The 138,968-nt window shown below is 55.1% G+C and overlaps 4 protein-coding genes across 11 annotated transcripts; 1 reads left to right on the top strand and 3 right to left on the bottom strand.

Moving 5' to 3' along the window:
• Window positions 1–13,284: 13,284 nt before the first annotated feature.
• ENDOU (endonuclease, poly(U) specific) lies at window positions 13,285–27,901 on the bottom strand (the record flags this gene model as incomplete). Of its 2 annotated transcripts, XM_079937756.1 has the most annotated exons (9): window positions 13,285–13,957; window positions 14,587–14,729; window positions 15,459–15,565; window positions 16,195–16,308; window positions 18,953–19,152; window positions 19,535–19,706; window positions 20,185–20,319; window positions 20,851–20,922; window positions 27,847–27,901. In XM_079937756.1, the coding sequence occupies 9 exons, from the start codon at window positions 27,899–27,901 to the stop codon at window positions 13,837–13,839; spliced, it is 1,119 nt and encodes a 372-aa protein (XP_079793882.1). In that variant the 3' UTR covers window positions 13,285–13,836. The 2 variants fall into 2 exon arrangements, with proteins under 2 accessions (XP_079793882.1, XP_079793883.1); XM_079937757.1 differs by lacking the exon at window positions 20,851–20,922.
• A 10,455-nt stretch (window positions 27,902–38,356) lies between these two features.
• RAPGEF3 (Rap guanine nucleotide exchange factor 3) lies at window positions 38,357–60,232 on the bottom strand. Of its 3 annotated transcripts, XM_079937073.1 has the most exons (28): window positions 59,950–60,232; window positions 59,272–59,484; window positions 53,250–53,303; window positions 53,057–53,163; window positions 52,728–52,849; window positions 52,420–52,588; window positions 51,724–51,808; window positions 51,338–51,398; window positions 51,151–51,227; window positions 50,827–50,973; window positions 50,165–50,277; window positions 49,785–49,873; window positions 49,402–49,480; window positions 49,044–49,194; window positions 48,883–48,965; window positions 48,040–48,079; window positions 45,461–45,542; window positions 45,031–45,177; window positions 43,039–43,136; window positions 42,469–42,594; window positions 42,201–42,382; window positions 41,866–41,956; window positions 41,676–41,726; window positions 40,657–40,744; window positions 40,244–40,308; window positions 39,727–39,781; window positions 39,555–39,626; window positions 38,357–38,709 (listed from the first exon to the last, which is right to left on the bottom strand). In XM_079937073.1, the coding sequence occupies exons 1-28, from the start codon at window positions 59,953–59,955 to the stop codon at window positions 38,591–38,593; spliced, it is 2,772 nt and encodes a 923-aa protein (XP_079793199.1). In that variant the 5' UTR covers window positions 59,956–60,232; the 3' UTR covers window positions 38,357–38,590. The 3 variants fall into 3 exon arrangements, with proteins under 3 accessions (XP_079793199.1, XP_079793197.1, XP_079793198.1); XM_079937071.1 differs by having other exon boundaries at window positions 50,827–51,227; XM_079937072.1 differs by lacking the exons at window positions 38,357–38,709; window positions 39,555–39,626 and having other exon boundaries at window positions 39,738–39,873; window positions 50,827–51,227.
• A 12,346-nt stretch (window positions 60,233–72,578) lies between these two features.
• SLC48A1 (solute carrier family 48 member 1) lies at window positions 72,579–81,733 on the top strand. The gene is made up of 3 exons (XM_079936788.1): window positions 72,579–72,890; window positions 78,796–78,963; window positions 79,583–81,733. The coding sequence occupies exons 1-3, from the start codon at window positions 72,755–72,757 to the stop codon at window positions 79,717–79,719; spliced, it is 441 nt and encodes a 146-aa protein (XP_079792914.1). The 5' UTR covers window positions 72,579–72,754; the 3' UTR covers window positions 79,720–81,733.
• Window positions 81,734–81,740: 7 nt separating this feature from the next.
• Window positions 81,741–117,004, bottom strand: HDAC7 (histone deacetylase 7). Of its 5 annotated transcripts, none has more exons than XM_079936783.1 (26): window positions 116,999–117,004; window positions 101,219–101,269; window positions 97,858–98,045; window positions 97,632–97,722; window positions 97,264–97,375; window positions 96,579–96,694; window positions 96,224–96,349; window positions 95,751–95,842; window positions 95,473–95,568; window positions 95,156–95,336; window positions 94,792–94,988; window positions 94,454–94,627; window positions 93,068–93,287; window positions 91,670–91,803; window positions 91,384–91,504; window positions 91,082–91,131; window positions 89,725–89,832; window positions 88,733–88,788; window positions 88,467–88,554; window positions 87,276–87,395; window positions 86,955–87,052; window positions 85,657–85,775; window positions 84,908–85,041; window positions 84,505–84,589; window positions 83,163–83,298; window positions 81,741–82,995 (listed from the first exon to the last, which is right to left on the bottom strand). In XM_079936783.1, the coding sequence occupies exons 3-26, from the start codon at window positions 97,996–97,998 to the stop codon at window positions 82,950–82,952; spliced, it is 2,841 nt and encodes a 946-aa protein (XP_079792909.1). In that variant the 5' UTR covers window positions 97,999–98,045; window positions 101,219–101,269; window positions 116,999–117,004; the 3' UTR covers window positions 81,741–82,949. The 5 variants fall into 5 exon arrangements, with proteins under 5 accessions (XP_079792909.1, XP_079792911.1, XP_079792907.1 ...); XM_079936785.1 differs by having other exon boundaries at window positions 97,632–97,689; XM_079936781.1 differs by having other exon boundaries at window positions 97,632–98,045.
• Between the last annotated feature and the right edge of the window lie 21,964 nt (window positions 117,005–138,968).

Here is a 138,968-nt window from a genome sequence, read left to right as displayed (position 1 = left end):
AAACAAAAGTAATTTTAAAAGCCCACAAAAACAAACAGAAACAAACAAACCTTTCCATTTGAAATAGCTCTGTGATCTTAAACATTAGACCAAAAATTCAGATTAGTGGCTCTCAAGCTTGACTGAACTTTGGAATCACCTTGGGAGTGTGGGGAAAAGAAATACTGATTTCTAGGACCTCTCCCCAGAGACTGTGATTTAATTAGCACAGCCTGGGCATCCTGATTTTTTTAAAAGCACAAGATATAGCCATGCAGTTGAGGCTGGGACCCACTAATCCAGGTAAGGATCAGTGAAAAACCACCCTGGGGACCTTCCTTACAAAGTCATCAGCACATCTTTCCCACTGTATAATTATTTGGTATCTTTGTATTTTAAACTCATAGTAGTCAAATCATTAACTGTCACCAAAATATTTACTAAGGGAATGATTCTTTTGTCTTTTGTGTTGGCGGACAGAAAACTGACTTTTAAGGGATTTTTTGGTGTGTGTTTTAAAATTAATCTAATAATAAATAATTTTAAAACAGATTTATAGATGTTCTTAACAAAAGCAACTCTGTTGGGGTTTTTATGGGTTTTGTTTTGTTTTGTTTTGTTTTGTTTTTACCACACCGCAGGGCCTGCTGGATCTTAGTTCCCCGACTGGGGGTGGAACCTGTGCTCCCTGCAGTGGAAGTGCAGAGTCTTAACCACTGGACCACCAGGGAAGTCCCAAAGCAAGTCTATCTTTAAAAATTAATTCTGTCAGAGTCAACTGAGATGAGAGAGAAGGGGGCCAGCTGGCTGTTCTAGTAATACCTCATAGACCCTCTCACATCTTTCTGTCTCTCTCTCTCTCTCTCTCTCTCTCTCTCTCTCTCTCCACATAATAATCAGTTGTTGCTTGGTGAGTACAAAATCAAAGTGAGAGGAGTTAGTCAGATGGTCTTGATGGCCACCATCACCTAATCCTGAGGCTCCCACTGTCCTACAAAAAACTATGCCTGTAATGGCAGCCTTCCCTCTGCAAGGGAGGTTGAGGGTTTTTTATTATTGGCAGTCATGTGCTCATCTAAAAATAAGAATTCAGTAAATAAGGAAGGAGAGGAAGGGAGCAGATACTGAGGGGCAACCAGTAACCTCTATCAAAGGCCTTAATTATTTGTCAAAAGAATAGTGAATGAATGAGTTGATACTGCTAGAAATCCAGCCTCACTATAACCTGAGGAAGAAGGTTGGATTCTGCAATGCTGATTCTTCCACTTACTGAAAATGTAATCTGAATGTAATCTGTACACTGAGGCTTAATGTAAATTAAAATTAAAATGGAGAAGATAAAAATACCTACTGGAGTAAGAAAATGTATGTAGATGGCCTACTTAGCACAGCTTGGGACATGGTAGGAGCTCAACAAATGTTATTTCCTGTCTCTCCCTCCTGTAAAGCTAAGGTCCAGACCCGGGGATTTAATAACTCTCTCCTACATCTCTCCCTGTCTCCCACTTGACTGTCTGGAAGACCTCTGAAGATGTCTCTAAGAAGCACAAGTACTGGGCACCGGGAGATAAAGGTTAAGGTTGATAGCAGGGAAGGTAAACTGCCTCTCCTAATGCAAAATGAAATCTGTATAATAAGGAAGACAAGTAAGAATTGTAATAAGACATAAGCATGTTATTTTACATTCCTCATCTCACAGCAATGGTAATATTATCCCCATTTTACTGGTAAGGACGCTGACCTGAATAATTATGAAATTTGCCCATACAGCCAGCAAATGACAGAGCCTGGTGAGGTACCTGGGCAGTCTGTCTTCAGAGCTGGCACCTGTGACTGCCCGTTCTACTACGCCCTGTCTGGCTCATTTGACTGTGACCTCCCTTGAGGAAGGGTAAGAGTGGCCCTATTTCTTAAATCTGCACTCTGTGACTTACCTGAGGCACTACTCCATACCTGTCATTTTCCTAGCATCTGTGGCCTAAATAATCTGTTTACAGGTGAGAAGTCTCCTTGTATCTCTCTGGCACTCCTCCTCCCTCAGTTTGGTCAACCTCTGCAACCACAGAAGCTGCATCCAGAGGTGTCCTTATGTTCCCTGTGTACGTGGTCAAGGGGGCTGGTTACCAAGGCTAGGGACCACCAGTCTCCATGTATCCCCTCAGAGTCTATGTGCAATGCTCCTTCCGTTCTTTTTTTTTTTTTAAAGACTTTATTTTCTGAGAGCAGTTTGGGTTTACAATAAAATTAAGATAAGGGTACAGAGATCTCCCATACACCCCCTACCCCAAGATATACATAGCCTTCCCCCTTTATCAACATCACTTGCCAGAATGGTACATTTTTTACCAGGTATGAACCTACATTGACACATCATAGTCACCCAGAATCCATAATTTAACTAAGGGTTCACTCTTGGTGTTGTACAGTGGGTTTGGACAAATGACTAATGGCTATATAGCTATCATTATAATACCGTACAGAGTATTTTCACTGCCCTAAAAATCCTCTGTGCTCTGCATATTCATCTCTCCCCCTCCACGCTCACCCCCAGCAGCCACTGATTAGTTTTACTGTCTCCATAGATTTGCCCTTTCCACAATGTCAAATAGTTAAAATTATACGGTATGGAACCTTCTCAGTTTGGCTTTTTTCACTTCGTAATATGAGCTTCAGATTCCTCCATGTCTTTACATGGCTTGATAGCCCATTTCTTTTTAGCTGTGAATTATATTCCATTGTTCGACGTACCACAGTTTATCCATGCACCTGCCGAAGGACACCTTGGTTGCTTCCAAGTTTGAGCCATGATGAATGAAACTGCTAAAAATATCCATTTGTCGAGTTTTGTGTGGACAGAAGTTTTCAGTTCCTTTGGGGGTGTAATTATGAAGGAGTGTAATTATGAAGGAGTGCAATTGCTGGATTATATGGTAAGAATATGCTTAGTTTTGTTACAAAATCAAACTGTCTTCCAGAGTGGCTATACCGGTTTGCTTTTCCACCCTTGATGTCTGAGAGATTCTATTGCTCCATATCCTTACCAGCATTTGGTGTTGTCAGTGTTCCAGATTTTGGCCATTCTAACAAGTGTGTAATGGTGTCTTGTTTTAATTTGCACTTCCCTGATGACATATGAGGTGGAGCATCTTTTCATATGCTTATTTGCCATGTGTAGATCTTCTTTGGTCTATTGATGGTTGATGTCTGTTAAGGTCCCATTCTTTAATTGGTTGTTTACATTTTGTAGTTTCAAGCATCCTTTTTATATTTTGGATAACGGTCTTTATCAAATATTTTCTCCCCATTTGTGGCTTGTCTGCTAATTCCCTTGATATTGTCTTTCCCAGAGCAGAATTTTTTTTTTTACTTGAAGTATGGTTAATTTACAATGTTTCAGGTGTACGGCAAACTGATTCAGTTATATATATAATTGGGAGCAGTACTTGTTGGCATTAATGGTTTGGTTTTTCTGGAAGGAGCTCATAATAGAGGACTCCCTTCCAATTCCACCATATACACAGCATCACCTTCTTTGGATGAAGATTGGCCTTTGGTGTGGTTGGTGATGGTTCATTTCACTTGCCCCACGATCTCTTCCATTACACATTATTGTACAGTATCCACTTTTCATCACCCATCACAATTTGTTTTAAAACTGGAACGTTTTCGTTATGTTTAAGTAGAGAATCGCATGCGGAAATATGGTCAAGAAGATTTTTTTCGCTTAACTTACGTGGAACCCAAACATCAAAGCTATGAATATAACCAAGCTGGTGCAAATGATTTTCAACACTTGATTTGGGTATTTTGAGTATGTCGACTATCTCCCATGTGGTATAGCCACGTTGATTGTTCTCAATTAATGTCTCAATTTGATCGCTATCAACGTCAACTGGTCTACCCGACAGTGGAGCACCATACAGCGAGAAATCTCCAGCATGAAACTTTGCAAACCACTTTCAACACGTTCAATCAGTCACAGCACCTTCTCCATACACTGCACAAATCTTTTGTGCATTTCAGTTGCGTTTTTACCTTTCTTGAAATAATAAAGCATAATATGCTGAAAATGTTGCTGTTTTTCTTCCAACTTCAGTATTAAAATGGCGACACAAAAATTCACCAATTTTGATAAGTTTTTTTTTAATGCATGCTGATATGCTGTCACAATACAATCTAACAAAATTGTTTCGAATGAAGTTAAAGACAAGCACTACTAGAGCCATCGTACAGAAAAAAATCAAACAGACTCTGGCCAACCCAGTAGTTCCCTGTGCTATACAATAGGTTCTTGTTTATCTGTTTTATATATAGTGGTGCGTATCTGTTAAACCCAAACTCCTAATTTATCCCTCCCCACTCTTCGCCCTTTGGTAACCATAAGTTGTTTTCTATGTCTGTGAGTCTATTTCTGTTTTGTAAGTACGTTCATTTGTATCATTTTTTTAGATTTCACATTTAAGTGATATCATATGATATTTGTCTTTCTCTGTCTGACTTACTTCACTTAGTATGATAATCTCTAGGTCCATCCATGTTGCAAATGACATTATTTCGTTCCTTTTTATGGCTAAATGATATTCCATTGTGTGTGTGTGTGTGTGTGTGTGTGTGTGTGTGTGTGTGTGTATCACATCTTCTTTACCCATTCATCTGTTGATGGACATTTAGGTTGCTTCCATGGCTTAGCTATTGTAAATAGTGCTGCTGTGAACATTGGGGTACATCTTTTCAAATTAGAGTCTCTGTCTTTTCCGGATATATGCCCAGGAGTAGGATTGCTGGATCATATGGTAACTCTGTTTTTAGTTATTTAAGTAACCTCTGTACTGTTTTCCATAGTGGCTATACCAATTTGCATTCCCACCAACAGTGTAGGAGGCTTCCCTACTGTCTGTTTAGGTCTTCTACACATTTTCTGATTCTGTTGTTTGTTTGTTTTATATTGAGCTGTATAAGCTGTTTGTATATTTTGGAAATTAATCCCTCATTGCTTGCATCATTTGCAAATATTTTCTCCCATTCTGTGTGTTGTCTTTTTGTTTTGATTATGGTTTCCTTTGCTGTGCAAAAGCTTTTAAGTTTAATTAGGTCCCATTTGTTTATTTTTGCTTTTGTTTCCATTACTCTAGGAGATGGATTCAAAAAACTATTCCTGCAATTTATGTCAAAGAGTGTTCAGCCTATGTTTTCCTGTAGGAGTTTTTTGGGTTTTTGTTTGTTTGTTTGTTTTGTTTTGCGGTACACAGGCCTCTCACTGCTGTGGCCTCTCCCGTTGCGGAGCACAGGCTCCAGACACGCAGGCTCAGCAGCCATGGCTCACGGGCCTAGCCACTCCACGGCATGTGGGATCCTCCCGGACCGGGGCACGAACCCGTGTCCCCTGCATCGGCAGGCAGACTCCCAACCACTGCGCCACCAGGGAAGCCCCCTCTAGGAGTTTTATAGTATCCGGTCTTACATTTAGATCTTTAATCCATTTTGAGTTTATTTTTGTATATGCTGTTAGAGAATGTTCTAATTTCATTCTTTTACACGTAGCTGTCCAGTTTTCCCAGCACCACTTATTGAAGAGACTGTCCTTTCTCCACTGTATATTCTTGCCTCCTTTGTCATAGATTAATTGACCATAAGTGCATGCGTTTATTTCTGGGCTTTCTATCCTTTGCCATTGATCTGTGTGTCTGTTTTTGTACCAGTACCATACTGGGTTATTTTGTGTGTGTGTGGTTTTTTTTTTTTTTTTTGGCTGCACCACACATCATGCAGGATCTTAGTTTCCTGACCAGGGATCAAACCCATGCCCCCTGCAATAGAAGCACGGAGTCTTAACCTCTGGACTGCCAGGGAAGTCCTGAGTACCATACTGTTTTGATTACTATACCTTGTAGTATAGTATGAAGTCAGGAAGCATGTTTCCTCTCGCTCAATTCTTCTTTCTCCAGATTGTTTTGGCTATTTGGGATCATCTGTGTTTCCATACAGATTTTAAAATTGTTTGTTCCAGTTGTGTGAAAATTGCCGTTGGTAATTTGATAGGGATTTCATTGTATCTGTAGATTTCCTTGGGTAGTATGGTCATTTTCACAGCAGTGATTCTTCCAATCCAAGAACACGGCATATCTTTCCATCTGTTTGTGTCATCTTCAGTTTCTTTCATCAGCGTCCTATAGTTTTCAGCGTACAAGTCTTTTGCCTCCTTAGGTTGGTTTATTCCTAGGTATTTTATTCTTTTTGATGTGATTGTAAATGGGGTTGTTTCCTTAATTTCTCTTTCTGATAGTTGTGTTAGTGTATAGAAATGCAAGAGATTTCTGTGTTATAATTTTATAACCTGCAACTTTACCAAATTCATTGATGAGCTCTAGTAGTTTTCTGGTGACATCTTTAGGATTTTCTAAATATAGTATCATGTCATCTGCAAACAGTGACAATTTTACTTCTTCCTTTCCAATTTGGATTCCTTTTATTTCTTTTTCTTCTCTGATTGCTGTGGCTAGGACTTCCAAAACTTTGTTAAATAAAAGTGGCGAGAGTGGGTGGGCATCCTTGACTTGTTCCTGATCTTAGAGGGAATGCTTTTAGTTTTTCACCACTGAGTATGATGTTAGCTGTGGGTTTGTCATAGATGGCCTTTATTATGTTCAGATACGTTCCCTCTATGCCCACTTTCTGGAGAGTTTTGATCATAAATGGATATTGAATTTTATCAAAAGCTTTCTCTGCACCTACTGAGATGATCATATGGTTTTTATTCTAGCAGAAGTTTTTAGTGTTAATGAAGTATAGGTTATCAATTTTTTCTTTCACGGATTTTGCCTTTGATGTTGTACCTAAAAAAGCATTACCAGGGACTTCCCTGGTGGCACAGTGGTTAAGAATCCACCTGCCAATGCAGGGGACACAGGTTTGATCCCTGGTCCGGGAAGATCCCACAGGTCGCGGAGCATCTAAGCCTGTGTGCCACAACTGCTGAGCCTGCACTCTAGAGCCTGTGAGCAACAAATACTGAGCCCACGCACTGCAACTGCAGAAGCCCTTGTGCTCTAGGGCCCACGTGCCGCAGCTACTGAGCCCGTGTGCTGCAAGTGCTGAAGCCTGCGTGCCTAAAGCCCGTGCTCCGTAACAAGAGAAGCCACGGTGAGAAGCCCGTGCACCACAACAAAGAGTAGCCCCCGCTCGCCGCAGCTAGAAAAAGCCCATGCGCAGCAACAAAGACCCAACGCAGCCAAAAAATAAATATTTTTAAAAATAAAAAATAGGGCTTCCCTGGTGGCGCAGTGGTTGAGAGTCCGCCTGCTGATGCAGGGGACGCGGGTTCATGCCCCGGTCCGAGAAGATCCCACATGCCGCGGAGCGGCTGGGCCCATGAGCCATGGCCGCTGAGCCTGCGTGTCCGGAGACTGTGCTCTGCGGCGGGAGAGGCCACAACAGTGAGAGGCCCGTGTGCCCCAAAAAAAATAAAAATAAAAAATATATAAAAAAGCATTACCAGACCCCAAGTCATGTAGGTTTTTTTCTTATGTTATCTTCTAGGAGTTTTATAGTTTTGTGTTTTCCATTTAGGTCTATGATCCATTTTAAGTTAATTTTAGTGAAGGATATAAGGTCTATATTTAGATTTTTTTGCATGTGAATGTCCAGTCGGTCTAACATCATTGACAGGTTGAAAAGGTTGAAAAATTGAAAAGATTACCTTAACTCCGTTGCACTGCCTTGGCTCCTTTGTCAAAGATTGTTGACTATATTTAGGGGTGTCTATTTCTGGGCTCACTATTCTATTCCATTGATCTACTTGTCTGTTCTTTCACCAACACCACACTGTCCTGATAACATAGCTTTATAGTAAGTCTTAAAGTTGGGTAATATAGTCCTCCTTTATTCTTCTTCAATATTTTATTGGCTCTTCTAGGTCTTTTGCCATGCCATATACACTTTAGAATTAGCGTGTTGATATCCACAAAATAACTTGCTGGAATTTTGATTGGGATTTCACTGAATATGTAGATCAAGTTGCGAAGAACTGACACCTTTAGTATTGAGTCTTCCAATCCCTGAACATGAAATATCTTTCTATTTATTTCATTGTTCTTTGACTTTGTTCATCAGGGTTTTGTAGTTTTCCTCATATAGGTCTTGTGTATATTGTTTTAGATTTATACATAAGTATTTCATTTTTGAGGGGCTAATGTAAATGGTATTATGTTTTTAATGTCAAATTCCACTTGTTCATTGTGGTATATAGAAAAGCAATGACTTCAGTATATTAACCTTGTATCTTGCAATCTTACTATAATTGCTTGTTAGTTCCAGGAGTTTTTTCATTGATTCTTTCAGATTTTCTACATAGATGATCATGTTATTTGTGAATAAAGACAGTTTTATGTCTTCCATCCCAATCTGTATATCTTTTATTTCCTTCTCTTGCGTTATGGTATTAGCAAGCACTTGGGGTACAATGTTGAAAAAGAATTGTGAAAGGGATCATCTTTGCATTGTACCTGATCTTAGCAGGAACCTTTGAGTTTCTCACGATTAAGTGTGATGTTAGCTCTAGGTTATTTTGTAGATAGTCTTTATCAAGTTGAGAAATCTCCCATCTATTCCTAATTTACTGAGAGTTTTTATCATGAATGGGTGTTGAATTTTGTCATAGGCTTTTTCTACATCTACTGATGTGATCACGTGATTTTTCTTTTTTAGACTGTGGATGTACTGGGTTACATTAATTGATTTTTGAATGTTTAACCAGCCTTGCAGACCTGGAATCAGTCCCACTTGGTCGGTGGTGTATAATTCTTTTTATATTGTTTTGGATTCAGTTTGCTAATTGTGGTCTGAAAGCAGACATTGTATGGTTTCTATTCTTTTAAATTTGTTAAGGTGTGTTTTATGGCCCAGAATGTGGCCTGTCTTGGTGGATGATCTATATGAACTTGAGAAAAATGTGTATGCTGTGTTGTTGGATGAAGTAATCTATAGATGTCAATTATATTCAGTTGATCAGTGGTGTTGTCGAGTTCAACTATGTCCTTACTGCTTTTTTATTGCCAGATCTGTCCATTTTTGAGAGAAGGATATTGAAATATCCAACTATGATAATAGATTCATGTATTTCTCCTTTCAGTTCTATCAGTTTTTGCCTCATGTAGTTGATGCTCTGTTGTTAGGTGTATACAGTTTAGAATTGTTATGGCTTCTTGGAGAATTGACTCCTTTATCGTTACGCAATGCCCTTCTTTATCTGTGGTAACTTTGCTTGCTCTGAAGTCGGCTCTGTCAGAAATTCACATAGCTACTCCTGCTTTCTTTTGATTAGTATTAGCATGGTATATTTCTCTATCCATTTCCTTTTAATCTGTACATGTCTTTATATTTAAAGTGGGTTTCTTGTAGACAGTGTATAGTTGGGTCTTGTTTTTTGATTAACCCTGACAATCTCTGTCTTTTTTTTGTTTTTTTTTGGCTGCATTGGGTCTTCGTTGCTGCACGTGGGCTTTCTCTAGTTGCAGTGAACAGGGGCTACTCTTTGCTGCCGTGCGTGGGCTTCTCATTGCGGTGGGAAGATCCAGGAAGATCCCACATGACACGGAGCAACTAAGCTAGTGCGTCACAACTACTGAGCCTGCACTCTAGGGCCCGCATGCCACAACTACTGAGACCATGTGCCACAACTACTGAAGCCCACACACCTAGAGCCTGTGCTCTGCAACAAGAGAAGCCACCGCAATGAGAAGCCTGTGTACCGCACGAAGAGTGGCCCCCGCTCGCCACAACTAGAGAAAGCCCCCGCCCAGCAATGAAAACCCAACGCAGCCAAAATTAATTAATTAATTATTTAAAAAAAGAATTCGCCTGCCAATGTAGGGGAAACGGGTTCAAGCCCTGGTCTGGGAAGATCCCATATGCCACGGAGCAACTAAGTCTGTGCGCCACAGCTACTGAAGCCCGCGTGCTTAGAGCCCGTGCTCCGCAACACGAGAGGCCACCGCAACAAGAAGCCCCCGCACCGTGACAAAGAGTAGCCCCCGCTCAACGCAACTAGAGAAAGCCCACGCGCACAGCAACGAAGACCCAATGCAGCCATAAATAAATAAATAAATAAATGTCCTTCTAAAAAAATAAAAATAAAAAATATATATCTCTTCTGTTCCTTTTGCTCCTTCTTCTCCCGGTATTCCCATTATGTATATGTTACACCTTTTGTTGTTGTCCCACAGTACTTGGAATGTTCTGTTTTTCTCAGTCTTTGTTCTCTTTGCCTTTTGGTTTTTCTGTACCTATCGAACTATCCTCAGGTACAGAGATTCTTTCCTCAGCAGTCCAGTCTACTAATAAGCCCATCAAAGGTATTCTTCATTTCTATTACAGTGTTTTTTATCTCTAGCATTTCTTTTTGATTGTTGTATGATCAGGCCACCCAAGATGGCTGTTCTCTTGCTCTCTGTACATCCCTGTTCAACCAGTCCCTGCCTTACCTACACCCTACTCACATGACTGACCTTCCCTCTTAATCATATAGCCTAATCAGTAAATGTCTGCTACTTGCCCCAGGTTCCAGCAAGGGATTGTTCTAACCTTTAGATCACAATGTCTCCACTATGATAGTTTCACCATCATACTAGTGTTGCCACCATAGAGGGGCAGTGAGGGGCGTGCTGAGGTCAATTCCCTCTATCACCGGTAACCTCGCGCTCCTCTACCCACCCACCCCCATGGTAGTGAATACTGCTGCCTGCCACCTGCTGCACAGAGCAGGGTGTTGCTCCAGGACCTTGCTTCAGGCATGTAAGATCCCCCTATCCACTAAGCCATTGATGTCTCTGTCCTCGATCCTGGGCTCTTTCCTCAGCCTGCAGGCTGGGCAAGTACAGGGCTTGCAGACCTGTGGGGTGCAGCCCAGTAATTGTTTCTTAGAACATCCATCTCTTTGCTTACATTGCCCATCTGTTCTTGCATGCTATCTACTTTATCCCTTAAAGCCCTTAGCATATGAATCATAGTTGTTTTAAATCCCTAGTATGATAATTACAACATTCTTGCCATGTCTGGTTCTGATTATTTGCTTTATCTCTTCAAATTGTGTTTTTTGCCTTTCGTTATGCAAGCAGAGAGGGTAGGGAGTCCCCAGAGAAAGAGAACCAGGCATGGCTTTCTTGACAGAAGAGAAGCCATTTGGGGCCTAAGCCATTCTGTAATCTAAACCTGGCCACAGTGCTTGCCCTTGAACAGGTCTGAGTATTTAATGATCTTAAGGGAACAAAAGAATGCAGAAACAAAGGACTGTTATCAGGCAAGAGAAGTAACAATAGCAAAGATCAGGAAAAAAAAAAAAAAGATAGCAAAGATCAGTGGTAAAAACTCCCCGTTCTGTTTCAGTAGTAAAGATTAACCTGGGGTCTTCCCTGGTGGCACAGTGGTTGAGAGTCTGCCTGCCGATGCAGGGGACACAGGTTCGTGCCCCCGGTCCGGGAAGATCCCACATGCCGCGGAGCGGCTGGGCCCGTGAGCCATGGCCACTGAGCCTGCGCGTCCGGAGCCTGTGCTCCGCAACGGGAGAGGCCACAACAGTGAGAGGCCCGCGTAACGCACACACAAAAAAGAAAGATTAGCCTGAAGAGCTCAACCACCACATCAGCTGGAAACTGAGGGGTGATGTTGTTGACCTTTTCTGACCCTCAACTAAAGCTTGGACTCTGTCAGACAGCCCAAGCCCCTCCATGAACATGCAGGGGCCCTTAGCTTAACACTTCCCCAGTTTTGCTGTTTGGGGTGACGCTGCTTTGGGAAAGATCCCCAGTGTTCTCCTTACTGTGGCTGCAAGTGAGAAATCCTTCTTCCTCCCTATCTTTGGCCTGGTTGTCTTTTGGCTCGACACCCGCCAAAAGGGGAACCCCGTTTTGGGGTAACAGTTTTTTCTTGATAGCCAGACACAATGTACCAGTAAAAGAAAGTGCTGTAAATAGGCCTTTAGTAATGTGGTGGTGAGGTGTGAGGGGAGGGAAGGCATTCTGTAGTCCTCTGTAGGTCTGTCCTTCAGTCAGCCTATGCCTCTGTACTGTGAATTTCACAAGTGTTTCTCCCCGCTTGTGCGGAGAGGATGGATGGAAGGGGGCTGGAGTTGGGTAATTTCTCTTCTCCCACTTGGAAGGCTAGAGTTGGGTCTGTCCCTACCTGTCAGTTAGGCTCTGACAATACCCCAGCAGCTTAGGCTCTGGCGAACTAGCTTCCCCTCAGGGCAGACTTTGTTAAGAAGGACAGAATGCTCTGGAGTATTTCAAAATGGTTTCTTTTCTCACACCGGTGCGGGAAGGCTGAGGGGATTTTTCTCACACGTTTATGATGGGAGCTCCTGGAGGTACATTTCACAGCATTGTGCAGGAGCGTTAAAAACTCCCCTGGAGTTTTTAACGCTCAGAGCCAACTGCACTGAACCTCCAGCAGTTATCGATTACAGTTCAGGTTTTTGAACCACAGCCCTGGTTTCTGTGTCTTCCTACATTCACCTGTCTTTCCAGTCCGAGGGCAGCAGTTTGCCTGTGTTCTCCCCTGTCTTACAGATCCAAGAAGAATCGTTGGTTTTTCACTCTGTTCAGTTTTTACTTGTTGTTAGGATGGAATGGTGACTTCCAGGCTCAATTATATGTGGAACCAGAAGCGGGAAGGGCTCTCCTTCCGCCCTTCACATTACAAGTCCACCAGGTGAATTCTCCACCGGTCTTAGCTAGAGAGACTTAGGTGAGTCAGGAACTTTACCAAGATACCACATCCTCCAGGTCATCCCAAAGAGTCACTAAAGCCAGAAGCATCACTCCCAGCCCTGCTCCACAGAAAAGGCTGGGAGACAGACAGTTGAGGGGGACCATATGCAAAGAAGAGACACATTTCAAGTTTTCTGAGATGACTTGAGACTCAAGACTCTATAGCATAGTTCAAGCCTTGCCCTGGTTCCCAATGTGATTAGGGGAGAAATGCATAACTGAGTGAAATAGGGAGCCCCAGTCTCCCTGTCTTCCATTCTAAGAGCTTATGCAAATTATGGCTGCCGAGTTAGACTTAAAATAATTACGTTAGTGACACCAAGCTCTAGGTTCCTTTCTTCTTCTGATGCAAAATCTTCCGCCTAGGAGGGGAACTCTTTTACAAACTATTTGGAATCAAAATACAGCTCTGTAACTGCACCAAATACCCACAGTTAGGAAGCTTCTTGTTGCAGTTACCTAGCTGACTACAAAAAAATCGGGCCTGGAGGAGTCCACTGCCGCTCCAGCCTACTCGCTGCATCAGCCGTTACCCTCTCGCGGACCCTGTTCTGAGAGGATCTCACCCTAGAAAAGACCAAATACCCACCCTTGATCTCCATAGCCTGTTTTATTTGAGGCCCCAGTATGGGGGTGATTACAGTTTGCAGAGCTGTGTACCGTAAGAGCCATTAGGGTAACCTTGAATTTCTCTCAGCCATTCTTCCTAAGAACAATTGAAAACATCTTCACGGTAAGAATGTCATCAGGTTTGCCTTCTCACCAACCCCCAAAAGAGGAAATGGGGCAAACCCCTTCCCTTTGCATTAAAAGGAAACATGAGGCCTGGAGACCTCAAGGACTTATTCAGGGTTCCACCTCCCAGCAGGGCAAAGAGCTATTGAGGGTCCCCACCTTCTGTTTCCAAAATGCTGGAGGACAAAGATGTGACTGTTTCTCTAATTTGTATCATTTTCTCTCTTTCTCATATGGGCATTTCTGGATTGGGGAGTCCCTCCCAGTCTCCTCCATTCCCTCCCCCTCCAGCGCAGAGCAAATAGCATCTCAGTCCGACAAGAGCTCTCACTGCCCTCACGCCCCTTTCTAGCTCGAAGCTCTATTGGGTAGGAGACACCACGTAGGCTGTGGCGATGTACTTCTTGCCATTTCCGTAGGTTGACTTGTCCCAGGTATAGGTCTGGATGGCCAAGGGATGTCCACCCAGGCTTAACTGGCACCTGTGGGGAAAGATCAGCAAATCATAGGGACCTGCTTCACTCCACCTCCGTCCCCAAGCTGGAAGGATGAAGTTCAGCCCGCGCGGAAGGGCTCCACCCTGTCTCAGCCTCTAAGGGAGCTGCCACAGCTCGCTTCAGCGTCTGCCTCTGGCTCCCCACGTGCAGAGGGCCCTCTTAAACTCTGTCTTCTTTTCTGTCTTCTTAGAGAATACTGCTTCTTATCTGTCCTACAGGAATATTCTCAAATCCAACTCTAGAGCTGCGACCTCCAGAAATGAAATGTCCGCTTAGGGTTTCAGAAGTGGTTGGGCCCAGAGTCCTCAAATGTTAGAGAAGATGAGGGCCAGTGGTTTCTAACTGTACTCTCTGGGGCTCCAGCGTTCCCCCAAACAGCCTCAGGGGCCAAACAGAGAGGCTTGCAGCCCCAGGGCAACTCCATTTCTAACTGTTTTGTATATTAAGCTCCTGCATACGATTGCACTTGGAGGAGGGAGGGGATGTGGTTCTGCTGCTGGGGTGAAGGTTGGCAGCTACATGACTGATCTGATCAACTGCTTCACGTTCCAAGACAGAAAACCGAGGCCCAGAACAGTGATTTGTCCAAGCCCTCCTGAGCCACCAGGACTTACACTTTGCCTGGCCTGGCGATGAAGCACAGGGAGTAAAGGGCAAACTCAAACTCGGGGCTGCTGCCGATGAAAGCTGAACCCATTTCCTTGTAGTAGCCGTCCCAGCTGAACTGCAAGGCCAGCACCCTGGGGTAAGAATCCCCCTGCGGAGAGAAGGGCGGTAAAGGGGGTCTGCAGAGTGCCACAGTGCGGAGTCGCACGGAGGGTTGGCTAGGATTTGTCGAGGGCCCGTGGGGGTCTGTGTGAGCTCCCTGGGGAGACTGGATTCTTTAAATCGACAGACGATGCAGTCTTCCCTGCTAGGGTATCTTGAGTCCTGCGCACACCCTCTCTCTGGAGCCGCCAGCTCGCATCTCCCAGAAAGGCCACAGTCAGCATCCATGTGCCCGATGCCAGGGGAGCAGGGACATAACCGTTTCCTGTGGCCCTCACATGCGGAAGAGAAGGACAGCTTATTGCCCCCAAATTATTTCCAGGCTCAGGGCAGCAAAGGGTTCTTTTTTTTTATAAAAATATAAGAAGTTTAACTCAGACTAGCCAGACTGAAACTTCAGCTGACACCACATTCTAAGGAAAGTCAGGTCTTTGGTTTTCCCCTCTAAGGATTCTCCCCTGCCCACACTCTCCCATCCAGAGAGGACGCCCTCTGCCCCCTGCCCCCTGCAGCTCGGGAGCCTTCACTGTTTGGAAGCGTCCTGGCTGGCTAAACCCTCTTTCCAGCAAATGGGGAAGTCCTATTCACGATCCCCGTTAGACTGCCAAGAGGGTCAGGGTGGGAGACAAGTCTGCCTGTTTGGAATTCAGAACGAGGACAGGATGTCTGGGTACTGACGGCGCTTTTCCAGCCCACGGGGTCAGCACTCAGTACTCACGGGCCCGTCACAGATGTGACTGTAATAGTCAACCAGGCCCTCCTTCTCCTGCATGTAGAAGTGGATCCAGTTATGGAAGCCAGAGACCTTGCCTTTTTTGACTTCACCTGTAATAAACAGATCAAGGTGGGTGATCTGGGCCTCCCCTCCGACCTCTTTCCCCGCTCCCGTGCCAAGGCTGTACCCCTTCTCCAGTCTCTTATCCCTAGAATGTCCACCCCAACTTCCCAGAGTCCCTCACGCCCCTAACTCTCACCTCAGAAAGCTACACACACACACACACACACAACTCCCATTTCAGCTGAAGCCCTTGGGAGAGTTCCTTCTCCCCACTGACCCTGGGCCATTCTGAGATACTCCTCTAGCCATTTCCCTAGGAGCAAGCCAGACTTGGTGGGAGCCTTACGCTGGGGCAATGGGGCCTCCTTAGGAAACTGCTGACCAAGCCCTGGAAGCAGAGGACCATTGAGAGGTAGACAGCCAGGGCCGTCTCTCTTCTTACGTGTGCACCTTGGGAGCCCCGGTGTCTGGGCTTCTTTCTCCCTCTGATACTCCAGAAGAAACTGGCCCTCAAACATGGCCCCTCAGTCCCCTCCCTCTTGGCCAGGGAGCAGACGTGCCCTGCCCTGCGAGCTGGCTTGACTACTGATTCATCGGTGCTGATGCTGCCCTGTGCCTGAGGGAAGCATCTCTCTTCATCCCTCCAACTCTTTCTTCCCAAGCAGAGTAATCCCACCTAAGAAGACATGTTCAAAGCCGCCTGAGTCCCTGTCTTCTTTGCCTCTTGAATACAGCCCAAACCACATGTTTTTCAAGTCGTTGACGAACTCCTGTTCTGTGCTGTAGCGGTCTGGGGAGAGGAACACAGAGGACTGAGGAGAGGGGAAGGCAGGGCCAGATCCTGGAAAGCAAGGAAGGGCCACCTGCTCCAGCGTGACAAGAGACAGGTGGGTTCTGCCAACATAGTCAGTTGTTCGCTCAGCAGTTATCTATGCCATAGATTCTATGGGGCGCCTGTTCTGTGCCAGGCCCAGATCTAAAGGCTGAGGATTCATCAGGGAATCACAAGGACAAGATTCCTGTCTTTATAGTTTATATTCCGGTAGAGGAGACAGATAATAAACAAACAATAAACGGTATGATTTCACATAAGTGCTATGAAGAAAATAAAGCAGATTGTCCCATGATGCCTGGAGGTGGGGTTCGGGTGGGAGCTTTTCTAGAAAGGCCTCTCTGAGAAGGTAGCACTGATCAGAGACCTGAAGGGTAAGGAGTCAGCCGTGCAAAGACCTGGGGGAAAGAGCCTTCCACGTAGAAGGAGCAGCAAGTGCAAAGGCTCCAGGACACCCCGGTGTTTAGAGAGCTGAGGGCCCATGTAGCTGGAGCACAGCCAGCAGGAAGGGAGAGTGGTAGGAGAGGAGGTCTGGGAGGCAGGCAGCTGCCAGCCCATGCAAAGAAGGTTGGAGCTCAGTCAAACCTTAACAATAAGAAAAATAGTTTCGATTTACTGAGTTTGTTCTGTGTACCTGGCACTGTTTGAGTGCTTTCAATCCTCACATAGATTCTTCATGTCAGGTTGTTACCAGGCGTTCCTGGTGGAGGAAATGGAGGTGGGGAGTGGGGAGGTAAAGAGAAGAATCAAATATAACCCCTGGGCTTTGGGCCTGAGCAACTGGATGAAGTATGGGGTCATTTATGAGATGGGGAAGATGAGGAAGGAGCAGGTCTGGAGGAAGAGGCAGGAACCGTGAGTTCTCTTTACCCTAAGTTCTGAGTAGATGCCAGTTAGACAGGCAGGGAAATGTCAGGGCTGGAGATCTGAATTAGAGAGCTAGCAACTATCGACGGTTCACTGCCCAGAATTGTGTGTAGAGGACGCTAAAGAGATACCAGGCATATTCCCTCCTTTCAAGGACTTAAAACACGGTTGGGTGGTCCAGTGGTTAAGAATCCGCCTTCCAGTGCAGGGGATGGGGTTTCGATCCCCGGTCAGGGAACTAAGATCCCACATGCCGAGGGGCAGCTACTGAGCCTGCGTGCCACAACTAGAGAGCCCACGCACCGCAACTACTGAGCCCACACGCCACAACTAGAGAGAAGCCCGCGCACCTCAACGAAGAGAAAGCGTGCCGCAACTAAGACCCCACGCAGCCAAAAATAAAAATAAAATACAATAAACAGTTTTTTAAAACCACGCAGTTGGAAAACAAGACTAAGAACACACGATATAATAGAGAACGCCTTCACAATCTGAATGGCTACAGCTTACCGGGTGCCAGGCTTTCCACTGAGTGTTTTACATGCATGAATCCCCCAAGACCGCATTGCACAGACAAGGCTCAGTTGGGGTCTGAGGGTCAAACGGCCCAGGATCCCTTGCATCATTAGCAAGTGAAACCAAGTCTCTCTGGCCCAAGGCTATTTTAGGACACACTCCAAACCCTTGACCTCTGAAGAGACTCCGAAAGCCAGCTGTGAGCTGCAGCAAGTGCAGCTTCATAAATGAGGTGGAATGTGAGCTAGAACTTTAAGGATAAGTGGGATTTGGACAGGGAGAGAGGCGCAGACCGGGTGGGTAGTGGAACAGCCTGGACTAGGGCTCAGTCTCGACCTCCAAGATCCTCTCCTGTGTTTACTACAAGGAGAACACCAGGGGGCAGTGCAGGATCGCGCCCTCTTCACGGGGCTTGCTTGTGCGTCACCGGCTTTACCTAAAAACAGTGTTACTAACTCTTAACGGGGCTACCGGAGGATGGAATGCAACGGCTCCGAGCAGAGGCGATCCCACGGCCAGCAAGGGATGACCAGGACGGAGCCACCCCCAGGCAAGGCCCAGCTGCCCGGAGTTCAGGAAAGGAATCTGGAGGACACCAACAAACACACCGCATGCCAAGAAGTCCTGCGGCCCAAACCTTTTTTGGTCTGATTCACATGTATCTGTATCTGGAGTCTCTCCAACCAGAACCCTTCCCAGTATCACGTCCCCCTCTGAACCTTTGTTGATTTTCTGTTGCTGTGTCCCCAGCAAAAATGTGGAATGGGCCGGCCTCCTTCCTGGACTTAGTGCCCGATGAGGGAGCGGGGGCAGGGACCCTACGTGCCTGCAAAGCGGTGCTGAGTCCGGGATCAACTCAGGTGGCAGAGGAGTGCCCTGGGGGCTGAGCGGGAGCTGGGTGACTCACGGCCTGCGGAGAACCCTGAGACCGAAGCAGCAAGTGGGGGGCAAACCAGGCTGCTAAGATTAGGTCAAAAGATGGGCTGACTTCGAAGCCGGACAGAGGATTTTTCAGCTCCTGCTTGGGTCTGTGGTCTCTTCTAGGCCCCTCTCTGTCCCCTCCCAGAGGTCCACTGGCCTCCACCTAGTCCCCACCTGCTCTCTTAACCTGCCCGCCGTGGAGCCCCCAGGGGTGCCTGGCCCGCGGTGGGCACACCGCATCCTCAGCAGGGCCTCCCTCTCTCTCGGGGCCTGGGGGAGGCCTCACGGCGTCACTCACTCTGCTGGTGGAGGAAGCCGTAGAGTTCCTTCATGACGGCCGTCTTCATAACCTCGCTGAGGAAGGTGTCCTGCTCAGCCAGCTGCTGGGCTGTGAAGTGCTCCCCGCGGCCCACGGCCCGCTGGTAGTTGTCGAGGAGGCTGATGAAGGCGGCGTAGGTCGGCTTGGAGAAGAGCTTCTCATGGACATACGTGAAGAGCCTGGGGCAGGTAGAGGGAGGCCCAGTGAGAGGCCTGCACGCGGAGCAGAAACCCCTCCAGAACTTCCAGGTGCAGGGGCGGGCATGAGAGGGTTGGGTTCAGAGGCAGAGTGGGGACTTCACATACTCTTGGGGACAACGCATGAGGTCCCTCTTTTCTTCCACTTCATCTCTTGGAAGGTCAGTTCTATTCTCAGCCCAGCCAGTCCCAGAAACCCTCCCAAATGGATCCCCACAGGTCCTCAGATGGCTTTATCTGTCTCTGGAGACATATTTTTTCCCTCTCCCTTTGGTCCTGCCTGCCTTGAGGAGAAAAGAGCTGAGGCACCAAAGCGAGCAAAGCTGGGGGAGAGACTGCAGGAAGAGGCCTGAAGGGAACTCACGGCTCTGGGCAGCGGTCTACTTGGTCTCTGGCCTCCGAGGGTGAGATGCACTTTTGGCGATTGAGAACAATGTCTTCCTCCTGGGCTTTGTTGGTATCTGCCCTATAGATCTTCTCAGAGATGCTCTGCGTTTCCCCCTTCGTTATGACATCGCTGGTGTGGGAGAAACCCTCTGGGAGGAATTGGGGGAGGGGTGTTTCAGAGCCCGAGGGAGGCCAGGGGGCAAGCAGCTGTCTGTGTGCATCCCCTCCTGGGCACCTTCCAGAAGCCCGCAGCGGGGGAGAGGGGCTGCAGTCAGGCGCCCTAGTGATTGTAGGGCAGGGGCCTAGCGGCCTAAAGGATCCTTAAGTTCAGCACATGGCCTTGCCCACAGAATGTCCATGAAATAGCCACACTGCTCCCTGCCCCTAGGAAATTTCTCGTACTTTGGCACACATCAGAATTGCCTGGAGGGCTTGTGAAAACAGAGTGGTGGGCCCCTCCTCCAGAGTTTCTGATTCAATGGGTCTGGGGTGAGCCCTAGAGTTTCCATTTCTAATAAATTCCCAGATGATGCTCATGGTACTGGTCCAGGGACCACACCCGGAGAGCTATTGCTCTAGAGAGTTCCTCTGCCTCTGGGGCTATGCTAAAGGGAGCAGGAGACTGACCACGGCCACACAGGCTCTCGAAATCCTCGCAGCAGTTTCCAAACTTTGGGCAGCGGGCGTTGCAGTGGCATAGGTGGTGCTTGTCGAAGGCTTCCAGGCAGCGGCCCCGGCAGGAGTTGGGTGCCGAGTACAAGTCTGAGAGGACAGAGGGGAGGTGTGTCCTGGGCTGACCTCTAGGGGTCGCTCCCCGCAGCGGCCAGGCCGTGCCCACTGCATGAACCCCACCCCACCCCGTGCCCCGCCCCCCAGCCTTGCTTTCCTGATGCTTCCTATTAAAGAACTCCAGGGAAGGAAAACAAACAAGCCTAATTGGTGCACACCCTTCACAGTCAGGAAGTCCTTTCTGGTGCCGAACTCTACTTTCTGGCCTGTTGTTTTTATAATCTTCCCTCTCTAAAAATAAAATCTCTTCCCCTTCCCTGTCCCTCTCAGCAGGCCTCGGACTCTTTCCTGCCTACCCCCCAGGTCACTGAGGCCCTGGGGCTTCCTCCCTCCCAGACCCCAGGAGTCCAGCGAGCTGCTCTCACCACCTCTAGGTGCTGGATTAGGGGTCCCATCTGGCTTTGGCTTGGGCCTGTGGCCACTCACGTGGCTGCCCCCTCCTCCTCATCCTCTCACGTCCCTCATCTTTATCCCGAAGGCCCCCCTCTGGGGAGGCAGACTCACCGCTAGCCGGGGCCCCCTCCATCTCTTCTTCCAGCTCCAGGAATGGCTCAGGCTCGTTGAGGTCCTCATCAGCTGTAGGTCAGAGAAGTAAAGTCACCAAACCTCCCCAAGGGGCCCCTCCTCTTTATCACTGATTCTCAGTCCTCCTGGCTTCGGGGACAAGCATGTGCAGTGGAAGAAAATACAAAACAGGGGCGAGGGTACGTTGAGCAAGTACCAGGTGAAGGAGGAGAAAATCTGAAAGTGTAAGACAGGGGGATTGAAAACTGTTCACAGAAGTGAAACAACATCCCCAGGCGACAACCCTCCTCGCCATTCACCCTTCTGGTACCCAGTGTGCTCATCTGTAGAAAGGGGAGGTGGTGGGCAGGAGGTGGTCTCTTCTGGGCTGAAAACTCTGAGGTTGGGATGACTTTTATTTAATGTAAATTGATAGGTGGATAGGCTTGAACTCTCCAAATGACAAGACCCTCACTTAGGAACATCGCTTACCTGTAATAACTCCCAGAGTCAAGGGTGAACTCCTCCCAGGCCTCATGGAATAAGAACTGTTTCCTGAGATACCAGATTCCCTTCTTTCTTCGCAATTACACTTGGCAATGGCCACAAAGGCTGCATTTGGGAATCTTTAGGCGCATTCAGAAAAGCACATTCCTATTGCTGGCCCATTCCCTTGCCTGCAAGCTGAGTAACTGCAACCTTGGCTCTGGGCAGAGAAGGGTGGAGCGGGGCTGGGGAGGAAGACGAGGGAATGAATGTTGCTGGGGACTCTGAGCTCCTCTCTCATCACGGAGGGGAATAAATTCTACCCCTACACCACTCCCCCCAAAACCCAACACTATTACAAAGTGCTTCAGAATCTGTCAGCGCAGTCACCAGATAGTATCTTGTTCTTACCATCAGAACCGTGGGGCAGGTTATTCATTCAGTCAACAAACATCTCCTGATCACTTGCTTTCTGCCAGGCTGTGTTTTAAGTGCTGACAGTCCACAGGGTTCTTAACTCAGCCACCATTTATGCTAAATAGACCTTTGTGAGCTGATCTAGAGCCTCAATCGCCATTGATGATATTTTTTCTGTGGGAAAAGGATTCTGAATTGCACATCAGAGACGGTGATGAAACGGCTGCTAGGCTGAGTATCGTCTCTATCTTGAAATGCCAGCCTGATTGTCCGAGGTGCACAGGCCTCCCTGTGTCTGCTACATGGGGCACAGGGCAGCAGAAAGGGGTCGGCTCGTAGAAAACAAACTTATGGTTACCGAGGGGGAAGGGGAGAAGGGATAAATTGGGAGATTGGGATTGACATATACAACTACTATATATAAAATAGATAACTAATAAGAGCCTACTGTATAGCACAGGGAACTCTACTCAGTACTCTGTAATGACCTATAGGGGAATAGAATCTAAAAAAGAGCGGATGTATGTATATGTATAACTGATTCACTTTACTGCACAGCAGAAACCAACACAACATTGTAAATCAACTATACTCCAATAAAAATTAATTTTTTAAAAAAAGAAGGGGGGTTGGCTCTGATTCTGGCACTGAGCTCTGGGCCTGGGTTTCCCTGCCTGGGCCTGATGAGCAGAGCTGCTAGTATGTGTGGTGTTTTTTGTGTAAATTGATTTAGCATTGTTTTGGGTGGAAGTAACTCTGAGGGCACATTGCTGGGCCAGCAGAAACCACTCTTGGGCAAATTAGGAAAAGGTACGCCTTTCTCAGCAGACACAGCTCTTCACCAAGACACATGGCTTAGCGAGAAGGATACAAATTCAACTTCGGTCCAACTCACCTTCTCAACCAGGGGCCCTTGTGCAGTGCACAACCTGCACAACCATATGCAGTGGTCTTGCTGGCCATTACCTACCATGGGACACACGGTTTGACACACGGTTAGCAAGGCTTCATGTCACAAAGCAGAAGACCATTTATCTGGGAGTCTAAAATATCGGAAGCATCCAAACAAGGGAATTATTCGAAGCGAGTTTTTCAAATTTTAAACTGTGTAGTTGGAGTAGCAGAAGAACAACTGGCTTTTGAGGGCGATGCATGTCCCATTTAACCTCTGGCCTGGGAATGACAGGTCAGAGATGTGCAACCACTCAGTCCACTCGCGATAGGAAGAGTGGTATGAATTGTCAGTTACTGATGCCATGCGGTCTTCCTGGTGGCATGCAAGTTGGGAAAGTTCACTACCACTTTTTGACTTTTGAAAATGATAATTGGTAATGTAATGCATGCTGAAATGATATTTTCATTCTTTTGCTTTTTTGGGGAATTACTTAAATTTTCCAGATATTATTAATCCTGGTAGTTCAGACAGATATTCCAGGTGAATGACATCTACTTTATTTTAAGTTGGGGCTTTATGTTGGAGACATCCTAGAATACCCAGGACAAGTGGTGGCCATTACAGCGAGATGCGCATGACTCCATTTGGCCTACGGGCAGTAAAGGTCACAAACTTAGCTCTATGGGGATCCTATTCTCCTCATCAAGGCACCCTCTGCAGAAGGGTTCACAGACAGGGGCAGGAGCCCCACCTGGCAGGGAAGGTCATTGCTAGCTGCCGGGGAGAGGTACGTGCACAGCCTCCCATACACAACATAAGCCTCGTCCCCACCACCCACCACCTGCCACCCACTGACTAATAATAGAGACCAGGATCACAGAGTCAGGTGCCAATCGGGGCTAGACCTGTAACACAAATGAATCAAGAAGCAGGAAGGCAGTAGAAAGAGGTAGGGACGGTGACAAACCTGGGAACGATGCCCTGCCTGAAACTGGCAGCCACGAGCAGCTCCAGCCAATTGTTGCCATGTTGAGATGCAGGCTCAGTGTCGCCAGAGCCTCCAGTTTTTCAAAAGAAGCCTTCATTTCTATGTGAACTTTTCCAACTTTAAAAAATTCAGACAGACCGAAGAAAGAGGTCTGTGGGCTGGGCATGGCCCAGAGGCCACCATTCACCTGTCACATAGAGGCTGGTGAGTCACCTTCGCTCCAGTGATCCCACCTGCCTTCTCCCCTCTGACCTCTGTCTCTCATCCTGTGTCCCTTTGATGTCTTCTGCTTCTCTGTTCTTCCCTCCCCTTCGTTTGGTCTCCTCTGCACCCTCTTCCCCCCCCCCGTGTCACGTCTTTCTGTCTCTTCTAGTTTGGGTTAGTTTAGCTCAGGGTGGGGAATGAGGTGGGTTTGGGTGAGAATTGGACTTTGGAATAAGTTCTGTTATGTAACCACAGACCACATCCCTTACTCCAGCCAAATGGCTTGCAGAAGCCAGCTTTTGGTCACAAGGGGCATAAGACAAGAAATTTTGAAAGACATGGTACAAACCCACCAGCACTCCTAAAATGACAAGCCCGCCACAGCAAAGACAGTGGAGGGGGTAGCTGGCTGGGCGCTCTTTCCTTTCACTCTGGGCTTTAAGGGTGATAACAGAGCCTTTGTTTCCATTTGAGGTTCCTGAGGTTTGGATTTAGTGGGTACTGGGTTTAGGGTCAGGCTGTGGGTTATGGAGAATGTCAAGATCAGAGTCAGAGTCACAGTTAACACTGGAATTTGTATGAATGAAGAAACTGAAACCTAACTGGGGCCCGGATTGGGGTGGGTTAGGTTTAGATTAAGAGCTAAAGTTAGGATTTGGGCTTGAGTTAATTATTGGTAAAATAACAATTTTGTGTTGCTGTTCGGGTAAGGAAAGGGAATAGGTTGAAAACTGCAGGGTTGAGGAATGTATCAAGACTAGGAGAGGAGAAATAATCCCAATTTTGCCTTAGCTTAGATTTGGGGTTTGGTCCTGGTTGTGATTCCACACAGGTGTAGCATCGAAATTTAGCCTGGATTGGGGTGGAGGTGGAGAAGAGAGATATGGGTTTAGCCACTGGTTTGCATTCCGGGATTAGGGTTTATACTGTGCTAATGAGGGTGGCACAGCAGAGAGACAAAGAACCCGGACTCTGGCACCAAACTGCTCGAGGCCACGATTCTGGTTCTTCTGCTTTCTAGCTATGTGATCTTGGGCAAGTCATTTGACCTTCTTTGCCTCAGTTTCCTTCTCTGTAAAAGTGTGATAATAATGGAGCCCATCTCATAGTCTATTCATAAGAATTAAATGAGTTCATTTTTGTAAAGCACTTAGGACACCGCATGACACACAGTAGCGCCACTTAGATGTTAGATAAATAAACAGTCAGTATTTCATGCCCATCTTCCAGGTGGCAAGTGTCCAGACTGGCTGGAGCAATCTTCCCTGTCTACCTACTCAATCTAGCTGACTCCCTCCCTGGGTTTCAACTGGGCCATCGCTCGGGCTGGGGTGTCAGCATGTTGATGTTGCTGACAGTTTCTAGCTGACATCTCCGCTATGGGTCTGTGTTCTTTACATCAAAGAGGCGTCAAGATGAACCCAGGTCCTGAGGCAACTTCACACTGTGTAAAGGGCTTCCAGTGTGGCCAGAAAGGCAGAGCCAGTGGATTGTCCCTAAAAGAGACCAGGCCCAAGGCCACTTGTCCCTCCAAGCCTAGGGGAACTCCCCCTGAATCTTAAATGATGCTCCCTTGGTGGAACCCAAATGCAAAGACCTTAAGGTGAAGTTTTCAGCCCAGTAGGAAGGCTGTGTCAGCTGCCTGCTCAGTCAGCCTGGCAGTACACCCAGAATCCAAAGGGAGAGAATTCAGACAAATCAGGGCAACGCTCTTAATGGGCCAGATCAGCAGAGTCCAAGGAAGGAATTCACCCCATTCCAGCAGCTGGCACCAGTCGAGAAGGGCTGCAAGTCAATAGTCAGCTCTGTAGAGCTCAAGAGGGCGCCGCCCCACTGGCCCTGGCTGAGTGGACTTTTTCATCTCTGTTCAAGAACTTTGTCCCCAGTAGGAATCCCAGGCCAGGGATCCTTCACACTTCCCTGTACACCTCACCTTCAAGAGGACCTTGGGACTTGAGGGGGGAGGTTAGGACTGGGAGGGACTTCTCCTCATACGTACCTCCCCGGGCTGCTCTGGGGACACTCAGGTGAGTGTCAGAGTGTCACCCTGACTACTCACTCCAGCGATCCCACCCAGTACCTCCCGTTCATACAAACCCTCTGTGTGCGCCTCCCTCACTAGCCAGGCGCCTGAATCGCCGCTCCAGTAATCCTCTGCCCCATCTCTCTGACTCTCTTTCTGCCTTACTCCATCTTGGCCTTTCTTCTCCTGGACAGAGGTACCCTCTTCAGTCCCCGGGAAGAGCTTGTCACCAGCCCCCATCCCTACACGAAATGCTAAATTTCTCCGTACACTCCAACACTTCAGTATGCCTCAACACCCAGTCCCTAACCACACTGCCCACCAAGAAACTTGGTCCCAAACCTGGGTGTCCCTATATGCCAGCCCTCAGCCCCTCTGATGGTTGGGGACTCCTACATCTGTGCTTCTCTGGGGGTCTCAGAGGCTGTTTCCGTGGACACCTAGCCAACCAAGTAGATTCACTTCCAGGACCAGATTCCTGCTTCAATTCACTTGAAACAACCAGGGACCTAAGACTGGCTCCCGTGCTATTCATACTCTTGCATCTAAGTTCTGAGATGTTGGCATAGGACAGACAAGAACCGAGCCTCTTCCTCCCACTTCAGGAAAGAAGGAGGCATCACCCACTGGACCCTCTCTTCCCCATCAGTCCCATAGCAGGATCAGACCACCAGCCCCAGGGGCAAGGGCGCCATCTGCCCTTCCGAAGCCACCTTGGCCTCTGCCCTCAGGGATGTCCCCCAAGGATCAAATGTCTCCAGTTGCTCTCCTCTCCTGAGACTGGAATGCCTCAACCCCACACCACTCCTTCACAGTAAGCTAGAGGCTCTCGCACCCTCCCTCACTCCCTACCGAGAGCTCTGCGCCACCCCGGGCCCAGCTCTCTGCCATGTGTGCTGGAGAGGGGGTACACGATCCCATCCAGCGTGGGAGGCCTGGGAATGGCTTTCCCCTCCAAACGTTTTCCACTTAGGAATCCTGTTAGGGGTCTCCTTATCCACAACCTGACTGGAAATGATTCCAAGAGTAAATTTCATGTTTATATAAATTATTTTATATAAATAAATACTTGTTATATTACTAGAATTAATATGTTCTAAATATACTTATAAATATTATAAATGATTTTATATGTATTTATCTTTATAATCATAACCAAAGACCCAGTTTATTGAGATCTCACTCCATGTAGGGGGCTTCTTGTATATTATCTTATTTCACCCTTACGACAGTCCTAGGTAGGAAAAACCTGAGTGGGATTCTTTCTCCTTGGGCTGAGGATTCCCCCCACATCCCTCAGCCCAGCCCCCTCCCTTGGCACTCTCCCTACTCACCCAGTAACCACTAATTAACACATCAGCGTCCGCATCTGCAGCTGCTGAACAGGAACATGTTCCCATCCTTAGCCACGGGTCCTGTCCCTGCATCGCTAGTACCTGGGGGCCAGGACCCTTCTCTGCTTTAGGTCCTCTAACACGGGACAAGACTGATTCCTCTGACCACATGACCTGCCTCCTGGTCAGGGGCTCTTCCAGTTTCCCCGGAGCCTGCCCTCCTCCTAAGCCTTTACCCAGGGAAAGGTCCCACGCAGACAGCTCACCTACCCCCAGGTAGCAGAGGAAGTGACCAAGGGCGACCAGGCCACTCAAAGCCAGTCGGCCACAGCCCAGCTTTACGCTATACAGTGGCCCCAGAAAACAAAACCTTGGTGAGATCAAAAGTCAGGCTGGACTAAGGGATGCTTGGGGCTCATCTTCCAAGTCGTCGAGAAGGGGCTTCCATGACATCGGTCCATCAGCTCTGCAGCTCCCTTCATACAACCCAATCCACTCCAGAGGCAACTCCTGCCTCAGACCAGGCTTGGTCTAAGGTGTCCATGGCTTTAGGACAGAGCTGGCTCCCTCTCTTCTCACTACCCTCACACTCTCCCAAGTCCCCCAACTCTCGGCAGGACTCCTGCTATCCCCACCAGTAGTGACTTACCAGCCCAGGCCAGGCCGCAGAGCACGGCCACTATCAGGGGAACACAGGCCTTCATGGTGTCCGGTTGGAGGCCAAAAGGCGATTGGCCGTTGGACTCTCACTAGAGTCAACGTGAATATCACAGCTCCCAAATGAGCCTTGCTGCCCAGGCTGATCCTTTTAAAGACATCAGAACCTGTGGATCTGGTGCATCCAGGTCCTTCCAGGGGGAAGGAAGTGGAGAGTGGATTAGCCCAACAGCCGTTTGAAGCCCAAGGCAAGGGAACTAAGCAGGCAGGCAACGCCAGATGTTTAGAACAAGGGATGCTAGCTGTTTGTAGCTAGAAAATAGGTCATGCAAGCAGGCACAGCAACTTGGGTCTAGTGTGGGGGGGAGCACTCATGAGCTCATCTTTGGGTGATGCCTTTCAAACATCCACCCACCTGCAAGCCAGGGTCTTGACCCTCCAAGGGCCTCAACTGGCTCCATATTTGAATTCCAGGTGCTCAGCATGAGGAACATAGTAAGAGGGTCATTATGTGTTAGACAAACAGGAAGTGCTTCAACAAGCTTTGGGGTTCCAGAAGGAGTGATCTAGGAGGCACAGGTCAGAAACAAATGCTGTTCTTGCTACATCAAGCCACACGTAGCCACATCACCCTTGAAATGTCACGCAAATGGGCCTTTACCTCTTACTGAGTCAGCATCTCGGGTTTTACCTCTTTCAGGTTCTCCCAGGCTCCAGGTTGATGACGCCTCTTAAAGGCAGCCAAAGGACCATCATTTCTCTCCTCTCTTCATCCCTCTTACACTCCTCTCCCCCAGGGACCCCTCCCCAGAGAGAGACAAGGTTCTCAGGGCTCCCATCTTCCCAGGTCTGGGAGCAGAGATGCAGCAACGTAGGGCTGCCAAGTTTTCCCTCCTAATAAAGGTAAAATCTTCTAAGTAAAATGCCCTTTCCAGAAAGAGCACTGCACGGAGATTCTCAGGCCTCTCAAAAAGGAAGTCTCATAGAAAAAGGCAAAACTGATGAACAATTGAGACCACGCTGCAGTAATATTTCCTGGGGTGGGGTCGGGGTGAGCACATCCTCCATCCTTCTTTAACAGTGGAACTTTCTTCCTCTCTCCCGTCTTCAGTTTTCCCATCTTTGAAACGATGGGGTTGGAGCTAATGATCCCTTCCAAGTTCTCAGATTTTAATTTTCAGGCCCCCCAGGGTGCACAGCTGCAAGGTGGGGCAGTCCCCACCTTGCAAGGGACTCACACCACCAGCACAATTGCCTCGCCATTTTCTCCAGGAAGGAAGCCCGCTTAAAGGGAGAAGGAGCCCTTTGTTTGCATAAGTGTCATTTGCACAACCGGAAAGCAGAGGTTGAGCCACTGCGAGCCAGAATCCTCACCCTCCCTGGACTGGGAGCACGGGGACATATCCTGGACCCCAGGTAGTTTAGGGAATAAAGGAGAGTGTCCCTGGCCGGGCAGGAAGCAATGGTGCCTCAGAGTTTGGGATTGGAAGGTCTGTCCCTTCCAGGGTGGGACCCTGGGTGAGGCCAAACCTATCAGAGTGGGAGTGGGGTCTGGCCAGGGTTGCCCTGATGTCCAGCTGAACCGACTGTGGGATGGAGTTTCAAGGGTGGGAGCGCTTCCCTCCATCAGGGGAGTTTTAGGTCAGGAGCAAGGCTGGGAGCTGGGGAGACAGTTGAAACTGACCCCATAGAGCCAGATGGGCCATCTGAGGACCGAAGTGTCCTGGATAGGGTCCTCCAACAAGAACCAGAAGGTTGACCTTCACCACGACCGCCAGCACTGACTGAACACGTACCACGTGTCACCCACGAAGAGCTTCCTACGTGCTATCCCGTCCACGCTCGCTGCAACCCTTTATAGGTACTATCGTTACCCTCATTTTACAGGTGAGGAAACTGAGACACAGAAAGGTTGCCTCAAACAGCCACCTTCAAAACACATCAACAACCACTTCATTATGTCTGGGTTGCTATGCAAAGTGGTCTGGAGTCAGATGCATCGGAATTAAAGGGACCTCCGTGGTCACCTGGTTCCACTTCTCATATGACGTTGCAATGCCCTAACAACACTACATCGTCACTCTGCCTCCACGGGGGGGCCTCTGGTGTTGAGGGATCACGGGGCTGCTCATCCCCCCTTCCCAGATCAGATTCCCAAACCCCAAACCCCGAGACCTGCTGACATGGACAAAAGTCGACAGGACAGTAGGAAAAATCCATTTGGCCAATATTAGGAGCACACATCCACACGTTCATGCAAAGACGCCTCATAAGCTTCGATGCGCACACGTATGTACACAGAGACAGACACGGTGAACTGTATTTCAGACAGCTTTCTTTTCCTGGGCAGACAATGCTGTTGCTCTTTTTCCAAGTTCTCCCCCAGTGAGGTCCCCCTGTCAGCTTTCCACCCTTGATGAAAAGCTCTACTTCCCAAGGAGCCACCGTGGGGGCCAGCCAGCAAGGTGGGAATCCCAGGAGGCTGGGGCCCTGAGACCCGGGCGGGGAGAAATCGGCAACAGGTGCTTGTGGATCGTATCCCCACAATGAGGACACCAACGGAGGCGGCCGCTCCACGGGAGGAAGGGAGGGGAGGCTGCAGCTATGGCCTCCGCCAAGGTTTGGAGGGTGGAGAGGGTGCAGCTGCCTGGGCAAGAGTCTAGGAGGCTGTCAGCCGTCAGTGGTGTGAGGAGTGGGGATTCCAGCAGCAAATAGTTACTGGTGCTGTCTTTGTGGCTGGGGCTATGCTGACGCTGGACTGGCAGGGTTCAGGCTGGGCTAGAAAACTGTTCTTGGAACCCACCGGTTTCTGGTGGGATAGAGGACAGAGAAGCCCCAGCGTTAGGCTGCTGTTTGAAGTAGATCACACTCATCTCTGGGCTTCCAAGAGGGTCAGGGGTCTGTGAGGACCAACAGGCTATGGGAGAGCCCCAGGGGGCTACTAAAGGAGACGTATGCCCAGACCAGCCTAGACCACCACCCTTGACCTCTCTGAAACCAAGGCCAAGTCACTTCTGCACACGACCAGAGACTGGAAGGGCCCTGCAGCTGGTCCAGCACAGGTGAGGCCTGGAGTCACTTACCAAGGGGACCCTGGCACCTGAAGATGCTGGATCTCCAGGCTCCATCCCACCGTGACCTGGGAGTGCCCCAGGATGGCAGCCCACATCTGATCACATGTGGGCCACGTCAGTCTGTAGTCTCCTCTTGTTGAGTGTGTCTTAGCACGGCTCCGTGTGTGGCTTTCTCCCACACTGGTTTGTGTGCTGTGTACCACGATTCGGTTCCCAAGCTTTTTTTGTCTTTAAGTTTGTGGGCATCCTTGACATTCAGCATCACACTCACCGCCAACCCTAGGCATGTTAGTCAGACGTGCCACCTGCCCCGTTCATCACAGTGTACTACGATGCACCCAGGCGGTACTTCTGGTTGTGCCGGCCGTGCCCCATGCTGGTCCTCTGCCTGAAGGGCCCTCCCCAAACACATCAGCTGTCCATCTCCTACGCATCCTCCAGGCCCAGAGCAAACCCACCCTTCCACAAAGCCTAACTTCCTCCTCCACTCCTGCCTATGGACTCAGTTCTTGATATTTGTCATGTGTGCCTTTGAAACACATCACAGCCGCCTCGGATAGACAGTGCTGCCAACGAAGTGTCGGTTAACCCCTGCACTGCCGGTGAACTTTTCATCCACACAGGTTGTTTCTTCAGCTGGCCTCTGAAATTCCTTGAGATAGGAACCCTGCCTCCTGGGTCCCCTCTACTGCTTTGTATTGCCCATGCGATGTGTGTTAGATAACTGTCAACTTGTGCCTGGGACCAGCAATGAATCAGTGAATGAGTGAGTGACTGAATGAGCAAACTGAGCCTTTGAGCCTCACTTGTGATAAAGGCCCAAAGGAAGATGACTCGCAAAACGGAGAGAACAGATACCTCCCTCCAGGAGCTCTGGACGCTCCCGGGTTGGTACTGGGGGCGGGGGCAGAGGGCTTATGGGCAGTGGCTGGAAGCGGGTGCAGGGATTCATTCTGTAGTTGTATTTTCATAGCAAACACATTCAGGAGTAATGGAAACTTTGGGGGGGGGACCCAAAGCCCCAAACCACCTGTTGGCAACACCACCGCCAAGGGGCAGCCAGTGCAGGGATCGGCTAGAACTCAGAATTCCAGCAGCTTCTGAATCCACAATGTAAAGATCACTCAACTTTACCCTGCTTTTTAGGATCCCAGATAACCAGCTGCCTGCGCTTTTTGCCAGCTGTGTTAATGTTTGTTTTATACCGCCTGCTAGTGATTGTAAAATAAAACTTCTGTTTCATGTCCTCAAACCCCAGTGGCTTTGGAGAGGGTCTGGAGGCACAGATGGGAAAAAGAGAGGTGGCCGAGACAGGCAGACAGTGATAAGGAGGCTCGGAGAGACAGCAGGGGAGTGAGCAAGGGCAAGGGGCGGAGGCCGATCAGGAACGAGGCAGGCGTGAGGCACCTCGCACACCTCTCACCCCAGGTGTTTGGGCACAGCCGGCTGCTCACAAAGGCGATGACAGGACTGGCAGGGGCAGTTCCCGACCCACGGTCTGGAGATCTACAATCTGTCAAAATTACCATAATTACTGTGCCGAGGTAGTTGGATGATGGACAATTTCCCCCTTCCTCGTGCATCTGAGCATGCGCTCCGTTATGCAAAGCGAAGTGGATGCAAGGGTGAGTTGCTCAGCGTTTTACAGGACGACGGAACGGAGTGCACCGAAAGCTTGGATTGGGGCCAGCAGAACACCATGCTGAGACCACTGGTTCTAAGCCAGACTGCCTGGGATTGAATCCCAGCTCTGCCGCTCACCTGCTGTTCAACCCTAGGCAAGTTCCCTGACCTCTCTGTGCCTTGGTGTCCCCTGTAACTATAGAGCGAATAAGAATACCTTACAGGGCAGTTGTGGTGACTTGAATGAGTCAAGACTTGCAAAGCCTTAAAACAGTATCAGGCACGTAACAAGACCGGATAAGTGTGTGTTTAAAAAAAAAAATAAGGTCACATAAGATCTAATTTACATGGGATGGTTAGGGAAGGCCTCCCTGAAAAAATTACCTTTAAAACAGAGACATGAGAAAGTGGCAATCTTTCTTTTTCTTTCTTTTCGTTTTTGCCACGCCGCGAGGCTTCTGGGATCTTAGTTCCCTGACCAGGGATCGAACCTGTGCTCCCTGCATTGGAAGCGCAGAGTCCTAACCACTGGACCGCCAGGGAATTCCCCATAAGGTGATTTTAAAAAAAAAAAATTCCAAATATAATTCCAAAAATAAATTTACATTTCAAAATGTACACTTTGAGTACTTTCAGGTCTTGGGGATGATTCTTTAACGAGTCACACATCATCCAGCTTACCTGGTTCGGTTGCCGAAGGTAACACCTATTTTCTGGGGTTGCAGCTGTAGCCTGGGGAACTGAGCTTTGCTCTGCGGGAGGCCAAGAGCTTCAGTGGGAACAGCTCTGGCCTCCTAGGCCTTGGTTCTGTTTGATGAGATTGCCAACAGTTGCACGGCCCAGGAGACAAGAAACGAGAGGAGAGACAGAGAAGGCTGGCCTCCTCCGTGGGCCACCAGAGTGCAGCCTCCCCCTCCAGCACCCAGGCTACCCTGCAGGGCCCTGCCCCAGAGGAGCTGGCCATCCACTTCTCCCTCCAACTCTCACCCTGGAAGACTCTGCCGTGTTCCCTAAGTCATACTCTGGACCCTGCCCCTCACTTGATGTCATGAAAATGCCCCTTATGCCCCTGCCTGGGGACTCTTCCGTTCCTGCTCTCCCCCTTAAAGTGACCATTAGAATCCTCCCAAGTTACGTACCTACATAAGAGGGGCCTCCCACAGACAACTGGAATTCGGGTAGGCTGCAGTAGGAGATATTTAGGGGCAGAGAACTCTCTGAGAATGCTTCTAACACAATTGTGCTCACAGCTGACTCTCCCTCCCGCGGGCAGTCTGGCTGGGGGCCGCCACTGGGAAGGTGCTCAGGAAGGTGGGGAGGCCCCACAGCCTCATGACCAAGAGGGGTCTGCACAGTCTCACCCCGTGTGACGCCTTGAGCTGTCTAAATCAAAGACACTAATTGCAGGAAGACATCCCAAACCCTTCTAGTCCAAATCCCTGTTTATAAATAAGGAAACTGAGGTCTAGGGAGAGGCAGGGACTTGCTCAAGGCCAGGTGCTGCTGAGGCCGAGGCTCCCGCACGCACGGCCCACCTGCGGGAGGACTGCCCTGACACTGGCCTGCGCTGCGCCAAGCTCTCCCGGAGCACTTTTCTGGGAGGCAGAGTAAGTGTAACGCGTCCTGCTGCCATGGCTGCAGCACAAAGTCACCCTGTCTCCGCCCCTCTGCTGGCTAGAGCCCCCCGAGCGCCAGGAAAGCCTGAGCTCTCCTCCACTCAGCAACCGGGAAGCAGCTCTGGCTGCCCGCAACTCACACCCCAGCGAGAAAACTGGGGCCCCGAGCCCTCCTCAAGGGCCAACAGGATGGCAGGCAGCGTGAACGTTCGGCTCCCTGGCTCCGGGTTCGTAACGGTCAGTCTAAACACACGCAAGCAACCAGAGTCTCACACTTTCCCACACAAAGTGGGTCTGGGCTCTGAGCCCAGCCTTTCCTCCTTCTTCTGGGGGTCCCTAGGCCCATGCTCCTGCAGAGGCGGCCCCTCTGGCCCCATCCAGACCACCTGGCCCGCGCACGAAGGCCCCAGGCGTGGGAGAGAAGTGATCTCAAAGCGCAGGGGAGTCGGACTTGGCTTCTCAGAGAGATCAGTTTCATCATCGCTGGGCGGGATGGTAGCCACCCATCACTTGTACCACAAGCCCCTTCCAGGGCCCTGTCAGGCTGGGCTAGGCTCCGGTCTCAAAGAGCCCAGAATCTCAGAGAGGGTCACCCAGATTGGCTGGAGACGGCAGCTGGACAGGCCTGAGAGGACACTATGTACTTCCAGCCCATGGCCTTGGCACACGTGAGAAGCCCAGAACTTTGTGCACGGGGCAGGGTCTGAGTACACATTCTGGAAATGCATTTATGCTCTGACCTCCATGGGAGGGAGGAGGGATCAAGAACAAGGGCCAGGTCAGAGCCCTTCCCAGCCACCAGCCACCATACTGATACTCAGGTGGTTTGTACCAGTGGTGAGCTGAGAGCACCCCAACTCTGGAAGGCAGAGCTGTGAGGCAGGCATGCAGGGTTCTGGGGGCCGGATGGCTGGGACCGTGAACCTGCAGCCCAACGGAGCAGCTGGGGGCCTGGGGGCTTAGGGGTGAGCAGTGAGACCCCGTGGCCCTAGGCACGCACCTCTCTCTGGCCTTGCCCTCTTGGCATCTCGTCCCCTCCGATGGCCTTGTCCTGTGCCCGTCTGCCTAGCTGGGTGGTCTGCTCCAGGACGGCCGGGGCTGCCCGTCTTATAGGTAGGACTCCCCTACAAAGCCCATGGTAAGTATTCCAAAATGAAGGAAGGGAGGGAGATATTTATATGCTGTGTCTATCCCTACGAAAGCAGAAAAGGTTGGGGCTCAGAAAGGTTGCATCTGGAGTGCCAGGGGCACGAGGAAAGGCATGGATGGGGAGGCCCATTGCATGGGCATGGCTGATACACATCCAGTTCCTTCGCCAGTCCACCCTGTTATTAACCAGTTATGTGACCTTAGGCAAATCTTTACCTGCTCCAGTTTGACTACAAAACAGGGGTAAAAATATCTACCCTATCATCAGGGTAAAAATTAAGATAACAGATGTGAAAGTGTGCTGGAAAGGATGAAAACGCTACTCAAATCTCAATCTATTAGCGCGATAAATACTGTGAGTAACAGCAACATTAAGAAGATTAATCTTTGCTGCTTGGAAGGCAGAGCAGGCAGAGGCCCGGGGCTGCGGCTGCCGGGAACACAGAAGCCACGGAGAATGTGAAAGCAGGTCTGCACCCCCCCCACCCCCGGGCCCCGCCCCCAACCGTGAGCTCTAACTCTGCTCGATGCCTTGGTGGGGGAAGGGCACTAGATCACCACCTCCAGGTCTGTCCTGCTTGGAGGGGGCTTGGGGAGAAAGGGGATGGCTGGCTCCCAGGAGAGAAGTGGGAGCAGCCAGAGGGTCGGGGCTCCCCAGGCTGCCCTACCCTTTCACCAGGGCCTGCTCAGCCTGCTGGAGGGGAACCCTCCCTGGTGTGCACCCCACAATTACAGTCCTGGCCTGGTCCCCAGGCTGCCCCAGGGCTCTGCAGGGAAACTAAGGATAAGAGGGTAAAAGAGGGATGTTAGGAATTACCACCTCTGTCCTTTCTCCCCATAGGACACACACACACACACACACACACACACACACACTCCCTCTCTGCTTTATCCCCTTTTAGGTAAGAGATTGTTTTAAAGGTCTGACCTCAGACTTCCTTCTTTCAGCAGTCCCATGAATTCCTCCTCCCATCGCAGCTCTCTCGAAGCTGGGACACACACTGGGGGCCCCCTACACACAGCCCGGGCTGCTAGGGCGCACAAGGGATGCCACAACTCCACCCCATGCCTGGGCAGTCAGGGATACAGAAGGTGACACAGCCCTCAGGGCAAGAGGCCACCGTGACCTGGAGCCTTTCCCTCCGCAGTGGTCCAGCCCATCACTGGGGCCTTCGGCTCCCGGTCTATGTCCCCTGCCTGCCCTGGGCACTGCTTTCCTGGCAAGGCCTCTCCCTACAGGCTCAAAAGGTGTCTGGCCCCAGAGACTAAGGCAGCTAGAGGTGGCCAGGCGGTCAAGGTGGAAGGGAGATTCCTGCACAGCCAAAGCTCCTTGGGGACACGGGTGTGACCACAGGGAAGAAAAAGAGAAATGCTGATGGAGGACACCAGCCCCACCACGCTCAGCTCCCACCGTTCATCACAGGCCTGGTCTCACCCTGGGTCCGAAAGGATGGAGAAGGGCGCCTGGCTGGCCGGTCTGGCCTTTGCTGAAACGTTGACAGACAATGGGTTTAGGAGAGAAGAAAGGCCCTGGGAGTCCTGACTCACCGGGCCTGCACCTCATGTCATGACTGCTCAGCTCTGGAAGCTTCCGTGCCTCAGGGTCCTCCATCTCTACCCATGGGCAAGGGCACACTGGCTTGGTTACCTTGCCGTCTGCTCCACCCCAGGCTGTTCCTGAGGGAGTGGGCTCCCCACTTCCTCTGAGGTGATGTTGCCCCAGCAGGCAGAGGACACAGGACAGCCGTCAGCTGTCACCTCAGCTGCAGAGGCAGAGCTGCAGTTCACTTGTTTGCCACTAAGCGCTGATCTGAGATCATCGTATCACACCCATCTTACAGATGGAGAAATGGAGGCAGAGAACTGTTCATTGACTTGCTCAGATGCACTTAGAAACCCGAGGCATAATCCCAGTTGGGCTGCCTCCTGCCAAGGGCTCTGGCCCTTTCTGGAAGCAGTGCGTGTCCATGACCACAGGGATGAGAGGTTTGGCAGTGTGGGGGCGGGGGGAGGTGAGGGTGTGTCCAGCCTGAGCCCCAGCAGCTGTACCAGCTGCCTCCTCCTCCCAGGTATGGGCCCACTCCCTCCACATGCCCCAGGACCCTGCTGCTCAGAACCTACTCCGGGTCATCCCCAAGGCCGAGAGGCCCCTCTCGGGGTCAGACAGCGCACCTCCCCTGGCCAGGCTCAGAGCCACAGGGAGCAGAGAGGAGGGCAGCCCCACCTGGGGCTTCCTCACGTGAGTTCCCGTGGCAGGAGGGTCCTCACTGCCCATCACGGCAGCTGGCAGGGGAGAGGGGACTCCAAGCTGACAAGGCTTGCTGGCAGGAAATCTGACTCCTGGATGCCCTTAGGCCTCAGCAAGGGATGGGCTCCCCTCAGAAGCCTCGGCCTTAGCCTCTCCATCACCTCCGCCTCGCCTCGCCTCCCGGAGCACCGCCCAGCAGGGCTGCAAGCATACGGGCAGGAAGTGGAGTGGGGAGGGGAGAGGAGGGAGGAGCGACCTCTCAGACCACTGTGGACAGCTGAGGGCCACTCCGGCCAGCCCCGTGCAGGGCTCCAGGCTCCTGCCGCTCTGGTGACCAAGGGGCTGAGGTCCAGCCGCAGTCAGCCTTGGAGCCCTGCAGGGTCCCAGAGACCATCCCGGGCAGGGGGCAGGGCTCGGCCTTCCCTGCCACACCCCCCGGGGCTGGCCCGAGAACACAGCCTCTCTGTCCGCTTAGGGTAACAATAAGTCTCCTCAGGGACCACCACTCCCAGACAAACAGCCCCGACCACACCCAGCTGTTTATCGCACAGGCCGTGGAAAGAAAAGCAGCACAGCCCCCACCCTTCCCTGCCTCCCCACCTCCCCGGGCAGCGGGCCTGCCCCTGCCACCCACATGCCACACACATGCAGACGCTCGGTCCACTGCGGAAACACACCCCAGGGGCCCGGCGATGGCCGGTCAACAAAGCCGAGAGGCATGGAATCTGGAAAAGACCTGGTGCGGAGAGCTCTCTATTGAACACACAGAGGGAGCGCTCTGCTCTCCCACCCACTCCAGGGCTTCTCTGTCCCCCATTCCTTGGCCTTGGGCCCCGGCTCATTCCATTCCGAGGTCCTCCTTGGCCACCAGTCATCAAGGGGACGGCTGCCTCCATGCCGCCCACTCCAGGGCCTCAAGTTCAGTCCGCGGAGAGCCCCTGCCCGGCGCGGCCAGCCCGTGGGCCTCCTGGCCCGGCTCGCCCTGGCTCGCCCGGCGGCCAGTGCCTGCTCCAGCCCGGCCCCTCCTCACGGCTCCAGCTCCCGGGAGAGGCGGGACAGTTCCCGCTGGTTGTCGATGACCTTCAGCTGCTGGACGTAAGCCCAGGTGCTGGCTGGACTCCGGGTGCTCAGGGACTGCTCCGAGCCTAAGTGGGGGGAGGGGGGGAGGGGTGGTCGGCGGGGGGGCGCCGCGCACTTTGTAGAGCCCACCCCTCCTCCTCCAAGGAGCAAATCGGCCTCCCTGCCCTCCGCCACCGAGCCTGCCACTTCCCAGGGCCGATCTAGAAGACACCCCGCCCCCCTGCTGGGGCAGAATAGCATGGCGGTCAAGAGCACAGACTGGAGAAAACAGGCCCCCCAAATTGCATACAGTTTAATACCCCTTTTACTAAGCTCAAAAACAACTAAAACTAAAGAATATTTTGTTGTCATATATATATGAGGTATTTAAAAGATGTATATATATGTGCGTGTGCATATATATTTTATCATACGTATATATAATAAACCTATTTTCCAAAGCAAGAAAACGAGTAACTCAAAATTCAGGAGAGTGGCTCCCCTGGGCGGGAGGGGCACGAGGACAGGGGAGAGGGACACCACTAGGGAGATGGAAGCTATTGTCAATGTCCTCATGTTTGGCTTGGGTCCAGAGGTGCCCATTGTATTATCAGAATCTACATACATACATTAAAATAATGAGGACGGTGTGGTATGAACTGTGGATTACAGTGAATCCCATTTCATGCAACTGAAGGCCAATTAAAAGAACGCAGATCTGGAGTAAGAGTACCTGGGTCCCAGCTCTATCTAACCCTGTGGCTTCCACAGGCTTCTTCAAGGCTCCAGCCCGTTCGCACATCTTCAAGTTAGGATAACATTCTACCTACCTCACAGAGGTGTTGTGAAGCGTCATCAGCATCACGTATGCACGTGCCTGTAAATGCCAGCCATGGCCAACTCGTCAACGCCCACCCCTGCCCGCACTTACACGTGGAAATCCTGGCCGCCTGGCTGTCCTCGTGCAGGTGGGAGACTCGGCTTCTAAGCGGTGACAGAGGCACTGGCGGGTGAGAGGGGGGAGTCAGCGAGATAAGGACCAAGCCAGTGCCTTGAAGGGGACACCGGTCAGGGGCACCCACGCGGGGAACCCGCCCTCTCACCGTTGCTGTGGCTTCTGCAGTGGTGCAGCATCCTCGCAGCTCTGGCCATCATTCTCTGCGGGCCAAGCAAGGACGTGAGACCCAGTGTGAGGAATGGGACCCTGGTGTGGCCTGCGGGACAGCTGAAGTGCTCGTAGGAACTAGTGGCTGTAGGAGATGGGGTCCTGTCTGCTGTGCCCCAGCTCACCCAGAAACCCAGTGGGGACCAGGCATTGGGAAGAACAGAGGTCAGGGAGGGCTTAGACGGGAGGGGGCTCCGGTTGAAGAGCAAGATAGTTGAGGCTGTCACCCCAGCACTCCCCAGTGGAGACCAGACCCTCATGAGGGCATGCAATGGAGTAATGGCTATTTTAAAGGAAGAATTCATATTTATATTGTTGAGAACAACTTTAGACCATCTCCCTCCCCATCCCCAAGCCCTTGCAAGGCCATCGTCTTGCAAGACCCAGAGACCCTCAGCCACGTGCATAGCCTGCAGCCCATTCCAGTGTCAGGCACCCACTCTCCTCGGACTCACCATCTTCTCAAAGTTGATGAGATTCTCTACCAGCGTGTGATTTCCCTCATGGATGAAGGTCATGTCTGCAAAGAGATGGGCTTTGCTCATAGGTCCCCAAACTCCTTCCCCTTCCAGCAGCCAAGGAAAGGTGAGGGGTCAATAACAGGGGGGCTCGGGCCTGTCGGTCCCCCACATGGCCCTCTTCCTCCCCAACTAACCTCCTGGAGCGATTTCCTTGTATCTCTTAGGCCTCGTATCATCGGCCATCTAATGTCTGCATGTCTTAACTCTGCTCCTACCCTGTGAACTCCTAGTTCATCTTTGTGTCCCCCAGGGCATCAGCGCACTGGAATCACTCAGAGGGTCGGATGGACACACAGGGGCAGGAATGGATGGGATGGAGACAGGGAGGTGGATACTGGCCCTCTTACCTTTGAGAAGAAGGGGCATGAACGGGATGAGGGGAGGGGAGAGCTTGGTGAGGGCCAGACGGTACACACGGTGGTTCCATGAGGGGTCCTGAGAGGGAAGAAGCCACAGTGAGAGAGGGAAGGTCCCATACACCATAACCCACCACGTGCCACGGCGCAACCAATGCCCACCGTCCCAAGGAGAGGCTGTGCACCCATCCCCTTGGAGCTCAGCTTCCTCTCGGCCCCAGATCTCACCAAGGCAGGCTCTGCGGAGGCGGGAGGGGCCTGGACCTGTGACTGCCAGTCTGCGTGATGTGGCTTCCTGGCCTCTGATTAAACCCCAAGGACACGTCGTGGCCATTATCACAGGGGCCCTGAGGTTTCATGGAAAACTCTTTCTTTTCCGTCCCTGTTTCTACCTCTCTCTCTCTAGTGGGTAAATTCCTTTGAACCTCTTGAGCCCCAGGAGAAGTTTTTCCTCAAGCGTCTTAGAACCTTGCTGATGAAAGCACCCTGCACTAGCTCTCCCCTGAATACTGTCAAACCTTTCAAACCAGCCCCCCTAACAGCTCCTGGCAGTGGAGGGCTCGGCTCCTGAATTCTTTCCTCATCTTTTGGCCTGGGCTGGCACATGGGCTCCTTGAGTCTCCTGAGGGGCCACGGACAGGCCCCAGAACACCATGGGAGCTGAGGTCAGGACCTGCCTCCTGCATCCTGAGGCAGGTCAGCTGGAATCCAGCGTCCCCCAGCGGTCCCCTGGCACCTCAGACCCCAGGGCCAGACACTGCCCTCATGCAGGACCTCATAGCCACAGCAAAGGCCATCCCCCCAGCACACATACTGAGGGCTATAGACACTACCCAATCACGCTAAACACCTGTTCCTCAGCCAGCACCCCAAACTCACAGGCCAAAGGGAACCAGGCCCTGACCCAGGGTAGACAAGGGGACCCAGAAGGAGACAAGGACTGGCAGAGAGGCTGCAAGGGAGCCAAGAATCGGGGATTCTGGAGGGAGGAACCGGGGCCCAGCACTCACCAGCAGCCTCTCGAGGGCCGAGTAGAGCTTCCGGACTTTGTGGGGCAGCCTCTGTGAAGGAGAGGCAGGCGGGGCTGTCACTGCTCTGGGGTGGGAGCTCCATCCCCAAAAAGGACCCCCAGAACGGGCAGGGGCCTGACTCAGGACCGAGGTGGGAAGGCCCTGGCCTGCCCCGGCAGATGGTACTCACCTCCCAGGTCTGGGCCAGGCGGCTGATGGCCGAGTTGCTGAGGCCAAACATGATGGCAAAGAAGGAATTGAGATTCTTTTGCTCCTTGAGGCTGTGAACAGAAGACCCAGAGACCCTCAGCCACGTGCAAAGCCCCGCACCCATACAGCAGCCGGCCTGGGGTCCAGCGGCCTGCAGGCACTGGGGCCGGACGGGGTGGGGAGGCGGAGGCTCCAGGGGACCCAGGGAAGCATGGGGCTGGCAGATTTGGCAACACCCTGCCCATGGATCGGGCATTTAAGTAAAGGCAGCCTCAGGACTCCGCCCACCCAGCGCACCCAGCCCACAGCGCTCACTGGGCAGCCAGCTTGATGAACTTCCGGAGCAGCTGGGCCCGCAGGCCGGGCACAGGGCAGAGACACAGCTCCGTGGCCACCCAGTACTGCAGCTCATTGAAGCGGCGCATGAAGCGCTCCAGGTTGGCGGTGGTGACGTCCCGCAGGGGCTGGGGGCCCAGCACGTAGTGGATCAGCTCCACCTGGGCGGGGACAGCATGAGCGGTCAGCGCGGGGCAGGCGGGGAGCCCACATCGCCGGCCCCCTCCCCTCCGCTCTGCCCCTGCACCTGGTGGATGCTGTTGAAGAGGCTCCAGTCGTGGTCCGTCAGCTGGCCCGCCAGGTCCTTGGTGCTCACCAGGTCCAGCCCCTCTGCAGAGCCCACGGTGGGCCCCAGCTGCTCGGGGTGTGGGGTCTGCAGGTGGAAGAGTGCTCAGGGGGGCTGCCTGGGGAATCCGGGGGAAAGGTGCAGGGTGGGAGGAGCCTCTGTGCCCAGGGTCGGAGGAATGTCAGGGAGGGCAGGGGCTGGAGGAGCATCTGATGGAGGGGCTTCCCAAGGAGGCATGTCCCAGACAGCTCCCCGACGCTGGGACCCCTCCTTGTAGGGTGCCTGTTCTCTGGGGAACCCCTGATGAGGCAGGTCTCCCTCTTCCCCCTTGAGAGCTCCCAACCCGTTCTCCCCTCCCACATCCTGGGGACTTTCCCCATTGGCTGAGGCCAACTCCTTCCTCTTCCTCCTTAAGGCCCAGCAGCAGTCAGAGCCAGCCCTCCCCGTCTTCTCCATGTGACCCTAGCACCCACTCCTACCACCCGCAAAACGCAGCTCCTCTCCAGGCCCTGGCGCCCTGCCTGTCCCTACCAGCTTGTGCACTTCCTGAGGGTTGACAACAAAGAGCCGCTCGTTGAGTCCCAGGGATGTGGCCACACCGTGGGCATCTGGCTGCAGGCCAACAGTGTCTGCAAAGAGAGCAGAGGCTGTGCCGGGTGGGGACAGAGAGGGCGGCCAGCAAGCAACCGGAGGCAGGGTGGAGACCCCATTCAGGAGGCTGGAAGGTCTCTTCTCCCCGTAGCAGGGTTGGAGCCCTGGGCAGGTGCTCTAAATACACAGGTGCGCATGCCCACGCATCCGCACACACAGGGTAGCACGGCCCAAGGACGATGAAAGGGGAGTCTTAGTGAGACAGGCTGACGCTAGGCAACGCTGGAGTCTCAGTGAGCCTCGGCTTCCTCCTTTGTCGAACGGAGACACTAAGATTTTCCCTGACTACTCACAAGTCAAATGAAATCATTGATATAAATATAACTAGTGGCTATAAATACACGATACATATACAGGCCTTTTGAGAACTGGGAAAGGCCCTGCAGAAATCTTTGTGCGGATTTTCATCAGCTCTTGTGGACTGAGACTGGGTTTTTAGTCATATCTGAGTCCCCAGTCCCTAGACCATCAGCCTCCAAAGTAAGGTACACAAGACCATCCACATGTCTAGGAAAAAACCTTAGCTCTTTCACTTTATTGGTTTTTCTCACCTGTTTTGCACTTCTATTTTGTGTGTTGTGTTATGATCATGTAACATTAGGGTAGGAATATACGTATGTGACTTACAAGGAAATATACACATATTATGGAGTTTGTAATAAAATATTGAGGCACGTAGGGTCTCAATAAACACTGGCTTAGGACAACTGCAACTTGCCAGGTAGCCACCAGAGGGCAGTGCTTCCCAGAGCAGCACATAGGCACAGGTGACCTCATCCTCTCTCCCCACTTCCTGAAGGAAGGAGGCTTTGCCAGTGTCCCTGCCATTCCTTGCCATTATTCTCAGCTGCCTACCCTGGGCTCCAGCTGTCAGACCTGGGCTGTGTCCTTCATGGACAACAGTGGTTTTTAATGTCCCAAGTTCTCCAAAGGCAGGTCTTAATAATCCTCATGTTGCCGTATTCCGAGCACCAGCTTTATGCTGGGTCCCGTGCTAACGGCTTTAAACACAGTAGCTTATTTAATAGCCACAGCAGTCCTATGTGATAGGTACAGTTACAGTGCTCATTCGACAGACGAGGAAACCGAAGTTCACAGAGGTTAAACGACTCGCCCAGGATCACACAGCCAGTAAGCAGTGGGTCTGGGATTCCAGCTCAGATCTGGGAGTCCACTGTCTAGGCTCTTAACCGTCAAGCTGCTCTATCTTACCTGCCATGGTACCTCTACCTCCTAACACACTGCTGGCCCACAGCTGACCCTCAAAGATGACTACAGACTAAATGAGCAACTACCCGAATTCAAAGGCTCTCGACGATGCTCTCGCTGTGTGAACTTGGGAAAATCACTGAACCCCTTTGAGCTTAAGTTTCCTTGTCTGAAAATAGGATCAGAATACCTATCTCATAAGATTGCTATTAGAGTTCAAGAAATATGTAAGCATGATAATGACGTAGCAGTAGCTACGTAATAACAGATAATAACGTAGTGCTGACTATGGGTCAGACCGCATTCTAAACACTTTTATAGATGAGCTCATTTATCCTCACAATTCCTCTATGAAGCAGGCACTCTTTTCATCCCCATTTTACAGATGATGAAACAGAGCCCAGAGAGATTAAGCATCCTGCCCAGGGACAGAGAGAAGGGAGCCAAAGGGCAGAAGTCAAATGTGGGCAACAGGCCCCAGAGTTCATGCTCTTCACCACATGCAAAGCACTTTGAAGAGATGTAAGAAACCTCCCAATAAATGCCAACCATCACTAACATGATAAAGATAATAGAGATGATGATAATCTTAATTCGGGGGATGGGCACGGCTCTGAGGGGGTCCCCTCCCTTGGGGCCACCCTACCCAGAGACACAACTCACCGCCCGCAGAGTTCACCTTCACCAGCACCTGCCCCTTAGTCCAGCCGTCCTCCTGGGCCAACGCCGCCATCACCTCTCTCACTGAGGCCGTCACAGGCAGCTGCAGGGTCAGCACCGAGTGGTCCGGCCGGCAGATGTCATAGGGGACTGGAGAGGAAGGCTGGCTGAGCTGTGGGGGGGGGGCTGCTTCGTCTCCCCACCCCAGGAGGGAGAGGGCAGCGACTGCAGCGGAGGGAGGGTCCCGAGCAGGCGGGCAAGGGCACTACGGAGTAGCTTGGGTGGGTGGGAGGCCCTGAGCCAAGGAGAGGGGGAGCCTGGAACACAGACCCCGAGGAGCGTGGCATGCCATCCTCGGCCAGGCGCCCCAAGGTCAAGGGTGATGACAGTAGGGTTCGAGCTATGAACTGGCTGGCTTGGACAGACCACCAACCTTTGTCCCCGACTCGGATGGCACAGTTGCTGCTGGGGAGAGGTTCATCCTGGCTGGGGAGCCAAACAGGCATGTTCCGGGCCTGAGAGGGAGAGAAAGTAAGGCCGGGAGGACACAGGAGAGCATGCAGGGACGGGGAGGGGCCTCTGTCACCAGGAGCATGGCACTCGCGGGGCACGCACACCACCCTGGGGCTCTGCTTGGCCCATGAATCTGGGCCAGGTAAGGCGCTGGGGACTGAGGCTCCTGGAGGAGACAGAGCAAAGTCTGTGCCCCCCTACGTGTGTGTTACCCCCTCTACCAGATGGGTCTAGAATTGCTCTAATACGAACACACCTCAGCTGTTGATCTCGGTTTTTTCCTCCTTCAGCTACCATTTGCTATTTGCTACATGCCAGGCTAAGTACAGGCATCTTTTAACTATCTAAATAGTCACAAAAGCCCTTTGACAAAATATTATTATCCTCATTTTATAGATGAGATCAGTGAGGCTCAGAGAGGTTAAGTAACATACCCAAAGAAACACAGCTGCTAAGTGGCCCAGCTGGAATCCTAACCCGCCACCTGCGCCCCCCACACACACACCCCGCTCTTGTCCACCAGCACTCAACTGTGTCAGCTGCCCCGTCACCCCACAGCCCTTCCTCCATGGCCCCACCACAGTGGGCTGCTGGGGAGCCCCCACTGGCCAGAGGCCTCCCTCACACAGCTCCTCTGCACACCGACCACTCTTTCTAACTCTTGTACTGACTCTCTACCTGCTCTGAAGGTGGCAGATCAGGTTCGGACCTTGGTTCATGGCTCTTCTCTGGATTTCCAGATCTCTGCGCTCCCCTCCGAGCTCCCCCCAGCCTCACGCACCCTCCCACTCCACCCCACCCCCGCAGATGGAAGACTCTTAAAACCATACCACTGAGCACTGAATGTTCTTCCAGGCCCTGGTCTCAAATGCCTCCTGGATCCTCCCGCGTCTGTGCTCCATCACCCCAAACTCAACACACCCCTCGGATCCCTCATCCCACCTGCCAGGCTACTCTTCCGCCATTCCCCTGGGCTCATGGTTCCTGCTGCCCAGCCCCCGCTTCCCCACGGCATGTCTCTAGTCCTGGGGTCTCCGTGTGCCCCCCTCCCCAGCCCAGGCCAACCTCAGGGTCCACCAGCCTGTGTGTTGCCTCACTCTTTATCTACTAAAACGGCCCAGCTATTCTCCGCCAGCCTCACCTCTCGAGCGCCTCCCTCTCTACCACTGCCATCTGCCTGACAAGAGCCCGATTAAGCTTCCTATCACGGCTCCCACCGTCACTGTCTGCTGGATAGCGCAGTCTCCTCAGCTGACCTATGCAATACGCAAATCTCATCTTGTCAGTCCTCGGCTCAGACACCTTCAACGGCTCACGCTGCTCTGGGGTCAAAGGCCAGGCCCCTTACCGTGGCCCACAGTGCGGGGCGGGGGGGCACCTGCTCTGGCCCCTGGCCACCTCCCCCCTCTCCTCCAGGCCCAGCGGTCACTTCTCCCTGACCCTGACCCGGAGTCAGCCCTCCCCTTCCCGTCTCCAGAGACCCCTGTCTTCGCCCTTATACAGCATGAGATTGCCCTGCAGCCCCGTCCCTCGCTTCGCTGCAAGCCCCTCGAGGCCAGCGTGGCTCCCGCCGCCCCCTACGGCATCCTCGGCACCTAACGCAGTGCCCGCCGGCCGTTCCCTGAGTGGCAACCACAGGCTGGGGAGACAGAGGTCAAGGCCCTTCACGCGGGCATTCCAGTGGGACATGACAGACACCAACAGACAATAAGCAAGTACACAAACAAAGAAAACAATTCCACTGGGATAATGCTTTGAGGAAAACCATAGAGGACACCTTGGAGGGGAGCCGGTGGGAGAGGGGCCAGCAGGTAAGGGCAGGAGACTGAGGAGGGGCTGAACTTCACCTTTAGCCGAAAAGGAGCCTGCGAGGAGGAGGGGGGAGCAGGATGAGGTGGGAGAAGCAGCTGGGCGCTGCAGGCCCAGGTGAGGCATCTAGGTGTTATTCCCAATGCATGAGCCCCCAGCCAGCCCCAACTTAGCTGCCCAGCCCCTTCCGCCCCATCCCTCAAATCTCGCGCCCATCACGGCTCTTCCTCCTGCTTCCCCCCGCCCCGCCTGCTGCTGGGAATGGCACTGGGATCTCGGCCTGCCTTCCTCTGGGCTCCCTGCACTGGCCCCCAGGAACCCCTGGGCTTCCGAGGCTACCCCCAGGCACCACCCCTCACCTCCCAGGTGGGAACTGCTAGCTGGCTCTAACTGTGAGCATGAATCACCTCCCGGATGGAATAACAGCCCCCTGGCTTGGGGGAGGCGGGGGGAGCAGTGACCTTAGACCTCTGTGTCTCCCTGCAGGGCCTGGCCCCAGCGCCACATGCAGCCTGAGCTCCATGAACACCTATCCCAGACCCAAGGATGTGCCTGGGGCCGACAGGGGATGGGGGGCTGCCCACGCAGAGCCCCTTGGGTAGGGGCTGAAGGAGGGGCCCGGCGGTCCCTGGAGGAGTGGGGACAGCTGGGGCCCCGCAGAAGCGAGAGGACCTCATTCGGGGCAGACACCTTCATCTGCGGAGATGCGTTCCCACAGCCATTTTCCAACCTGTGGAGCAAGAGAGGAGCGAGGTGAGAGTGGCGGGCAGGGCCCCCTGCAGGCGGGATGACATGGGGTCAGGAGCAGAGAGGACGACACGGGCTCTGGATTCTACCTGCCCTCACCAGAGGCTCAGAGGTTTGCAGATTTGGTGAGGATCAAAGATTTGGTGAGACAGGCAAGACTCGAAATCCAGCCCCTGGATCCTGGGATTTTCCCAGGCCAGCAAGGGAGGGAAAGAGAGCTCAAGGGAGAAAGGGACGCGGTGTCCGGGCAGGCAGCCTGCACAGGAGCTCTCCCTGGACCTCAGCCGCCCCCATGGGATGCCTGGGAGGGCGGGAAGGTCTCGGAAGGCGAGGTAAACGCTAGGAAATTGACCGGGCTGGCCGGCAGAAGCTGGCACCACGGGTGCTTGGCAATAATTAGGAGGCAGTGAGCACAGCAGGTGTGCTGGGGCTAGAAGGATGGCCCACGAATGACTGTGGCTGCGTGAGCACACGGAGGAGCACGTGATGGGAGGGCAAGTAGCAAGGGGACCGGTAAGAACACCAACAAGTCTAGACAAGTGAGCACAGCACACCCTGAGCTGCACTCTTCAGGTGCAGTGAGGGGTAGGTATTCTCCCAGTTTTACAGACAAGAGCTGAAGCCCTAGGGGGTGGGGGGGCAGTGAGGGTAATGGGCTCAGGGCGGCATAGCTACAGTGGTGCAGCCTGGACTGAAGCCACGTGCTTGGCCCCAGAGGCAGTGCTCTCCATCCCCGCTGCGCCGCCCGTCCCCCAGGTGACGAGTTAACCTGAGCCAAAGCATCACCTGTGGTGTCGCCGCCTCTCTGGCCACTGCTCCCGCAGCAGGTTGCAAAGCCGGGCATCCCTGCTCACCAGGTCTGACAGTTTCTGGGAGGAGCCAAAGTTCACTGAGACTCCACATCCACCCCGGGCAGCCCGGTCCAGCCCTGCCTCACGCCCAGGTACCTGGAGGAAGCTGGTGGCCACAGGGTCGGTGTGGAGCATGGGGCCGTACAGGGCCACCCACTGGCTGACCAGCCGCAGGATCTGTTGTCTCTTGTTGCAGATGTAGGTGCTGCACTCCTGCTCGCTGCCTCCCACGGGCTCCGCGTGGAAAGTGGGCACTCGTCAAGGGAACCACAACATCTAACCAGACCACCCACCACACCTTGGGCAAGGGAGGGGCAGGACGCCCAGAGCCCATATGCACAAGCTGGGCCTGGCACGATGCTGGTACTTCGGGGGGTTCGGCACAGCCACGATACGAGGGATTCCTTCTCCCCACTCCACACGCCATCCTAATCCCCCGGGGCCGGAAGGATATTGGTGCAGGAGGGCAGCGCAAAGCTGGGCAGTGGGCATGAAGACACTGTGGGTCAGGAGGAAGTCGCTGAGGAATGTCTCTGTAGGGCAGGGACAGGGGACAGGTGGGGGCTTCAGCGGTCACGTCTACTGAGCACAAGTATATGCACAGCTGGAGCATCCCTTTCCCCAATCCCACCACGGGCAAGGGACCAGCGATGCCCAGTCCCTGTCACCGCGCTTCCCACCCAAACCAAGAACACAGGAATGCAAACTTCCCGTCAACTGACCAAATGGACCAAACTAGCACCCGATGAGGTCAGACGGCAGGGTGCCTGGCCCTCTCCCATGCTGTGCTGACCACCCAATGAGTCAGAGAGCAGTCAGGGTGTCTCCTGCCCCTACCTGTTGGGTCATGAGCACTGGAATCAGGCCGCATGGCCTCCAACAGAAGTTCTAGGATCTTCTCCGGGGTGCCAGACATCACTATATACCTAGCAGAAGCAGCCAGTCCATAGCACTTATGCCACGACTCCCCTTCCCACAGCCGGGGCAGACATCAATAATCAATCGTATCACTCATCCCTATTTGCCAGCCCTCTCTCACCTTGGGGTGGAGGGGGGACCAACTCAGGGGATGCCTCTTAGTCCCTGGAAGCCTCTCCACCCCCAGGTGGCCAGAGGGCAGGGGTATGACACGGGGAAGGGAGTAAAGCCTGGGAAATGGAAGGAGAGGAGGTGGGCAAGAGAGGTGGTATGGAAAGGGAGCATGGTGGGTATGTTACCGGTTCCTGCCTGGGGTTGGGGGACGAGAAGGGCCAGTGCCCTGAGAGGTTCTCTCCAGCACCAACACCACTTTGCCATGTTCTTCCAGCCTCATGGTCTTTGCTTCCACATCCTGGAGAACAAGCCAATACCCAGTGCTCAACATACACCATGACTCCTTTCCCCACCCTACAGCTTCTCCCTCTCCCTCCCCCGTTCCAAACGCTGAACCCCACAAGGCTCCCACAGGGACCCTCAGCCCTTCTCCCACTCCATTCAGTGCCCATGACCTTGGTTTTAACCCCCACTCCTACCCCTGCCCATCACCCAGCCTGAGCCCTTCCTCCACCCCATCCCTCCCAGGGCTCCCTCCGTGGATCCCACGCTCCATTATGCTGCACCCCCTTGCACCCTAGACCCCCACCCCTCTGTAAGCCCAGCCCCTGGTCTCCCACCCGAGCCAGGGTCCCCAGGGCTCGCTGGCCCTCCTCAGCACGCTCTGCACCTCCTCACACACGCAGGGCTGGGCTGCCACCTGCAGCCAGCGCCCCGAGCTTCTCCACCCTCGACCTCTCCTTGACCCTTAAAGGCTCTCTCTGGTCTTTACTCTTTGCCCCACACCATTTCTCCAGAGACATGTCCCTGCCACGTCCCCTGCCCTCCCCACCCCCAGCAATGGCACCTTGATGATACGGTTGAAGTCCTGCTTGTCCACGCGAAGAAAATGGCAGTTGTCCTCTCGCAGGATGATGGTGGCTGCCCGGGGTGCGTCGTTCACCAGAGCCAGCTGTCCGAAGTCGTCTCCCTCGTGCACTGTGGTCACCAGGCCCTGCAGCCAGGCCTGAGTCACAGCCCAGCCCCACCGCCCAGCCCTCGCCGGGACAGACCCATGGCGGACAGAGCCACCAAGGCAGGAGGAGACCCGGGAGATCGGCAGCCTTGGGTCTATTAAAGGCACTGCCCATGAGGTCAACCCCAGGGGGCTGGGCAGGGAGGGAAGACTCACCTTGCCGTGGGTCACCACGTTGACAGATCCCTTCCAGATGATGTACCAGGAGGTGCCCTTGTCCCCCTGGCTGAACACTGAGAGAAGCACAGATCAGACATGCCCCCGGGGACCCATCACTTCTTCCCTGTGGCCTCCGCCCATGTCCAGGTCCCTGGTGCCCAGCTTCCCATCCCGTCTGACTTACACACGGTCCCTGCCTTGCTGTGTGGTTCAAAGAGCAGAACTGCCGCTAATTCCCGCTTCACCTGGGGGTGGGGAGAGGAGGGTCAATGAGGTGAGTTCAGGGGAAGAGGGAGCATGTGAGGCGGTTAGGTCCAAAGCCACAAGTGCTCAGGGGACAGAGATGTAGTTAGGTCAGGTGACCTGGGATTCAGCGGGAGACAAAGCAAGGGGAAGAAATGGGCAAAGAGAGGCAGAAGGGCTTACAGATAAGGATGCCGGGGGCAAGAAATTAGACTGAGGTTTCCCAGACACAGGCAGAAGGGGAGGGGAATGTCTTCTGGCCCAGCAGCGGTCACAGGGAAGGGAGGTTTGGGGGTGGGGAGGGCAGGGCTGGGTCGGGGGACTGACCGAGTTGGAGAGGTGGGCCACGGCCTTGATGTGCAGCAGCTCCTCAAAGATGAGGTCCAGCTCCTCGTCTGTGCGCTGACCGGGGCTGCGGGCACAGGAAGGCGGGGAAGAAGTGATGAGCTGTGGGCCCAAGGCCAAGAGCGGGAAGCCACCACGTCCACCCAGCTTGGGCCTGGGCCAGCCGGTGCCCCAGCAGTAGCTGTTTATCAATAGTGGGCCAGTCTTTACCGGGAGCACACTGTGTGCCAGACACGGGGCCATGCGCTTTACACGCATTACCTCATTCCACCCTCACGACAACCCCATGACGTTGGTATTGTTATCCTTTGACAGAAGAGGAAGCCGGCATGGAGAGGCCCAAGGTCACCGAGCTAGTAGCCAGTGGAACTGGAATTTGAACGCAGACCTGCCGGCGGATTCCAAAGCCTTCCGTCTCTCTGCATTGCAGAGTGGGTAGCGTCTCCGGAGGCCACGTGTCCCACGGCCTCAGTTACAGAGGAAGGACCATGTTCAGAGGGGGAAGGAGGGCTCGAGATCACACAGCAAGTCCATGGCGGAATGCAGACCAGAGCTCAGGCCTCTGGTCCAGCCAGGGTCCCTTCCCTCCACAAAAAGTAAGGGACCACCCCCTCAGAGGGGAAACCGAAACTACCGAGTCCGAGAGCAGGGCTGCGAGATGCAAGGCGCCCGACTTACGGCTTTCGAAGCGCCACCGTGAGCAGGGCGTCAGGCCCCCGCTGGGAGAGCAGGGCCAGAGCCTCAACGAGCTCCTCCTCCAGCTCGTGGAGGCCTGCAGGCTCCGGCTCCGGCCCGGGGAAACGGTAGAATTGGGTATCTCGATCCTGGAAGGCCCAGTCGTGTTTCACTGGGGGGCAGAGGCCCAGGCGTGGGGGAGGAGAGGAAATTGAGGCCACGTGGGTATGAGGCCCCCTGCTGCAATGCCCACCAGTGCCTGCTCCCCAGGACTGCCCAGCCCCGGGCACCCACCCAGGGCTAGGGCTCACCATGACAGAGGGCACCTTCATCCAGCAGCACCTGGCAGATTCCCACGGCTTGGCTCCGGGAATGGACCCCCAGCCCCAGGGCCAAGATCCCATCCACCAGTTCCCGGCCAGAGCAGCATTGCCTGGGAGGTGAAGGGGCCAGGGAAGAAGAAGGAGTCTCAAATGGCAGGACGGGAGAGGCGAGAGGGAAGAACACTCCATCTGAAAGGCACCTGGGTCTAGAAGCAGGGCTGGGCCCAGGTGCCTGGACAGAGTGAAAGGGAAAGAAAACAGGGGGTGGGGAGGATTTGGAGGGGGTGCGCGAGGAGGTAGCCAAGGCCACCACTCACCGGTGGAGTCGGAGGTGGTACTTTCGGTCTCGGATGAGGTTGGGGCAGGTGGCCAGGAGATGCCGATGCAGCTGCTTCCCCGCCCTCAGCACCCGCTCCGTGGAGGCCTAGGGGCCGGGAGAGGCACAGCTGGCTCAGGCCCTGAAGCCCTCGCTGTGCTCCGCCTCCCAGCTCCACCCCTCGTGGCTTGTACCTGCTCGAGGCTCACGCTGAAATCCAGGGACTCCTCGCTGTTGGCGAGTGGCGTCTGAGGGCGGTGGGAGGGTTTGAGTATTAGTGCCAGGCCTTTAAACCCAGCTGTCAGATGCCCACCCCCGTCAGTCCCAGCCCCTGCCCAGTCCCCGACTCCAGGCGTCCACTTAGCTACTCTTTCGACAAATACTCACTGAGCACCCCCCATATGCCAGGCGTCCGCCTCATGCCCGCCCTGCTGCCCTATCCCCAGACCCTTGTCTTGCTTCCTGACTCCAGCGGTACATCCCCACAGATGAGATTCCAGTTCTGCTTACTCAGGGCCCAGGTGTGCCCAGGCTCCCAGGTAAACTGCACCGTGTAGGGAAGGGGCACAGTGGAGCTGGGGGGAGCATGACGACGTGAGATAAGAAGGCCAGGGAGAGGCCAGAAAGTGAGCAGCTCGGGAGGCCTGGCGTCCCAGGGCCTCCTGCCAGGCCAGGGTCAGTCCCCCGTCACAGGGCCGTGGGCGAAACTCCTGCCCTCCGTGGGCCTCGGTGCAGACTGGTAGTTAAAAATACAAACCCTGGAGCCGACTCCTGGATTCAAATCCCTGCTCCTCTGTTTACTAGCAGTGTGACCCTGAATATATGATTTAACCTCTCCCTGCCTATAAATCTATAAAACATTCCTAACAACAATTCAGGCTTTAGGAAGGATTATGTGAGTTAATAGAGATCACATGTTTAAAGCGCTGCCTGACATATACGTGTAATTGTATATACATGTTAGTTATTATTACTGATCTGTGAAGCTGGAAGGCCCCTTTCCTCTCCAAGATGCTGTCGCTGCTAGCTCATAAATAACCCTGTAACAGTGAGTCAGTCTTGCTAGCACACAGGACAGCTCTGGAAGACGGGGTTTATGTACAAATCATTGGAGAACGAGGTCTCCCTGCCCTTGGCATCAACTGGGCATCCAGGACTCCTGGGCCTGTGTGCCCTGGGATGTCGGCCATGAAAGCCTCCCACGGCCCTCTTTTCCTGCCACCTGAGGACTGGAATTTGTGGGCATCTCTGGACAGGATGCCCTACCCTCTATGAGCCATCCCAAAGGCAGGCACTTGAAGTTTACAAAGTATGTCTACCTCCATGATTTCATCTGATCTCATATAGAATAGGATCAGGTGGGAAGTAGGCAGAGCAGGTATTGTCTATCCCCCCTGACTTAGGAAGAAACAAAAGTCTAGAGATGAAGTGCACTTGTAACTCAGACACAGCCGCACAGTCACGGATAAACTCAAGTTCCTACCAGAAGTGCTCACATTCTTGGTCCCACTCCACCCACCACACCTGCCTGTTTCCTCTCCCGTCCCACTTCTCTCTGCTGCTTTCCCATCCGCACACAGGGCCTGAAGAGGACCTGGCTGGGGAGCTAGGGTACGACCAGGCCTGGGGCCACAGTCCCCTCCCCTGGTCCCAGCATCCTCCCACCGTGTGCCAGGCAGAGGCCTGAGGTCTGGCGCGCGTAGGTGCCTGGCCCAACGCCGGGCGGAAGTCGCTAGGTGTCCCATAGGTATCCCTGACCCGGTTATGGGGCCCATCCTGGTGCCAGACATAGCCCTGGAGACTTACTGACAGGAAACGAGGAGGGGGAAGGGCAGGAGTTCTACCCAGCCAGCCCCCTGTGTTGGAACAAACAGTACCGAGTGCTAATGACTTGTTGTTGTAGCTGTCAGAGTGCCCAGGTGGCCCCAGTCCCTGCCCCAAGTCCCTTCGGTGCCCACGACCCAGGCTCCCGCGCACACACACTCCCTTCCTGGTATTATTGTGACCCCGCAGGGCACATCAGGAGGGGAGGTGCCTGGTCACGTGGCCAGGCTGGTCAAGACTCAGATCTCAGATCCTCAGGCCTTGCTTAAAGCACTTCCTGTCCTGCCCCAGGGGATGTGCACGGAGGCTGAAGGCTGGGAAGCTGGGGGCTCTGGCCCATCAGAGCTGAGGAAGGCATCCTTCTCATTTTGCGAGGAAAGCAGGAGCCCAGAGGGATGAAGCAACTTGTCCAGAGTCACACAACCGCTTAGAAATTTAAGATCCCACTGCATAACCCTACCAACGCTGACCCTGAAGTAGGTGTTTGTCTCCTATTTCACAGCTAGAGAAAAGGAGGCTCAGAGGTTACATAACCTGCCCCGTGAGCCGGTAAACAGGAGCACCAGGATTCACGCTGTGCCTCTCCGACTCCAAAGCCAACGTCCTTAGCCACCAAGCCCTACCATATCCCATGGTGCCTCCGCGGCCCCGTGCTTCCCCCACCGTGTGCCATGAAAGCAGAGATGATAGAGGTGAATGCCGCCCTCAGGAATGTTCCACGGGCAAGGAAGTTTGGAAAATACTGGGTTAGACCAAGTTCCATAGCCCCTCTGGACCCCTGCCATGTTCCCAGCATCGGGGTGGAGGCGCTATTCCAGAGCAGCAGGTGTGTGGGCTCCGGAGCCAGGCACCTGGGTTCAAATCTCGGTTCCCCATTACCAGCTGGCTGTGTGACCTTGGGCTGCTTATAAATGTCTCTGTGCTTCAGCGTTCTGTAACATGGGGTTGATGATAACAGCACCTGTCCCACAGGGTAATTCTGAGGATCCGATGAGTTCATAACATGCAGCATTCGAAGCCGCGCCTGCTCTGTAGTAACTGCTTAGTCAGTGTTAAGTACCTTGATGTAACATGATTATTTCATGCTGGGCACCTGTCATCTGGACACAGTGCAAGAAATGTTGTACTTCCGCTGACCCTGTCCCTGATCTGATAACCCTGAGTGTCAGCTTAGAGGGTTCTCAGCTGGAGAGCAGTGGCTGGTACGGCAGGGGTGAAGGCCCTCACCCACCGCCTCCTCTCATGTCTGGACAGGAAGGACTCAGGGTGGAAGAGGAGGTCCCAGCTAGCTTCCCTGGCATCAGCACCATGGCCTGCCCCACCCCCGTCACTGAGGGTCGGAGTCGCGCTGGACGGGGCAGGCACAGAGCCAGAAAGCCATGTTGGGACCCGTCAGACCAGTTCCCTTAGGCCACAGCTAGGGTCTCAGGCCAGGGCTGTGTGTACGATGGGACTGGGAAAGGATGCATGAGTGGGGGTGATGTTTTGGGGTGTCGGTGTTACCATCCACAGCAATAGAAAGTCCACTACGAGCTTGAACTCTGCAGCCAGATCGCCTAGGACCAAAACCCAGCTTTGTCCCTTAGCAGCTGTGTGACCCTAGACCTCTCACTTAGCCTCTCTGTGCTTCTGCTTTCGCATCTATAAAATGAGATGATGGCATTAGTAGCTATCTCACAGGGCTGCTGTGAGATTATCTGGTATGACAAAGTAAGCTCATAATAGCGCCTGGGATATAAATACTACACAACGATTAGCTACTACCATGATTTGGACAGGTTGGATGAAAGCATGTTTTCTGAGTTCGAGAATAGAGCCACGTCCCCCAAATAAGTCACTCAAAGAGAAGCATCCCAGGCTTCTCTGAGCTGGTAGGACCCAGCAGAGGTCATCCTGATCTCGCCCCTGCCTCTAGACAGATCGGTCCCTCTGTAGGCTCCCGGACGTCGGACAAGATCTCATCTCCCCTTCATGTTTTCCAAAGGAGACGTCCTTCCATCCCATTCCAGCATCAGCTTTGCCGTGGTTGGTAAGTCCTTTCTGTATCTAACCTCAGGCCCTCCTGCTGTAACCTGCTTTCATTTTCTCTTGTCCTGGTCTAGTAGGAACAGAAAGTGCTCTCTTCAGACCTCAGGAGGTTGATGGGTTTCCCCCTTGATTTTCTAAGAGGGGGGCATGGCCTGAATAACTCCCAGCACTGCCCTCCTGGGGCTCTGGGCCCCACCTCCTTTCAACATCCACCCTTCACCCTGTGTGTGCACGCTCCCTGCCGGGTACTTGTTCCCTCATGTGAGCCCCTCCTCGGCCAAAGGCATCATCCAGAGAAGAGAGGTACAGCTCACAGGTACCCAGAGTCTCTTAAACACAGACGCCGTATGCTAACACATATATATGGAATCTAAGGAAAAAAAAAAAAAAAGGTCATGAAGAACCTAGGGGTAAGATGGGAATAAAGACATAGGCCTACTAGAGCATGGACTTGAGGATATGGGGAGGGGGAAGGGTAAGCTGTGACAAAGTGAGAGAGTGGCATGGACATATATACACTACCAAACGTAAAATCGATAGCTAGTGGGAAGCAGCCGCATAGCACAGGGAGATCAGCTCGGTGCTTTGTGACCACCTAAAGGGGTGGGATAGGGAGGGTGGGAGGGAGGGAGACACAAGGGGGAAGAGATATGGGAACATATGTATATGTATAACTGATTCACTTTGTTATAAAGCAGAAACTAACACACCATTGTAAAGCAATGATACTCCAATAAAGATGTTAAAAAAAAAAAACAACACCACAGACGCAACGGGCTGAAACCACCTCTGCCCCCCCACTCCCCAGAGATGGTCCTCAGGAGAGGATGTGCCCCGTCTCTAGCCCTGAAAATCTAAGTTCCCTCTAATCACCAACACCCACACATACCTGGCAGGGGAGGGGCTTTGTTTCTGTGCCTCTGACCCCATTTTTTACTCCACTAACCCTCACCCTCACTCTTCCAGCCTCCCCATGCATACCAGCCCTTCAATTCTGGGGGACTGGGGGAGCCAGGAGACAGCCTGGCGGCCTCTTCCACCCCCTCCCAGACTTTGGGTCCCAGGGGATCCTCCAGTGACCTCATTGTCCCGGCACCTGACCTTCCCCCCACTCCCCACCTTGCCTCTACAAGCTGGGAAGGGGACAGGAAATGCACAAGTAATTATAGCCTGAGAGGGAAAGAGGGAGGGAGGGTTCCAGCCCACTGGCTCCAAGCAGTAGCTACTGCCAGTGACCTGGAGGGTGAGGGGGGCAGACAGCGAAGCCCAGAGGGAACCCAGCTCCCCTGCCCCCTCCAGAGCGTCATCTGGAACAGGACCCAGGCCCATGAGGCCCCTTGTCAGGAAGACCCAGGGAGGGAGGGGTTGGGGGAGAGCTGGGGACTGACACCTAGATTCTCCTCCCGATTCCCATTGCAAGGAGAACCCCATCACCTTGGTGGGCTTCAGTTTTCTCGACCCAGCTTCATATTTTGGTAAATATAAATGGTGGTTGGGTGAGGTAGGAGGAAGGAGGCAGAAAGTGGTGGTCATTCTACTCAGAGGAATTTGCTGATAAGAGAGGAGTTCTCCCAAGCCCTGCTTTCTCTCCGCCCCTTTGCCCAAGCACTCTCCCCGCACTCACCTCCACCCAGGCTGGGCACAGGTAATAGACACAGCGAATCTCAGGTGAAGAACCTATTAAGTCTGGGTGGTTGGGGAGAGCTTCTCTGTGATTTGGATCCTGCAACCTTTATCCTGCCCCCCCAGCCCCCCCACATCCTTCCCCCACACCCTTTCTCTCTCCTTCATTCTTGCAGCTCCAGAGAGATTCTTCACCGGCAAAGGGAGCTCCGTTCATCTCAGAGACTCCAAACTTCTCAGAATTCTCCCCTGAGCCCCTCAAAGCCAGATGCCAAGCAATGTTCACATGACCACCTCACCCCGAAATCCAAAAGCAGACTCGATGCAGTTCAGCCCTCACTAAAGGAGAATGTTGTCGCGGCGATGTTTAAAGAACAGTAACCAAGCTTACCTCACACCCGCCCCACTTGACCTGGTCCCCAGCATTTCATACATGCCTCCCACCACCACCTGGAGAACACGCAAGCACCTAACTCTAGGCACACAGAGGTGACAACTAAATGACAGATCCCTGTACCCCTCCCCTCATGCCTGAATGGGGGGACTTGGGCACCACATGCACACGCAGTGCAGCTGTGTGAGCCACCCACACACTGCAGCCGAGCTGCCTGACCCACTGTCCACCCCAGCTGTCCCCCTCATGCCCCCAGAGCGAGCTGGGCCGCCGGAAGCATGCCCGTTCTTCCGGTCAGGGCCCCCTCCAGCCCTGGTGCCTGGCCCGGGCAGGGGGTGGGCACTCACCCAGCGAAGCCCCTGGATGCAGCTGGGGCGCTGGTGCTCAAGCAGCAGCTGGTAGGAGCAGCTCCGGGACCGGTGCATCCTCCTCAGCACCATGTTGAATAGCGTCCCCTCCGGCACCACGTCCGGGAGCCCTCCCACCGGCGGGGCTCCCAGAACTGAGCTGTCCTCCACAGCCAGGCCCACCTGCCAGCGGCTTTCACCTGGCCAGCTCACCTGTGACGGGAGGAGGAAGGCAGACAGCCATGAGGCCGGGCCTGGGGCAGCTGGACCAAGGCACAACTGCCCCAGGCAGAACCACTTCCCTAGAGTCCTCTGGACTGGTCAGGCGGAGGTGCTGCATCCCTGCCAGGAGCCGGGGGAGGGACAGGAAGACCTTCACTGGGGCCTGCCGGTCTGGCGCACTTAGGGGTCTCCAGCTGGCGCACCAGAGATCAGGTCCTTCTTCCCGGTCTTCTGGGGAATTCTGCCCCACTCCACCGCCCATGGCCCTGCAGGGATCTCCACCGACTCCCGGTATGGGACTACGGACTCTGGATGCCCCAGAAATGCAGCTTCAGCTCAAACCATTCGTTTCTCCACCTCCCTCACCCCTGACCAAGCCTCTCTCTCCCACCCCAACTCCCCGACCGTGCCAGCTTCCTCTCCGGCTCCTCCTCCCCCTAACCCCACCTTACCCACCTTCATATTCTTCCTCGAGCTCGCACAGCCGTGCAGCCTCTAGCAAAAGGCGGGGGCTGACGGGAGACCCCCCGCCCCCCTTCCCCCCGCCAACAGCGAGCCCCTGCTGTAAGTCCCAGGCGAAGTGAGCAGGCCAATTCCTGGCTGGACCCGCTGCCAGGGCAGCCCGAGCCAGGCTGGGTTGAGAGGCTCCTCTTGGGTGGGGGGAAAGCTGGGGACTTGAGGGGCGGTGTTCCCCCACCCCCAGCGACAAGGAGCCCCGAGCCTCCCCTCCGTCCCAGACGAAAGAGCCAGCTGGCACCGGGCGCTGAAGCGAGGCTGCAGCTGGCACTGGTCCGGGCGGGAGCTGTCACACCCCCTGCGCGGCCCGCCCTCTTCCCTTCCCGGGAAGGACCGGGAGGGCGGGGAGGACGCGCCAGGCCTTACAGTAGGGAAGGGGGCGGGGGCGGGGGCGGGCACGGGCGAGGGGCGGAGTCTCGAGCCCAGGGTGAGCCGAGCCGGCGGGAGCCCGGGTCCCGAGAAACCCTGGCGGGCCGGAGCGCCCTTGGGTTGCGAGCCGGGGCCGCGGCGGCGGGGGTGTCGGGCTAGGGGCTGCGGGCCGCTACACCGGCCGCCACGTGGCCGGGAGGAGAAATGCAAACAAGGAAACCGGGGGAAGGGGGAAGGGGGTGAGTCATTGCGGCCCCACCCGGGAGGGAAATCCGGGCTGGGGCCGCTTCCCGGCCGGCCGGGGGCCTCCTGCCTCCTGTTTCGGTTCAGGGTCTCGAACAGGCCGGGGGAGGGATGGGGCCGTTTTCCCGCAGGGAATCCCGCTGCCGAGCCTCCCACTGCCGCGCTTCTATGCACACACCCCGTCCGCCCCCTTCTCCCCGCCCTACACACACACACACCCGCCGCGGGTGGGGACACTGAGGCTGGAGAGGCAGGACGGCGCTCGGGGACTGTGGGCGCTGGAGGTGGGGCTGAGATCCCAGAGGAGCTGGGCTAGAAGGCCACGCCCCCGGCGGGTGAAGGTCGAGCTCGGGATTCCAGAGTCCTAGGCGGGCTCTGTGTGGAAAGCCATCGCCTCCCTGGGCCTCAGTTCCCATCGCCGCGCTGCTGGCCCAGCGCCCCCTCTTCGCTCCACTCCTGCTTCTGAGTCCGCGGAGAGACAGTGGCTCCGGGACAGCAGCTCCCCCAGCGCCGGCGCCGTAACTGCTCAGGGCGTCACCGAGGGTTTTGGAAGGAGTCGCACGCCTCGCCCCCGGCTTTCTAGGACTCACCCCCTTTTTGCCCCACCTGTGTCCCTTTCCCTTTGCTGCTGAGCCTGCCTGGACAGAGGAAGACATGTCTCTAACAATCCATGTCCCCTGCTGTTTCACCGATGATTATTTTCTTGGAGGGGGTGTTAATTGTGATTAAAATCAATTTTAATATGTCTTTGAAAATCATTCCAGGAGTTTATCAGATTGTAAGTTCCATCCCCTCAAATTCAGATTCAGTCCTACTGGCATGAAGTGGAAAATCTATATTTTGAACAAATACCCCAATCTGCTGGGTTCCCACTTTGAGAAATGATAGTGGAGTTTTAAATGACCCCCTCAGGGAAGGAGGGGAGCCCGAAAATGAATCTGCCCCCCAGACCAAACCCATCCACTCAGGTTTGGGGAATTTGGAAGAAGGAAGAACAGCTTGAAGGGATAACAGCCTGGGGTCACAGGTGTCCATGGGGAAGAGAGTAGAGAGGGAGTGGGGCTGGGGGAGTGAGTTGAAATTTCAGGTCTCTGGTGCCAGTGACCTGGTCTAGAAGTCCTTGCAGGGGAGTTTCCGGAGACTGGCAGTTGGGTCAGAAAGGGGTCCCCCCTTTCCTATTCATCCTGCCCCTACTTTGGGCAAGTGGAAATGGAGCCAGTGGGTGAGGCAGGACATCTGCGTCCCTCTCAGCAGGCCACAATAGCCTGTAAGTGCCTGGCACTGTTCCAAGTGCTTCCCAGGTATTCTATCTCTGCCACCACCCTATGAAGCAGTACTACTGTCATTCCCACTTCAGATGGTGAAGCTGAGGCTCAGAGTTACCAAGTAGCTTGCCAAGGTCAAGGGTACAAGGATCCAAAGAAAGTCATTCAAATTGGACCTTCCACTTGTCTCGTTCTTGTCACTGGAGGGCAAAGCCCCCCACCTCCCACCAAGGCAGATGATGGAGCAGGTGTTTCCTTCTCAGGATTCCTGGTTGGGACTGGCCTGTGAAATGAACGCTCAGTAGGTGTTTGATGGAGCCTAAGGCCTGGAGGGGGCGGGGGACTAGGGGAGTGTGTCTGAGGAAGACACTTTAAGCCAGATGGTGAGTCATCACAGGGAAAATCGTGCCATACCCTGGTGCAGCCTCCACCCTCCTCTGACTATCTTTAGATGCCTGAAAGTTGTGTTAGGACAGATAAATGATAACAATAGTTAACATGCACCAGGCCCTGTTCTTGGTACTTGTTATACTGGTTGATGTTCTTGATTCATTCACTGATTTAATCATCTCAATGATCCTATGAGATAGGTATTATTGTTATCCCATTTTGCAGACGAGGAAGTGGAGACATGGAAAAGTTAACTGACACACCCAAGTTTCCACAAGTAAGATGTGGAGCAGTGAGTGGTTCTCCCCAAGCACTTAGGAGTCTGTATGCTTTACCACTCTGTAATCCTGCCTCTCAAATATACTGACAGCTCCTGCAAAGGGAGAGAAGCCCACGTCCAGAGTCATTTCCCTCACACTTGGGTGCACAGGCTCCAGACGTAGGGGGAGGGACAGACAGATAATGGAGGCTGACCAGCAGGGCCTCTTCACACTGTCCACCCACATGATGAGCTCTCTGCCAGGGCATGAGCCTCATGGAACCCTGCCTCCCTCCCTCAGGCAGGCAGCAGGGGACGGCAGAGGCTCCCAGGGAATAGTCCAGGAGGGTTAATGGGAAACGAGGGCTTCTTGGCCGGCGTGACTCTGGGCTGTATTCCTCCCACTGAATCCTCTTTGCTGAACTCTACACTCGTGGAGCCCACAGCTTCCTGAATCTTCACACTACACGAGTCTAAAACTCCCTTCCCACCCCAGCTGCCTCTCCTCCCGCCTGGCCTCTCTCAGCTCCCTGCTCCAGGACCCCCACCACTGCCTAAGCAAGGCACCTGATACCTCGCTCCCTCCCTCTCCCACATCTCATCAGCCTCCAATTCTGGTTGATTCAACCAATGGATAACCTCTTGCATCCACCCATCATGCCCCATCCCCACTAAAACTGCTCTAGCAGAACGATGGTCTCTTCCATCACTTACTATGTGCAGCGTACTCTGTTTACTACTTTATAGACATCATCTTTTAATCCTCAGAACAATCACTATTTACAAGTGAGGAACAGAACTGAAGAACAGAGAGGTGAAGTAACTTGGCCAAGGTCACACAGCTAGTAAGTAGCAATGCCAAACTCAGTCTGACGGCAGGGCCTACCCTCTTAATCACACTTCGGTGATCGCTACTCTCAACCTTGCCTTCCTCAGTCCTTCCTGTGCAGTGCCACAAGAATCTTTAATTCCTTCAACGGCATTTACTGTAAGTTCCAGCAACTCTGCTGTAAACTGGAGATCTAAAACTGGGCAGATACTGGGTTCCAGGGCCACGGAGCCTGGTGGAATTTTCTGGTAGCTCACTAACACACTAATCTGGTCAGGCCTCCATACCCAGCACAGTGGCTGGCATAAAGCAGGTGCTCAATGATTCCGGGTGGAAATGAGCTGAAGTCGGTGGGACAGTCAGCCGGGGCCTGCTGTGGGCCTGTACCAAGGGCAGGGCGGAAGGGAGAAGGGCTGCTTTCCCAGTTCATTTTCGGACAGTTTGTTTCACCTCCCTCCCGGCTGCTTCTTTGTCTCCTATCTTTTCTCCTTCTGTGCTGCAAACCTTGCTTACGAGGCTCAGCTGTGTCCCTTGAGGTTGCTGGTGGGTTGGAGGGTGGGAGGTTGGAGGACGTCTTAGCTGATAGGCTGGCAGCGGGACTGAGGAAAAGGGCCAGCTTGGAGGCCAGAGGTTATAAGGGCTGTGCCTGGGTACCTCGGCCTGCTGCAGCTTCCCTCAGCATCCTGATGTGATCCCCTGGCCATAGCTTATTAACAAATGGAGAGGGACTGAGAAGAGAGCCCAGGTACCCTCACCTGGGCTCTACCTCCCGGCTCTGGAAGGTTGAAGGTCCTCTGGTACTTGTCCAGGCTTCTGGCCCCAAGGATGGTTCCAGTCCAGTTCCCCCATCTCCTCCCCTGCCCATTCCTGGGGGGCTGAGGCAGGGAGCTGGAACACTGATGGGCACCAAGCCAAACCTTCCTGGGACCAGCAGGTCACAGCCAGTCACTCTTGAGCCACTATGACAGTGGTAGAGCAGGGACGCAGAGGAAGTGGGGGGCAAGCTGGAGGGAGGTCTGGGAGGGCGGGACAGGGCTGGGGAGCAGTGGGGAGCTGACTGAGGCGAGAACAGAGTCCCCACGCTTTCCTGCAGGCACATTCTTCTGGCTGGTGGTCAAGCTACCCGTGCATGACAGGAGCAAGGAAACGGTCACCAGACAGGCCCGTGGTGCTGATGGCGGTAGCCAGAGGGTGAGGAGAGGCTGGCAGAGCAGGGTAGAAGGCAGGGGCAGGTCTGGAGCTGTGCTAAAGGGAGGGGAACAGGCCTGCCTAGCAGGCAAGTTTGGTGGTATTTGAATGTGCAGGCAGTGCTTTCTCCCTCCAGCTTCTGCTTCTCAAGTGTGTGTGTGTGTGTGTGTGTGTGTGTGTGTGTGTGTGTGTGTGTGTGTATTCCACATACCCAGGAGACACTGCATCTGCCCTTGAGTAATCAGTGCTCTGAAACCGTGGCTCCAGCCCAGTCGTGACCACTTTCCCTCAGGCCCAGAGCCCTCTCCTTGGCTCCCTCGCCTGCACCCCTGTTGGGGCTTCCAGTCTGCACTTGCTGGCCCACACCACTCCCCCGCCTCTCCCTGGGGCTCACTGCCTGCACTACCTCCTCCCAACATCCCCAGCCTTCCCCGGACCCCCATCTCAGGGGCTCCCATCTTCCCTGGGCCCTTGCTCAGGACTCGAACTCTGCACCCACTTTGCCCTTTTAGAGACTTAGGCAGGGGCAGCTGCAGTAGCCCGAGGGAGGGTTCCGTGTGGATCCAGAGCGCTGGCCAAGGAGAGGGCAAGGCTGTGAGTGACCAGGCAAGCAGGCCATGCAGAGAAGGCCCTTCCCAGCATCAGCGCAGACCCCAGTCCTGCCCCCAAATCCCACTCGGGAAGTGCTGGGGCCAGAGGAAGCTGAACACTCCAAAGACTCGGCACTAGACCCACTGGCCATTTCCTCCCTCCAGAGAGGACACAGCGAAAGGCCAGGGGAGGCTGCAGAGATGGGGTCTGTAGAGGGAAACAGAAAAGAGAGGTGACGTCTGCAGGTCTGACTGAGAGAGAAGGCCGCAGGCCACTCCCTCCCCGCCTGGGATCAGTCCTCCGCTCCAGGATGGAGAGGCGGCCCCCAGCAGCTCAGACTTCCCACCCAGCCCTCAGCCGCTCAGACTTCCCACCCAGGCCTCAGGAAATCCTTCCTGCTCCTGCCTCGGAGCCCCCTCAGCTAGGAGCTTTACCTCCAGAGAAATGGAGAGGCAGTGGACTCCCCTTAAACCTGCTGCAGGGCGGGCACGGAGCCCACCTCAGCACTCCCCGTCTCATTCCACGGAGGACTGGATCCTGATTTAATCTCCAGTCTCCCCCAGGCCTCAGCTGACGGTGCCGGCTGGGGTCCTGGGTGCCAGGCGAAGCAGCCACTGCTGTGCCCCTGCCGGGTTCTTCTCCTGCCACAGAGCCCGGCTTGTGTCAGTTCCTCCTGCAGGGCCCCATTTCTCTTCCACACGCCCGGCACTCACCACAACTACAATTAGAAATCCAGGCCGCGTGCTTAGCACAGCCAGGGCTGTGGGCACAGAGGCCCTCAGGAGACGCTTCTTCTATTTATTTATTTATTTTATTTTATTTTATTTTTGGCTGCATTGGGTCTTTGTTGCTGAGCACAGGCTTTTCTCTAGTTGGGGCGAGCGGGGGCTACTCTTCCTTGTTGGTGCGCGGGCTTCTCGTTGTGGTGGCTTCTCTTGTTGTGGAGCACAGGCCCTAGGCACACGGGCTTCAGTAGCTGCAACATGCAGGCTCAGTAGTTGTAGCTCGCGGCTGTAGAGCGCAGGCTCAGTAGTTGTGGCACACGGGCTTAGTTGCTCCGTGGCATGTGGGATCATCCCGGACCAGGGCTTGAACCCGTGTCCCCTGCATTGGCAGGCGGATTCTTAACCACTGCGCCACCAGGGAAGACCCAGGAGAGGCCTCTTGAGTGGAATAGGTAAACTCGTCTCCCCCTCTCCTGCCATGGGTCCTTCTACCTTCCTCATGGCTCCCCCAGGTCTGCCTCTCCTGTTACCTTTCCAACCGGTTCTTGGCCCATCTCTGTTCCTCGCACTGCCTCAGTCTGTCTCTAGCCCATCCTCTCCCTCCTCCAGGGAGTGCCCTCAGATTCGCACCTCAAACCTCTCTAGGGTGCTACTCATGGGTCCCGAGCGCTGGACTAAGCACAGGTGTCAAGCTTTTGGGGGGATCTGCGTGTACTGATCAAGACTCCGTGGTGACTTTCTCATTCAACAAATCCAGTCCCTAAACTCAAATCTGAAGGACAAATATGTACTAATCCCTGTGCCGGGCTTTGTCCTTTAGGGAGAGTTGATGCCCTCCTCTCCTGGCCTCAGCCTTTGTATTCGCTCACTCCCCACAGCCCCAGGCTCCAGTCCATGCAGAGGTTAACTCCTGGCTTTATCTCTCTGTGTCTCTTTCTCTCTCTCCCTCTCTCTCCCCTCACCCAACAACAACCCCACAGCAAAAGGGAAAGGAAAAGAGCGAGCGCATTGGAGGATGCACCTGTGATTGGGGGTTCAGGTCAGCAGATGGAAGTTGCCAGAGGACAAGGAGAGGCGAGCAGGCCTAGGCCCCGGGCCCCTCCTTGTTGCCCTTCCAAATGCTGCGGCGGCTGTGATTGTTAACACGCGTACACGCTCGCACATTCTCCCTCTCCACACTTGTCTGTCTCTGATGCTTATCTAGCTCTGGAGCTCAAAGACCTGTTGCTTCCGCTCAGCATCTTCTCACTCAGCATCCTGTCCTCTGCGTGGACCTCCAGGTCGTCAGTGGGCAGGCAGAAGAAGTGGGGTCTCAGTGAGAAGCCAGACTGTGAATGGTTTCACTCTAGCCATAAAAGGTGAAGATGTCCCCTTCTAGGGGCAGAAGGCAGCCACGGCCCTAGGGAGCAGCGCTGGGGGAGGAGTGGCCAAGGTGACCCCCTGGATCTGAGTCCTCAGCTCGGGATTACTTCCTGCAGTCTGGGCAGCTGCGGTGCTCATGATGGGGCCAGCTCTTCCCTGCAAGGAGCCACCTGCTCTTCCTCTCTAGAATGGTCCTTTCAGCTCTGTGGTCTATGAGCCTGACCTCAAGAGGAAGACGAAGCTGCAGGGGGACCAGCTGAGGCGGGCTGGGCCCAGGGGATCCACCTCCGTGTCAGGCACGGCCTGGGGCTGCCTTAACCAGGGTCCTTAGCCTTGAACTCCACAAGGGCTGGAGGTGAGCAAAGGGACCACGTAAGTTCTGGGGAAAATCTTGCAAATAAGATTTTTAGCCCAACCTTGCAGAGCTCGGTCTCAAGACACAAGGGTGGAGAAGGCTGCCCCCTAGAGCCAGGATCAAAGAATTCTTTATGGACAGCCAGCCATTCTTGCCTTTAATTATCGCACAGATATTTATTGAGTTCCTACCTAAGGCCCTGGCATTAGACTAGGTACTGGGGATACAGAAGCGATCAAGGAAGGCAATAGGGTGACTAACCATCAGAGTTTTCCCTAGACTCAGGGGTTTCCTGGAATGTTGGACGTGTGTTGGTAAAACCAGGACAGTCCTAGGCAAACTGAGAGGAGTTGGTCCCTAAAAGGTAAAGCCCCTGCCCTCATGGAGGTTATATTCCAATGGGATGGCAAGGGTGGAGTTGGAAAGGATAAACAAATACGCAAGACAATTTCACATAGTGCTATCACTTATCACAAGATGTAAGACAGAGTAGGGGACTGTACTTTAGAGAGGAAGGACAGGATTGCCTTTCTGAGGAAGTAGCATGTGACCTGAGGCTTGAATGATGAGCAAGCCTTATGAATCTTATGAGCACTCAGAGGAGAGCTTTCCAGATACAAAGTTACCAAGACCCCGGGGCAGGAACAAACTTGGCACATTCAAGAAACAGAAAGAAGGCCAGTGTGCCTGAAGTGAAATGGGCAGAGGTGAGACTAGCTGGAGTTGGCAACTGACTTGTTTACCCCAATTGCTATGGAATCTATTGGAGGGATTTAAGCAGGGGAGTGCCATGTTCTGGTTGTTATTTTTAAAAGACTATTCCAGCTGCTGGCTGGAGAGTGGATTGGAGGGGAAAGAACGAGCAGAGGATGACCACGTAGGGAGCTGCTGCAAGTGGGGAGGTGGTGATGATGGTGCCTGGACTAAGCAGTGTCTTGGGGAGAAAGGACAGGGCAGACCCAACCGTACTTGCTAATGAACTGCACATAGGGGGTAAAGGAAGGAGAGGACCAACTGGTGCCTAGGTTTGGGGCTGGAGCTACAGTAAACAAGGATATACCCCAAAGGACATCAGAGGTCCCTCTGTGCGGGGATTAAGAAGCAGAGAGGAGGAAGCCCTCACACGTCCAAGAAACTCAATGAACTGTCATATAGCTCGGTAGGGGTATCCTTGATGTAACATTGTGGGAGGAGATCTATGTCTGGAATGTGCCTGCTTTGGGGGAATGAGAAAGAAATGTCTTAGGAGACAAGGTGTCTGTGGGTGGGAGTTAGGAGTCTGTCTTAATACTGGTGGGGCCCAATTTAAAAGTGACTTCGGAGGGATTGGTAGTTCAGACAAGTTATCCATATAAGAGACGTTTTCATGACCTGAAATGGAATGAGGGATGGTGTATTAGGGTAATGAGGTTAGCTGTAATGACTCCGAAATCTCAGTGGCTTAGCACGAAGAAAAGGATGTATTTTTCATTCCTATTACAGTCCGATGCAGGTTTGGGGAATGGAGTGGGTAGTTCTGTTCATTCGCTCATTCAAGGGTCCCAGGCTCTTTCCACCATGTGGTGCAGCTGTCTTCAACATGTGGCCTCTAGAATCATCACGGAATGGGAAGAGGGAATGAGGGCTGCGTGGGAGATTGTATGGGTCCAGCCTAGAAATGGCACACATTGCTTCTGCTTTGATTCCATTGCTCAGAACTCACTCTCATGGCATCAGTTTAACTGCAAGGAAGCTGGGAAGTGTTCAAAGTTCCTATTTAGTAGGTCACGTGCCAGAAGAAGGATGCTAATGGTGAACACTGGTGGTCTCTGTCACAGGCAGGGAGAATGGCTCTCTCTCTTGGGGATGGGGGGGGTGGGCAGTGGTGTCTGTCTTGGGCTGGGATGGGAGTGCACTCTCAGAAAGCACCTTGGAAAGGAAGCTGATGTGGGGAGAAGAGCATGCGTGGTGCCTACCAGTGTGCTTTGCAGCTTCATAACCCTCCCATGCTTTCCCTTCTCGTGGCCTTTCTCCAGATAAGATCTTAATTATCCCACATCTCACCACAGAAATAGCCTTGTGAACGCTTTCTCTTCTACAATTTTCTTTTCCCATCAAATCCAACTTGGATACCAAATAATCTTCTTAAGGCATGGTTTATGTCATGCTAGCCCTGTTCAATAATAACAATAATTTCAACAACAGTGATAATAATTTGTCAAATTACTGTGTTGAGTGCTTTAACTGCAGTATCTCAATATCTCTCGATTGCTATAACAAGCCGATGATGTATCATCATTCCCACTACACAGATGGAGCGACAGGGGTTCCGAGAAGTTCCTGTGCTGTCAAATATGGTAGCCACTAGCCACGTGTGGCTATTTAAATTAAAATCAATTAAAAATTCAGTCATACTAGGCACATATCAAATACTCAACAGCCACATGTTACTAGTAGCTGCCGTTCTGAAGAGGGCAGATATAGAATATTTTCTTCTTGGCAGAAAGTTCTCCCGAGTTAGGGGAAAACTGCCCAGCTCGCACAGTAAGTGGTGATCCCATCTGAACACAAAATCCTTCAACAGCTCCGTATTGCTTCCACATGTAAAAAAAGTGTCAGCCTGCTGGTAACCTACATCCTGGGCCCAAGCTACTGTTACATAATCATCTCTCGTTATTTTCTTGCACAACCTCCCTCTCCAGTGTAACGAGTTTGTTAACTCCTCTCCAATACTCCTGACCTGCACTCATAATAAATATTTTTGCTCTCCTCCTTTCTGTCTGCCCAGCTAATTAATTGCTACCTGACCTTAAGGTTCAAATAGCTTAAATATTTCTTGAATCAGCCCCCTCGTCCCCATTCTCACTGCCTCAGCCTGAACCACCTTTCAGGCTCTCCTCATGTGGCAACCTTTCTGCTGCTACTAACCATACTTGCCGACATTTTTTAAGCACCTGCTACATACTTGCCACTCTTCTAAGCACTGCCTCTTCATCAAAGCACGTTGAAGTAGACATCACAGCTGTGCCCTGTCCCCATTTTACAGACGGAGTACCTGAAGCACAGGGAGGTGAAGAATTTGTCCGAATGACCTCTCTGCTTTCTAGTCCTTTCGAAGGAAGTTCACCCTCACACTATTACCCTGGCCACGTTTCTAAAACACAGAACTGTTACTTCCCTCCCCTGGCTTCACAGAGACAGGGGAAAGCCTTTTCAGCAGAGCAAGCAAGGCCCTTTATGTTCAGAACATTTCCAACCTCAAAATCCATCACTCCACCCACAGACCACAAACTACTTACAGTTTCCCAAACCTGCCATGTTATTTCTTCCTTCTGGGCTGTCACACAGGCTGCTCCCACTGCGTGGAGGACTGTTATCCCTGCCAGCCAGCTCTGGAACCATCCGTGGCAGTGTACTCTGGACCACAGGGCTCGCTCCCTCCTCTGAACAGCCAGCACTAACTCTCTCCATCAGTGGCTCCCAAAGGAGGGCTGGATGCCGAGCTCACCTCATTAAAATCACTTCTCATTAAAAATATATATATACTCTCAAGATTCAAATTTACTGTCAGGGGTGGAGTCTGGGGGTCTTTTTTTTTTTATTCTGAAGTGAGGCAAATGTGGTTTACATTGCTCGCTTGGCAATTAATCATGTCCTGCCTAGATTTCTTGTGTATGATCCCCTTTATTGTTATTTGATTCTTAACCTTCATTCACTCACATTCATCTATTCGACAAATGTTTACTAAAGGGCTACTATGTGCTGTGAACTCTTCTATGTGTTGGTGTGAATGAAAGAGGCACAGTCGCTATTCATGGAGATTACATTCCAGAGAGATGTGATAGCAGAATAATGGCCCCCCGAGATGTCAATGTCCTGATCCCCGGAATTTGTGAATACGTTACTTTACATGGCAAAAAGTATTTTGCTGCTGTGATTAAGTTAAGCATCTTGAGATGGGGAAATTATTCTGGATTATCCAGGTTCTTAATCATAAGGGTCCTTATAAGGGAAAAGAAGGAGGCAGCAGAGTTGGCAGGAGAAAAGGAGATGATGTAATGACAGAAGCAGAGGTCCGAGGGGTGTGTTTGCTTTGAAGATGAAGGGACACCTTCAGGAGTCAAGGGATGTGGGCAGCTCTAGAAGCTGGAAAAGGCAAAGAAACAAATTTTCCCCTCGAGCCTCCGAAAGGAAGGCAGCCCTGCCACCCCCTAGACTTTAGCCCTCTGAGTTCCTTTTTTGGACACCTACGTACAGAACTGTAGGATAATAAATGTGTGTTGTTTGAAGCCCCTAGATCTGTGGTACTCTGTTACAGCAGTGAAAAGCAATAAATACAAGGTATATTGGCTACTTATTTTGCGCCAGTATGTGACGGGCCTCCCCAACTAGATTATAAGTGTTTGAGGGCTCCGTGCGTTGTGTTTTTTGATTTTCCCTGCCGGCTCCCAGCGTGGCACTGGGCCCACGGAGGGAGCTCAGTATACACCTGCTATAGATTCCAGCCTCTACCCTAGAATTGTCTGATTCTGATGGGAGTGATGTTTGGTAGATTTGGGGTGGGAGGACGAGGCTTGCGGAGATGAAAGGAGAAGGGAGCTGTCCTTGAGGGTGAGGTGTTTGACGTTAGAAGATGGGGCAGATGTTCCATGACAAGAATCTTCTGAGAATCGCTTAATCCCTGAGGAGGGAACTGATGGATAGATAGGGGCGGAAGGAATCATACTCACTGTGTACTTTCATCTACCTTAATTTTTATATCTTGATTTTTAACGAGAAATTTACATCTTAAATTTTAAAGGAGAACGTGATAAATTTTAAAAGTAATCACGGCAGCTGGCTTGTACACCCGTACATTTCCGGGCCCCGCCAGGGACCAAATATCCTGTAGCTCAGAGGACGAAGCCCGGAACCTGCCTTTTTAGGCGGCATCCCCAAATGATCAGGGGCCCGAGGACTCAAGGCCAAGCCCAGGACGCGCCCTCCACTGTGGTTCCGGGCGCGGGCGGCCTCCGGCCGGGGAGGGCGCTGTGCCGGCGGCGCAGGGGGCGGGCCGGGGGCGGAGCGCGGGCGGCCGGCGGCTACGGCTCGGCCCCCGGCTCCCGGCTCCCGGCTCCCGGCTCCGGCTCTGGGCCCTGCACCTGTGACCGCCGGCCACGCTCGCCTTCTGCGCCCGGCGCCCGCAGCCCCATGGCCCCGTCCCGCCTGCAGCTCGGCCTCCGCGCCGCCTACTCCGGCCTCAGCTCCGTGGCCGGCTTCTCCATCTTCCTCGTCTGGACGGTGGTCTACAGACAGCCGGGGACCGCGGCCATGGGGGGGCTCGCAGGTACCGCGGGGCGCGCGGGGGTCGCTGGGTCCCGGCTCCGGCCGCGCGGACGCGGGCGCGCGGCTGCGGGAAGGAGCCGGCGGCTGCTCCGCAGGCTCCTCGCGGGCGGCGCTTCCCGGGGGAGCGGGTGGGGTGTTTACCCAAAACTGGCCGTGGGCAGAGCAGGCCCCGCGCGGGCCCGGGCTCCTGGACATCCTCGGGGGGCCTCAGGGACTCAATGCCCGCCCGAGGCGCCGACGTCCCGTATGTGTCATTTGCACCAGCCCCGGCGCCCCCGGGTTAGCCCGTCCGCCCTCCACCCTGGGCCCAGTGACAGCGTCCTCCCTGCACGCCCGCTGCTCTCGCCACCTCCTTCGCGCAACCAGGTGTGAAGACCCGGCGGTCTTCACACACACACACTTGTGCTGGGGGATCCGCGCCCCTTCCCTGGGGACTGGGTGAGAGCAGAGAAGAAGTAAGTGGAAAGGAGGGCTGGGGGTTCCCGGGGAAGCCCATGTGCCTCCTAACAGGGTGGAGTCCACCGCCAACGGAGTCGCCAGCGGAGCCCTCAGCGGAGCCCCGGAGGACCGCGCTAGGGATCTGATGGAAACGACTTTTTTTCCCACCATGTTGGTGTCTCTTTGCCACTCTTCTGCTGTGGCTCCTGGGCCAAGGGCGGCTCCGACCGCCCTTTCTGTGCCTCAAGGAGGCCAGAGGAGGCTTGTACCGGAGTTGAGAACGTCAGTGCGCTGGGGGAGGTCTGGTGCTTACCGGTGCTCTGTACTCGCTGTGCACCTTTGGGCATGTTGTTAACCTCTCTGTGTTGTAGAATTGGTGTGAAGACGAAGCATATCATTTCTACTTGCTAACTTTTTTTTTTTTAATGCTTCCTATGTGTCAGACACTGTGTTAAGCAAACTGCTTTCATCATCTCATTTAATCCTTACGTTAGTCCTAGGAAGTAGGCATTATTATTGGGTCCATTTTACAGGTCAGGCTTAAACTGAGGCTTAGTGTAAGCTATTTATAAGCTATTTATTTATATATATTTTTATATATATATATTTTTATATATATATTTTTATATATTTATTTATATATAAGCTATTTTTTATTTATATATAAGCTATTTATATATAAGCTATTTATATATATTTTTATATTTTTTATATATTTATTTATTTATAAGCTATTTATATAGCTTACCTAGGGTTACACAGCTACATGAAATTATATGTGTGGGGAAAGCACTTTGGGAAAAAATACATGTAAGGTTCATAGTTCTGCACAGGATGATCTGACTCCATAATTAAACTCCTCTGCCACGGGAGCCCTACATGGACTAACTAAAAATAACGAGATTTGCTCATGGCCCCAAAGCTCACTGAGTGCCACACCTGGGTCAAGAAGGGACGGGAGGTGGGGCTTCTGCCCTGGAAGAGGGGTGTAGGTAACCACGGCCTAAGCAATGCCAGGCAGAGCACTTGGGTTCTCCGAGGAAGGGCACGTGGTTGCCTGGCTGGGCTGCTCTCATGCCTGTCTAGATGCCCCACCTGTGGTTCCTCCCAGGGGGCCAGCCTGCCCACCTCTGCTCAGTTATCAGCAGACGCCTGACCCCCTTCCCCGCTGCACCCCACCGCCCACCATGTTCCTTATGATTCTCTGGGCTTTGCAGTGTTTTCCTATTTCCTGTCGGCCTGCTGCTTTCCCCTCAGGAAGGCGATGTGACTCTCCAGGCGAGGCCCAGGGGTTGCCCTGATGAGACTTGAGATGAGGGCGCTGGTGGGCGGTGAGGAGGGAGGGCTGCCCCTGGGATCAGAGCTGGGTGTGTCGGAGTCTGGCCTGGTGGAGTGAGCCCCACCGAGCTGTGTGACCATGGGCACATCGATGCCCCCTGGGCCTCAGTTTCCTCATCCGTAAGGAATGGAAGGAGATTCTGCTGACAGGGGTGTTGTGTGAGACCCTGTTCAGGTCTGGAATGCTACAGCTGTATGTCCTCTCCCCGAATCATCCATCTTTCAGCTGCCCGTCGGGGGGCAGCTCCAGGGAGTCCCAGGGTTTCCCTCTGACCTGAGCCCTGCCCTCTCTTCCTCCCTGCAGATTTCCCTTGGCCTCTGAGGCAGGCCAGCTGTGGAGCCGCCCACAGCAAGAGGTGCTAGGGCAGCGACCAGCTAGAGCAGGGTCCTGGCAGCTCCCCGACAGCCATCGCAGAACCAAAGCCGCCTGGTGACGGTGGTGGTGGTGGCAGTGTGGCAGGTGGGGGAGGGCTGCCAGGGCCACACACCCTCTGCGCCCTGAATGGGTGCTGAGAGGGTCTGCAGCCAGTCAGCCTCTTCCTCTTTTGGGGATGAAGCGTCAGCAGATTGGTGCGTACCCCGCTTCTGACTTGGCATTTTCCAGAAACTGCTGAGTCACCAGAGGGCAGCCCCAGCGTGCTCCTTCCCCTGTGTGCCAGGTGGGGCTGCTGGGGGCTGTTGATTTCCTGGGGACCTGGGAGAAACGTTCGTGGGTAGAGACCCAGTCTCTCCCATCCTGGTGTGCGTCTGGGAAGAACTGGCTTGGAGGAGAGGCGGAAGAAATAGTTTTGCTGTGGGAACGCTTGGGAAAAAGACTTGCTCTAGGTCTAGTAGACCGAGGAAAGAGAATAAGAATAGAAAAGTTGCCCAGGAGTCTAACCAGCTCTGTGTTCTTCCCCATGAGCTGAGAAAGGACAGGGGTGGAGGGGAGGGGTGGAGGCAGAGAGTAGGGCCTGGGTCCAGTGGCCCACTTGTCTGTTTCCCTGTGAGCTCCCCTGGGCTCCTGGCCCCTCACCTCCAACCCAGCCGCTGGGGGTACTTTCACTGACCATCTGTGTGCCTTCCTTGTCCTGGGCCTGTCAGCTCTGAGCCCCGAGCCACCGAGCAGAGCCCTGCTCCTTGAAGCAGGTGGGGTGGAGCGAGGGGTGAGGTCTGGTGTGGACATGCATCCGGGTGGGCCTGGGAAACCGTCCATTCTGCCCTGAGTTATGCAGACCAGGCTTCCTGGAGTCCAGAGTGTCCCAGGGGAGTGAGCAGGGCTGAGGTGTGGGAGGGACCGGCGGGGGGCGGGGGGGGCTTGTGCTCCTTCACTGACCCCCTGGATGGAGTTGGGGGAGATCCCCCTTCTAAGGACAGAGGCGGGAGCCAGGGCCGGTGGGGAGGGGCCTGCTTCCAGATGTGGCCTGTGTTTATCTGGAGGCCAGGGCTGTGTGCAGGGCAAGTGAGAGGTGGGGCAGGATGCGTCTGCTTATTAACAGAGAGCTGGGGCCTGGCACACCCAAAATGGCCATCTTCCTCTTCTGCTCAGCCCTTTTTGGTACATGGATGTGTGTGTGTGTGGGGGGGTGTCCTGGGGGCACCACTGGAGCGTGGCCAGTGGACTAAGAGAGGGCATCCCACAGGCCCCTATTTCAACACTTCCTAACCTAGAAATTGCTGAGTCACGGGGGAATTGCTCTGACCTTATTTTTCCCCTAAGCTGGCTTCTAGACTCTTTGAGTGGTAAAGCGTCTGAGAGCCATCTATCTCAGCCCCTCCGTGGCATAGTGAGCAGATAGAGGGCAAGTGGAGCGGTCGCAAAGGTACCCATCTGACGGTTCCTTGGATGTGCTCAGTGACGATACGCTTCCTTCCGCGGGCCCTTTGAGAAACCAAACAGCTCCCCCAGTGAACACTTAGGACCTGTGTGAGAGGATTGGGAAACACTTCTGGAAAAGGTGGCTAGCACGCCGTCCATCCGGATCACGGAAGATGTTAAGCTGTAGCCGGGGGATTGTTATTCTGTCCACCTCTGGCCTGCTCCCACTTCCTGCCTAGGCAGGGACGGAGACAAGCTTGTCTTGCCTCACCCTGATCCCAGGGCTGGAGGGACCCATGTTCCAGGCCCCCAACCCCTGAGGAAGGCTGAGGGTGGGCAAGGGCAGAGCTGGGAGAGCGTGGGTCAAACAGCGTGGGAAGGGAAGCGGCAGGTGTTGGCAGAGCTGAGTCCTCACTAGCAGGGAGCCCTGGGTCACCGTTTCCAGGCTGGCGGGACCTTTGGGCTCCCCCACTTGCAGATGTGGAAGCGCCGAGGCTCTGAGAGTCACGAGCAGCACATCGGTGCCAGGCCCAGGTCTCCTGGTTGGCAGTCTCGTGGTTTTCTGGCCCTTGCCAGGCTGCCTGAATTGTGACAGCTTCTGAGCCGGTAATCAGAGCAGAGATCTGTGATGACATTCCCCCCTGCCTTTTGATTTTCCCCCAACTTAAAAAAACATTATGAAATATTGCAGGCAAGTAAAAAAGGATAGGCAATTTAGTGAACTCCCTCATTCTTACCATTCAGCCTAAAAAATTAAAACGTCATAGATTCAGTCAAAGCACTCTCCCACCCCGATCCCCCTGTCACCTTCTCTTCCTTCTCTCCCGTGCCAGAGCTGACCACTTTCCCCAGCCTTCCCGTGCTCCTCTGCGTGCAGTGTGGGCGGCTCACTTTTTGAAGGGCCTCCTGACTCCTAGGATCCAGCGGTCTACACACAGGTGGACAGCTTGCAGCTGGCTCTGCCTTGTCCCTCATTCGTCCCTTGTCAGGACCCTGCGGCCCTGCCCTGGACCCTTGCCAATGGAACTGCTATTTGCTCCACTCTCTGGGCTGCGGCGGCAGGCACAGCCCGGCACAGAGGGCATTCATTGTATTGTCTGAGCGGCAGCTGGCATCGTAGGGGAACTGCCCAGTCGGGCCCAGAGGGCAGGCCCAGGACCGGCTAGGGGCATCTGGCCTGCCCTTTCAGCAAACGACTTAGTAAAATGGAGTCTGGCTAGGGGACTTCCCTGGCGGTCCAGTGGTTAAGACTCTGCACTTCCACTTCAGGGAGCACGGGTTGATCCCTGGTCAGGGAACTTAGACTCCGCATGCCTCGTGGTGTGGCCTAAAAAGGAAATTAATAAAATGGAGTCTGGCCAAGGGCAAGAAGAAGGCCACTTGGGTACTGGGTGGCCCTGGGGGTTTTAACCACTGGGCCTCCCCATCCCATAAAACCAATGCATGGAATTTGGGAAGAGCCCCACTGCCAAGAGCTCAGCCACAGGCCTTGCAACGTTACGGTGGTGGCCTCTGAAGGCTGGGAGAGCAGAAGCGTCAGGGCGGGAGGAATGCTTCTCACAGCTGTGGCCCCCAGGGTGGGGAGTGGGGAGTCCCCGGAAAGCAGGCTGGGCTGCAGCAGTCCTTGAACTTTCTGACTTTAGGACCCCTTTACACTCTTTAAAAAGTGGTGAGACCCGAAGGAAATTTTGTTTATGTGGGTTATATCTATCGATATGGACTGTATTAGAAATTAAAACTGAGAACAGTTTTAAGCATTTTAAAGTAATATTAAAAATAACATTGTGGGCTTCCCTGGTGGCGCAGTGGTTGAGAGTCTGCCTGCCAATGCAGGGGACACGGGTTCATGCCCCGGTCCGGGAAGATCCCACATGCCGCGGAGCAGCTAGGCCCGTGAGCCGTGGCCGCTGAGCCTGCGCGTCCGGAGCCTGTGCTCCGCAACGGGAGAGGCCACGACAGTGAGAGGCCCGTGTACCGCAAATAATAATAATAATAATAACCTTGTGTTAACATAAGTAACATTTTTTTGTAAGAAGTACTAGGGTTTTCCAAAGCAAAAAAATTAGGGAGAAGAATGACATAGTTTTACATTTTTTGCAGATCTCGTTAATGTGTGGCTTAGTGAAAGGCAGCCAGATTCTCCTAGAATTTTGCGTTCACATCCTCTTCATATCACAGGCCACGCGGCCTCCAGCAAACTCCACTTTACCGGGAGAGTGAAAAGGCCAACACTACTGTTATTATGCGAAGAGCCTGGCCTGGGGGACCTGCAGGGCTCTGGGGGGTCGGCAGGTGAGGAGAGGGGCGCTGCCTGAGCCGTCTCTCCTGGCAGGTGTGCTAGCGCTGTGGGTCCTGGTGACGCACGTGATGTACATGCAGGATTACTGGAGGACGTGGCTCAAGGGGCTGCGTGGCTTCTTCTTCGTGGGCGTCCTCTTCTCGGCCGTCTCTGTCGCCACTTTCTGCACCTTCCTTGTGCTGGCCGTCACCGGACACCAGAGTAAGGTGTCCCTCCACAAAGGGAGGGCGTGGGAGGGCCGGTGGGTGGAGCACTCCGGAGGCCCGGGATTCCTGTCCTGGGTTCAACACTTACGTCCAAGGGACTGGACAGACCACTTAACCTCCCTGTGCCCGAGTTTTCTCGTTGTAAAAGTGGGGAGAATGGACGCCCCCTATCCCCGCCCCTGGGTTGGAAGGGATCAATGAAACGCGTGGGAAGTGTGTGCTGCATTCAGCACCCAGGAGTGTGTGGTTAGCCGCCCTTTTTAGCCTCCAGCGGAGGATATGGGAGCGCCCCCTGGTGGCTGCAGTCTGCAAGTAGCCAGAGGCTCTTCCTGCCCGCTCTGATGCTGAAGCACATTGGAAGGCAGTGGCCTGGGGTCAGTGTCACAGAAGCAGAGCGGATGATACAGCCCTGTGATTAGCCAACCCTCATCCCCACTGCTCCCTGCCTGCAAACTCTGAATGCTCTGAAACCTCTATCACACCTGATCTCTCCACTGGCTCAGTTCAGCCTCTGTTGGAGGTTGTGGGGAAGGATGGCCCGGGGCTTGTGGCACGGTGGCTAGGGTCAAGGGCAAGGTCCTCTCAAGTCACGGTTGGGTTCCTCTCCCCTGCAGGCCTCACAGACCCCAACAGCTACTACCTCTCCTGCGTGTGGAGCTTCATCTCCTTCAAGTGGGCCTTCCTGCTCAGCCTCTATGCCCACCGCTACCGGGCTGACTTTGCCGACATCAGCATCCTCAGCGATTTCTGACCTGAGCGATGAGGTCTCCGCACCCTGGTGGTCCTCAGGACCTGGACTCAGCCTCTGAGACATCAGGCGGGCCTGTACACCCCCTGGGAACCCCAGAACCGGGGCAGAAAGTATACAGCAGGAGGACGGTGGTCTCCCTGGGAGCTGTCCTGTCCCCTTGGGGGGAACCCTGGGTGCCGTGGAAAGGGGTCCTGCCATGTTGCTCATCAGCGTGACTGGAGGGCAGCTTTAGACCTTTTCAAGTGCATCTATTTTCTTAGCACTCAGTGGGCAATCTTTCTAAGTAGGGCCAGGGCAACAGGCAAGGGGTAGGGCAGTGGGGCCTTGACCTGTGCCTGGGGGCAGGGCTCCCTGCTGCCCTAGACACTCTCCCTCAGGTGGGACGGGACCCTGGGGAGGTGAGGTCAGGTAAGGGATCTCTAGTAGAGACTTCTCAGCCCCTTACCCCAGCACCCGCATCTTGTTGTCCCCCAAGAGTCAGGTAGCTGAACTCATTGGTCCCAGGGATGGTAACACTTGCTTCTCTTTTCCCAAGGCCTGGGGACCCGAGGGGAGTTCAGTGTCCCTCTCTCCACCCACCCTGTTCCTCGCAGAGGTGGTTCCCATGAGTATGCTAGAGCCGTCCTCCCCTTCCCCACACACCCCAGAGCAGGACGCCCCAAATGAGGCCAGACTAAGGGTCTTGGGGAAGGTGCTTCTGCCCCCCGAAGGGCTTTGGGGAAGGGGGCAGCACGGGGTGGGCTAGAAGGAACCCTCAAACCTGTGCCAGGCACCTCCAGCCCAGCATTTCCATTTGGCCTTCTCATGCCTGCCCCTCATGGCACCCAGATTGCCCCTGGCCCCGAGATGCCTCCCCCACTCCTGCCCCTGCCCTTCACCCAGAGCTTTTCTCTTTTAAAATCTCCCTTCTGAAGGACAAAATCTGCTTTACTGCCTATACACTGGCCCAAGGGCTCACCTAACTCGGAAGGGAAGGGCTCCATCCATCTTTTTGTCTTAGGTTGTCATTTTGCACGGTCTACCCCTTTCCCACCTGATGTGTCCTGCCCCTCAGCTCTTTGCCTTATCTGTGTCACTGTCACTTTAGCAGAAATACAGCAGCCATTTGTATCAGCTAGCCTCTGGTGCTTTCTTATGGGGTGGACTGTGGGAGCGGTGGGTGGGAATGGGGGTCTCCAGTCATCTCATCAAGCCATTTCCTTAGCTCAGAGGGGACCCCCTCCCTCTGGTCCCACTTGGCATGGGGGAACCCACAGTTCAGCTCTCTTCCTCCAGCCCCCTCAGCAAACCCCCAGCCAGGGCGAGGATGCCCCGGGGCACAGCCTCAGCAACGTCTGTGGGATTCAGTGCCTATCGCCCCAAGAGGCCAGGACACATGGGAAGGGGATGAACATGCTTCCCCTCGTATTCTCCAGGCTGTGAGGGCTTGGGCCCAGGTCGGAGGTGATGAGGCCGCTCCTTCTGCTGGCTGAAGAAGCCTGGCCGCCTCGGAACCATAAAGACAGGCGCCACTGGATGAGCTCGCCCAGGCCTGCTGTCTCGCCCGTTCTTCCCTTCTAGGCTCAGCAGATGCTGAAGAAGTCATGGTACATTAGAGCAGGAAGGAACCGAACAGTGTCTATTTCGGGAACCTTTAACTGATAAACAGAGGCCCCAGGAGGTGACGTGACTTACCTGAGCTCCCAGCTGGGACTTGAACCCAGGTAGGTCTGATTCAGGACTCTTTAGGGGAGCCTTAGCGAGCCGGGTCTGCAGGCATCCATGTTCCCCACGCCCTTACGGGCCCTCTGTCTACGGACTCAGCCCAGAGCTGCCGCCTCTTCACTACCCAGAGGTGGGGCAGGCGGGGGCAGCCAGGGTGTGTTCAGAATGGATTCTTCCCACAAGGCAGCGGCCACAGAAGGCCAAGGAGCTGGAGGGGGGCTGCCCCACGGCCCAACCTGTCCCTTCTCTTCCACAGTGAATCAGGCACAGGCTGTGCTGTGTAGCTGTAGGCCCGCTGCCCACCCCTCAACCCCCGGAGGCCCTTTCACATGAACCTTTAAAGCAAATAAAACATTTATTGTTCAGATTTTTTTTCCATTTTTTTTTCTTTTTTACAAAAACATGCATACATACACAGGGCATGGTGGTCCTCGGGAAGACACACTCATGTGCACACACATACAAACCCTCCTCTTACTGTCTCTCTCTCTCTCACACACACGCACACGCACACGCACGCACGCACACACACACACACACACACACACACAAATACTTTCCTTCTTGGCCCCAGGCCTGGACCCCAGAAGCCTCGAAGTCTTTGCCAGGGCAGCCTCCCCTCCCCCATGTCTTCCATTCACTCTCCCACCCCCTTTCCCGTCAGCCAAGCTAGTCCTATGTAGGGCAGGAGTCAGCTGGGGTGGGGGAGACCCCAGAAAGAGAAGGCTCACGGAGGGGGGTGGTGACTACTGAGGGGTCCCTGGGGGTCATGCTGTGCTTCTGAGGGGAGATGAAGGGTTTGGCACCATTGGATCAGGAAGCAAAGAACTCCAGGAGCACCTGTCTGCTGCACCAGAGCCCTGAGATGGCTGACGCAGGTGGCCTCTGGCAGGGGCAGGGACCAGATGGGAGGCCTGCCGATGACTGCTCTCAGAGGGAGGTCTGTCTCACTGCCCAGTGGTGGGGAGGAAGCTTCCAGAGTCATCTGAGGAAGCAGGAGAGGAGGGACTCCCCCTGCACGCAGGGACATGGGACCCCTTTGCCCCTGCTACCCATCCTCCCTCCCCCAGAGCCTAGGAAGGGCCACTCTGGCGGAGGCCGAGTTCACATTTCTGTGTGGAGCCTGGGGCTGTGTGCAAAGTCGGGGGTCTACAGAACCAGGAATAGTGGTTGTGAGCGGGCCCGGCTGTGCCAGTCCTCCTCTGTGCAGGCCTGAGGATCGGGGGCCCAGCTAGGGGCCCAGACCCCAGAGGGGTAGACTGTGCTTCGGGGAGAGCCCTACTGGGGCCCGGCTGGCTACGCAGCCGGCCTCCTGTCAGGGTCTTCTTTGGTCCCTATGCTAGACCCAGGGGCCTTCCCAGGCTCCTTGGGGTGACTGTCAAGAGGCTGTTCTCTGGCCCCGACTACCTGCCCGAAGGATCTCTGAAGACCCCGGGAACGGGTACTGTTGCCAGAGGTTGGAAGAGAACCAGGTCCGAAGGGCAGGGCGGGGCAGGGCGCGGCAGGGGGCAGATCCGTCCTGTAGCCTAAAGATTCATGGGTTCTTCCTCCTCCACCAGCTGCTCTGAGGTCCTGGGGGAGGGAAAGGGGGGGGTGCTGCTGAAGAGCCAGGGGAAAGGCCTGAGCCCAGCTTCCCAGGAAGCCCGAGAAGGCCGTGGTGGCTGGGCTGGAGCCTGGGCTCTGCAGGTTGGGAGGGTCCAAGGGGCTGGAGGGGCTGTGAGCCAGGGGTCTGGCATTACCGCTCTTCAGTCAGGATGCCCACGGAGAGGGATGCCAGTGCAGTTACTGCCTCCACTTCTGCATCGGCCCCTGGCACCCTGGGCACCCAGGAGTCTGGACAGGAGGCCAGGCGCTGCATGCAGCCCCAGTATTCACCTGGGTAAGAAGCCGAGTCAGAAAGGGCTGGGGGCACAAGGCCCTCCACCTGCCCACCACGCATCCTAGACTGGTCCTGAGGCTGCACATCTCAGGCCCAGGAGTAGCGGACGCGTCCTCGGTGTGGGGTCAGCTCTCACCTGCCTCCACCCTCAGTGCAACACCCTCCCTGACTCGGCCCCCGAAGCCCTGACAGGGTGAGCAGTGCAGATTCAGCGTGGCAGTGAGGGGCCCTCGCAGAGGTCCAAGCCAGTCCCACACGCCTCTGGCTGAAAGGCCACCGCTAACCCATTCCCATGGGTGTGGGGTTCCTAAGTGCCCCATTAGGGCCTCCCTTCCCCTAGATGGGGTCTGTGTCATGGTGACCTCACGGAGCCCTGAGCCCCGGCCTGCTGGAGCCCAGGGTCCCCCTCACATGTAGCCCCTGGCAACGCTCAGCGCAGCACAGGCACGGGAGGCCAGAGGACACAGTGCCGGGAGAGGTGACCAACACCGCGGCCACTCTGTCTGGCTGTTGGCAAGCCACTTACCACCCTGGACTCCCACTGCCCCATCTAGACCATGGGCACGACCGTCCTGCCTGCTGTGGCGAGAAATAATGTCCACGGAACACGCCCGGCCCGGAGCCTGGCCCAGTGGGAGGGCTCCACACCGAGTACCTGCAGCAGCTGCACTGTCATGTACAACAGCCCTACTGAGCCCGCACGTGGGAAATCTATTTTGTTCATTTTTGTATCCCTGGCATAGATCACGGGTCTTTACATAAAGGGCTCCACAGATGCTGAGCTGAAGCTGAAAATGTAAAGTGCTTTGCAAATGTGGGGTTAATCTAAGACTCAGCCCCGAAAGCACCCAGAGCTCCTGCGGCCAGGTTTGAGGGTTAGGGTGGGAACCAGCACTTCCACAAACAGGGCCCGAGTGTTGCTGTGGGCAGGGCCCTGGCCTAGGGCAGCAGCTGGGGATGGGAGGCCAGTCCTGCCTGGTCCCCACTGGGTCCGTCTGGAGGGCTCCGAGGGTATCCACTCATGGTGGGGGGGGGGGGCTGCTTCCCATTATCGTGGGGTACTTTATAGGAAGCCTACTCCAGAGCAGCAGCACCCCTGGCCTGGCTGGTGCTAGAAGACCTGGGGCCCTGGTCACTGGGGGCAGCAGAGCCCCAGGTTTCTCCCGAGTCTGGGGTCAGCGGTGTCCTCTGTCCATACTCACTGTGCACCCGGATCACAGCTTCCAGAGAGCGGATGGCATTGAGGTTGGGTTTCTGTTTCCAGCCTTCTTCTGAGAGGGGATCCACCTACAGAAGAAAAGCGTACATCAGTCACCCACCTCTCAGGGACCCCCAGGCCCAGCTCTCTCCCACCCCCGGGCCCCCGCTTTCCAAGCGCAAATAGGCACGTGCTCCCGGCTCTACCTAGGGCAGGGGACGCTGGCCCTACGCCTGACCTGGGGAAGAGGCATCCACGCCGCTCCCCTCATCCCGGGCCTGGCCACCCCCACCCCGCCCATCTGCATGCCCTCAGGGAGGCGCCCTGTCTACCTGCTCCCTGGGGCACTCCTGGGAGAGCCGGACACCCTGCCCCACCGACGCACGGATCAGGGGCAGGCTCCTCACCTTGTTGCCTAGAAGAGCAGCCACACAGGCCTCAGAGGCGTCACAGATGGCTGTGAGATCGTGGCCACCCTCCAAGGCCAGCACCACCGCGCCTCCCGCCAGGCTCATCAGCTGCTGCGTCATGTACCCAAAACCTAGACGGTTGCGCGAGGAGGGTTAGGGGGGCAGCGGTGGAGGAGAGGGGGGCCCTCTCTACCTCTGGTAACTCCCTGCTTGACTCCTCCCTTAGAAAGAGTGACTCATGCACAAATCTCTACCTTCCCAAGTGCTTTCACACGGAATCCCCTGTAAATCCCATCAGTATGCCTCACTGAAGGCTCAGCGAGGTTAAGGGCAGCTAGTAAGTGGCAGGGCTAGGACCGGAACCCAGGGCATGGACTCCAGCCCATGTTTTTTTCGCTAAGACACACCATATTCCTCTCTGTCCTCCAGGCCCCATGGCCCAGGGGGCTGAGTGGGCTCCCTCTGTTCTGAGAACACTGCTCCTCCCCACTGCCCCCCCCAGGAGAAGCTGCCAGCCCAGCCTGGGAAGGACACAGCTGGGGTGGGAGGAGTCCTGTGACTGAGCTTCCAGGTCTACGGGACTTAAGCCCCCTGGGTGTGACTTAGGCCGCCCACACTGAACTGACCTGGTCTGTGCTGGGGCCCTGGGCCAGCCACTGCCACCTCCCCCTAGCCTTGGGCTGTGCCGCCCCTCCCGGCCTAGCCTTCACTCCCTACACCTGCCCCCTGGGTTGGGCCCTCCTTACATTTGGCGGAAACGTGGTAGCCGCCCAGTGGGGGTGGGTGACCCTCGGCAGCATCAAACCCAGCCGACACCAGGACCAGGTCCGGAGAGAACTCCCGGGCGATGGGCATCACGACTATCCTGTGTGGGCAGAAGGGGGGCTCACCACGCTGTGCAGGGCTGCCAGGGGCAGAGGCCAAGGGCCCCGCCAGCCCCCTCCCACCAACTCTGCTGGGGGCACCCTGCTCTCAGGACTCCTAGACACCCACTCTCCCAGCAGGATGAGCAGATGCCTCTGACTTCCTTGACCTTGGCTGGCCACCCATGTCCCTGGTACAGCCTAAGGACTCAGCCACCCAGGGCGCTTCACTGGCGAGAGGCAGGAAGGCACCCGAGGGAATGAAAGAGGAGTGGGCGTGTGGGTGTGTCTGTGTGTGTTCCGGGGGGTGCGGTGGGCAGGGCCTCGGGAAGGGGCAGGTCACTAAGCCTCAGGGAAACACTGGAAACACTCAGCACTTAGCTGCCACCCACTTAGGACTGAGTTGGCCACACCTCACCACTCGTCACCTGAGAGCTGACCAGGGCGACGGACTCCCTCTGAGGTCCTGGGCCACCAGATCCATTCTCATCCTCTGCCCCCGCTGGCCCCTCACAGCTGCCTCCCTCCATCCCTCACCCAACTCGGGGGTCTATTTTGGTGTCCTTCAAGGCCCCGGGCTCTGGGCACACAGATGCCAGGAACCCCAGCCCAGGGCTCCCACAGAATTAGCTCTCATCGAGAACACTCTAGAAAAGTATATGGAGACCTACTTCCAGGGTTCTCTTTTTCCAAATGGACTATAGGAACCCTCAGAGTGAAAGATATAAGGGACCCTGAGCAAAGTCCCTCTTCTAGAATGGCCTTTCTTAAGCAACTCCCCCAATACGGACATCACCTGCTTGCTCGCCCTCTTTCTCCACAATTTAAGTTTCTCAGTTCCTGTGCAGAGCTGCTCACTCCACCCTGCCCATCTCCCCGCACTCAGGTCAACACTGGCTCTTGGTAACGTGTGACATTATAAACTTTATAATATAAAGCACCCTTTGACCTTTCATTCTGTGTTTCCTGTCTTCCCACAGGGACTGGAGGCCCCTAGAGGCCAGTGTAACAGTGCCTTTCCCTTTGCTTGTCTCAGTCCATAGGCCCACTCCGGGGTGACTTATAATGAATGTCTAGTAATTGGATGAGGACAGGCTGACCAGCCACCTGATCGCCTCCAACCTGGTGCTGTTGGAAAAGGGGACGAGAGGGTGGCCTTGCTGGGTCCCCAGAGCACTTACCTGAAGGCGGCCAGGTACTCAGGATCCCCCACTGGGGGGTCCAGACCTCCAGCCCAGGCCACATTGACATTGAAGCCCTCACCGCTGCCAGCTCCCACCTGGAAAACAGGAGGCAAGAGAGACGTGAGGAGAGCAGAGTCCCAAGAGAGCGATCCCAGGATGTCAGAGCTGCAAGACCAGCTCATCCAACCTCTTCACTTCCAGATGGAGAAACTGAGGCTCAGAGCGGCTAAACAGTCTGCCCAGATCACACAGCTAGCTGTGACAGGGGCCGAGTAAGGGCCACAAGGGAGAGTCAGTGGGGCTGGAAGGTGTGGTTACCTCATCCACAGCCCCACTGCCTGGGAAGAAGTTGCCATCGTCGTGGCGATGAAGGGAGATGTAGAGCACGCTGGGGTCCTGGTAGAAGGTCTGCTGTGTGCCGTTGCCGTGGTGAACGTCCTGTGCAGGGAGATGGGCAGTGGATTAGGGCAGGTCTGAAAGCAGACACATGGAGACTGGGGCAGGTTGGAAAGGTTTCAAGGTCGGTGACCATTCTGAGGGTCAGGAGTCTAGACTGGGGGTGAGAACATGGGGGCTCCTAGAGCGAAACTGTTGCGTGACCCACGGGCACTCTCTGAGCCTCAGTCTCCCCCTGTATGTATAGATGTGTACATAGCACGCTAGGTGGGGGTAGCGATAACACGAAGCCCTGAAGGGGAGGAAAGAGTGCGTGCCAGGGGAGGATCAGTGCCAGGAGAGGGAAGAGTCCAGGGTCACACATGTCAGGAACTCTCGCTACTGTGTCTTGCCCAAGGTCATGGAGTGATGCAAGTGATGGAAGCCACGCTCCGCTGCAGAGGGGCCGGACCATGAGGCCCAGCGCCACCCCTCCAGGGAGAGCCATGGTAACTCACAGGACCGTGCGTGGGCGCAAGTGTGGACAGTTCCTCCACTCCCCTCCATTCTGTGTAGGAATGTCCCATAAGCAGATGTCAGTGCACAGTAGAGCACGAGGCCGTGCTCAGAGCTAACAGGCCTCGGTTCAAATCACAGTCTCAGGGCTGACGAGGTGTAGAGCTGTGTGCCAGTCACCTAACCTCTCCTCATCTGTAAACCAGGTCAGAGCCAGGGTTAAATATATGAGGCATGAGACCATCAGTGTCTGGATGCGATTAGTGGTATGTTGATGTTATGTGTTATTACTGGTACTGTCACTACCTGCAGGAGAAAGGCAGAAATGATCAGATCTGCAGGAAGAAGCCAACAGAGGCCAGAAGACGGCATTCCAATGGCCCCTCCCCTGTGGGAGCTGAGGCCTTTCCATATACCATCTCCTCTGGGCCTCCCAACAGCCCCGTGATGGGGGCGTTATCCTCACCGCATTTCCCCCGTTTTACACAGTGGGGGAACCGAGGCTTGGGGAGGCTAATGCGGAACTAGGCAGGACGTTAAGCCATGTCTCCTAACGCCAGGCTCAGGGCTCTTTCCACAGGCCTCTCGGACCTGACGGGGCCAGGACCCGGGACCCACCCAGTCCACAATGAGGATCTTGCTGGCCTTGCCCTGTTGTTGCAGCTGCCGGCAGGCGATGGCCACTGAGTTGAAGAAGCAGAAGCCCCTGGAAGGAAAAGAGAGGTCGTGCCAGCCCATTCCCTCCCCGTGCCGCACCCCCTCCACCTGCCTCTGGCCCGGCCCAGCCCCAGAAGGCTCAGAGGAAGGAGGGGGAACATCCCAACAGGAGGGCCTTGAGGGCCTGCCCCCTACCTCAGCCCACCCAGGCCTCCCCCAGGCCTTACATGGCTGTGGAATGGTCTGCATGGTGTCCTGGGGGCCGAACCACAGCAAAACCGTTCTGGAAACAGAAAGAATGCTCGTCAACCGAAGAGCCAGACCTCTGACCCACGCCTCCATGAACCTGCCCCTGCCCACCCCATCCCCAGGCTCCTCCCCCGAGAAGGGACCCCAGGGCAACAGCTGCCAGTGTGACTGACCATGACCAGGCTGGGTATCAAGGGCCCTGTGCTGACCCCCGGGCCGTGAACACAGAACCTCCCACCCCGGTGGCTCCTGGCCGTTACCACTTTGGAATCACAACAGCTGTCATTTGTTGGGCAAAATCTATGTGCCTGGCACTGTGCTAAGCACTGGGTAAATGCTGGATTTCATCCTCACAGCTCCCTGAGGTAAACGTTATCTAATCTTCGTAAGATAAACATTGTTATTATATCTGGTTTACAGACAGCAGAAACCTGGAGCTTCCGCGGGTTTAACAACACGTGCAAAGTTGCCTGGTTGCAGATGGTGGAGCCAGGACTTGGGCTGTGAGCTCCTAAACAGCAGGCGGCGGGGGGGGGGGGGGCGGGGGGGGCTCGGCACAAGCCCCCATAAGGTGCCCAGCCCGGAGCAAATGAGGAAATGAGCGCCAACCCGGTCTGTAAAACCTCAGCATCACCAGCAGGCGCTCTGCCAACGCACGGGGCTCCCGAGAGGCCCTGCAACTTGCCCACGGTCCACAGCGGGTCTGTGTTAACCGATCCTGGATGATCGTGACCCTGTCTCTCTTAGAGACCACAGGCCCAGGGGCACAGTGGCTTGCTTCCCCACCAGGTAACAGGAGCCTAGGGTTCAGATCTCATCTTGGTCCCCAGAGCTCTCAATTTCCCTTTCGAAACCCTGTGGTGATATCCAAGAGGAATGTGATGCTGGGTGTCGGGTCTGGCCTTCCCCGCTACCCCATCCTCTGCCTCCTTCCTCCGTGGCTTGCCCACCCTCCACTCGAACCTCCTACCTTTAGCTCTCGGGAAGCCACTTTGAAGGCGAGGTCAGTGACGCTGCCGGCAGCCCAGCGGGCCGCGTTGGAGGAGTGCAGCTCGTTCCAGATGGTGTCGGTATCCACCTGCGGGGGCCAGAGTCAGGGCCCGCATCATCCTAGGCCTCCCACAGCAGCCAGGGCCCGGGGGGCGGTGCCCACCCCACGGCCAGGACCCCAGGGGCAGGGAGCTGGGCAGACGGCGCTGCCGCCCCACTGCCCCGCCGCCCAGAAAAGCAAGGCCTCCCGTGTCCCCCAGTCCCGGCACGGCTTCTCCTTCCCAGCTTCAGTCCATATCACCAGCCCGCAACTGGCCAGCACTCTGCCGGCAGCATCGCGCCTGCCCCCCGGTCAGAGGAGGGGGCATGGCGTTACCTGGGCGGGACTTGGGGTTTGGGCCTGGAGGGGGTTTTAAGCCCCAGCTGACTCTGCTCAGGCCCTCGGGACCGTCGGAGCTCGAGGGGCCGTCTGCACCACTGTCTTCCACTCGGGGCCCCTAGCCCAGGCTGGGAGGCCCCCCAAACCCAGTCCCTGGGCCTCAAGGCTAGGGAGGGGCCGGGGGGCGTGATGGGGAGATGGGGAGGGCGAGGCGGACCGAGAGAGGCGAGGAAGGCAGAGAGAGTCGCAAGAGGCTGGAGAAAGAGAGAGAGACAGAGACAGAGAGGGAGCGGAGGGAGGAGAAAACAGAAGCAACAACAGTTGGAAAAATCAGAAAGTGGCAAGAAATGGGAAGTTGTGAACAGGGCGCTGACCGGCTCCCACGCAGCCCCCCAGCAACAGCTCCCATTTCCCTCCAGGACCGGGCCTCCGTCCCCTGCCTCCACACGCCCGGTTTGGTTTGCGCAGGGACCTTTTGAGGGGAGGAGAGCACTGCCAGCAGGCAGAAGTCCCCCGGCAGAGTGAGAGGGAGCCCGGAAAGCTAGGGCGTGGGAGGGACAGGCCTGGGTCGCCAAGGACACCCCTGCAGCCCCAGGGTCGCCAGAGGCATCCCTGCAGCCCCAGGCCGGGCAGCCCACTCCAGGGACGCAAAGCAGCCTGGAGGCCAGCGTGCTCACGACGGGAGACGAGCCCCAGCCCCGGGCCCGGCCCTGCTCTTCGGGCCTCCTCAACAGCCACCAAATGCCTTGCAAGTGTGAGGGATGGGACTCCACACTCAGGAAGACATGCCCGCCACAGGGAGCTTCCAGCCGGCACAGGGGCACTATGGGAGAGCCCCTGGCCCACGGGGCCCAGCACAACCACAAGAACAAGCAGGCAGGGGCTGGGCCTGGGAGAACGGAAGGGAGGAGGTCTGAGAGCCCGTGGCCACGCGCGCTCGAGACCTCGGCACACTTACCCCAACGCCACCGCAGGGCAGCATCACGAACATCCGCTGTGCCAGGAGCCCTGTGGGGAGAGGTCCAGGTGTGTGAGCCGCATCTGCTCTGCCTCCGGCCGGGAGCGGGGAAGCGGAGAAGAGGGCCAGGCAGGGTGGGCAGGGAGGGGTGGAGGTGGGCAGCAGAGGGCCTAAGGGCGGCATGGGGGTGTCCCGGACGCTGGAGGGACAGGCTGGGCGGAGCTAGGACTAGAGCACAGGGGATGCTCAGGCTGGGTGAGCCAGGGGAGGTCTGGGGGCCCCAGGCGCCATCGGTCCCCTACCTGCCAGCTTCCCATTGTCCAGTTTGAGGCGGCTGAGCGGGTTGGTGCCGTAGAGGAGCACGTGCCGCTCCGAGTGCACTGACTGCAGCTCCTCCAGGGAGGCCTTCCGGCCCCGTAGAGACTGAGGAAGGACCCACAGAGCTCCTGAGCCCCTGCTCGGCCCCTCCCCTGCCACTCCCACCACCCCGCCGCCCCTCATCTCACTCTGGCTCCAGGGCCTCCCAGCCCCTTCCCTTCTGTGACCCTCAGCCCCTCCGACCCCACAGCCCCCACGCCGCCTCCTGACCTCGCACTGGCTCCGGAGCCCCCGCTCCAGCAGCCGGGACCAGATGCTCTGGATGCGGCCCGCGTGCTCCGGGTGCCGGCTGTTGTCTCCGCAGGAGCACTGGTGCTTCAGCATTACTGAGTCATAGACCAGCCCTGCGGGGAGCAGGGGTCAGGGCCAGGGCCCCGGGGAGTCCCCACCCCCAGCCCCACCATGGAGCCAGGCCGGGCACACCCTCCACACCCCCGCACAGCCCCACATGCCCCATCCTGCCCCTCGGAGCCCGTACGCACACCCCCAGCTGCTTACCCAGGCAGCCTTGGGCACCTCACCCACACATCAGGCAGCCCTGGCCAGCACAACCGCCACCCAGCCGCTGCCTTCCCGACTCACTGACCCCCCCACGTGGCCCAGGGACAATGACCATGACCTCAAGAGCTCAGAGCCTAACACAGGGAGGCTGATGCCAGGGGCTCGCACTGCATGTCAGGACCCAAATAGGCACCCCCGAGCTGGGAGCTGGGAGTCCACAGTGGGCCACGTGACAGGACAGATGCAGTTTTGGGGAAGTGACTGTTTCAGCCTGACCAGCAGGACGCCCAGAGGAGGGCCCTGCACGCTGCCAGTGGGAGGGTCACTTTCAGAACATCTCGGGACATTAGGCTCTTCAGAATGCTCACAGCATTTGACCCGGGGATGCCACTCCTTGACAGTGACCCTCGGGAAACAATCCCAGGGATAAGGGGAGATTTATAGAAATTTACAAGGAAATTCAAACGAGCAAAAGTGAGTAACCACCTAACTGCTCAACCCATAGGAAATCTTTAAACAAAAATACTGTGATGACATACTACAAGATCTCATTTTTAAAGTTTAATTATATCACAAGGTGTTCATGATGTGCAAAGTGAAGGAAGCAGGATACCAAACGTAGCCACAAAATGTACCGTATGTGAGATTTATACATGTGGCTAAAACAAAGACTGGCTTGAAATACGGCAGCATTTACAAGGGGTTGCCTCTGGGTGGCGGGATACCGGCTGGTGATTTTTGTTCCATTCTTAGGCTTTTCTGTATTCTTCAAAATTTCTAAAATGCTCGAGTTATTTTCACAAGCAGAGCAACAATAATAAATATCGTTTTTGAAGGCCCGGACTAGTCGTCAGGAGACCTGAATTCTTAGCTTGGCCTGACTGCCAGCTTGCTGTCCCCTTTGATTTCCTGAGCCTGGGTCTCCTCAGTTGTAAAATGAGAACCACCAGTTGCTCCACGGGACGCTGGGGGGATCTCATAAGACTAAGAAAGTGTTCTGTGGCCTTGAGAAATGTCCTGAGTGAACCATGACACAGACATGGTCCTCTGCCCCGAGGCTCCGTGTGCACCCAGCCACTTCCTCCTGCCCTCCAATCCGGGCCTTACCTGTGGTGAAGGGCAGGGTCCGGGCAGGGGTCTCTGAGCTGGGCAGGACACGGGCCTGGCTGGTGGGCTCTGGGGTTGGCAGGGAGGCAGGCGCGGCTGGGGAAGACTGAGCCCTGGACAGAGGCCGGTGACCGCCCTGGGCCAGGGGAGGCAGCACGGAGTCCCCAGTGGCTCCCCGGGGGAGCCGCCCAGCCAGTCGCTGCTGCTCCCAGAGGTACACCTGAGGGACACAGGGGTCTCAGTCTCCAGGTTCTCAGTACCCTGCTCCATCCACCTCTGCCCACAGCCTTGGAAACCTCCATGCAGGCCCCTTTTCTGCAGAAGCCTCCGGCCCTGCCTCCCAGCTGGGCTCTGGTCTTTTGAGTCGCTGAGCTCCCTGCCCCCACCAACCCCCCCGAAAGGTCTGCACCCCAGACTGACCACCCTATTCCACCAGAGCTCCCTGGGCCCTCGAGACTCCAAGGTGAGAACCTGGGTGAGGGGCCTCAGGCTGGCTCTGACCAGGATCTCCTTGTCTCCAAGGACTGCCAACCACCCAAGGACACAGGGACCTGAGTGAGCCTACACGTGTGTGGCCTGGAACCACGTGTTACGGGCTGAGTTGTGTCCCCTCCCACCTCACATTTAGGATGGAAATCCTAACCCCCAGTCCCTCAGAATGCGACCTGATTTGGAGACAGGGTCTTTACAGAGGTACTCAAGTTAAAAATGAGATTATTAGGGTCAGCTCCAACATGACTCTGGTCCTTATGAAAAGGTGAAATTGGGACACAGACGTGGAAAAGAAGAAAGACGATGTGCAGACCCAGGGAGAAGGCGGCCGTCTATAAGCCAAGGAGAGAGGCCTGGGACGGCTCCTTCCCTCACAGCCCTCAGAGGGCACAACCCTGCCAACACCTTGATTTCAGACCTCTAGCCTCCAGAACTGTGGGAAAATAAGGCCTGTTGTTTAAGCCACCCAGTTTGCAGCACTTGTTACAACAGCTCCAGCAAACCAATACCCCACGGCTTGACGTGCACAGCTGAAGGGCTGAGCCCATCTCTGCCACACCTCCTGCCCTAGCACCTTCCTGGAAACAGTACAAGCGCTCACAGGGGAGAAGTCCTAGGGCAGGAATGTGTGGGGCTCTGTGAAAGGCCAGTCTCGCTGCTGGACGGGGGACACGGCTTCACCCTGAGATGGGAAGGCTGCTGGAGGGTGCGGCACGTGTATGTGTGCATGTGTCTGTCTGTCTGTCTGTAACTTGCTGTGGATTTGGCAGAGGAACTCTGGGTCCCAGAGCTGTCCCCTGTGCTGATATCCCATCTCCCTCCCTTCCATCTTTACCAGGCCCCAGAGTCTCCTGACTCTGCCTTCCACCAAGGGGCACCTGGGCACTACCATACCTGCTGGTGCTGCTGGAGAGGAACAGGGCCTCGGGCCTCATGCTGCCCATGGCTGGACTCCCTGTGCTCCAGGCCGTCATCCCCCAGCGGCCCCACGCCCCCGCCATCTGTCTCGAGGTCCTCCGCCGAGGGTATCTGCTGCAGTCGCGGCTTCTCACTCGGCTTGGCTGGCCTCTGGGGAGGGGAGATGCTAGCTGAGAGACATGCTGGGCCCCCAGGAGCCACACGTCCTCCCTCCGACCCTCCAGATCTCTGCCCCTCCTAAGTCTCCCTTCTCTCAGCCCCCAGGGTCCCAGTTTAGCAACCCCTCACCACCTCCCCTACCCAGTTCCACTCACCTTGATCAGCTGGACATGAGGTTTGAGCCGCTCCAGGCGGGGCTGCAGGGGGCCCAGCAGTGGGGGGGCAGTGGCGCTTGGGGGCAGGGGCTCTGAGCGGGTCCGGCTCAGCGGCCGGTGGAGGCCTGACCCGGAGGGCCGCTCGGTGGTCAGTAAGGACTGGGCAAAGTGGAAGGGCAGGGGCCCAAGCCCGGGCACTGGAAAGAACGGGGTGGGGGGCATAAGGAGGGAACCACAGGGAGGAGCAGAAGGAAGCAAGGGTGGGGCGGGGAGGGGGCGAGCCAGGAGGAAGGGACCCTGCCCACGCTTGGCCTTCAGCAGGGTGCAGGGATCCAGCCCCTCTCCTGTAGAAGCTGGGACTCACCAGTCAGCAGGGGGGCGTGAGAGACCGAAGGATCCAGGAGGAGAATGGGCTGCAGGCGAGAGGGCAGGGGGCCTCCAGCCTCGGGCTCCAGGCCATGGGGCAGGAAGAGGGGAGCATGGGGACTCGCCAGGACTGGTCCCCGAGGGCCCAGAGTCGCATGGGTCCTGCGGTCACCATCAGCCTGGAGGAGAGGTGGGGAGCATCACAGGGGAGAAGATCCCAGCAGGGAGACGGTGAAGGCCATCAGGTGGGGTGTAGAAGAAGGAAGAGAGAGATCTCGGGCGCTTGGGGTGGGGGAGGGCGCCTCAGCCACTCACCCTGGCAGGGGCGGGCAGCCCCAGCGTGATTGTGGGCAGCAAGGCGAACGGAGCCAGAGAGGTCTCCTGCAGCCGCAGCCGCTGGCCCAAGAGCGCCTGCCATGGGAGCAGGGCAGGGGTCACCGGTCCCAGACCTCCACCCCTGGGCACGCCTTCCCCAGAACCCCCAGGAGGCTCCGGTGGGGGCTGCCCAGACCCTGCGGCCCCAGCCTGGTCGGGCCGCCTGCTGAGAGGAGCCTCAGAACTGCCCCCGACAGCCCAGCCTGGCAAGGCCTTACCTCGGAGCCCAGGACCGGGTTGGGGCCGTGCTCGCTGTCATTGGGGGAGCTGCACCCTGACGCCGGCGTGCTGCTACTACTGGGGGAGGAGTCTGAGGGTTGGGGAGAGGGGGACACGCAGTCAGGGGCCAGGAGGCGGGGCCAGGAGGCGGGGCCAGGAACAAACCCCTTCCCCAGTGGGCGGGCTCTGCTTCCTGCTTTCTTCCCAGCAGGGCGGGCAGAAGGGAGGCCGCCTCCAGTCTCCAGTGCGTTTGGACACTTATTTGTTTAGCGTGCCCCTTCTTCTGGTCAGGCGGCAGCTTAGCCAACAGAGCAAGGGGGCGGGGGGTTCAGCCCCAACTTGCGCCCTGGCGAGTGCGTAGGACACCCCCCGACAGATGCCCATGGCAGCCCTGAGGCGGGCAGCCCTTGTCTGGGTGGGGCCTGACCCAAAGGGACCGGGCCTGCCACCCGCCCACCGCGCCGGGCCTCACCGCCGAGGGTCTCTGCCGGCCGCCGCCGGAGGCTGGGCGGGGCGCTCTCCTTCCGCAGCAGCGGGTTCTTCCTCCGCTCCAGGGACTTTTTGGGCTTGTAGCGCAGCTTCAGGTTGGGCTCAGAGACTGTGGGAACACCGGCGTTACTAGGCCCCCACCGCCACACACACCCCCCACCCCGGTCTCTGGCCTACGCCCTCCCTCCCAGTCCTCTCTGAGAGAGGCCAGAGAAGGCAGTGCCAGAGAGAAAGCCACCGGGTGCAGACTGTCCCCCGCCCAGCCAGGCCCCCCTCCCTGACCCTCATCCAAGGTCCTTCCTTTCCCCTGGAGGTCCCTGCCGGCCTGTCCCACGCACCTGTCTTACGCAGAGGGAAGTGTTCTGGGGGGTCGCTGGGCAGGCTGGGTACAGGAGGCAGGAAGCTGCTGAGCATGGAACGGGCAGCTCCTTCCGTCTCCAAGGGCTCAAGAGTTCTGTGGGGTGAGTGCCAAGGCTGCTTCAGAGGGGCAGGCATGCCCAGAGGCCTGACAGCCATCTCATTCCACCCTTTGGGACCTGCTAAGGAAGGCAGCAGCCCGCAGGGTCAGGAAGTGCCTCGCCGGCAGGAATACCGGCCATCTCCAGGTGGCAGCATTGGGCCACCCATCCTACCTGCAGCCCACTGGTGATGCCGCCCTCGGACCTAGGCATGGGAGCCAGGGTCCGGGGCTTGGATAAGGGCCAGACACAATGGGAGGATCCTGTTCTAGGAATCAGGATGTTTTTGTGATTACAGGAAGATATAAAGAGAAAAGAAAGCGTGGTGTGTGTGTGAGAGTGTGTGTGCGACAGGCGGGGGAGGAGCGATAATTAAAGAACGAGAGAGCAGGTATCAGTTGGGAGAGGGGTTCGGGGGAGGCCTTATGATTAGAAGTGAGGGGTGAGGATCAGGTGATGGGCAGCTGGGAGGAAGAGGGGGCGAGTGTACGTGTGCTCACAGGTTGACATCCAGGGAGGAGGGGCGCGGCAGGGACACGAGGGGGCAGGTGGGAGAGGAAGTTACCTGTAGGGAACGCTGGGGCTATTGGGATGGACCGTCCTCTCTAAGGCTGCCTGCTGTTTCTTCAGAATCACCTCTGCCAGCTTCTGCTTGACCACACTGCTGGCTACGGCACCTGCAGGGGCAGAAATCATCAGTGGGCTGGGGGTGGGTGGACTGGTGGCCTCCCTGGAACATTCTCTGCCCGTTGCCCTGACCACGCCCCCAGGACGAGGCATCCCAGGGACCCCTCAGGCAAAAGCCAAGCCTGAGGCCCCACCCACATTCGCCGGCAGCGCCCAGCAAGCAGAGGGGGACCCAGGCCGGCACTCCCCCGTCCCGTGCCCACGAAGGAGGCCGTGGACACCGGCTGGGGAGGCCTCCATGCTTACTGCGCTTGCTCTTGTCCTTATTGAGAAGCTGCCGCAGCTCCTGCTCCTGCTGCCCCACCTGCAACTCGGGCAACGGCGTGTCCATTGAGAGCTGTGGGGAGGGCCGGCCGCCCAGGGAGGGGCGAGGAGTTGGAGACGGAGGCGAGGGTCTGGGGAGGCTGAAGGGAGGGAGGGGTGCCGGGTCTGAGCTTGAGGCCGCTGTGTGCGTGGGGAGCTCTATCTTTACCCTCATGGTCTCCGCCGAGCGCTGGGTCTGCAGGCCAGCCAGGAAGAGGTGGTGGTGCAGGCGCTGGGGGTGCTGCAGGGCCAGCAGCGTGGGCTCCGGCGGGGGCTCCACCGGGGGCCGCTGGCCCACCCGCAGGTCCATGGGCTGGGGCTGAGGGCCTGGCGTGTCTGCGCAGGGCCTGGGGCAGCCTGAGCACACAGAGAGGGCAGGGTCGGCCGGAAGGCTCTGCAGGTGCACGGTTACCTCATCAGCCTCCTTCAGATTCACTTGACGATGGTAAAACACCCTCCGGGGACCTCTTCCGCACTGCACCCTCCCCACAGTCCCGCACGGTGGTTATTCTCAAGCCTGTTTCACCCATGAGAAAGGAGGTCATATAACTACACAGTCTATCGCTGGTGCTGTGTGGATCGAGCTTTCTGACTCCAAGCACAGAGTTTTCCACGAAATATGCTGCCTCTCCAGGCCAGGATTGGGGGCTGAGGGCCCTTTAGTGATACATTCTGGCCCCTGGCCTCTCCTTCCCTTCTTCCCACCCTGGAAGGAGGATTGGGCCCAGCTGCCCCCCGATGAGCTGCGCTCCGACACAGCGATCGGACAGGCAGTCCCCTTTGTTCAGCCTCCAGCCCCAAAGGGTGTCCCAGGCCCTCTCAGTTGCCATCCTCCCTACTCTATCCTAGGCCACAGGACAAAGGAGAGGTGCCTCAAAGCCACAGCCAGCCCTGGCCTGCGCCCTGGGCCTGCACAGCCCACATGCCCGTGGAGCCTGCGCCCAGGTACCCTCACGCCAGCTCTGGGCCTCAGCAGCCTCAGCTGCCTCTTCTCGAGTGTCCCCTGCACCCATGCCAGGAGCACCCTGCCAAGGCTGTGGATGCAGGGGCTATTTATAACCAGCCACCAGACCAGGTCCTGTGCCAGCCCCGCCTGCTGGGCCAGGCCGGGCTCAGCAGCCAGAGACACTCTGAGGTGCTCAGAGGTGGACAGTTATCCTGGAGAAGGGGAAGCAGGTGGGGCTGGGAGCAGGTGCCCTCAGACAGGGCACACAAGCGGGGAAGCCTTTCCGGAGAGGCCTCCTTCAGCTCATCCAATGCTGGGCCTCCCCGACGGGGGCAGCCACAGGCCGTCCTCTGGGCCTGAGCCGGGAGGACTGGAAGGACTGGAAGGACTGAGGAGGACTGTGGCAAAGACCAGCTGGGGAGTCAGGAAGTGCGGCATCTGGGCCCAACTCAACCATTATCTTAACATCCACAGCACACGTGCACAATCGCTGCAAACCCTTCTACCTCATCACCCCTGTAGGCCCTGGGAGGTAGTTATTACTATTCCCACGTGAGGAAACTGAGGCGCAGGTGAAGGGACCTGGCCAAGGCCACCCAGCTCGGGGCACAGTGAGCTCGGGCTCCGTCCTGCTGAGGCCAGTGCTCCGTCTCCGTCTTCCCATTGACTTCCAGGAAGTCACCTCCCCTGCCCCACCCGCAGAGGGGTCTCTCACTGGGCAAAGGCAGAGGGGCTTGCAGTAGGTGGTCACTAAGCGGTGTCTGTTCTCACATTCTCTGACTGTGAGATGGACACAAGAGAGGAGCAGAGGAGGGAGATGCCCTCACGACTCTCTGGATGTCAAGAGACCGGAGCGGGTGCCTGAGCACCCGATATGGCCAAGAGCAGGCAATGCACTGCTTTGATGTTCCCACCTCTTGTTCATGTGTCCACCCAGGGACCCCAAATTCTCATTCTGGTTCCATCTGGGCCTCTGATGCCACTGCACTCCCGCCCCAGGAAAGGTCTCAGTCTTCCCACGTCAGGTGTCCTGGCTTTCCGGGGTGACTCCCCTGGTGATGCAAGGGGGCCCTCAGGGCACCCAGGGCAGGCCACCCAGACTTCAGCCATACAGACTGGGAGCGGCCCCCTCCCTCTCTCCCAGCAGTGCCCCGGCCTCCAGAGCAGAAGGCTGCTGGGAACATGGGAGGGGCTCTGCCTGCAGCCCTGGCAACGCCTCTCAGGGTGACTCAGCATTTGGGGGTCTCCACGGTCTGATGCTAAGCCGGCTTCCGTCAGCTTTGCCTCCCACATCTGCACACGGACCCCCTGCCTCAGCCGTCTGCTCCTGTCCAGTCACAGCCCACGTACCTCTGAGCTTTAGCTCACACGTCCCCCTGCTGGTGCCGTCCTCCTCCCTCGAGTCTACTTTTCCAGATCCTACCCTGACTTCCAAGCCCAGCTGGAGTCTTCCCTCTTTCCTGGACCCAGCCCAGTGCCCTGCTGGGTCAAGCCCTCTTCTGGATTTCCATCACACTGGCTGCTCTGTGCCCTGAAAGCACCGCCCAGGCAGGTACCAAATCTGAATTAAGCTCCAAGGGCAGGGACTTGGTTTTGCCTACTGCTCACTATCCCATCACCTAGAACAGTACCTAGCAAGCGACAGGCACCCAATAAATACTGTTTGATTCGATGAATAAATCTCTATATCCTCGGTGCCCTGGAACAGAGGTGGGGTTCATTAATGTTTCTTTTTCCAATTTCTGTCTTTAAATTTTTAGAAAATTACACAACTAGGAGAACTAAATAACAGTAGGTGGTGAACTTACTGTTTCTTGAATGGATGGACAAACTCCTTAATCAGCTGCCCCCTCCTTTGGAACTGGTCACATATCGCATTCGACTATTATTTCCCTTTTTACTTGTATATCTTGTCTCCCCACCTGCCTGTAAGCTTTTGATGGCTAGGACTGAATCAAAGAGGATAGCGGCCTTCCTTTCTCCCTGCCGTAGTTTGGGTGTCAGGTGTGCACCTTGCACCCAACAGGCCCTCGTCCGGTCCAGCCCCCGCCCCCGCCCCATGGGCACGTCCTAAACCCTCCTCGCCCAGCACGGCCTAAGAGCAGCGGGGGCAAGGAATGGTGAGAGACCCACGGAGAGGGGTCCTCTCCCTCCCGCCCGAGCAGCACGAGGCATCTTCCCACCCCGCAGGGCTGGTGTGAGGACTGCAGAGCCTACAAATGAGAATGCGCCGCCTTGCCCAGAGCCCCCGAGGCAGGGGTCCGAGCATAAGTATTAGCTTCCTACTTGCCTTCCTGTTTCACTGCACCAGCATGGACAAGGAGAGCATCCTGCCTTTCCTTTTCCTGTTGTGCTTCCCAGCTCTGGGGCCAACCTGGATCCAGAGCTGCCTCTCTTATCCCCCCTCTTACCCCTTCCCCACAAAACCCCAACTTCGCCCCCTCCCCCAGAACCCCAACCTCCCAACTCTCTGGCCAATCAGCCAGCCACCGTTCTGAACCACCCCTGAGCTCCTCGCCCCGCTTCTGCCCTTCCCAGCGCATCTTCCACTCCCCACCACACTCTCCCTCAGGCCCACTCTTACCTGTGCCAGGGGGACTGGGGCAGTGGGCACCCGGGCTCACCTGGGTCCCATCTGTAGAGAGAAGAGAGATAGAGTGAGGCGGCTGCCGGGAGGGGCAGGGGAGGCGGAAGAGAGAGGGCCAAGCCAGGCAGGCCGCCTGCTGGTCCAGGAGGCCCCACTCCAGCCCAAGGGCACCTCCACCAGAAGCTAAGGGAAAAGACAAGACCCCACCCCATTCCTTTCCTCGGACTCCCGTGCCGCCTGAGAGCGATCCCCAGTTCCATCTTCCTCATCTGATCTTTCAAGCGGCTCAGGTATCTTGCTCCGCCAGAGCTCACTCCACAGCAAGAAACTCAGGAGGCCCTGGTTTACGCAACGGTGCCCTCAGCCCTCCCTGATGTGCTCAGATACAATCTTCCTTGGGCAGCCAAACCAGGCTCCCTTAGCCCGAAGGGGGAGAAGAAGGCTGGGAGGTGAGGTGGGAGAGCACGGCTGCTAAGACTGCACTAAGGATGCCAGGAGGGAGACGGGGAGAAAGGGAGAGCAGGCCTGAAGGGGAACTGGGGCCCCCTCTGAGGCTTCCGCAGTGTGGGAGGGACCGGGTCGTGGCCTGGAGGTCAAGTCAGATCTGGTGGAAGCTGTGAAGTGGCGGGTCTGGAATGCATAGCTCGAGGGCCCCACGGTAGGAACCCCTTTCCTCCTCCTGTCCCATCCTGGGTCCTGCAGCCTCTGTGCCCCCCGAGAAGAGAACCACTCAGCCGTTTTCGTGGATGACCTCAAAAAGAAGTCTTTCCTTCTGGAAATGGTCACCTCTCCCAGGCTCCTAGGTTCAGCCCAGGGCCCTCCATTCCGTTCAGAACCCATGGAACCCCACGGTAGGGCCGGTGCTGTCGGCAGCCGAGAGGCCCGGGGATCCCAGGGACTGGCTGGGGTGGAGAAAGAGAGAGCTGAGTCCTGAGGCCACCTTTCCCTCCTGCTGTCCCAGCTCAGGGCCAAGGGGATGGAACCTGGAGCCTGGAGGCCTCCTGGAGGCGGATGTGGTAGAAGCCCTCCTCGGGCAGAAGGGGCATCTTCTGAAGGACAACTGACGGGCGCTGCACTACTGCCTAAGGGGCAGCCCCAGTCCTCTTCCAGAAGCTGGAAAAGGAGAATTCCCTGCAGGCGGGAGCCTCTGGGGGAGGCGGCAACTCTGGGCACAGACTCCCACCAACTGCCCTCAGACACTAGTGGCCTGCGCTTCGGATGACGACATTTGGTAGGGAAATGCCGCTCCACCTGTTCAAATGCTGCCCGTTCTTTGAAGTCCAGCACGAGGCCATCTCCTCATGAAGCTCACCCTGACCACAGCCCCCTTACCATCCACAGCACCCACTCTGTGCCCCCCACCTCGACACTCCATTAATCCAGGTCTCTGCGGTGTCACGGCTAAGCCATGCCCATCTGCTCCTAACACCTTGCTGGGCACCTGGCATGCTCTGTTAGGAACTGGCGACTTGAACACAATGGCCCCCTGCCTAGCACACGGCATGCGTATTTCTCAGGGTTTGTGAGCCTCAAGGAACAGGAGTATGGGAGGCAGCCTCCCCTCCCCAGGATGTGGTAGCCCCCTACCCTGGACTCTCTTAGGACCTCCCCTTTCTTCTGCGGGACCTGGTCCTCCAAGAGAGGTTTCTGAACTGGACTTCCGGGTGCAGTCCCGGAGACTGTGTCTGGCCTGGAGTCCTTGGCCTCCAGTCCCTACCTCCTGGGAATTCTCCCCTAGCTCCCTCGGTCCCTGCCTGAGGGCTGGCCAGCAACACTCACGCGTGGGAGCACAGCCAGCTTCTCTGTGCCCAGCTCCCCTGGTAACCATGGGTTCCGGACACCGTGCACCCTGTGGATAGGACAAAAGCTAATGGCCCTGAACTCTGTCGTGTTTGTTACGGGGCCCAAAAGGGATGTTCTGTGATGATGATCTATGATGATATAAACTCTGTTCAGAAAAGCTGTGTGTGTGTGTGTGTGTGTGTGTGTGCGCGCGCGCGCGCGTGCGTGTGCGTGTGCGTGTGCGTGTGTGTGTGTGTGTGTGTTGCCGACAGGGGCAGCTTCTAAAAGCAATGCCTCGAAAAAGTTCTGCTTCTCCTCCAACCCCCTAGGTTTGTACTGAGAGCCTTTGGATTCAGAAGAGCCCAGAGCAACAGAGATAAGATCTGGGGGACAGCTCTCCTGTGTACCAGAGAGAGGAGAGTAACTAAAGGCACCCAGTCAGTGGCTGAACTGAAAGCAGAAGCGGCATCCCAGGCTTGGGGATGAATCTGGGGACCCCTCTTCTCATCAGCCCCTCTCAGAGCGCCGTTACCATTAATTTGGGGTCAGACTGAAATAAAATCAGGAGTGAATGGACCCGAGGGACAGAAAACACTGCGTAGGGCTGGACCCTTCTCCACACAGCTCCGGACCTGGGTGGAGAGCTCTCATTTCTGGAATCCTGGCCACCCCCCTATTTCTACCTTCTTTGGAAGCAACTCTGGTCAGGCTGAAGAGGCAGTTTACCTCGTGCTGCGGTTCCTATCAAGTCACCTTCCCCAACCAGACACCTGATCTTACCCAGAAATCCCACCCTAATGGGTCCACCCCGGCCCTCAGCAACCTCCAGGGCAGACACAAATGCCACTCTTCTGTCCCCTAAGCACAAGCTGGCCTCCCACTCCTCCCTTGTTGCCCCAGGCCCTCACCTGCCCAGCAGATGCGACTGGAAACCCGAGCCTGGCCTGACCGCCTGCTCTCCCAGTGCTGCCAGCCCTGCATCAGGGGAGGGCTTCCCCAGGAGCAACGCCACCCACAAGCCCCCTCCTGACGCCTCTGATGTCTTTGTCGAGGCTGTGTCCCCCTCCCTGGTCTCCTGAGGAGCTGAAAAAGGAGAAGCAGGCAGACCCAGGCCCTGCAGGCAGAGGAAAACAGGCAGGAGCAAGAGGCCAAGCCCTGCGTCCAGGGCGGACTCCCTCCACCACCCGCCTGCCCTCCTCAGCTCGGGTCTGCTTCCCCTGACATGGGCAGACGAAGTTTGACTTCGCGGGGGGCTGGCAAAGAAGACAAAGCTGGGGGTGAAATGGCTTCAGGAAGGTCCAAGAATAAATAAACAGAAGAGAGAACATCATGGTTGCCCGACTCTCTGACACTGAGTGAGGACTGTGCAGTGTACATTAGGACCTGATGGGGCTTTAGAGATTGTGCAGGCCAACACTCTCACTTCCCAGAGAGGGAAAGAAAGAGGGCAAGGGGCTATGTCATGGTCACCCAGCAGGTCAGTGGTACAGCCAGGCCAGACCAGACCAGTGCAGGGGGAAACCCAAGAAGTGGATCCCAAAAGCAGGTACTAAGTACCTCTGTGTGAGGTCACTGGTCCAGGTCTTTTTTTTTTTTTTTTGTGCGGTACACAGGCCTTTCACTGTTGTGGCCTCTCCCGTTACGGAGCATAGGCTCTGGACGCGCAGGCTCAGCGGCCATGGCTCACCGGCCCAGCCGCTCCGCAGCATGTGGGATCTTCCCGGACCGGGGCACGAACCCGTGTCCCCTGCATCGGCAGGCGGACTCTCAACCACTGCGCCACCAGGGAATCCCTGGTCCAGGTCTTGAAGGGATGGAAAAGTGAATAAAACCTGGCTCTCACTTTAAGGAGTTTAAGGTACAGCCCACAGGTGTTGTTTTTTTAATTGAAAAGTACACTACTTGCAGACACCACAGTAATTCAAAGAGCCCCTGAAAGTATGAAACCAGAAGTTTCTCACTCATCCAACTCCCTAGACCTTCCCTAGACTCAACCCCTTTTAACAGTTTCTTGTGTTCCCCTTCCAGAAATTCTCTGCTGGTTATTAATTCTATTGCTCAGTATCTTGGCACCAAGCTGCTTATTACTCAGATTTATCCAGAGCCCAGTGGGCTGCTCGCTGGCTGGAAACTCCTGCCCCATGAAGTGACAGAACTGAGGGTCCACAGAACAGAGGCCATTGGCTGTGAGGTCAGATGGACCTGGGTTCAAACTCTGACTCCCTCAGTGACCGGCAGGGAGAGCCAGGGACACATCGCAGCCTGGGCAAGCCTTGGCTATGCCTCTGAAATAAGAGGATAAAGAATATGGACGGGGAAGAGGCCATGTGAGATGAGCAGTGCTGTGTGTGAAGCAGGGAGCACATGGCGGGTGCTCCCACAGTGGTCGGGATTCACACTGCTTGCTCCCAGGCTAGTCTGCAGCCTCCCTCTGGCACAAGCATTTCGGTGTCTGATACCACCTGTGTCCTCCCCTCGTCTGCCACAGTCCACTGTCTCCCAGATGTAGTCCCGGTCCCATCTCTTATCCCGACTCTCCCAACCACAGGCTCTTCTCTTTCTCCACCCTCTGAACTTTTGCAAACTAACACTTTACTATGTGCCGGGAGTTGTTCTAAGTGGCCTACGTTTGCTAATTCGCCTAACCCTCATGACAAACCTATGAGGTGGTTACTGTTTTTATCCCCATTATATAGACTAGTCAACTGAGGCCCAGCAGTACTAAATAACTTGTCTGAAGGCACAGAACATGGGAGTGGCTGAGCTGGGACTCGAGCCAGGCAACTGGGCTCCAGAATCCATGTTCTCAAGCAATGCTCTCCGCTGCTGCTCCCCAGCACTTCCACTGCCACAGGCCAGCGGGGGGACAGCAAATGCAGGACCCGGCAGGGCACAGGGAAAGATCCAAAAATCCCATAGCCCCCCAGAGACCCGAGCCGGCGGCCAACTCCAGCCCTGCTGCAGGTTAGAGGGCAGAAGCTGCCTGTTCCACCTTTGGGCCCCCGTGAAGACAAGCCCCCCCAAATCACTTATAGATAGCAACTGTTGACTCTGCAGATTCTAAGAAATGATTTCGTACTGTACGTGGGGACAGGAGCCGGCGACCTTGGAAGAGCACCGGCTTCATCTTCCAGGCGGTCGGGTGCCCTGCCCTGTCCCTTCTTTAGTTGCTCCCGAGTCCCTCTGAGGCTTTCTCAAAGCACGCTCCGCTGGGAGGGCGGGCGGGGCGGGCAGAGGCTCGGCTCCCAGGTGAGCGGCCTGGGATGTGGACCTGCCCAGACAAAGGCCTCCAGTCAGGCCGAGGCAGGGGGCCGCCGCTCTGCAGGCTCAGCAGCTGTGCGCCAGGCGGGAGGCTGGACGTGAGGGCCGCAAGGCCGGCCCTCCGCCTCCGCAGCCAGCATGCCCCTTTCCCCGCGCCTGGGGCCCTGGGGCAGCTATTTTTAGCTCTTGACACCTGGGTATTTTGCAGCCGCAGGATGTCCGGTTTGGAGTCTCTTTCTGGGAATCCCACATGGGGCAGTTGTAAACAGCCCCACGCAGCGGCGGCCCGAGCTGGGAGCCGGCACCCCCCTTTCTGCTGTTTGAGATGAATCAAACAGGAAGCAGACGTAACCATGGCAGCGGCAGCTTGCGCTCCCTGGGGGTGGGAAAGCGTCCTCCCTGGCTCCTTGTCCCTGCCCCAAGTCCATTCCATTTTGTGGCCTCTCCTCACAGATGGCAGGGGGAGCTGGGCCGTTCTGAGTTGTGAGCGGCTGGCAGTTCCTGGGACTGGCGCTCCCTGGAGAGCCTCCCTGCCCTCTGGCAAAGAAAACCAGAAGTCCCTCCAAGCCCGGCCCGCCCCCGCTCCCGGGGCCTCTCGGACCACCACTCAGCCTTCCCTGGCTGCCCTCTGTGAAGGTGGGAAAGGGTGGGCAGAGCCACTTGCTCAGGGGCCCAGGGCGTGCAACATCCCTGAGCAGGCAGGTTCCTCCAGTCCCACGCCCAGACCCCTGGTCCAGCCTGCCCTAGGGTTTCCCAGGTCCCGAAAGGCCTCAAAAACCCCAGTTCCCACTTACCCTCACTCCCCTGTTCCCGGAGCACCAATCCCTGAAACAGGAAGTTCAGCATGATGTCTAACCACCATCTTTCCTATCATAAGCAAAACAGCCCGAGCAGTCAAGATGGGGCCCCCATCTGTAACACGGGGAGAAGAGTCGAGTTTCTATCAGCTTCTGCCTTTGTCTCTCCCCCTCCCCCACCCCCTGGTGCCCCACTTAGACCAGCTGCTCCCTCTTAGCCGCCCGCCAGCCCCAGCCAGTCTTTCTCAAGGGCCAGCGCTTGCCCCAACAGGAAGCACAGTCACCGCCCCGGGGCTGTCTCGGAGCCGCTCCTTTCTCCCCTCTGAGGTCTCCTGTTCATGCCCTCGCCCTCACTGATCCCTCAGCTTCTGGAGACCCTGCTTCCCTGCGCACCCCACCTCTGCCTCCCGCCGGTTCTGCCTCTCCCAGATGTGCCTTCCTGGCTCCCCTCACCTGTGCCACCCACGAGGCCACTCAGCCCACTCCCGAGACTGCCAGGGAAAAGCTTAAGCTATGATATTAATGTCCATCGTTATTATTTTATTATTAGCAGTAACTAGTAGTATTAGTATGATCAACAACCACGTGCTGAATGCTTACTGGGTGCTGGTTACTGTGCTGAGTGTCTGACTTGTACTATCTCCTTTGGTCCTCACAACCACCCCATGAGGTCGATACTGCTACCATCCTCACGTTACCAAGGAAGGAAACTGAGGCTCAGAGAGGTTAAGAAACTTGCCGAGGTCACACAGGTGGCAAGTGGGGCTTCTGGGACTCCAGAACCTAAGCTATAATCACTACACTGGTGTTTACAACTAGTCCCACCCACCGAGGTGAGGTAAGGCCACCAAGGGGTCACACAGGACACAGTGCGGTCCCAACATCTGAAGGCCTGGGCGTGACTCACATGTTCTCACAGTGCCGGTACTCCATCCAGAAAACAACAACAAAAATAAAAACTGAATCATATCTGCCCGTGTCCCTCACTTGCTTCTTCATGTCCAGGAGGCACTCCCCGACCCCATCCTCACTCCCTTTTTCATCTTACGTTTTCCCTGCTTTTTAAATGTACATATTACCATTTTATCATTTCCTGTAAGCTGCCCCCAGCAGGGTATAACTAAATGAGCAAACCCCCAGGTGCCAGGGAGCATCAATGCTGTGTGAAAGCCCTCTGGAAACTGTCAAGCCCTGTCTAAAATGCACGTTGCATAACCAGAGCAAGACCCCCCCCACCCCCCAGCGGCTACTTGGGAGTGAACCAAATCCCCCAGGGAGGGGATGGGTGCGCGCTCTCTCTCTCTCTCTCTCTCTCTCTCTCTCTTTCTCTCTCCCTCTCTTGCCCAGGCCTCACACACCCGGGCAGGCCGCGGGCAAGGATGGAGGTGCCCACAAGTGCAAAAGGGAGCACCCATCTTCAGGGCAGGCTCCCGGGAACTAGGAACAACACCAAACAGCCATCAGCACCCTTGGACCTGGGGCGGGGAGAGAGGCCACAGCGAGACCCCGGCCTGCTCCATGGCCTGGGGCATCACGGATATGAATCCGTGAATAGCAACAAGCTATGAATGCTGGCACTCACAGGGATGCCACATTAATATTCATGACAGTGAATACCAGATCCCCATCCCCGTGATGCCCCAGGATCCCACTCATTTTGCCTGTTATTTTTGGAAGATGGCAGAACTCTGTCGGGCAGATTCTCCAGGTGACACGATTCCCTTTTGTGGCCAGGGCTGCCCTTGAGACTCACTCAGCTGGGGTTTTTCCAGACCACAGATCCAGCCAGGGTGCTTAACACAGCTTTCAGGGAATTCAAAAGCCAGATGCACAGTCCTGGGTACAGATTTGGACAAACCAGCTGTGAAGGACAATTTCTAGCCAACTGCGAATGCGATGAGATGAAAATTTACTGCACTGGAAGGTGGAGATCACTGACTGAAAAGAATGGCATACGTGGTATGGCCTCGTTTTGGTAAGAAGCACGGTGTATAAAGGCATGTCAGGAGATGGGAAGGTGTACACTGAGGTACCGTGGCAGTGATCTCCCACTGCTGGGATCGGGATGTTTCTTATTCTTTCATTTTTGCTCCTCTGTGTTGTCTGATTGCCTACGATGCACAGGAACTGCCTCTGGAATAATAAAACAGAACTGATATGTGTATGTGCACCCACACGATATCAAGACGGCACTGCCAACGGGCGGCAAAGTCAGGATGCGACCTCTGGTTCCCGTGAGAACTGGGACGTAGGGCTTTCACTGATTCCACGTATTATATTCTTGGACCCCATATCGTCTGGAGTTCCGCATTATCTACAGCTCAGCATCCTCCGCTTCTCCCGAATCACACAGAGGGCCTAGCACAGGCCTGGGCACAAAGTCAGGACTGACTTAATGGATGCCTGTAGGCTGAATAATGATCATTTCCTGAAAGAAATGCCTGCTGCCTCTTCCAGGGCCACTGTGCTGGGAATACAGACTGCTGACATCACTGACCTTCTCATCCCTCCTCTGCCTCACGCTCCTCTTAAAAGCTGCCAGGGAGGGGGCTAAAATAAAGGTCACCCCAACAGATGCTGGCAAGGTACTTACTCCACAGCAGGGCCATCAGGGCCAGTCCCATCCCAGACCCTCCCCGGGGCCAGCTGGCAGCGAGGCCCTCAGGTTCCCCCGCATCCTGCCTCACTGGGAGAGGCCAGGGGTGGGGGAGTGAAAGAGAGAAGGGGTCCACCCTGCGACTTCTGGCTATAGACTCCTGCCGTTCCAGGCCCTTATGGGTGGAGGAATCTGGAACAGTGAATTTGGCCTGGTTTTTCCTGTGAACTGGGGCCGAGCCCAGTTTCTGTTCTTCATGTCTTTAACATTCCCTATCCCTGACCTTCAAAAATATGAACAATAACATCAATAACAGTGATAATATTCTGTGTGTACTGACTTCATACCAGACACGGTGCTAACCTTACTTACTTTAATCTTGAGAACAACTCCAGGAGCTTGAAACTACGATTATTTTCATATTACAGAGATGGAGAAACTGAGGCACAGAGAGCCGTGTGCCCAAAGTTACACTCAGTGGTTTGCAGGAGAAACGGGGACACTGCCACATTCCTCCCTCTGTGTCCTCACTCGGAAGGCCCTTCTGCCAAGCTCTGCAATGGGCACAGGAGAGTCGAGGGTGACCATTCTCATCTGTAGGGTGCATTAGAATCCACTGAGAGTTAACACGCGCATGTGAGCAAATCCCCACGTGAAAGACGAGGAAATCAAGTCTCAGAGCCCGTGGCAGCCTCGCAGGAGGTCCCAGAGCCATTCAGCTGGGATTCAAACCCAGGTCTTTGGTATGAGACCGGCAAGCTTCTTCCCCTCTATCACACAATCTCCTTGGCCCAACTCTCAAGATGGCTCTGAAGGCCTGGAAGGGAGATGCACAGCCTCTAGCACCCCGGAGATGAAGCCTGCGCCCAGCCCCTCGCCCGGTGGGGGTGGGGTGCTGTGCCAGCACCTCATCAGCGACTCCACCGACTCCACCGTGACTCACTCCTGGGACCCAGGGGAAACACAGCCCTGAGCTGCGGGCAAACACGGCCTGCCGCCTGCCCCGCCTCCAGCTCCCCGCCTCCACATTTGCTAACCGAAACCCGGCTGTTGCTATTTTTAACCCTCCAGCTCCCCCTGGCCTGGGGCTCCCCCCTTCACCCCACCCCCACCCCCTGCCCCAACCGGGTGCTACCAGCCCGTCATTCTGAGAGCAGTTCCACAACTTGAACGCCCAGGAGGGCGCAGCGGATGCCCGTGCAGGTTTGTGGGGCGAGCAAAACAAGACAGTTACGGCCCGTCGCCGAATTCCCCCACCCCGACGCTTTCCGAACCTGTGGCTCCCCGCCTGCCCCGCTTCTCCCTGTCATCCTGGCAGCGGGGGAGGGAGGAATGGGACTTCCAGGGCTGGGGGGGGGGGGGGGCCGCTGCAGGAGCCAGAGCTGGCCTCCTCGGGGTGCAAGAGAGCTGAGCTGGACTCCCGAAGAGAGATGGGGTCCCCCTCATTCCCTCCAGGGCACCAGCCTCGCCCTGAAAGCCCAGGGTCTCTGCCCACCAGGGTTTCCAATCCCTGCAGGCAACATGGGGAAAAAAGGAAGTGGCTGGTGAAGGGGTGGGGATGGAGAGTTTAGCCCAGGGCCCTCCTCATGGGATGTCCCCTCCCCATCCTGGGCAGAAGGCCTGGGAGACACAGGAGTCCAGGGGGTGACTGCACCCAGCAGCCTAAAGGAGGCCAGGGTTGAAAGACTCCAGGCAGCGGGTTGGAGGGTGGGAGGCCTGACGGGGCCTCTTCTCTCACGTGAGGGCTCCTCTGATATTCAGCTCTCTGAGCAAAGGGCCCGACCATCCTGCAGCTGCCAGCTCTGGGGCCCCAGGGAAGAGCTACCACGAGAAGAGCCCGGAGGTGAGAGGGTCTCAAGGCTGCTTGCTGATGTGAAAGTGAACGTCCTGAGACGGGGGTGAAGAGGTGGGGCTGCCAGGGAACCGGGGGGGGGGGGGCACTGCCTTCTAGCTGTCATCTGCTGCCCCCACCCAACACCTCCCAAGCCCCCCGCTCAGAGGCTCACCCAGTTTGAGGAGCAGAGTCCAAGGGCCCAGGAGCAGCTCTGGAGCGCCCAGCCAAAGATCTCCTCTGCTCCCTCTCTCCTGCCCCGGCCCCCCGCTCGGCCAGCCTCGGCCCTCCCTTTGCCCTGTCCTCGCTGGCCCCTGCCCCAGCCCTTCTTTCTGGTGTGTCCTCTCTTCCAGGGCCCAGCTCCTCTCTAAGCCTTGACACCCCCCCCCCCCGGGTGATTCCTGAGCCAGGTAAATAAATCCCAGTGGCCACAGAGGCAGCCAGGCTAGACCAAGAGAGGAGGGACTTGGCACTGGAGTTGTAGGGTGGGGAGATGGGAGGAAGGGAACGAGGTGGGAGGAAGGTGAGGCAGGAGGGTCAGGAATGGGCTGGCACTTGAGAGAGGCTGCCGCCTTCCCAACCCCTGACATGTCGACAGGGCCCTGGACTCGGCCCCACGACGGGGAAGAGGCTGCTCCCCCAGGCGCCGAAGCAGGCTGGGTCCAGCCCTGTCCAGCCCTCCCTCCTCCTCGCCCCTTCTGCCAGCCTCTGGGGATGGCTCGAGCAGCCGAGACCCTGCTGTTCCCTGCCAGGCAAAAGGCTAGAGATTGCGCTCCAGTCCCCTGCCAGCACTCAGCCCAGGTCTCTCACCTGGACCCAGGCGGTTGCCAAGAATGGCTCAGAAGCTCTGAGGGCTCACTTCTAGTCTGGGGGGGTGAGAGCAGGCATCGATGTCACTTCTCAAGCAGGCCTCCCCTGGCCGCCCTGTCTAGTTAGTGCCACCTTGTTATTCTCTATCGCTGCACCTGGTTCATTTCCTTCTTAGGGTTTAGCGCAATGGGTAACTAGGTGTATATACTCATTTCTTTACTTGCCTACTTGTCTTACTGTCTCCTCCACTAGAGTGGAAGTTCCCTGAGGGCAGATGCCCTGCCTCTGTGTTCACTGTGTATCTGTGCCTGGGACCTGGCACCCAGCAAGGCTCAGTAAGCATCCAGTGAGTAACGAAACAGCTGAATGCCTGGCTCAGTAAAGGGGGCCTTCTGGTTGCCAACCTCACTTTTAGGACTGACGAGCAACAGTTCCAGGACTTCCCCAGGGAGGAGGAAGCAGGATATAACAGGAAGAGCAAGGTCGGGAAGCCCGGGACCCCAGGGAAAAAGGTCAAGGCCCAGTAAGCATCCGCACCAGTCCCATGTGGTCCACGGCATCACGCTGAGTGTGGACATGTACACCGCAGGGGACGCATGGGTGGGTCCTGGATTGGTCTTGAAAGGCTTGAATTTTGTCCTGGTTCTTCCTCTTAATATCCCTGCGTCCTTGGACAAACCACATACCTTCTGTGGGTCTCAGTTTCCTCAAAAGAAAATATGAAGAGATTGGCAGTCCTCAAACACGGCTTTGCACCGGCTCACTGAAGCGCATGTCAAACTCCAGATTCCTAGGCCCAACCCCTGCGGACTCTGAGTCTATCTGAAATGGGGCCTGAAGATCTTTATTTTTCATACATTCCCAGGTGACTCTAAAGCAAATGCTCCGGGAACCGGCATTTGAGGAGGGATGAAAATGCTTTCCAGCAGATACCTGGACTTCCATTAAAAAAGCCACTCCTGGGCTCCCCTGGTGGCGCAGTGGTTGAGAGTCCGCCTGCCGATGCAGGGGACACGGGTTCGTGCCCTGGTCCGGGAAGATCCCACATGCCGCGGAGCGGCTGGGCCCGTGAGCCATGGCCGCTGAGCCTGCGCGTCCGGAGCCTGTGCTCCACAACGGGAGAGGCCACGACAGTGAGAGGCCCACGTACCCCAAAAAAAAAAAAAAAAAAAGCCACTCCTGCACAGGCATACGTCCCCCCAAAACGTGTCCACACACCCCACGCAGAGCCACGAATTGCAACGGTGCACAGCTCTACAGACGACACACATCTGCACTACACGTGTGCGTGTTCCCCAGACACCCAACAGAGAGCCACCACGTGGATCGCCACCTCTACATACACAGCCCAGGGGCACACATGCAGGCCCACCACCACATACCCAGCGTGCACACACACCCATCACATGCTGACCCACACTAAACAGACACTATCCTGAATTTATTTTGCCTCTGGGAACTGGTCCAGGACCAAAGGAGCTATGCTCTGCTGATGAAAACATCCCTCCCGCCTCTGCCACCCCCCACCCCTTGCCCCAGGCAGCATGCTGTCCAGCTCCCCCTTCGAAGGGGGAGAGCTGCTGGAGGACAGTGGGGAGATGGGATGAGGGGAGGCACAGAGCCCTCCCCAAAGTCCAGCAGGCCCTCTCTTTCCCGTCCCCCCGGGGAGGTGCAAAAGGGCCTCCACCCAGCCCAGCCCCCCACCCCGACCCCCAGTGCTCGCTCAACCCACTTGCCTAGATTCCCAAGCCCTGGGCCTAGGCGCCAAAATGGCAAAGGAGGTGGCCAGATTGAGGGACTCCTCCTAATACTCAGACCTCTAAGGAAAGGGCTGTCTGGGGGCATTTTCCTGCAGCTCGAAAGCCTGGGTCCCCCAGGGAAGGTTGCCACAGAAACAGGGGGAAATATCACAGGGAAACACAATACCCGGTAGGGTCACCTGCTGACCAGGCTTCCTGCTGTGTTGCCCACCCCCCATCTCATTGCCTTCTTGGCCTCCTGCTCTGGCCTTAGCCTAGGCCTCCTCACCAATGCTCTCCTTCCTGCCTCCCCTGGGTGAGGGAAAGCAGCCTTATGCAGAAACTCTGCCCCTTTTGGTTCCAAACAACAACATCAGGGATGGCCCAGAGCTGAGTCCCCCGCTTCTAATCCTACCAGCATCCCCACCACAGGAAATCAAAGCTTCCTGCCCCAGAGGAAGTGCCCCATCTAGTGAACAAATCCAACACATAAACGCACAGTCCCAGAGCCTTGGGGAGGACAGAGGCCAGCTCCCACGCCTTACCCCGGCCCTGTTTCCAGCAATACCCCACACCCCACTACAGGCCCCAGTCTCAACGCCGACTGAGGACAGGTCAGGGCCGAGGCGTGAAGGGGGCATGGGCAGGACCTGAGCCAGGCCAGGGGAGAAGAAGGCCAGGAGAATGGGCATGGGCAGAGTTAGAAGGTCTGGTCCCAGCCCTGCTCAGCCTGCCATTCCCTGGCTGGGTGACCCTGGGCCTTGCATTAGCTCATCTTCTCTCAGACCCCTGCCAACTTCAAAATTACTAGCTCTTAAAATGAAAGGTCAGGAGAAGGAAGACAAAGAGATGCCAGGGGTTACGCAGGCTTTGGCCTTGGGCAAGGACGCCTGCAGCTACAGGAGGGTCCCCGCTCGTACGCCCATCACACATGCATTTCTCACTTCCAAGGGCTTCATATCCGAATTGAGGAGAGGATGGACGAAGAGAAAGTTCCAACTCTCATTCCCAGACCAGGATGAAAGCTGGGGTCCATTATTCCTGAAGGAAGTGGTCGGCATAAGAGCCCCCACCGATCCATCTCCTCCTCTGTGGTCATTTTACTGATGGGGAAACTGAGCTCCAGCATAAAAGCGGAGCGACCAGTTTAGATTCTTGGAATAGTCAGTGCAAGACCTGAATGCAACCTTCTCAGCCTCGGGATCACAGCTTAAGACTTGGTGGCCAGAGAGACACCCATCCCTGGGCTCAAGCTAAGGAACACAGAGACCTCGGGAGAACACTTCCCGGGGCCATTCCAGATGTTATACCAAGAAGCAGCTGTGAGCCTGGCCAAGCCAGGGATGAGAACCATCAGGGGACTAAAGGCAGGGGAGGAGTCCCAGCAGGTCCAGGACCTGGTTCCAGTCCAGGTTCACTGGGAAGAACACAGCAAGACTGCTTTGTGCCTTAGTTTCCCCAGAAGTGACTCCACAGAGGAGGAAACTTACTTATTAATTCAGGTGCGTAGAGGGAACAGAGAGCAGAGTAGGGAGGCTGAGATGCTGAGCAAGGAGGAGCTAAGAGATGTGTAGTAGAGGCTGGAGAAGGAGCTTCCGAGAGGGCTGGTATGAGGACAGGAGTGTGTGGCAGGCTAAACCCCTTGGAGGACCTGGCCTGTGGGGTGCTATGGGGGAGAAATGGGCCACCGAGGTGGCCCATTGGGAGGTAGGAAACTGAGTCACATTCTCTTTGCTTTCAGCCCAGTGGCTGGGCAGGGGTCTTAGGAAGGTTCCCGTGGATCCAGGTGCAAGTCCAGGGAACAGGCTGATGAATCCAGATGTTGAGTCCCCAGCAGGGCCACTGAAACTGGCAGGCAGAGCTGGGCCTCAAGCAGATGTTGAATGAGGGTGTGGGGAGGGATGGGCAGCAGCAAGACAGCCAGTGTCCAGATGCAGGGGGAGCCCTCTGGGGTATGCAGGACAGCCAGCAGGGACGGGGAATGGCCTGGACTTGGTGGGAGGAGCACCAGTGGCTGGCAAGGTCAGATCCGAATGGGTAGCCTGGGCAGCGGGAGGGAAGGAAATGGGGGTAGGGGGAGCTGGGCGGCCTGCAAGCCCCAGAGGTCGGTCTCTCTCTCTTTCTCTCTCTCTCAGCCCACAGGCCTAGAAACTCTGGGCGTCAGGGCCCAGCCCAGCTGCCAGATTTGCCGCCTGCTCTTACTCCCCAGGACCAACAGACCGCAGGCTTGGGGGGCACACATCCTGTCCCCCACCACTCACTACACAGCCTGCGGTCACCATCTTCCCGCGCCCCTCCAGCACCTCCGCAGCTCACTCGGGCACAGGTGTCTCTTCACCCTGATGGGTGAGCAAAGGTGGGGGGCGGGGGCGGTGCTGAGAGAAACCTCGCTGTCAGAGACCCTCCCTCCCAGGGATCACACTCTCCCCAGCGGAGGGGTCGGAGTACGGTCCGGCCGGGATTCGCGGGATGGGGGCGCTGATGTCCGGGGCTAAGAGCCCGGCCCCAACTCAATGGGTCCTGCCCTTTGCCCTGCGCTTCCCAACCTTCCGCTCCGGAGCACCGCCCCCTCCCGGGGCCGCGGCAGCCGTCCCTCACTCCCGGGTCCCCCGGTCCGCTCTCCCCGCAAACGGGGGTGATGGGACGCCGGGCCCGCGCACCGGCGGCCCGGGGCCTCCAACTCCCTCCCTCGGGCCTGTCGCTGCCCCGCGGCTGGCGGATGTGGGCGCCCCGCTGGAGGCCCGAACCCTCCGGCCCCGGAACCAGCCCGGGCCGGGAGCCTGCCAGAGCCCCGCGGAGACGGGCGGGGCGGGCACGGGCGGGGGGGGCGCACGCCGGGCCGGGCCCGCGGGGCCGCCCGGAGCCCGAGCCGGAGCCCGAGCCGGAGCCCGAGCCCGGGCGGGCGGCGCTGGGTGCCGCGCGCAGGGCGGGGCGGGCGGGGGGCGACAGCCCAGTACTCACCAGCGCCGGGGCTGTGCATCCAGGGGCCGGGGCCCTCAGAGCGGGGGGCTCATGGCGGGGCGGGGGGCTGGGGCGCCGGCCTCACATCCCCCCGGTCGCCGGAGGCTGCGGAGCGACTGTGAGACGGCGAGAGGAAGGGAGGGGGCCGGGAGGGGGAGGGCCCTGGCAGCCCGGCCGGCCGGGTAGGATGACAATGGAAGGAAATGCTTTATCTGAGTCTGAGAGCGGGCCAAGGGGGAGGGGAGGGAGGGGGCCGGCGCTCGCGGCCCGGGGACACACCACCTCGCAGACACGGCGCGGCGCCCGGGCTGGCGGGCGGCGGACACCCCGCGCGGCCGGCTCGCGGGGAGGCAGCGCCGAACCCGGAACGTGGGACGCGGCCCCGACCCGCCCGCGGATGCCGCGCTGCCGCCCAGCCCCGGCCGCCGCGCGGCGCAGCGACCCGCGCACAATTCCCGGAAACTCAGATACCTGAGCGCACGCACCCTCGCAGACAGCACGTACGCGAGCACACATCCATGTTTACCCGGGGCAGACTCGTTCACACAGACACTCTGCAGGGGAGGACCCCCGCGCTCACAAGCACACATACGTACGGCCCACCAGCCAACAGTTACACAGGGGGACGGCGGGACACGCGTGGAGCCCCCGGTCCCGGCGAGGAGTCCCAGACAGACACCCCCGCCCCCCGCCCCAAGCACGACTTGCCTGAGGAAAGTTCCAGGATCTGATTTGAATCACTGCCCAGCCCTCCCCCTCTGCCACCTCCTCCCCCCCCCCCCGCCCCGACCTCGCCAGCTGAGGGGAATCGAAGGGTCCAGCCTGTTCCTATTAAAAGAAAAAGGGGGGTGGGGGTGGTGCGGATTTTGAAAGTTCTCTTTTTTTAAAGAAATTTCTCAAGGGATTTCCTTCCCTCCTCTCCTCTTCCTCTCTTCCTCCCATTCCTCTCCCCCCACCACCCTCCCCCCTACTTTCCCCCTCCCGGTCCCTATGAGTCAAACTTCAGCAATGTGCCCAGTGTCTCCCAGTGCATTACAGCGGATCACAGAAATGTTCCAGTCTGTGAGTCGGAATGCAGCCGCCTCCAGCCCTCCCTCAGCTAATAAACTCAGCTCCGGGCTGGCTTTACGCAGCAGCCCTCCCTGCCCCCCCTCCCTTTTAGCGGGACCAGAAGGTCAGAGTCAGGGGTCAGGGGCTGAGGACCTCGCCATTGTGCTTCCCGGCCTAGTGTATGAGCCCTGTCGCCTTTGGCAATCTGCTGGGTCGGAGGCACGGCGGCTCCCGGGAAGGGGAGAGGTCTGCAACGGAAACGCTGGGCTCTCCTGCGCTGGGGGCCTCGCTGCTAGAAGGCAAGAGTGCAGCTTCCCTCCGTTCCCATCCTGCCTCCCTCGGTCCTGCAAAGCCAGAGTCCCGGATTCTACAGAAGAAGAAGAAGAAATTGAGGCTGAGCCAGCGGCGGAGCCATGACAAATTAGAAGCAAGAGTCCCAGTGGCCTAGGGGGGCTTGGCCGTGCCAAGGTCCAATATGACCATAGACTCCTTGCTCCCGCCAGACCGGCTCCGGCCTCACCACCTGTTGCTCCCGCTTCCTACTTCAGGCCTTTTCCTGGTCCCAGCGCTCACTCAGCAGGCAGGTCCAACCCCTCTGCGCTTGTTCACTTATCCTCACAGACCCCTTTCCTGGCATCCAAAGTCTCCTACAGCATGGCGCCGCACTACACGCATCTCTCTCTCTCTTCCCACCCCTTCTGCTGTTCTGCTCAGTACCTCCTGGTACTTAGTGCTCACTGATGTTAGTTGCTATGATTACTGTTATTATTTCAGCCATACTGGGCTACTGGCTGCTCCCCATCGTGTCCTCATGCTTTCCCACTCCCCTACTTTGGCTCAGCGCATTCCCTCCCAGCCCCTTCCTCCTCCTGTTGAAATCTGTCCAATCCTCAACGTCTATATCACCTTCTCCAGGAACCTTTCCCTGATTCCCATAGCCAGAGAGATTCTTTCCTTCCCTCGAAGGACCCCACTCCAGCACCTTGTCAATCTTTCCCTGTACTTTGACCGTCACCCACTGTATACTTGTCTCAACTCTCTCCTCCTTCCCAAGAACGTTCAAGAGTGGACATCCCCTGAGCCCAGCTATGGCCTTAGTCATGGGTGCATTCCTTGTAGTGTCTTGCTGAGTACCTTGCACAGAATTCAGACTCCCTCTGAGTTATTTGTTAAATTGGAACAGATGTTCATGGCCTTCAAGGACCATCCCCCAGCTGGACACTCCCAATATACCTTTTTTCCCTATGACTCCCCATACTGACTCTGAAAGACACATGTTCTTCCACCTCAGGTGTGTTTTTCCCAGCACCGCCCCCCCACTTCCTAATTGAATCCCTCTCCTTGCCCACAGCCTCCAGGAAAATGGCTTGGTTGCTTCAGACTCGCAGCCTCTCCCCTGCTTTTTTTCTCCTTTAGCCTCACAATGCCCCCTCCTGACACCCCCCCCCCCAGGACTCCCGTAGTTATTTCTGGACTGAAATCAGGCCCTTGTTTGCTCATGTCTATCATGTGCATCATTCATGGATTTGTTTGTGAGTTTTCTTTTTCTTTTTGACCTAATCACTGAGTTCCAGGAGGTTTGAGCACAAAGGGTATCTCCTCCTGCCTCTGCGTGTCCCCACATTACCCAGCACATGGCTTTCTACACACACCAGAGCTCCCTGCCCCCGAAGTCTAGGCAGAGAGAAAGACAGCAGGTGAGTCCTCCAACCAGGAAGCTGGACTGTGCCCCTCCTTCTCTTGCCCCTTTACTTACCATCCCCCCATCCCCACCCAGAGGACAAGGCTTAAGCCAGTTTCTAAATCACACGTCCCTTTCTGGGATGTGTTAGAGAGCCTCCAGGAAAGAGACATGAGGCGGAAGAGTGCAGGCTACCTCTCTCTCCTCTACCCTGGTTACCATGGGGAGGTTTTTGGTTGTTGTTGTTGTTTTTCTTTTTCTTTTTTTGCGGTACACGGGCCTCTCACTGCTGTGGCCTCTCCCGTTGCGGAGCACAGGCTCCAGACGCGCAGGCTCAGCGGCCATGGCTCACGGGCCCAGCCGCTCCGCGGCATGTGGGATCTTCCCGGACTGGGGCACGAACCTGTGTCCCCTGCATTGGCAGGCGGACTCTCAATCACTGCGCCACCAGGGAAGCCCTTTTTTTTTTTTTTTTTTTTTTTTAAAGGTTCTTGAGTGCAGACCTCTCACAGACTGCTCAACTAAGCACCTGGCAGAAGACATTAGTCCCATAGGACCTGCCTTGGCTTCCTGGCATCTTCCTTGAGTCTCTGGCCAGTACAAAGCGTGAGGGCACCCGCCTTCTGCTTTCTTTGGGGCTCTGGGTCTACTTGACATTCTCTTTCTCCTTCTTCTCTCCTCCCCTTCCTTAGCTACCTTTTACTGACTATTTCCCATGTAGCAGCCCTATGCCATCCCCCTGGCAAGCATTAGATCATTTATTCTTCAGTTATCCTTGTTATGCTTGTGATTAAAGTAAGGCTCATAACCGTTGAGAAACCTGACCAAAGATACACAGCTAGTAAGTGATGAGGCCATTCACTTACTCAACGAGTGTTTTTGGGTGCCCTCCTCGTGCCAGGGTTCAAAGCTCCATCCAAAGTCTTCTGGTCTGAACCTCAGGCCTCTGAGACCACTCCTGACCCAGTTTTCTAGATGTGGTAGCTGAAGCCACAACCCCTCGCCTAACCCGCACTTCCCCCACACTCTCCACAAGGCCAATCAGAAGGTGTTGATCCCTGGCCTGGGTGAGATCTCAGAGGGACAGCACTTCCTTGGGTGGGTTCGGCGTTGCATTCCAGTTTCTGAACCTAGAATCAGGTGCCAATGCGCAGGATTTGGACTTCCACATAAATAGGGGCAGTAGATCCCCCACTCCATAGAGGGTTTCATGGGATCAGATGTAACAAGTGGAAGGAAGGAAGGAAGGGAGGGAGGGAGGGAGGGAGGGAGGGTAATTAGGATTTACTGAGCATCTTTTTTGTATCATGTGCTGTTCAAGGCCCTTTCACTTATATCTCATTATCATCCCCTTTGTTTTAGTTAGCAAACTAAAGCTCAGAAAGACAAAATGATTTGCCCAAGGCCATAGAACCGGTAAGTGACTTAATCCCAAATATGCCTGATTCAGAGCCTGTGCAGTTTCTTCTAGCAGGTCAAAACAGTGCAGAAGCTGCAGTCAGGTCTCCCGCTCCAGTGCAGCCTGGTTACTAGAGGTCCCGCTCATCTAGCAGTGACATTCTAGATGTCAAGTTTCCTTCCTCACTGACCCCAGCCTTGTCCTCTCATCCCCGGTTGCCACCTTTGTCTGCTACATTGCCCAGTAGGGATCAGAGGAGCTATGTAAGTATTCTGGTTAGGATTGAGGGCTGTGGCTTTGGGGTACAGCTAGGCAGATCCCATCCAGGATTTTAGGATCTGACAGAAGAGGCCATATATCCTCCTGGGCCAGAATTGGATAGATAAATCAGGAAGAGGCTGGGGCATGGCTACAAGTTCAGATAGCCTGAGCTGGGAGGTGAGATGCCTGTGGGGGCAGAGGCAGGTGGAGAGAACTAAGCAAGTTCCTTCCCTGTCCCCCTACCTCCCTCCAGTGTCAACAAAGGTGATGTGGTTTCCCCTGTGGTCTGTTGCCCTAGACACCTGCAGTTCTGAGTATATATGTGTATGTGTCTATGTGCCGACCATGCCACGGGGGGACACAAGGAGAAAGCAGTGGGACAGTATGGGGAGCGGCAGAAAGCCAAAGGCAAGGTCTCCTCAACCCCAAGGTGAAGAATGCACAGTGAACGAGGAAGACGGCAGAGGCCACCCCCTTGGCTACCCCAGGTCCCGGCCAGGAACCTCAGGAGAGCATCGTGGGTGTCAGGGCCCTGGGCTGGGACGAGGAGGCAGGGAACTTGAGTTCTGCCATTAACTTCCTGGGTCAAACGTTTCTAAGTCTCAGTTTCCTGCTCTGTAAAATAGCAAGGCTTTGGTTACCTACCTCACAGGGCTGGTCTGAGATCATATGAATAATATATGCAAAAGTTTGTACCACTTTGAGTTTTAGAACTATTACAATTGCCCCCCCCCACACACACACACCACAGTGGAGATAAAAAACAAAAGCAAAAATGAAAACAAAAACACAGCCTCTGCCCTCATATTGATCACATTGTATTGAGGAAATAAAACACATAAAATACTTGAAAGCCTCTTGTGAAGCCAACTATTTCAAAAACTCTCACTACTGTGTGATCTTGGCCAAGTTAAGACCTCTCTGGGCCTCAGGTTGGTCTCTCATCTATCAAATGAGAGAGCTGGTTTAGATCATCTCTACTTATTTTTCTGAGTCTAAAAGCAGTTTTCTGATCGTGTTATTTCGAGTGCAAATGAGTACATGACAAAGAGGAAAGACCTGAGCAGATCACAGCCGAAATGAAGTTGGTGAGCTTTGGCTGGGTTTTCAAAGAGCCCAGAAATGTGAATCGGTGTGGGGAGAGGGGGTGACATTCCAGGTAGAGAGAATGGCATGTGCAAGGGCGAGGCAAGGAAGCAGAGGGTGACAAGCAGATTAGTGAGGTTTAGGAATGGGGTTGGTGAGGACTGAGGGAGCCTGGGGAGGAAATGGGGACAGGAGGAGGAGAAAGGGGCAGTCCCCAGGGCTGAGGCCACTGAGACTGAAAGTGGGGGAGGAACATGGATGGGAAGATCCTCTCCCAGCTCCAGAGGCGGGTGCCAAAGCCCATTCAGCCAAACTCCACCCAGGAGAGAGAGACAGAAAGATCCCCTGGCCAAGAGGCCCCACCTACAGGGACGGCCCATTCCTCCCGTCCCCTCTCTCCCAGCTCCACTCTAGCCTGGAGGTAAGCAAGGGCCCCTCCAAGCCAGAGCCCTGTTAGTGACAGAAACAGGCAGATGGGGGCAGTGCCACGTCCCTCCATAACAATAATGCCAGCGGCAAAATAATAACAGCAATAGTGATGATGATGGTCGGAATATTGAAAATTGAGATATCGAAACACCGCGTTGGGTAACAGGAACTAACATAGTGTTGTAGGTAAATTATACTTCAAAACAAACACACAAACAAGCTCCTAGAAAAAGAGATCAGATCTGTGGTCACCAGAGGCAGGGGGTGGGTGTGAGGGGTGGAGGGTTGGAGGGAGGGGGAATTGGAGGAAGGTAGTCGAAAGTTACAAACTTCCAGTAATAAGATAAATAAGTACCAGGGATATAATGATAATGTGCGACATGATAAATATAATTAATACTGCTTTATATATGCTTTATATCTATGAAAATTATTAAGAGAGTAAATCCTGAGTTCTCATCACAGGAAAAAACCTTTTTTTTCTATTTCTTTAATCTTGTGTCTATATGAGATGATGCATGTTCACTGAACTTGTGATAATCATTTTATGATGTATGCGAATCAAATCATCATGTGTACACCTTATACAATGCTGTATGTCAACTATATCTCAATAAAACTGGGAAAAAAATAGTAATGGACGGTAATGATGAAATACACCACTCATCACTTGCCCTCTGATAAAACCCCGCAGCACCAAAACCTCTTGTTATGGCCATTCCATTTACTAGAATCTTTGCTTCTAAGAGCTGCTAGTGATTTATAAGATTATCTAGTGTGTAGGATCCCCCAAACCTGACATTAGATCAAAGTCACGTGGAAGAACCTGTGAAAAACAGATTCTGGGGCTCTCTCACAGTCTGCGTCAGTCTCTTTGGGGTGGCAGAGGGTACCTAGTAATCTGCAGATCCCCAGGTAATTCTAAGATGTGGTTAGCTTTGGGACGTTCTGATCTAATCAAACCACGCCTTCAGAGATGAGGGAACCAAGGACCCAGTCTCCCTGCCGGAGATGTGATGGTTAATCTGTGGCGGGGAGAAGGCAGAGAACTCAGGCATCCCAGCTTCTAGGTCAGCGCTCCTTCCCCAGCCTGCACTCCCCAGCCCCGAGATGCCTGTGCCAGCAGAGATTATGGTCAGGGAGGCAGCCACTGGGCCATACCCTAATCGTGAACGAGAAGAAATTCGTCTGAGTTGCAAAATGCCTTTCTGTAGCCAGCTCACAATTACTCGCTCCAGTGGCCCCTGTAGGGAGGCTGCAGTCCACCCACCGGTGGGCTCGGGAGTTCAGCCTTGCTATGTGCCCCCAGCAGGGCCCTCCGTAGGCCCTGTGGCTGTATTGGATGGAGGGCAGGATCTTACCTTGTTACCAACCTTAATGGTTCCTCTTTGGAGACACTTACCTCTGGCCCTGGAATCTCCAGGAAAGACCTTGAGGAGGTCCTGGCCTAAGAACACTCACCTCTCTTCCCCAGGAGTGTCTTTTAGGGTGGATTTGGACCAGTAGCCCCTGTGTGTAGGAAAGGAGCTATGAGCTGAGGGGAGGGTAGAATGGGGTGAGGGTAGCTATGCAGAGACAGGAGTGGGAGCATCCTTGCGGCAACCTTGAAGTGCCCACCCACATACAGCCACCACTGTACTCATTTTCATTGAGTATAATGTCTTACTTATTGAGCATCTCCTCTGCCCAAGCCAGGTTCTTGGGCACAGAGGCAACGGGAACTGCAGTCCCTATCCCTGGGGAATTCATCGTCTCCTGGAGAGCAGGATACAGCCAAAGAAAAGAGCCTGGAATGGAGAAAACTGTCAGAGGAGGAACTCCACCACCGATGCTGCAAGAGTTGTTGGGTTCCCAGAGTCATGGACGCACCACACTGGAAGGGACCTGACGGGCCATCGGGTCCTTGTGGGCGAGGGCAGTGGTCCTGCTCTGACCTGCCCCCCTCTGTGCCTGGAACGGCAGTGATTGTAGTAGTCTCCGCGTCTCCGCTCCATCCTCGCATCCCTCATTCTGGCTTGGCCTGAGCGGCAGAGGTAGGAGGGGACAGGAGGCAGAGAGACAGCCGCTCTCCCCCTGGGCAGACCCTGAAGCTGGGCTCCAGTCTTCTCTGCACAGAGCTTTCAAGGAACCATTTAAAGGAGGACTGGCTGAGGGAGGCTGTGTTGTACTGTGGTTAAGATTGAGACTCTAGAGTCGGGCTGCTTGGGCTGGAATTTCTCGGTTTCCTCATCCGCAAACTGGGATACGAAGTACCTGCCATATTAGGGTTGTTGTGAGGACTGATCAGGACGTGAAGTGCTCGGTGTGGAGCCTCCCGTCCACTGGGCTGTCAGGGACGGAGCCCGATGCTGACGTTAGTAATAGAAGATAGCGTCCTGTCCCACTAAACCGCAGTTTTCCCCTACAAATTCAGTCTCAAAATGAGTACTGACCTAATTCACTCAAAGAAATCCAAGCAGGTCTATAGCCCTAGCTGTCCCCTCTGGGAGCCGGGCTATGGGACTGGAGAAAATATGTGGGATCTTCGCCGACCAACCCCCCACCCACAACCCCGTCCCCATTCTCAGGTGTTGTTGACGCAGAGTTGAGGAGGGGACCCTGAACCAGGCTGCAAGGAATGCCCACACCCACCGAAGAAGGGGCCTCGCCTGCTCTCCCAAATCCTGGCACTGCACATCTGGAGTGATCTACACATCTGGCTGCATCCCTGGGGCAATGGCCACAGCTGTTGACATTTGACGGAGGAGAGATCGAGCTCCTCAGTCAGGGCCTGGGGGGCTATAAATAACTAGCTAAGAGGACCAGGGGGATGAGGTTGACCTTTGGGGGGCGGGAGCGGCTGGCGACTTCCCCCAACCCCTCGGGTCCAGAGCCAAAGTTTTAGCAAAACAGGAAGAGGCAGCAGCAGCTGCTGGGAAAGTAGGAGTGGCTCCCCTTCCCCCACTTGCCTGGGGCCTTCGGATCCCAGCCAGGACCTGGGAGAGGTGGAGTCTTCTAGGCTTGGGGGAGAGGAGGGGCACACCCACGCAGACTGTGGCCCCAGCCCCTGGTGCCCTCCTATGGCTCAGCTGGGGCCCGGGCAAGGGAGGATGGGACGGAGCAGGGCAGCCCAGTGAGTTGTGCCTGCCAACCCAGCCGCCTCCTGTTCCCTTTCTGTTTTTCTATCAGTGGGACAACAGGAAGGACAGACATTAGAAATGGAGCATAAAATATGTCTGTGGCCCAGCCGGTGTATCTAGAGGCCCACCATCCTCTCTCATCCCCTCCCAGCCCACAGGTGGGCTGAGCCGAAGCCCGAGTGGGCGGGAGGCAGGGCTCTAGACAAAAGGAAGGATGCTTCCAGCTTCTGGAGAGGGGCCCAGGGAATGATGGAGATGGAATGATGGAGAACTTCCCCATGAACTATTGAGGTGGGGAGATCCAAAGCTCTGGGGGACTATTGTTCCTGGACTAACTTGTCCACGGGAACAAGCTCTGTAGAGCCGAGAGCCAGCTAAGGGGGCCTCATGAAGTCCAGGATGCAAGTTGTTGTCCCGGAAATGTTGCTTTGCTTTGCCTTGCCTGGGGGAGACTGGCCACTGCCTGGTTGGTTACATCTGATTCGACCTTCGGCTGGTCCACATCTCCAGTGGGTCTGTATCTGTATCCGTCATGAGCCCTCATTGGAGCCGCTCAGCCTGGAGCCCCGCATTTTGCCCGCTAGGAGGGGCTAGACGTGCACCGCCCAATAGAAACGGAATGGGAACCATGTGTGTAACTTTAAATTTTCTTAAAAAATAAAAGTAAAAATACATCAGTGAAGTTCATTTTCATAGTATATTTATTTAACCTAATATATGTAAAAACATCTTTCCAGCCTGCAATCGAAATAAAAAATTGTAAATGAGACATTTTACATTCTTTTTTCATACTACCTCTTGGAAATCCAGTGTGTATCTTACACTTGTAGTACATTGTAGCCATGTTTCAGGTGCTTGATAGCACCTGTGCCTAGTGGCTTACTGTATCGAACAGCAGAGGTTTAGACAACAGTAGCTTAACCTCCTCTTCAGCCCTTCTAGTCCCTTGCCGGGGAAGAGGCTTGGGAAGTGGAGGACGAGGCCAGTGAGGTCAATGCCAAGGGTTAATTTGCTCTAGGAGGAAGGCCACCCACTTTGGCTTTCAAGCATCTGTCTCTAGACCTGGAACCAGTCCCAGTATACAGACAAGCAAGGAGACTGAGTCACAGAGTGACATCTCCCTAGACAACTGGCCGCCTCCTTCTCTTCCCAGCCCTGGTCCTCTTAAGCCAGAGGTTGACAGAATCTCATTAACCCTTCAGATACACTAGCTTCTGCGTTCCTCTGTCTCCTTCTGGACACATCACCCAAAGGTCCTCGGGCAGCAGAGTTAGGGAATATGGGGGGAGAAGCAAACTTGGAGGAAAAAAACAGTCAAGCTGTGGACACATGGACTGAGGTGCTGGTGGGATGGTCAGGGGGAAGTTGAGTGGACAGTTGCTCTCCGGAGCTCAGAAGAGGAGGGAAGGACAACTAAAGACCAGAGATCCTCGGTGAGAGCGGAGAGGGAGCAGCCAGAGATTTAAATGAAGCAAGAGGAAGCGCCATGTCACAATCCAAAGTGGGGAGAACATCACGAAGGAGAGATCTGCACTCGATGGCAATGGACGGTGCTTTAAAATCCTTATAGAGAGAGCTCGCCTCACACAAATTGGTAATAAACACTGAAACAGGGGTGGGCTCAAGCTCAAAGCACAGAAACGGCTCTTCGGGGAAAGAGGAAACACAGCCAGTAAGCAAAGGTAGGGGAACATTCAACCTGATCACCATCTAAGTAACGCCAATTCAAACAAGATGAGGGCAAGCACCGCTTTCAAACATTAGTGAGAATGTGGTGAAATGTACGTGTCGTTGTTGGTGGTGTAACTTCTTTTGATATCAATTTGGCAACATATAGTAAGAGCTAGAAGCTGTTTTTACCCTTTGGCTCAATGACCCCACCCAAAGTACCCTAAACTCGATTTCTATAACCAAAATTCAGGGTGGGGCGAGTGGAATATGTGCATAATAGCCCTCATCACCACATTCTTTACCATGTGGAAAATGAGAACCAACTTTAACACCTACAACTGGAAAATTGCGAAGCAAATTATATTTCCACTCCATAGAAAATTACGAAACAGTTAAAAAGATGTTTTGAATGTGACATAGCATGGCAAGAGAATACAGACTTCTACATGCCCGGTGATGGCAAAGAAACCCGACGGAAGCACAGAGGAAAAGATTGAGAGGAAATACGAGTAACAGGTAGTGACTGTGTTGGGTGGTGTGAAAGCACACGTTTCTCTAGTCGTTTAATAACTGTCAACATTGTGAAGCGCTACGGAGAATGGGGATGAGGGTTGACCAGAAGCCTAGATTGGGCTGCAGGGAGCGCCCTGATGACCTGATGGAGGTCTTGACTTCATTCCTCTAGCAGATATATTTACTGGGCTCTGTGCCAGCCGTTAGGTCACTGCGGGTATTAGCTCAGCACCCACCAGATGGAAGAGGCCCAGATTCCCAGTCTGGGTTCCGGGGGTGCTCTGTTCACTGAAGGCCCCTGGAGCTTGGTTGGCTCCTGTGTCCCTGCTCGGGGCAAGACCCTGTGCTGGGCCTGGAGGGACAGTCCCAAGAGGACAGGAGTCAAGAGCAGGCACTGGGACAGGGAAAAATGTGTGTGGGTAGCAGTGGCCCCAGGGAGGTTAGGGGAAGGTTGGGGGGATCACCAGGGAGCTTAGGGTATGTGAGGGCCACTCTGCCCTGGGGGAGGGTTTGGCAGGCTGTGGTTGGCCACCTGCTGTTTCATATCGCCCCGAAGGTGACGAGAGACGTGAGTGGGCCATCACCTCCACTGCCCCCCACGGGAACTCTACCTGGGCCCCCAACTACAGGCACCATCCGGCCTGGGCAGCCTCCTGTCCCGCCCCCCTCAGCTCTCTTCCAGCAACGCACATTGGGGCCTTGAAATAACACATCTTTATTTATGCCATTATTTCCACATAATTTGCCTATGATTCATCTGTTGTCAAGAGGCATTAAAACGTCCAGCCTCAGCTCCCAGGCACCCGGCAGGTCCTGTCCCATTCCCTCCTGTGTCCCACTCCCTCCTGTGCCCCACTCCGCCCCCTCCCACAATATCTTGACCAATTCTCCCCCAAGCCCAGCGCCCCGCACTCTCAGCACCTCTTCCTCCACGGGGGTCCCCACCCCTAGCCCCTCCCTACCCGGCCTTTTCTGGGGAGTAGGAGGCAGGGGCTGGGACTGTGAACGGCCCAGACTGTGTCCACCCACTTCCCCAGCTCGGACCCTGGCCTGAGGCAGGCCCTGCTGAGACTCCGGATGAGCTCACGCAAGCAGGAAAAGGGAAGAAGCTTCTCTTGGCCTGGAAGCGGGGAGCTAGGGAACCCCTTTCTGCGACCCCCGCCCCCTATGTCCTCAGGCTGGATTTTCCTCATGCCTCAAGGTTGGCCCCTAGGTCCCTCCCTCCCCTTCATTCTGTTTCCAACAGGGCACGGGGGTATAGTTTCCAGTGTGCGTGCATGTGCGTGTGTGCATATCTGTGCGCGTGTGTGCACGTGTGCGTGCATATCTGTGTGCGTGCGTGCATATGTGTGCGTATGCGTGTGTGTGCGCGTGTGTGCACGCATGTGTGTGTGTTGGGGGGCAGGAAAAGGAAGAGTAGTCTTCTCACACCCTCATTAAACAGTAAGGCTTTACGGCTTTGGGGACCCCCTCCCCAGCCCTCCCCAGGGAAATCTAGGTGAGTCAGGGAGCCACAAGGTGGAGGAGGCGGGGGAGGAAGAGGGCAGGGGGCGAGGAGGGGCTGCTGGAAGGGCCGGGGCTGCTGTGGTTGGGTTATCTGATGTGAGGAACCAGGTGTGCTCTGGGCGTGGGGGGAAGAGCAGCCTGAGAAAGAGAGAGAGAGAGAGAGGGAGGCAGAAACTGCAGACGCGGCCTGGAGACGCAGAGAGGGCAAAATAAGACAGACAGGGGAAGCCTGGGGGCCTTTGAGACCTCTCCCCCTTTCCTCTCGAGCTCCAGAGGCAGCCCCGGGGTGGGGGCCGTGTCCTCCTGGCCATCCCCCCCTTCCTCCCCCAGCTCCCTGAGAAGCAGGCAGCCTCCCCTCCACCTCGGGACAGAGGTGGGGTAGCCGGGGGGATGGGGTGTGTGTGGTGTGGCAAGGGCCCAGCCTCATCGTGAATCAGGGCAGTTGGAGACAGTTGAGGGTCTGTAATCTCTGTTGGGGGTTGATGGGTGGAGGCGGCTTTGCAGGAGGAGATAATGGGAGGGAGCAGAGCCCTGGTCTGGAACGGGGTGCGGTGGGCCTGGCCCTCCCCCTCCTTGGGTGGCTTGAGCAGGGCTGGGTCTTTCACAAGAGGAGCCCACCTGTGAGTCCCAGCTTCCACCTCCTCTAGTCCTGACTCGGGATGTGTGTATGTTGGAAGGACGATGACTTAGGAGAGGAGAGGATCCCTGAGAGAGTGATGAGAGTTTTAATAACCAAGGCTGAGAGTCACCAAGCCCTTACTGCAACCAGACCCAAGTCTAAATGCTGTGTGTTCACTTATTTACTTTTCGCAACACCTCCCAAGTGAGCGCAACTAGTATCTTTGCTCTGTAGCAGAGACAGAGCAAGTCCAGCTACCAGCAGTCCGGCAGGTAGTTCAAATCCTGCTCCCCCCTCGTTGCAGCTTCTGCTGTTCTCACCTGCTCCCCTAGAGGAGGCCCTGCAAGCTTCCTCCCATTCGCTGCACAAAGACCCTGTTCATAGGTGGGGAAACCGAGGCCCAGAGGGCTCACGTCATTGCCGCCAAGTTACACAGCTAGTGACAGGTGGTATCAGGATTCATCCTTCACCCCCGTGGCTGCTTCCCTCAAGGCTGGGAGTGGTGCAGCGTGGGCAGGGCGCTGTGTGAGGGAGCACCTGGGCTCCCTCTGCCTCCGTGCCCACAGCCCAGCCCCTGCAGGTCCGCGGTGGGCTGCATGTGAAGGAACCAACAACCAACTGAACGGTCCTCTCCCAAGTCTACTGGCATCCTGCCCACTGACAGTGCTCCCTTTGCTCCCCTCCCATCCACTCCTCCGCCACCTCAAGGCCTTCCTGTGAACACAGCAGAAGGCAGGAGCCCCTCGGGGCGGGGTCCCTATCGGAGAGGAAGTGGGGCTGGCTTCTTTCCCATCCCCTTTATCACTTCTCCCCAACCCCACTTTATCACCCAGGGCTGTTTCACCGTCTCCTCCCTGCTGCTCTCCTACGGCTCCAGGGTGGGAGAGGGGAAGACATTTAAATCTGTGGGGCTGGGGGCAACAAAGGGGGCAGCGGGGAGGGGTTTCCCTGACACTCTGAACCCGGTTGCTTATGGCCCTCCGCACCCAGGCTGGGCTGGCCCCAGGGGCTGAGCCTTTCGTGATGGGCTGCTTGTTCTACCTGGCCCTCCTGGGAGACAAACAGCGAAACAGGAGCCAGGTGCAGACACTGTTGGGGCCCCTGCACTCACTTCACCTCACCTTGCCCTTGCCCCATGCTGACTGCCACAGATGTTCACAGGATTTGTAATGAGATGGGGTTGGGTCAGGGTGGCAAGGGCCTTTCCAGATGCCCTGTGGGAGTCTGAGTGCAAGTGGAGGGGACAATGGGGAGACCCCGCTGAGCTAAATAAGGGCTGCCAGGCTGGGCTGCACGTGACTTCTCCATTTCTCACCGAGGAGTTCTGCTCACCACCTTCCCCTCTCAGCAACCAGAATCTATGGAGGAGACTGTGTCTTTCTTCCCCGAGTCCAGCTCAGACGGTATTTGCAGAACAATCCAGCTTGGAATTTGATACTTGATCCACCCCTTCCTGCATCCCCTATATCAGGTATCCCTGGATCCCTGAGCCTTGGCTTCGATCTGGTCTAATTCTATAAGAATCTGTTCAGACTTGGGGTGAGACTGTTGAGTCCTGGAGAGGGAAGGGTTGTGGGAGCATTGCCAAGTTTCCCAAATTCCTGTGAATGCCTGGGTTTTTGCAAGGCATCCACTCGCCTCCCCAAGACTCAATCTCATTACCCACCCCTTCCCTTTCTCCCAGGGAGGTCTTGAACAACTGAACCCAAGTCAAGTCCCTCTGGTAGGGACCCTGATCCCAAGTCTGGTCAGTGCGCTAGTGTCAACCTGCAAGAAGGCGTCGTCTTGCCTCTGTCTTAGCCAGCTCTGTACGTGGTCTGCGGAGCAAAGTTTTGGAAGATGGAAGGCCAGGAGGGATGGTCAGAATGTTGGATGACAAAATGAAGATGCAAAAGATTTGAGCAGGCTAAAATGTGGGCGAAACCAAATCAGATAGATATGAATAGGGCTAAATGCTAAATTCTGCATTTTGGACCAAAAACCCAACCCTCCACATGCAGAATGAGGGAGATACGGCAGGTGCTGTAGGGAGAGGTAGTTAGCATGTGGGTTCTGAAGCCACAGGGACTTAACTTCTCAGTTTCCAAAGTTCAGGGGAAGGTGCTGAAATTTGCATAAGTCTGTTTGCATTTCATCTTCCAGCAGGAACCCAAGCAGAATTTTTTTTTTAATTTGACATCTATTGTGAAGATCAGATCTTTCAGATGCTGACAGAAGTGGGCGGCACATGGCCTCATACTCATTCGTTCATACATGTATTTATTCAGCTACATTTATGGAATCCCTCCTTTGTTCCAGTCTGGTAGGGAGCCCCGAAGGCAAACCAGAAATTTAAAACACACAACAATGTACACTTCATTCTACCATAGAGTGGGCGCACCGTTCTACCCAGACGGGGCAAGGGAGGGTACAGCATTGTGAAGTTCAGGGAAGAATCTGTGCAAGAGATGAAACTGAGCTGGAAATTGAAGGATCAGCAGGGGTTTGCGGAGTTGAGAAAACTGGGGGATGGAGAACAGGGTGGGGCATGTCTGGCTGAGGAAACGAGGCCTAGAAAAGTGTGCACTGTGGGTCTCAGAGTGTAGGCTGGGGACCCCTGTGGATCCCTGAGCCCCATTCGGGGGCTTTGCAAGGTCAAAGCTACTTTCATAATAATACTGAGACATCATTTGCCTTTTTAAATTAATTAATTGATTTTTGGCTGTGTTGGGTCTTCGTTTCTGTGCGAGGGCTTTCCCTAGTTGCGGCGAGCGGGGGCCACTCACTATCGCGGCCTCTCTTGTTGCGGAGCACAGGCTAAAGACGCGCAGGCTCAGTAACTGTGGCTCATGGGCCCAGTTGCTCCGCAGCATGTGGGATCTCCCCAGACCAGGGCGCGAACCCACGTCCCCTGCATTGGCAGGCAGACTCCCAACCACTGCGCCACCAGGGAAGCCCCATCATTGTTTGCCTTTTTAACTCTCATTCTCTCACTTGTGTACAGAGGAGTCTCCCAAGGTTTCCATCGTGTGTGATACCCTAACAAATGGAACGCAGAACCAGTTTTGAGAATCTAGCTGCCTTCTATGAAGCCAGACATCAAAGAGATTTGCAAAACTGTCAAACAATACCTTCTTGTCACTAAATTTGTTTTGTTACCTTTAACAAAAATTGTATTATTTATGTTAACTTAGATTCATTATGGTTTTTTTAAAAATTTAATGAGTATTTAAAATTCTTCTCAATTTAAGTTCCTAATCTGGTTAATATCGATGGATATAACCCACATAAACAAAAGCTCTTTATTTTTAATAGTCCAAATAGGGGTCCAAAGAACAAAACGTTTGAGAAGGGCTGGTGTAGAAGCAGCCGGCTGAGTGCACGGTCAGAGCTGCAAGTGGTTGGACGTGGCCGTGGCTCGAGTCCCACAGTCTGGACAATGACACGTTTTCCTGGAGCGGCAGACAGGCGGCATCATGTTGGCTGTGCACCTCGCCAAGGGAACATGGGTCCAGAGAATGCCAGGGTAAACGAATAGAAACTGTGACACAAAAAATACATGGGGCAAACCTGATTCTTGAGGCTCATCTTGATTTCCCCCTCTCTGGACAGGAACCACTTCCGTCCAGCAAATACTGACGTTAGTTATGGGTCAGTAACGTGTGTGCAGGGAAGTCGGTGGTGGTGGTCATTGAGGCAGTGAAGCTGGCAAAGAAAGACCATAATTGAAAGAAGCCGGAGAGAGTATTAACTAGAGTTCCCCGTCTTTCTGTCTCTACCTTCCCATCTCTTTCCCACACTTTTCTCTCCAGCCGGGCTGTTTCAATTCGGGCCTATTTAGCTTATGAAGTCGCACACCTGCCTCCTGGTGGCCACATGGAGCAATGACGCCTTCCCCCCGCCCCTGTAGATATTCACGGAGCAGGGGCTTATAGCTCCAGAGGCTGAGATCTGCATGGGGGGTCAAAGAGATCCCCCTGGAACCAGTCCAGAGAGCCTAGCAAGGACCAGTGGTCAGAGGACTGGAGCAATGTTAACTTGCAACGAAAACTTATTTGACGACCCTTTCACTCTGCAAACTAATAGTGATGCTGGCAGCACAGGTACTGCGAAAAGTGATTTACACAGGTTAGTCACAACAACGAACCTAGGAGTAGGTACTATTATTGTTGCCATTGTATAGATGAAGATTCTGAGGCTCAAAAGTATTAAGTCACTTGCCCAAGGTCACACAAGGTAGCAAGTGGGAGAGCCAGGACAGGGACCCAGCAGTTTATGCCATTAAGCGTTCAGCTTCTGCGTCTGCTGCTTGGTGATGGCCTGTTTTCAGGTCTGTCTTCTCCCCCCGGACTGTACCTTTCTGGGGGGCAGCGACTGTCCTATTCTTCGCTGTGTCCACAGCACTGGGCTCAGTGTGACACTTGGAGACACTTGTGCTTGGAGACACTACAAGCACTGCACAACCAAGCTGGACCTCAGAGGGAACGTGGGACCAGCAGGGAAGGTGCTCAGAGGCCCCAGGCACAGCAGGCCAGGCACCTTCACAGAGTTATAAAAGCAGGAGCAGGATGTAGAGGGAGGAGGGAGTGGGGGAGAGCGGCCCGGCGAGCGGCCCAAACCTGTCCCTATAGGGCAGTAGCACCACCTAGTGGTGAAGCTCAACATGACTTCGGGAGGAAAAAAAAAAACACTAGACAGTCCAGAGCTGGGGAGAGGCTGGGAACGCCCCCCACCCCCACCCCGACCCCTCTGGAGAGAGCTCCAGGAACTATGGCTACCCCCCCTCCCTAGAGCCGAAAAGAAGGGCCTGGCAGCATTCTGGTCCCTCCCCAAGGCGTCAGGTTGTACAAAATGTGAAGAAACAACCCCCAGTCCTACCTGCCCTTGGCTGAAAAGAGGTAACTCTTTTCCTGGGGACAGCCTGCCTCCAAGGACGGGGTGATGTACGAATGTAAAAGGCTGCTCCCTCACCTCAACTTGGGGCAATCCAAAGGACCATCCCGGTTTCAGAGCTCCCCGTAAGGGTTGGTTGAGATCTCCGCTGAGATTGCTGGACAGCCCTGCTCCCTCTACCCAATCCCACTTTCTTCCCTGCCACCCAAGCTTGAGACCTCTCCCCAGTAAACTTCCTGCACTCCCATCTACATTTCAGAGTTGGCTTCCCCAGAACCCGACCTGCAACACTATCTCATATACCACATACGGCATGTCTGAGTGCAGAGATTCCAAGCAGCTGTCTGGAGCAGTGACAACCCCCCATCACCACTCCCAGCCTCTGCCCCACATTCTGCTGTGCTTCTTGGTCAGTTGGAGCACAGACCCCTTCAGGAGCCTCACAGGCTTCTTGCCCGCAGTGATGCTCGTTGGCATAAAGAGGCAGCCCTTTGGCCGTACTAGGAGTGCCAGATGTCACTCATCACCCTTGTCCCCTGCAGGGCCATGGGGCAGGCAGACAGACCCAAGGTGCATAGACAGCTTCCAGGGAGCCCCGGTAGAAGCTAGAGACCCTGACCTGAGGGATCTGGTCGCTCCAGGCAGGCCCTGTCTGCTTGTCCCCAGGACTGAAGGAATCAGTATTTCCTGGAACAGCGCTGACGTATTTATGCCACCTGAAGCTCTGAGCCTATCAACCTCACGATGTGTGAGATGTTTCTTCTTTATGTCCTTTCGAGGAGCAGACGTGTTCACAGCAGTCCCGCTGCAGCATTGCTTGATGTAAAGGGAGGATGTTCCCTGAATACCCTCTATATGGTGTCGAACGCTTGGTGGCCATCTGCCCAACAGCTCAACAGCAACATACCATCCAAACATAGGACCAGATAAGAATGCATTGTGTAGACCAACACCGTCCAATAGAACTTTCTGCAATGAGGGAAATGTTCGGTATCTGCACCGTCCATTCCCATAGCCCTGGGGCTATCGAGTGCTGAAAATGTGGCGAGTGCAGATGAAGAGCTTAATGTTTACTTTTATTGAATTTTAATGAATTTTAATGTAAATAGTCACATGCAGCTACCTTACCGAACAGCACAGATGTAGCCCCAAGACTTGGAATGTGAAAACTTAAAATCACTTTCTCCTAAGTGGGTGCATTCCTCTCTGTTTACCTGGAAAAGTTGATTGTAACACACGGCCGTGGAGATTTTGTGTTCCTCTGGACCATCTATCAAAATGCTAAATAAGAGTCCTAACAGTTTCTAAGGACATGTCTTCACGCTTCCCCTGCCAGAGCCTGTGTCCGTTTATGCAGCTGCTGGTTTCCTTTCCCTAAGTCCATTCGCTTTTCTTGACAAAACGGCCCTCAAGCCCCACCGCCAATTCTTCTATTCCCCTCCCCTCCCCCACTGACACATTTGGTTTGAAATCTTTTCAGATGCTTCTGAAAAATTAAATCACATCCACAGGCCCCTAGGCCAACTTATTGTAAATAAATACATTGGTTATGTTTCCCTTGCGTGATTTTCCCTGCAGATGACCACGTGTGTCTTTGGTTAGTTATTTTTGCTTGTGTGTTTAACGAAAGCTGCCCTTTATCATAAACCCCCCTTGTTTTTGGAAATGGAGGGGGTACATTGGTTCCTCAGGGCCCTTTGGGAGTCCTATATATTCACAGGAGTCACTTGAAGTTTGCCAAGTCACTGGCACAGCATTTCAAATACAAGGCACATTTTTGTCAATAGCTGCCTGGTTTCCTATTCTTGAGGTTCTCAGGTAAGGGCCACACAGAAATGGACCCAACACATGTGACTGAATGCTTCCTGAGAGTACAGCCCTGTTGGATCCAGTAGCTCCAATTTCTCTATCCCAAGGCCTACTTTAGGAATGGGAATCTCCCTTACATCCACTTGAATAGAGAGCTGGCATGACTAGCTGTCATTTGTCAGCCCACTCAGCTCAATACAAAGCAGTACAGTGTAGTAGGTAATTAATGACTTCTGGAGCCAGATGCCAAGGGTTCAAACCCTATCTCTCACTTGCCACCACTGTGGCTTTGGGCAAATTATCCCCTCTGCGAAATGAGAGTAACAGTCGTCCATCTTCCCTAGGGTCCTTATAAGGATAAAGCAAGCTGGTTTGCTTAAAGCATTTATTTACAGCAGTACTTGCCACCAGGTAAGTGCTGTGTAAGTATGCACCATCTTTATTACCATAGCAGAGCTTTCTTCATTGGTTTATTTGACACATTTCCGGCAAACTTTTTTTTCTCTTTGGAAATCACGCAGGAGGCCCTCTTCAAAGCTTTCTTGCTGCTTTATTCCCAGATTGAACCAGATCTATTGTACGTTCCAAGCTTCCCTGTTGGCCTCCTTCAGATTCTCCCACTTCTTCCAGTCGGCCAGAGAAGGGTTTTCCTATCTCCCAGAATCTCGTTTATTGGGCATTTTTGGTGCAGACTTTCCTGGCTTTCCAATAATATAGGTTAAAAAGGTTGAGAGGTATGAATGCCTACCTTCACGTTCCCTCATTCGAAAACAGAAAAGATGATAACATTGTCTCCCAACTCAGCCCCAGGGAGCCTCACTTCTTCTCATCTTCCCAGCTGCTGGACTTCCCTCTGGGACTAGACTGAGCTGTCACGGGCCCCAGGGCTGAGGAACTGGCGTTCTCAGTGGGTCCTGTCATGTTCCCTGGGGAAGGCAGGTCCAGGGGAGCGCCGGGAGGGTGAAGACAGTACAAAGACAGATGCACTTTATTGATAAGGCAACAGCATTACGCCGGGCTGCGGCAGAGACCCCCTCCGGCCAAGGCCACACTGGGGCCGGGGTGTGATTCACATTGAGACACAGGCTGAGGTGTCCCTTCTCCTCCTCCTGATGGGTCAGTGGGGTGACAACCCAGGGAAGCAAGGCAGGGATCTGGGATCTGGACATGCTCTGTCTAAAACCCAGGGCTTCCCCCAGGGATGAGGTCAGCCACAAGGGGCGTGGGACATGGAGTCTGAGCTCAAGCATGATGTAGTGAAAACAGCACTGGACCCTAAGTCCAAAGTCCGGGTCCAGTCCTGGGGCTGCTTTGAACTAGTTACACGAGCTTGGGTGAGTCACACCTTCTCAGCGTCAGTTTTCTTTAACAAGGGGATTGAACTGGGTCAGAGATTTTCAAGCCCTTTCTACCACTGACTTGACAACTGGACCAATGTGTTCTGCAGCTAAAATCAAATCCCAGGGGCCTCTCCCTTATTTGTAAAATAACAACAACAGTAATTAACGTGTAGAATTTTCACAACGCACGTCATCACCCATAAATATCGCTTCATCAGTGGCGCCTACTACCCGCTATATTAGAATGTGGTACCAAATGGAGTCTGAAGACAACCCCCATCTAACAGACATCACACTGAGTCTAAGGACGGTTCCGCAATAGGGACGGTGGCTGTCAGATGAAGAAACACTGGCCAGCAGACACTGGCGGCTGTCGTGGAGGTAAGCTGGTTTGCTGCCGGGGTCTTCAGGGAACAGCGGACGCAGGCAGAGGGGCATCCTGCGGACACCACCTCCTCCTGGCTGAGAAAGCAAGCGCGGCTGAACTCCCCAAACTCGAGTATGATCTGAAGGACCCTCTGTCGATCCTGGAGGAGCCCTCTCTGCTCTGCTCCGGCATGCCTGTCACCCATGCCCCAGAGAAGCCCAACCGGGTACACGGGCTGTGAGTGCCCA

The sequence above is a fragment of the Stenella coeruleoalba genome (assembly GCF_951394435.1).
Source record: "Stenella coeruleoalba genome assembly, chromosome: 11".
Lineage (NCBI taxonomy): Eukaryota > Metazoa > Chordata > Mammalia > Artiodactyla > Delphinidae > Stenella > Stenella coeruleoalba.
The sequence above is the reverse complement of the archived record's forward strand: the minus strand, read 5'-3'. Positions and strand labels throughout refer to the sequence as shown.

What these genes read in the sequence shown, in the direction of transcription:
- SLC48A1 (XM_079936788.1), top strand. Translation starts at nt 72,755, where the DNA reads ATGGCCCCGTCCCGCCTGCAGCTCGGCCTCCGCGCCGCCTACTCCGGC. An exon ending in GGCCATGGGGGGGCTCGCAG is followed by an intron (nt 72,891 to 78,795) that starts GTACCGCGGGGC and finishes CTCTCCTGGCAG; the next exon opens with GTGTGCTAGCGCTGTGGGTC. An exon ending in GGCCGTCACCGGACACCAGA is followed by an intron (nt 78,964 to 79,582) that starts GTAAGGTGTCCC and finishes TCTCCCCTGCAG; the next exon opens with GCCTCACAGACCCCAACAGC.
- RAPGEF3 (XM_079937071.1), bottom strand. An exon ending in TACCACCTCCGACTCCACCG is followed by an intron (nt 52,850 to 53,056) that starts GTGAGTGGTGGC and finishes TTCACCTCCCAG; the next exon opens with GCAATGCTGCTCTGGCCGGG. An exon ending in CATCCGAGTCGGGGACAAAG is followed by an intron (nt 45,178 to 45,460) that starts GTTGGTGGTCTG and finishes CTTCCTCTCCAG; the next exon opens with TCCCCTATGACATCTGCCGG.
- HDAC7 (XM_079936781.1), bottom strand. Translation starts at nt 97,998, where the DNA reads ATGGACCTGCGGGTGGGCCAGCGGCCCCCGGTGGAGCCCCCGCCGGAG. An exon ending in ACCCGGTCCTGGGCTCCGAG is followed by an intron (nt 95,569 to 95,750) that starts GTAAGGCCTTGC and finishes CTCCCATGGCAG; the next exon opens with GCGCTCTTGGGCCAGCGGCT. An exon ending in CTCTCCAGCAGCACCAGCAG is followed by an intron (nt 93,288 to 94,453) that starts GTATGGTAGTGC and finishes TGTGTCCCTCAG; the next exon opens with GTGTACCTCTGGGAGCAGCA.